The sequence below is a fragment of the Pongo abelii genome, chromosome 3 (assembly GCF_028885655.2).
Source record: "Pongo abelii isolate AG06213 chromosome 3, NHGRI_mPonAbe1-v2.0_pri, whole genome shotgun sequence".
Lineage (NCBI taxonomy): Eukaryota > Metazoa > Chordata > Mammalia > Primates > Hominidae > Pongo > Pongo abelii.
The window spans coordinates 37,623,664-37,767,842 of NC_071988.2; the positions used below are offsets into that span (position 1 = coordinate 37,623,664).

The 144,179-nt window shown below is 41.0% G+C and overlaps 2 long non-coding RNA genes across 3 annotated transcripts; one reads left to right on the forward strand and one right to left on the reverse strand.

Annotated features, from left to right (window-relative positions):
• The first annotated feature begins 1,370 nt into the window (after window positions 1-1,370).
• LOC112132988 (uncharacterized) lies at window positions 1,371-107,647 on the forward strand. Of its 2 annotated transcripts, XR_010139663.1 has the most exons (6): window positions 1,371-2,061; window positions 8,146-8,382; window positions 8,513-9,288; window positions 9,390-9,503; window positions 88,735-88,894; window positions 107,279-107,647. It is a non-coding gene; the product is annotated as an uncharacterized LOC112132988 (long non-coding RNA). The 2 variants fall into 2 exon arrangements; XR_010139662.1 differs by lacking the exons at window positions 8,146-8,382; window positions 88,735-88,894; window positions 107,279-107,647 and having other exon boundaries at window positions 9,390-9,791.
• LOC134761269 (uncharacterized) lies at window positions 39,454-47,234 on the reverse strand. The gene is made up of 4 exons (XR_010139661.1): window positions 46,730-47,234; window positions 44,430-44,528; window positions 41,926-42,114; window positions 39,454-39,962 (listed from the first exon to the last, which is right to left on the reverse strand). It is a non-coding gene; the product is annotated as an uncharacterized LOC134761269 (long non-coding RNA).
• Window positions 107,648-144,179: the final 36,532 nt, after the last annotated feature.

Below are 144,179 nucleotides of genomic sequence, written 5' to 3' on the forward strand. Positions count from 1 at the left end.
ATGGAGTCTAAACCAGTGGGTCTCGGGCTGTGATGTGCATACAAATCACCTGCAAAGCTGATTAGAATGTAGGTTCCGAGGCTGGACACGGTGGCTCACACCTGTAATCCCAGCACTTTGGGAGGCTGAGCCCCGCTGCTTGGCTGGGTGTGGTGGCTCACTCCTGTAATCCAAGCACTTTGGGAGGCCCAGGTGGGCAGATCATGAGGTCAGGAGATGGAGACCATCCTGGCTAACACGGTGAAACCCCATCTCTACTAAAAATACAAAAAATTAGCCGGGTGTAGTGGCTACTTGGGAGGCTGAGGCAGGAGAATGGCGTGAACCCGGGAGGCGGAGCTTGCAGTGAGCACGGATTGCGCCACTGCACTCCAGCCTGGGTGACAGAGCGAGACTCCATCTCAAAAAAAAAAAAAAAAAAAAAAAAAGAATGTAGGTTCCACTTCAGAAGGCCTGGCATTCTTCATTTCTAACAAGCTCCCACCGGGTGATGTTATTGGCTGTCAGGGGCACGCACATAGCAAGCCATGGATGCCTACTCATCAGAGACCACCACCTCCTCAGAGTTCCTCTGCATTTACGGGTCTAGGTGAGGGCTTTCAAAATCGGATGGGTCATCAGCCTCACCTGGGCGCCTGTCAACAAAGGGTAGACTCCACCCCGGGCCTGCAGAACCAAGAATCTGCATGTCTATTGGGCGCCTCCATTCTGAGGCCAATGGTTTATGCACAGGTGTTTGAACACAACTGCTTGAAATCACAAAAGCAAACATCTCCTCAACAGATCACCTGCACCTCCATTCTGAGTTTGTACAGAATCAGTGCCACTATCTGAAATATGAAATACTTATCCCCTGATCACTCCTCTTTCCTCCTCATCTTAGTAGGACCTCAAGCACTTCAAAGCCTGAGCGAACTCCCCAGAGAAGGTGGCTTGGCTGCAGAGGGAGCCCCACAGAGACCCCTGTGAGGCTGAGCAGGGGGACACTGAGCTCCCACTGCAGGGTCAGGGCCAGCCAAACTCTATGGCTTCCTTGATTTCTGGATCCCAAGCTCTCACCTCCAGCCAGACATTATTAGTGTGAATTCCACCTCCTTTTGCTGGGGAGGGTGAAGTGCAGCAGCCTGCAGGTACAATTTACTCCAGCATGGGCTCATAAAACACTGCAAATGAAACTTCAAAGGCCATGGGCAGCCACCGCCCATGGGTCCACCTTTCTCCAAACCCTCGTTAGCCACCCACCCTTGGAGTTCTCCTCCAGGGTGATCTCAGCTCCCTTCCCTACCCCACCCTCCATTAAGGCTTCCATTAAGTAAGCTGGTTTTATGACATCAGCGATGATTAAACTGACCTGATTTCTCCCAGGCTGGCAGAGTCAAGAGCCCGAGTCAATAGGAAACCAATTCCAAGGGCCTCAGCTAAGCCACTCAGAGAAAAAAGACCTGAGCCTTATTCGGAGAGGAAAAAAAAAAAAAATGGTGTGCAGCTGCAGCTTACCCCATGTGACACTGCACAGAATCCCAAAGAAATAGAGCGGGAGAGACCTAGCCGTGCCTGCAACCTGCCCCTCTCTCGGCTTGTGGCTAGGATTAGGGAAATGCTCTGACCTACACACATGGACGGACACCTGCTCAAAAGAGTTGGTATAACTAGCACTATTTCCCTTGGGGACAGTGGCAGCCTCCTGCCGGGTCATCTTGTTTGCTGGGCTTACTCTGGGATTTGCCAGCCCCATCCTTCCACCTAGGTCTCCTCGGACCCACCACGCTGCCTCTGGCTTCTTTTTTCATGCTTTGTCCCACACCTGGAGTAGCTTTTTTTTTTTTTTTTTTGCCTTATCTAGTAAACTCCTACTCATCCCTCGAAACTCTGCTCAGGCTTTGATTCTTCCAAAAATCTTTCCTCCCCTCACCCCCAGCCAGAATTACTTTCATGCATATAATTCCATTTGTTCTGGCCTCAAAGTGTGGTCCCTGGACTGGAAGATTCACAATCATCTGGAAATGTGCTAGAAATGCAGGTTCCCAGGCTTCCCCTACCACTCCTTTACAAGTACACAAGGTTAGTGCTTCCGTGGAACACCCATCTCTATAGCATCCTGTGCTTTTCCCCTTTGGCACTGCTCACAACTGTCATTCTTGGATTCTTTGTTTAATATCTTCCCCCCCGACCCCCTCCACCATAGACTAAGTTCCCCAAGACCCAGATTGTGTTTCTGCTCCTGCATCCTTGGTGCCAGCCAGTGCCTGCAATGTCGTAGGGGCACTTCCCTTCTGGGCTCATCATCCTCAGCTCAGGTGCTACTTCATCCTTGCCTGCAAACCTCCAGGTCCTACCCATGGTTTCCTTCCATAAGCATGGGGAGTCGCAGGCAGCAGGGCTCTGGCAGCCTGACCTGACTTGCCAGAGCTTAAGACCTGGCCTGTGTGGGTTAATGATGAAAGCGCTGCCGGGGAGTTTCCATGTGGCTATTTTATACATCTGTCTCCATTGCCCAAGTCTCATTGGATGCCCCCTGCTTTCTTTTGGTTCCTGGGCACATAGTGAGTGCTTTCATTCCTGACTGTAGGTTTCCTGACATGATCGGTCAGAATAGGGGAATTCTTCATGATAGGTGATTCACTGTACAAAGTAGTGCTTTAGCACTACTGTGTGCCACGCAGATCCCAGGTGCTAAGGACAGAACTTCGAACAAACAGTAAAAACTCCAGCCTCCTGGGGCTTACATTTCACCGTATGTGCCTGTATTTGTGTTAAAAGAACAGAGTAATGTGTTCCCAGTAAGTAACATTTTCCTATGTTAGGAACTGCATTCCGTATGAAAGTGAGCCGTGGGTTGCTCTGGAGATGTGGCCGGTGTCTCTGAAAAGTTGTCAAAGTTTTCCCTAAGGATTCTAGGAGTCTATCCTTGAGGTAATACCTCAAGGATTCAGTAAGTCTCTGGTTTCTAGGGTGTGGTATTCACAGTGGTGACAAACATTATTGTAAGAGAATGTTCTACCCTTGAGAATTCATCTGGGGATGGGAAGAAAGCCAAAAAGCAAACTGCTTCGTCCTCTAGTTTAATCTGCCTGTTACATGGTCTCCTAGCAGCCTGTATCTTCTCTTCAAAGCACTTCATTGTTTATATGACTATTAGTTTTATCTCTTCCCTCCCCTTTCCTCTCTCTCCTCTCCTGGTTGCCTTCTCTCCTCTCCTCCTCCTCCTCCTCCTTCTTCTTCTCCTCTTCTTCATTCTCCTCCTTCTCCTTCTTCTCCTCCTCCTCCTTCTCTTTCTTTCTCCTTCTACTTCCTTTCTCCTTCTCTCCTCCTGTGTCTCTTGTTCACTGATTATTTCTATCATGCAGCATGTGCCTACACATGCTGGCGTTCTGTAAAATTGGGGGATAAAGGTGGGGAGTGAATCTTGAGATTATCCTTAGACCTGCAATGCTTGTGCATTTGATATTTTTAGCTTAGGGCAGAGGAATTTTTTTTTTTTTTTGGAGAAGAAGTCTCGCTTTGTCACCCAGGCTGGAGTACAGTGGTGTGATGGCTCACTGCAACTTCTGCCTCTCAGGCTCAAGCGATTTTCCTGCCTCAGCCTCCCGAGTAGCTGGGATTACAGGCATGTGCCACCATGCCTGGCTAATTTTTGTATTTTTAGTAAAGATGGAGTTTCACCAGTTTGGCCAGGCTAGTCTCGAACTACTGACCTCACGTGATCCACCTGCCTCAGCCTCCCAAAATGCTGGGATTACAAGCTTGAGCCACCATCCCTGGCCAGGCAGAATAATTTTATTTTTGAGATTTATGACCTAATGCAGCCCTTACCAATATTCTTAACTCTCTCCTTTTAAGTTTTTGAGTAAGCCTGTTTCATTGCAAGTCATCATTGCCAGCTTCAGGTGTTTGACCCAAAGAAGGACATTTGTATTCCGCTTTGAGCTATGGCTCTACTTAATTAAGTAATCTTAAGTAGATGCTCCTGCCTCACAAGGCCTCCAAGCATCTTCCTTGTAAAAGGAGTTGATTGGTCTGTGTGATTCCTTAGGCCTCTCCAGCTCTACAGCCCATCAGCATTCAGCCAGAGGACATGGTGCTTCTTCGAGGTCTCTGCCAGGACATTAGTAGGCAGTGGAAATCTTCCACCAAAATTCAAGGGGGATTTTGAATATCAGAAGATGGAAAATGAGAATCAATCCATCAAATTTATTATTTGTTATTAATTAAGGTTGAAAGAAAAGAGTGAAAGTCCTGACAAATATGTATCTGTGATTTCAGTCGGCCATGTTGTCACAGCCTTCTGTTTCTGTGGAAAATTAAGATTTGCTTTTATGTCAGCTGCTGGGTATTTGGGCAGACAATGTTGTAGAAGGAGAAAAGTACAGCTGTTTTGGTCAGTTCCAGGTTTGAATAATGACACCTCTGTTCACTACCTAGTGTTCTTGACCCAGCTTCTCTAAGCCTCAGTTTCCTTATCTGTAAAATAGAAAGAATACCTATCTTATTGTGACTATTATTAAAGAAATGAAATTGTGTATGTAAAATGCTTGGCACACAGAAAGCACTCAAGAAAAGCTAACTTATGGCTGGGTGCGGTGGCTCATGCCTATAATCCCAGCACTTTGGGAGGCCAAGGCGAATGGATCACCTGAGGTCACGAATTTGAGACCAGCCTGGCCAACATGGTGAAACCCTGTCTCTACTAAAAATACAAAAAAATTAGCCAGGCATGGTGGCATGTGTCTGTAATCCTAGCTACTCAGGAGGCTGATATAGGAGAATTGGTTGAACCTAGGATGGGGAGGCTGCAGTGAGCTGAGATCATGCCACTGCACTCCAGCCTGGGCAATAGAACAAGACTGTGTCTCAAAAAAACAAAGAAAGAAAGAAAGAAAAAAACAAACAACAAAAAAAGAAAAGCCAACATTTCTACTGACTCTTCCTACTTGATTTGTGAAAACAAGGTGATGGGCCAATTTGGAGAAAAACATGGGTAGAAGTTGGTGACCTGGCTTCACTTAGCCAAGTCTTTTATTCACTGACCATATTGTCATCATCTTACCTGTGTTCCAGAATTGGTTAATTGTTACAGTATAGTCCCAGAGTTTTGAAGGAAAAAAATTGGAAACTTGCTGCAAAAGCAGCCAGACCTGGCCCCACCCTCCAGCTCCCTGCGGTATTTTAAGTCAGCATCTCAGATGAGGATGATGGTCACCATCCTATCACCATTTACCATGTTCCTACATATGCATTGTCTCATTTCATTCTCAGCCATAGCAACTCTGTGGGATGGTGGATTACATGTTGTCATCTGGTGAGGAAATTGAAACTCAAGGAAGTCAGATGACTAGCCCACATTCACACTGCTAATCTGTGGATGAAGAAAGAGTTGAACACAGCTCATGACTCTAGATCCAGAGAGTCTTTTTGCCACTTCATGCTGTCAGGCATAAAATAATGATTCTGTCTTATTTCTGAATATTTAACTTATAAGTAATTTCACTCCCACGTTTTCACTTCCTTACAGAATATCTACTTCTTTCAAGGAGTATTTTAAAGATCAATGCTGTCATATTCATTTATTTTACTACAGATCAAATTCTATGGTAACAAATAAGATTACCAGAAATCCCCAGGTATGTCTACATATGTATATACGTATGTGTGTATGCACATGCATATATATCTTTTTCTTTCAAAAGCTCTATCCAATAGCCCAGAAATACAATCAATTTAAAAGAAAAATAAATGCATTCAATTTGAAATCCCAAATGAACTTGCTCAATTTTGGGGGGAGGGGGGTTGTGTTGAAATTTAATTTCTGTGCTATTTGGGACTCATGCTACTTCTCAGAAGAGACACAGTTTTCCAGCAGAGATAAATGACCTCTTCCAAGAACAATGGAAATGAAAAGGGGATGGGGGTGGGGTGGCGGGCGCCGTGGGGAGAGGGGCAGGAAGCACAGATGAATTGAAAAGAGAAGAGTTATAAGCAGATTGGCTTCCTTTAAAAAGATGGGATAGGGTCTCCAAAAAATACATAAAATAAAAAGTTAGGCTATCTATTGGACTATCCTTCAAAGAGTGACTGTGACTTGGTGTAAAAGCAGATTTTTAAAAAATATAAATACAGCGAGTCACAAAATTCTCTCACCAAAACCAAGATATGAAAAAAAAAAAGAGTATCTTCTATTTTCTTCAAAACTGCTCTGAGCTTTGTGTAAGCCTCATTCCCTGGGGAATCCAGGAAAACTTAGAATTGCCAAGAAGCAATATTCCGATCTCTTCTGATTTAAAGTCTCCTTTCCATTTAACCATTCAGTCTATTCTACTGGGTATCATCTGGTGGGGTATAAGAAGTCTCTTTAGATAAATAATGTTTTCAGAGCATGCCTTTTTCTTTCCTTTCCAAGGATGGTGCATACCACGGGGGATGAGGGGGTCTCTTCCCTCATACTGTGTCTGGACAGACCAGCTCCTTGGACTAGTGACTGCTGAGTGAGCCTGGTTCTGTCTGGCTTCTTGAGAAGCCACATGTGCTGACCCTACTGCTGGAGCCCATAGTCCCGATCATTTCTCCTGGCTCACTGTAGCCTCTCTTGCCACTCCCAAGTTTTTGCTGGTCCACTTGTTTCCTCAGAAGCTCTGGGTCCTCTCTCAGGGCCATGAGGGCTCCTTCAGTTGTGAGGAACAGGAAATATGGCTTTGGACTCATCCATTCATTGCCTTCCATCACCTCCACATCATTATTCTTCAACGGTATTAAACATGTCCTCAAACAGAAGCCTACAACCTCCTTGCATGAGTCCTGGAGAAATTCTCATCCATTGTCTCATCCCAGTATCTTTTATCTCCCCCCGAGAGTGGATGTTTCAGAAGCATCCCACCCTCATCTTGAGTTTTCTTCCCTGAGCTGCTGGCTCTGACCTACTTTCTTTACCACCATCTCCCCTTTTCTCCCTGTCTTGGCTCATAAATGAATGAGGTATTTTCTCTGCACTGGGAAAGAAACTAGATCAGAGTCTTCTAAGCTTGAATCTGATATGTATTGAGAGTTAAGGGAATTCAGACTGACCTTCAAGATTACTGTCTTGATCACTAAATGTCTTTTGAACGTCAAAAACTGCATGTTCTTTTCTTTGAATTCATCCTGATAATCTTAAACCTGAGACAAATAGATGTCTATGGCAGAACTTTGAGGGAAATCAGTATATTAATGAATTTTTTTTAATTACAAGAAATTAAAATAAAAAGAGAAGAATATGTTCTTATTACAAATATTCAACAACACAAACATATATAGTAAAAAGAAAAATTGTCTCTTGCCTTACACCCCATCCTACCATCATACTTTCCCCTCCAGATATAACCACTATGAACAGTTTAGGGTATACCCTTCCAGACTATTTTCTATATGTTTATATACATATGTATGTGAAAACTAAACAAAGGTGTAGTTTTGCTTCTATTTTTAGTGAAGTGACAATGACACATAGTCTTCTTTTACTTAACAATATGTTTTGTAACTCATTCCCTATCAGTAGGTATCGGTCAACTTCACTTTTAAAAACTGATGCGCGGTAATCCATAGCATGGATGGACCATTATTTAGTCAACCATTTTCATGATGTTACATCTACATTCTTACAACTTTTGGCTTTTATAAACGGTGACACCCTTGTTTACATCTCCTTGTACAGTAGTTCAAGCATTGCAGACATGTATGCTTCATAAGAACCTAATGTGGAAAGTGATGGCATTCCATATCTGTCCTTTGACCACCTGTAAACATGAAAAACTATGCTGTCAGGAGCGCCATTGCCAGAAGCTCAACTTCTGCTTAATTTTGGTCTTTATTCTTCATTTTTACCACTTAATCAGCCCCCCTGAAATGGCAGAGTTTTCAACTTAAATTTTTCTTCTTTAAAAACTTTCTTTTTTTTTAGAGATGGCATCTTGCTATGTTGCCCAGGATGGTCTTGAACTCCTGAGCTCAAGTGATCCTCCTGCCTCGGCCTCCCAGAGTGCTAGGATTACAGGATGAGCCACCGCACCCAGCCATCAACTTATCTTTTTCTCAACCAAAAAGTACCACAGTATAGATAGGATAAGGCAAATTCCATGTGTTAATCAATATTTATTGGTATGGACCTGTTTTTAGTATCATTATTGCAGAGAATAAAGTTGAAACTCACAGTGCATCATCCTTAAAACTGCAGAGTGGTCTTTTAGTGGGTGGCAGAATCATGGCAGTGGGTTCCCTCAGTGGTGGTCACGCAGGACAGCAGCATGCCCAAGTTACCGCCATTGTGATGAAGACATGAAATGCTTGCTTCCCTGCACTGTGCAGGGCCTCAGTGGAGAACAAGCTTGTGGCTGCAGGCACAGCACAGCTCAGGTACCAGTTGTCTTGACACGGGTTTGTCACTACCCATTTTAGTGATTCACTACCGGGGAGACTTTATGCCTTCCTTTCTGCTTCCATTGCCTTTACCACCTCCAGCTAAACTATATTCTTTCTCTCCTAGGTCACTGGATAGATGGTCCCTTTGGATCATGTGCTCATCCATGGTCCAGTCAGCTGTGATCAGAGGAGCAAGACTGTGTGAGATAAGGCTTGAAACCTAAGGAATTTCAAAGAGGGGGCCATGATGGGCATTCAGTGGCATCTCAGGAGGGGGCAGAGTAACCAGCAGGTGCTTTGCATGCTGGTCTGGTGTGTCTGGAAAGGGCATCCTGCTAAAACGTTTGTCAGGAAACTTCTCATCAGCATTTCCAGCATGCGCAGGAGTAACCGAGAAAGCCACTTAGATACCATCTGATTAGAATGTGTTTCTCAGAGAAATAAATAGCCCAAATGGAAGCACACTTCTGGTTGTCAATTTTTTACAAACACCCTGGAACTCAATGACAGTTCTCGAGGATCGATATGGTCTGGTGACAGTGAATTGATTGTTCCAGCAGAGATCTTTAATGAGATTGTTCACACTATTCAGGCACCACCATCTCCAGCAGATTACAATGACAATGGCGGGGGCCTTGTGAATATAGAAAGCAAAGCAGCCTTCCTGCTCATTTCTTTTTGAAAGCACTAACCCCTAGCAGCAAGGTCTTCTTGTTAATTAGTTGTTAATTATTGGGACAACTCGTGAAATGTTTATTAAAGAGCTGGTCCAGTGGCAAAGAAAAGAACCCAGAGCAAGAGACTGAATTGAAGGGTAATAAAAGGAACGAATACGCTTTTACACAGTTCACTGGCACCAAGGAAATTCTAGCAACTCACTCTTCTGGTGCAAGAGGAGAGGTACTGTAGAAATGCATAGCAAACAAACTAGAATGGATGAAAATATAATCGACACACAGAGCTAGAAGGAACCTCTATAATCATCTTCCCTTATTTTATAGATTGGGAAACCCAGGTAACAGCGCATAGATGAATTGCCTAAGGTTCTGCTTCTAGTTGGTGTCCTGCGAATCAGTTCAGACCAGAGAACTCATCACTACCAGGCCCAGTTGAAGGTGAGTGGTGGGGCATTTGGCTTGGACTTCCTATTAAAAAGGGGCTCTATTCTAGTGTTTTTTTCTTTATCCTCAAATGACGTGTATGGTCTATGATGTATATGGTCAAAGCAACACACTTACAGGCTATGACATACGTGATCAAAGCAATAAACCAACAGATTTAGATTGTCTTTCATGTAACTTTTAACCTATGTCCCATGACTGTATAACCAGACTACACCACCTTTGAAACATTGTAAATGAATACTTCAAAAACAAATTCCGTTATTGTGTGAACAATTATATTGTGTCGTCTACTTATTCTATTTTTTTTTTTTTTTTGCTATGAAAAGTTAATTTGTTACATGTATATTTACAATATACCACAGTTTCTGTTATATTGTTTTGGCATTTAAAATTTTTTATCTTCTCTTCATTTAAAAAAAAATATTCTGAAATCTACAAAAATAGAAGCAGCCCAGGCTTCTCGAACCTCTCAGGGCTCTTGTTCACTGCTCTACATGCTCTCATTGTAGCATGTCACTTTCATAAGTGATTTAAGTTGACACAATCAGGTTGTAGCTTTCATGATGTTACATTAACTTTATCTTACAACTTTTGGCTTTTATAAAGGATGACTATTCTTTTTTTTAAAGTAGGAGATTCTGTGTTGCACATCTGTAAGGCTGTCATAGGAACCCAGAACTTTGCGACCCATCTCCTGGGAGGTGTAGACAATCTGGACACCAGTCCTGGTAAATTTCTTAGGGAAGAGCAGTTAATATTTTCATTCTCTATACTAGCCACGCCAATTTATTTGGGTGGTTCTGTAATAGGCCTTCAAGTTCATTTTTATGTACAATCATCTTTTAACTTAATATAGTTACTTAATATAGTTGACTTAGTATAGTTAACTTAATATAGTTAATTTAATATAGTTTACCTGCAATATAGCAGGTGAAAAAATCAGAGTAGGGGTAAAGTAAGAATATTATTAAAAGCATTTTTACTCTCCCTTGAAGAGTTGCTGTAAAATGTTATCTTTTCATTCCTGCTTTCTGCTTTCAGAAGTGCTTTGGAATGTATTGCTGGATGATGCCACTTTTATAATGAAACTATGTAGGTTCTATGCAATCTATGATAATTGAAGGAAAAGATAGATTCTATTCCTTAGGAAACCCTTCAGTCCCTTACACTGGCCCTGTTACGTGATGCCAGGCGTGCAGCCTTACCTGACACAGCTAGTACTTCTCGCTGTCTCATTCCTCTCCCAAGTCACACTGTGTAGTCTCAATGGTTCTCAAACTTTAGTCTGCATGAGATCACCTTGCATGAACAGTAATTCTCCCACTTGATCATAAACCAGAATCACCAGAATCATCAAAATGTGGAACCCAGCCTCTCTCGCAGAGATTCTGATTCATTAGATGTGCGACAGGGCCGAGGAATCTGCATGTTTAAGAAACACTGCATTTTAGTGTTAGACATTTTAGAAGCACCCTTGAGAAACTTTGATCTGCCCACATTTTCTTACCAGTCCCTTGACTGGTAAGTTCCTTGACATGGATGCATGTTTTTGCATCCATCCAAGGGACCTGGTAAGAAGCCTCTGAATTACAGTCTTTATCTGTTCATTTGGGTGACTCACTCCTGGGATTCCTGGGTAGATGCCCCTGCTCACTCAGCCTGACTCCCAGGACCTGCCTCCACTCCCCTTGCCTCTGGCAGGGAGAACAAAAGGAGCCTGGAGAAGGGCAGACCCCCAGCAGAACAATGCCTACCAGTGGGACCTTCCTTCTAGGCTCACTGCATTGCCTGTGAATATTTTTTTAGAATAGATTTAAAAAAAACCCAGGCCATTTGGGGCCAGTTCTGGTGATTCTGGTTTATGATCAAGTGGGAGAATTACTGTTCAGGATCAAGCTACATATAACTATAACACACATCACAGCTGGCATTCTGGCTTGGGTCATAAATGCATCCATGGCATTAGATGCAGCGTTTCAAAAATACTCTCTGCAGTGATGGTAGATATCACAGCCAGGCTGCCCTGAATGAACTCACAGGTTGCTTACAACTTGCTCTTGTTCTAACCAGTTGGGCAGCCATTTTTATTGGCTGAGTGTCTCATTGATTCATTGGTACTCTGCTATGCCGGTTGTTAAATACTTGTACTACTGGAATTAATATATAATTTTTCTCCTGAAGGACAAAACTCCTGTGAATATCTCAATTCAGAATGTTTCATAAAAATCTAATCTCGTGAACTAATAGTCAATCTTTGCAAATGACGTAAGTCATATGATTCACATTCTAAGTGAAAATGTACTTTAAGCCAGATTAATATTGGTCCCACATTTATTCCAGGTATTAGCTTATATAAGCATGAAATCTCCATGCTGTGTGTCTACTGTTGCAAGTATTCACTTCCAAAGTATGCATAAGGTTGGAAATTTAATACTCCCAATACTCCAGCAAAAAGATGCCTTTAACTTTCTCGGCCATTTCTTTAGCTTGGTTTCCTACAGATGGTACTCTGCTGATTCATTTCCTGATGGTGCACTCAAGTTGATTGTTTTATTCTTTCGAAGAATGTTATAAATTGCAGTTTTCTTAGAGTTGAATGATGATAGGGTGGGCTGGGGTTTACAGTTGAGAAGCACCACTTTAGCTTATAATAAGACGCATATAATTTCAATTCACGAAACAGGCTGGGGAAGTATTTATAAATAATTATATGTCTGGATATGTTTGTATATATAGTTACATTTATTTTTAAGCCTACATAGAATTTAAATTAAATATAAAAATATTCATACATATAGTAATGCAAAAAACCACTATACCGTTAAAAAATTTTTAACTTAAGTTCCAATTCTGTGGGTAAAAGGAGTGGTCAATTCTCAGTTATCACCACACCTGACTTATCGGTAGAACACTAGATACAACTGATACATCCTTCCTTCATTTTGCTGTCAGACATTACTTGCAGTTGGCTTTCCTTCTGCCTCTGGGACTGCACCATCTGTTAGTCACCTTTGCTTGTTCCTTCTCTTTTGACCAACCTCTGAGCATCAGAGTGAGGAGGGTTTAATCTTTGGACCTTAAATGTAGCTATACTCACTTCCTAAAATTTCAGACTTGTGTGTCCAGTTACCTAGTTAACTTTCCATTTGGATGTCTAACAAACATCTCCTGCTGAGTGTGTCCAAGGCAGAACACTCAATTTATTACCCCTCATCCCAACCTCACCACTCCTGTTGTTTTTCCCATCATAATAAAAGGCAATTTCTTTATTCTCCTTGCTTAGGCCAAATCCTCAAAGTTATATTTGACTGTTCTTCTTTTCTCATACTCCGTATTCAATCTGTCAGCAAATCCCATTTGCTCTTCCTTTGAAATATAATCTGCCAACCTCACCACCTCCTTCACTTTCCTGGTCCAAGGCTCTGTAATCCCTCTACTATATTATTGCCATGGCCTAATTACTGGACTTCCTATCTCTTGTCTCTTTAGACTTTTCTCAGCACAACGACCAGAGTGATTCTCTTTTTTTTTTTTTTTTGTTGACACAGTCTTGCTCCGTTGCTCAGGCTGGCGCGATCTCGGCTCACTACAAGCTCCGCCTCCCGGGTTCGCACCATTCTCCTGCCTCAGCCTCCCGAGTAGCTGGGACTACAGGCGCCGCCACCACGCCCGGCTAATTTTTTGTATTTTTAGTAGAGACGGGGTTCAATGTGTTAGCCAGGATGGTCTCGATCTCCTGACCTCGTGATCCGCCCACCTCGACCCTCTTAAATTTTAAGTCCAAACATGTCACGTTTTTGCTCAAAACCCTCCAATGTTTTCCCAAATCATTCGGCACAAAAACCAAAGTCCCTCTAATTACTTATAAAACCCTCCCCCAACCTACCACCCCTAACCTCATCACTAATACTCTTATACTTAATCATCTGCTACAGCCTACAATTTCCTCTGCTGTTCCTCAAACATCCCAAAGATTTTGTCACCTGAAGGTCTTTGCACGTTCTGCCTCCTTGTCCTGGAAAGCTTTTCTCCAAATACCATTTTGTCTCTGCCTTCAGATTTTTGATCAAATGTCACCTTGTTCCCAAAGTTTTCTCTGACCATGCTATTTAAAGTACAATGCTCTACTCTACCCCTTGCAATCTCAATGCCTCTGTCCTGCTTTAGTTTTCGTTTGTAGCTGTTATCATCAACGGACATAGAGTTTGCTTATGTATTTTGTCATTTTTTGTCTCCTCACATTAGGAACTAGGGTTCATGAGAGTGGGGGTTTTGTAGGCTTTGGAAATTAGTATTTCTTTAGCAACAAGAACAGTGTATATGGCAGATACTCAATAAATCCTTGCTTTAAAAAGTATCATGATAAAAATACATAGGCACATGAATGAAATATAAATACAACGGTATCCATCTCCAATATGTTCTCCAATGATTTTTACCTGCTGCTAAAGAATTAGTGTAGTCCTCCTCTCCATTGTATCAGGGTTAATCTGTGTAACCAATAGATTATGTAATGTTGTGTGACCTCTGAGACTAGATTGTAAAAAATAGTACAGTTACTATTTTGTTCTCTTGGATCACTGACTCTGAGGGAAGCCAGTGACAATGGGGACACTCAGCAGCCCTGTGGAGTGGGTCATGTGGCATGTAATAAGACTTCCATCCAGCCAATCACATTTTGCCAATCATGTGAGTGAGTCATGCTGGAAATGGATTTGCCAGCCCCAGTAAAGGCTTCAAATGGTTACAGATCTGGCCGACATCTTAACTACAACTTAATGAGAGACTCCAAGCCAGGACCACCAAGATAAGCTGTTCCCAAATTCCTAACACAGAGACTGTATGAGATTAAAAAGAAGTTTATTGTTCCTCTAAGCCAGTAATTTTGACTAATTTGTTATACAGAAATAGTAATTAATATGGATTTTTGTACCTAAATTTTGTACCTGGAATGCTGTAACAAAAATCAAAATGTGGGAGAATCTTTGGAATTCTTAGGATCCAGAAGAATTTTAAGGAGAACATTAAGAGAACATTAAGTGAAAAACTAAAGGACTTTGAAGAGACTGATAGCAGAAACCCAATGTTCTCTGAGGAGGCTGCCATTAAGAGCTTAATGAAAAGTAAGAAAAATGTTATTGGACATGAAAGAAAGGGAATCCTTGTTATGTAGTGGGAAAAAGTTTAGCAGTGCTGTCACCTGTGATAATATTAAAAGAAGGAAATTCACCTATTGAATTGGTGAATCTAACTAAGGAGATTTCCAGGCAGAGTATTGAAGGTGCCCCCTGGTTAAGTCTTGCTTTAAAATGTGAGTGGAGACAAATAAGCTAAAATAATAGCTCTTAATTTAAAGTAAAACCCAGGAATTTCTGGATTTGAAAATTTGTAGCCTTTCTGGATGTCAACTGCTGCTAATATATAGCAACGACTTCTGCGCAAAGATGAAACCCTTTCTTTTCTCAGGGAATCATGATATAAAGATGACACATACAATGTGACTGTAAAATACTTTGTTGAAGACTCAGAAAGATCCAAGGCAGTGTCTCCTCAGAGAATTGTTGAGTCAAACAACAGGGCTTCTAACAAGCTTAGGGGTGATATCCCTGAGCAGTCCCAGCAGAAGCCCAAGACATAGAAATGCTTATCTCAAAGAGATTTGTAAATGTGGCCTTTGACTAATGTAGTAAGCATCAATAATATTTAAAGGAGATCCAAAAAATTTTAAGAGAATAGTATTAGCAAAACTATCTCTAGCATGAACTAAAAGAGACAAGGACAATAAAAATGAAGAGGACATTTGACCCCAAAATTTATGGGAAGGAAGAAGTGTGAAAAAACTACTGAAGTATAAACATGGGCTATCTTTCATAGAAAATGAAGAATGCCTCAAAGTGCAAAACCATGATCCCAGAAGGTAGGGGCAGGAACCATGGAGAATTATTCTCAGGCCTTCACTCCCAATCAAGAAACTACCAGAACACGTGCTGACAAATTTCAGAATTGTTATGTGCCAACGACTCCTGTGTGACTCTCTTTCTCTCCTACATGGTTATTTTATTCCTAGGCTACCATTGTAGATTGAGTTTGTTGGAGAAGCCTATAACTTATTTCTTTAGTTCACAGGCTTTCAGATCAAGAGTAGTGGTGCTCAAATAATTGGACTTGAAGAGCCTCATCTGCACATGGACCTGATTTGGACAATGAGAGTCTGGACTTTGAGCTGATGCACTGATGAGATGAGCGTTTTGGAGAGCTTGAAAGGGGATGGGTATATTTTGCATGTTAGAGGGCATAAATCATTGACAGCCAGAATGCGGACTGTGATAGGTAATCTCTGATGGCCATCAGTGATTCTTTTTTCCTAGAAATTATGCTCTGTGTTGTCAGCCTTCTTCCAAAATGAATGGGGCTTAACTATGTAACTAATGGGATATTTTTGAAGTCACATTTTAAATGTGACTTCAGTGGCTAAGTTTTTAAAAATGTGTAGCTTCTACAGGGATGCTCTCTCTCACCACTCCTATTCAACATGGTGTTGGAAGTTCTGGCCAGGGCAATCAGGCAGGAGAAAGAAATAAAGGGTATTCAATCAGGAAAAGAGGAAGTCAAATTGTACCTGTTTGCAGATGACATGATTGTATATTTAGAAAACCCCATCATCTCAGCCCAAAATCTCAAGCTGATAAGCAACTTAAGCAAAGTCTCAGGATACAAAATCAATGTGCAAAAATCACAAGCATTCCTATACGCCAATAACAGACAAACAGAGAGTCAAATCATGAGTGACCTCCCATTCACAATTGCTTCAAAGGGAATAAAATACCTAGGAATCCAATTTACAAGGGATGTGAAGGAACTCTTCAAGGAGAACTACAAACCACTGCTCAACAAAATAAAAGAGGACACAAACAAATGGAAGAACATTCCATGCTCATGGATACGAAGAATCAATATCGTGAAAATGGCCATACTGCCCAAGGTAATTTATAGATTCAATGCCATCCCCATTAAGCTACCAATGACTTTCTTCACAGAACTGGAAAAAATTACTTTAAAGTTCATATGGAACCAAAAAAGAGCCTGCATTGCCAAGACAATCCTAAGCCAAAAGAACAAAGCTGGTGGCATCACACTACTTGACTTCAAACTATACTACAAGGCTACAGTAACCAAAACAGCATGGTACTGTTACCAAAACAGAGATATAGACCAATGGAACAGAACAGAGCCCTCAGAAATAATACCACACATCTACAACCATGTGATCTTTGACAAACCTGACAAAAACAAGAAATGGGGAAAAGATTCCCTATTTAATAAATGGTGCTGGGAAAACTGGCTAGCCATATGTAGAAAGCTGAAACTGGATCCCTTCCTTACACCTTGTACAAAAATTAAGATGGATTAATACAAAAATTCAAGGTGGATTAAAGACTTACATGTTAGACCTAAAATCATAAAAACCCTAGAAGAAAACCTAGGCAATACCATTCAGGACATAGGCATGGGCAAGGATTTCATGACTCAAATACCAAAAGCAATGGCAACAAAAGCCAAAATTGACAAATGGGATTTAATTAAACTAAAGAGCTTCTGCACAGCAAAAGAAACTACCATCAGAGTGAATAGGCAACCTATAGAAAGGGAGAAAATTTTTACAATCTACCCATCTGACAAAGGGCTAATATCCAGAATCTACAAAGAACTTAAACAAATTTACAAGAAAAAATCAAACAACCCCATCAAAAAGTGGGCAAAGGATATGAACAGACACTTCTCAAAAGAAGACGTTTATGCAGCCAACAGACACATGAAAAAATGCTCATCATCATGGCCATCAGAGAAATGCAGATCAAAACCACAATGAGATAACATCTCACACCAGTTAGAATGGCAATCATTAAAAAGTCAGGAAACAATAGGTGCTGGAGACGATGTGGAGAAATAGGAACACTTTTACACTGTTGATGGCACTGTAAACTAGTTCAACTAGCCATCTTTGAAAACAATCTACTACAAGTAGAATTTGCCCCATTTTCACCTTTTAATTAGTAGATTATCACGTCATCATAATCATCATTTTGTACAAAGACAAATGATGAAATTAAAACCAAATCACTTTAAAGAAATCCTTAGCATTTTGAGGAACACATTTATGATGAATCTATCACTTTTTTCTGGCTTTGGCTTAAAGCAAATTACATAGTTGGGATTCTATTGGATTCTTTCTTGCTCCCTGGTTCCAAAAGACACCATAGTAATACTCCATACTCTTATAGCTTTAGGCTATTTGCTGTAAGAGATAAAAAACTGTTTTCCCACTTTCAAATCACTCATCACTCTCAGTACTTTACTTCTGACACCAGATATATGGGGAGTTTTCTCCACACACTAAGAAATTCTCCAATGAGCACTAACTGGGTTTCCTACAATTTAACTCAATCCCGACACTATGTATCTGGAGTTAGGGTCAGAACCCACAGGTAAAGGGCTCAGTCCCGTAAGAGTGCCCCCCACCCCTCAAAGACATCAATCACATGTAATAGGTTGCCACATATACTTCTGACTCACCAGTTATAAATCAGGGTTCCCATATCTTGTTCTCATATTTGAAGAATTTGCTAGAATGACTCATGGAACTCAGAGAAATACTTACACTTACTGGTTAATTATAAAGGATATTACAAATGATACAAAGGAACAGCCAGATGAAGAGGTATATAGAGCGAGGTATATAGAACAAGGTATGAGGGAAGGGGTGAGGAGTTTCCACACTGTCTCTGAGGGCACCATCCTCCAGGCACCTCCATGTGTTTAACAATCCAGACATTCTCTACATTCTGTCCTTTTTTTTTGAGATGGAGTCTCTCTCTGTCGCCCAGACTGGAGTGCAGTGGTGCAATCTCGGTTCACTGCAAGCTCCACCTCCCAGGTTCACGCCATTCTCTTGCCTCAGCCTCCTGAGTAGCTAGGACTACAGGCATCCGCCACCATGACCGGCTAATTTTTTGTATATATATATATTTTTTTAATAGAGAAGGGGTTTCACCATGTTAGCCAGGATGGTCTTGATCTCCTGACCAGCCCATCTCAGCTTCCCAAAGTGCTGGGATTACAGGCATGAGTCACTATGTCTGGCCTGTCCTTCTGTTTTTTTATGAAGGCTTCATTATGCAGGCATGACTGATTACCATTGGCCATTGGTAATTAAGTCAATCTTCAGCCCTTCTTCCCTCCCTGAAAATCAGGGTGGGGTGGAGCTGAAAATTCCAACCCTCCAATCACATGGTTTGTTCCCCTGGCAATCAGCCCTGATCCTGAGGTGATCCTGAAGCCCACTGAGTTGCCTCATTAGAACAAAAGATGCTCCTATCAAAAGATGCTCCTAAAAGGGATTTAGGAACTCTGCACTAGATGCTTCTATCACTCAGAGAATTACAAAGTTCTTAGGAGCTCTATGTCAGAAGCCAAGGTCAAAGACAAAATATTAACAAAAGATTCTCCTAGCACTCCTGTCTAAAAAGACTTTAAGTGCTCTACATCAGGAAGTGGGTGCAAAGACCAGTATATATATTTCCTATTATTTTCACATTTGCCTTTAATTAGAATTCTGTATTGCAGAAATTCACACACATACATATGCTCACTATGCTGATATATGTAGAGTCCAATGAGAATAACAATAATTTCAGAAATGTCTGATTGCCAAAATCAGATACTATTTTTCTTAGACTTCAAAAATAGCATTGCCATGATAATCTCTCTTTTCAAAGCATAGCTCTCACGCATTTTGCAAAGTTATTGGTGATCCTTAAACAATCATTAAGTAAGTGACTGAATCTAATGCTAGGTAAATATTTGTTGTTTAGAGGAAGATTGTGGAAAAGAAATATCCAGCACTCATTCCCTCACATAAACATCAATTTGAGCAACCAATCATGCATGAAAATATCTTCACAAGAACTAAGAAACCCAGCTGAGAGACTACAGCACATGGCTGAAGCACAGAAATAAGAAAAATGCATTGAAGAGGGTAGGAAGGACATTTTCACATAAACTGCACCCCACCCCTTCTCTAAGCCCATGCAGCACAGTGCAGAGAGAGATGCCCTCCATGTGGAGGAATAAGCATGAATAAGCCCCCAATTTTTCCATGGACTCTAGCACCAGGCCTTTCTCAGTGGACTCTAATACCAGGTCAGCTCTTGCAACCCCTGGCTCTAGGCTCACCCTGAAGACCCAGGCTCTAGGACAACCCTAGCAACAGGCCAGCCCCCTGATGCAGATTTCAGCAGACCCAGAGCCCAGGCTTGCCCTAGTAGACTTTGCAACCATGCCATTTCTTACAGACTCAAAACCAGGTTTACCCCTAAGGACCCAGGCACTAGGCCTACCTCAGCACTAAGTTGTCTTCTGCAGATCCTCAGGGCCACCCTCATGGGTCTAGTCACTAGGCCCACTCCAGTGGGTCCCAGTGCCAGGTTGGCTCCTGTGGACCCAGGCACCAGGACAGCCCACCTGAGGACTTCAACAGCAAGCATTCCCATAGACCCCACCAGCTGGCCTACCAAGAATTTCTGGACAGGTTAACTGGTGAAGAGTTTTTTATGCCAAAGTCAGTCTGTAAGTAGTGGAGGAGATGCCTATTTCTTCAAATACATAGACACCAATACAAGGCCATAAGGATCATGGATTATCAGGGAAAAATGACACCACTAAAGGAACAAAGTAAAGCACCCAGTAACGGCCATAAAAATGTAGAACTACAAACTGCCTGACAAAGATTGCAAAATATTTATTTTTTAAAAGCTTAGTGAGCTATGAGGGAACACAAATAAACAGGTAAACAAAATCAGAAAAACAATATATGTACATAATGAAAAGTTCAACAAAAAGATAGAAATCATTTTTTAAAGTACCAAACAAAAATCCTTGAACTGAAGAATACGATGACTGAATTAACAAATTTCATAGACAGCTTCAACAGCAGACTCAGTTAAGCAGAAGAAATAATTAGTGACCTGTAAAGGAGTTCATTAGAAATTATGTAGTCAAAGGAACAAAAAGAAAAAGAATAAAGATGTGTGAAGAAAGTCTATAGGATTTATGGGACACTGCCAAGTAAATCAATATACACATTACAGTAGTCAAAACAAGCAGCAGAGAAAGAGAAAGGGGAAGAAAGCTTATTTAAAGAAGTAATGATAGAAAACTTCTCAAATCTGGAGAAGAAAATGAACCTACAAATCCATGAAGCCCAAAGAACCCCAAGTAAATTAAGCACAAAGAGATCTTCACCAAGACACATTATAATTAAATTCTCAAAAGTCAAAGACAAGGAGAGAATTTTGAAAGCAGCAAGAGAAAAGCAACTTGTTACATACACACAACTATCAGCAGAAACCTTGCAAGCCAGGAGAAAGGGGGATAATATATTCAAAGTCCTAAAAGAACAGAAAAGCTGTCAATCAAGAATACTATATCTAGCAAAGCTATCCTTCAGAAATAAAAAAGAGATAAAGACTTTCCTATACCAACAACAACAACAACAAAAACACCTGAAGGAGTTTATTATTACTACACCTACTTTACAGGAAATGCTACAGACAATTCTTCAAGTTAAAATAAAAGGAGACTATCATCAGGAAAAACATGAAAGAATAAAACACCGTAAAGGTAAAAAAAAAAAAAGTCAAATCCAGAATATTCTAATATCATATAGGTGGTATGTAAATCACTTTTAACTCTAGTATAAAAGTTAAAAAACAAAAGTATTAAAAATAACAAAAGCTGCAATAATGTATTGATGAATACATAACATATCAAAGATGTAAATTGTGACTTCAAAAACAAAGTGTAGGGAGAGACGCTAAAGTGTAGAGTTCTTATATGCAGTAAAAGTTAAGTTGTTATCAGCTTTAAAAAGACTGTTGTAACTATAAGATATTTTATGCAAGCATCATGATAACCATAAAGAAAAAATCTGTAATAGATGTGCAAAAAAATAAAGAAAAGGAATCAAAGCATATCACTACAAAATTTTCTCAAATCACAAGGGAGGACAGCAAGACAGGAAGAAAGCAGCAAAGAAACCACAAAACAATCATAACAGAATTAACAAAATGCCAATAGTATGTCCTTACATATTAATTTAATTGCTTTAAATGTAAATAAATTAATTTCTCCAATCAAAAGACATACAGTGGCTGGACAGATTAAGAAAAAAATACAGGTTCCAACTATACATTGCCTACAAGAAACTCATTTTGGCTTTAAGAACACATATAGGCTGAAAGTAATCGGATGGAAAAGAATATTTCATGCAAACAGCAACCAGAACGGAGCAGGGTGGCTATACTTACATCAGGCAAAATAGCCTTTAAGTCAAATACGTCACAAGAGACAAAATGACAAAGAGGTCAATTCATCAAGAAGATATAACAGTTGTAAATATATATGCATCCAATATTGGAGAAACTAAATATACAAAGTAAATATTAACAGAACTTAGGAAGAGGTAGACAATAATACATAGTTGTAGGGGATTTCTACTTCACTTTCAATAATGGATAGATCATCCAGACAGAAAATCAACAAACAAACAGTGGACTTGAACAACACTATAGATCAAAGGGACCTAGCAGATATACACAGAAGATTCCATCCAATAGCAATGGAATATTCACCAAGATAGTTTCTATGTTGGCCCACAAAACAAGTCTTAACAAATTTAATAAGATTAAAATCATATCGAGTATCTTTTTCAACCACAATGGTATGAACAAGAAATCAATAACATGAGGAAAATTGGAAAATTCACAAATATGTGAAAATTAAACAACACACTCTTGAACAACCAATGAATCAAAGAAGTAACCAAAAAGGAAATTAAAAAATATCTTGAGACCAACAAAAATAGAAACATAACATACCAAAAGTTATTAGATGCAGCAAAAAAGTTCCAAGTGGGAAGTTAATAGTAATAAATGTCTACATTAAGAAAAAAGAAAGAATAAAGATCAGATAAAAAATAAATGAACTAGAGACCAGAAAAACAATAAAATAGACCAATAGAACTAGGAGTTGTGTGTTCTTTTAAAGATAAACAAAATTTACAGACCTTTAGCTAGACTTACTAGGAAAAAAAGAGAAGAATCAAATAAAAAAATTATAGATGAAAAATAAGGCATTACGACTGATACCACAGAAACACACAGAATCATAAAAAAAAAACAACTACCACCAACAACTATATGCCAACAATTTGGATACTCTAAAAGAAATAAATTCTTAGAAACACAAAACTTACCAAGACTGAATTATATAGAAATAAAAAATATGAACAGAACAATGATGAGTAAGGAGATTGTATCAGTAATCAAAAGCTCCCCAGAAAGAAGAGCCTAGGACTTGTTGTCTTCACTGGTAAATTCTACCAAACATGTGAAAAAGAATTAATGCCATACAAACATATTCAGACTCTCTGGCAAAAAAAAAAAAAAAAAAAAAAAGAATTAATGCCAATCCTTCTCAAATCCTCCCAAAAAATTGAAGAGGAGGGAACACTTTCAAACCCATTTTATGAGGCCAGCATTACCCTGATATCAAAGACAGACAAGGACATTACAAGAAAAGAAAATTATATGCCAATATCCACAATGAACATAGATGTGTGAATCCCCACCAAAATACTAGCAAACACATTAAAAGGTTCATATACCTTTATCCCTAGGATGCAAGTATAGGGGAGGAATAATATCTCTTCCTTCTTCTCCTCTAATTTCATTGCTTATGTCCCCACAGCAAAAGAAAGATTAACAAGAGAAAAGCACACCCATTTATTTAATGTATGTTTTATCTGACATGGGAGCCTTCATAAGGAAATGGAGATCTGAAGAAACAGTTAAACCTTTGTATATTTTTCCTATGTTTGATGAAGAGTGGATAGTCATTGAGAAATATAGGGCAAAAGAGGTAAGATCTAATGGTAACAAACTAGAGGAAACTTAGTAAGGCCTGCTTGTTCAGATTCTTCTCTGTGACAAATGAAGATAAGGATATTTCTTTCCTCCAGATAAAGAGAGGGCATCTCTCACATGAGGGTCTTATTACCTACTTCAGGGGAAAGTCAGAAAATCTTTTCTAGGTTTTATAGCTTGCTTCAGGGGAGAAGGATGGGGGACAGTCAGAGAGACCTTCCTACACATGCTGTTTCTCAAATTCTTTCAGCTTAAAATATTCAAAATGTCAAGGTGCCATATTGTTGAGTAGCTTGTCCTGAACCCCATCACAAAGATAGTACATTATATACAAATCAACAAATGTGGTGCATTGCAGTAACAGAATGAAGAATAAAAATTATATGATCATCTTGATAGATGCAGATATAACATTTGATAAGATTCACCATCTTTTTATTATAAAAACTCACAACAAATTAGGCATAGTAGGAATTAACTCAACATAATAAAGGGTATATATGACAAGCCCAAAACTAACATCAGAATCAATGGTGAAAAGCTGAAAGCTTTTCCTGTAAGATCAGGAAGATGAAAACGATGCCCACACTTGCCACTTGTATTGAATATAGTACTGGCAGTCCTAGCCAGAACATTCAGGCACAAAAATGAAACAAAAGGCATCCAAATATTAATAGGAAAGGAAGAAATAAAATTGTCTCTGGAGATGGAATAATCTTATATGTAAAAAACTGTACCAAAAAATCTATTAGAACTAATAAACTTTATAAAGTTGCAGGATACAAAAATCAGCTGCTTTATTTATTTATTTAAACCTTTGTTTTACATTCAGGGGTAGCTCCTCTCTGCTACGCAAGTTGTCTCAACAAGTGTTCACTCCCAGCAGGGAGGGTAGCTCCTCTCTGCAGCTGGTTGCCCCATTGTCTGTTCCAGCTCTCAAAAGAGAGGGTAGCTCCTCTCTGCAGCTGGTTGTCCTGTCATCTGTAGCTCTCAGCAGAGAGGAGGCTCTGGAGTGGGTAGCTCCTCTCTGCAGCCAGTCATTCTCTATCTGCTGCTCTCAGCAGAGAAGAGGCCCTGGGGTTGATAGCTCCTTTCTGCAGCCAGCCATCCTGAAGTCTGCTCAGCTATGGCTGAGCCTGGGGCTTTTATGGGCCTTAGAGGGGAGGAAGTGCAGGCCAATTGGTCCATGGGTGGCCATGGGCAGTCCTGGAAAAGGCACCACAAGTTCCCACTCTGGTCCATGGGACTGGCAGCTTGGCCCCAGCCTTCAGGCCCTCCCTGCCCTCAGCTCCCCCTATAGTTTCCCTCCTATGCTCACAGGCCCCCCAAACCTGGAGGGGGCCAAAGTGGCAGGAGGCTGGTGTGTCAGCACTGCCCTGAGTGTTTGCACACCTGGCTGGGCTGTAACAGTGCCTGGGCTCAGTCTCAACTTTGTTCCAAGATCACAGTGGGCGCTGACAGCAAGGAGAAGCCAGGCAGTGGAAGCAGGCATTTATGAGCCTGTGAGGGTGGGGTGTGGGTTCTTCCTGGGCCCCCAAGAGTACAGGGATGCTTGGGTCCACAGCTGAAATTTGGGCAGCTGCAGCTGTGCCAGGAGCAGGGCTCCTGCCTGCTCCATGGAGCAGGAGGTCCAGGTCTGCAGCTGCAGTTTGAACAGCTGCAGCTGCACCTGAAAGAGTGAGACTCCCGCCTGCTCCTGGACCATGAGAGCACAGGGATTCCTGGGTTCACAGCCATGTCTTGGGTGGCTGCAGTGGCACCCAGAGAACTCCTGCCCCAACTTGAAAGGGATGGGGCTCCCACTTATCCCTGGCTCCTGCCCGCTCTGTGGAGCATGCAGCCCCTGCTGCACCTCCCTGCTGCAGCTGGTGTGATGGCAGTGGCTGCTCCAGATGGCCCACTGTTGCCATCAATCTCAATTACATGTGGATTCTAAAAAGTCAAATTCATAAAATAGAGATTAGAATGGTGATTTCCAAGGTCTGGAGGGTGGAGAGGGAGGGAAATGGGGGGATGCTGGGCAAAGGGTAAAAGGTTTCAGTTATGCAGGATGAATAAGTTCTAGAGATATTATATACAGCATGGTGATTATAGTTAATATTACTGTAGAATATACATGCAATTTGCTAAGAGAATAGCTCTTAAGTGTTCTCACCACATACAAAAAAATGGTAACTTATATGAGATGATGGATATGTTAATTAGCTTGTGGTAATCATTTCACAATATACATGTATATCAAGACATTACATTGTCCACCTTAAATATATACAATTTTTATTTTGTCAATTATATGTCAATAGAGAACCCATCCCCCAAAATTTGTGGTTTAGAGTTAGTATGAATAATGCCAGTGGGTTTTCAGTTCATAAAAGAGTGATCTGCTGACAAAAGAATGAGGGGAGCAAGTTTTAGGAGATGTGTTGACTGAGGAAGTTTTTTCAGAAGGAGCTGCTGTATATTCCACTCTGTTTTTTATTCTCTGTTTGATCTTGCTGTCCTGTGGAACTTTGATGTAACTAGGAAACACATTCCTCAGGTTAAATGTGAATGCGACGGGATGGTCTGTGAATGTGCGGGCGCATGGTGCAGGACTGGTGGGCAGCTCTGCCTGCAGCCCCAGTGTGGGATCCACTAGGTGAAGCCAGCCGGGCTCCTGAGTCTAGTGGGGACTTGGAGAACCTTTATGTCTAGCTAAGGGATTGTAAATACACCAATCAGCACCCTGTGTCTAGCTCAAGATTTGTAAACACACCAATCAGCACTCTGTGTCTAGCTCAAGGTTTGTAAATGCACCCATCAGTGCTCTGTGTCTAGCTAATCTAGTGGGGACTTGGAGAACTTTTGTGTCTAGCTCAGGGATTGTAAATGCACCAATCAGCACCCTGTCAAAACAGACCAATCAGCTCTCTGTAAAACAGACCAATCAGCTCTCTGTAAAATGGACCAATCAGCAGGATGTGGGTTGGGCCAGATAAGGGAATAAAAGTAGGCTGCCCCAGCCAGCAGTGGCAACCCACTCGGGTCCCCTTCCACACTGTGGAAGCTTTGTTCTTTGGGTCTTTGCAATAAGTCTTGCTGCTGCTCACTGTTTGGGTCCACACTGCCTTTATGAGCTGTAACACTCACTGTGAAGGTCTGCAGCTTCACTCCTGAGGCCAGCGAGACCACGAACGCACCAGGAGGAATGAACAACTCCGGACTGGAGGAATGAATATTCCAGACGCGCTGCCTTAAGAACTGTAACACTCACTGCGAAAGTCTGCAGCTGCATTCCTGAAGCCAGCAAGACCACGAACCCATCAGAAGGAAGAAACTCCGAACATGTCCGAACATCAGAAGGAACAAACTCTGGACACACCATCTTTAAGAACTGTAACACTCACCGCCAGGGTCCGCGGCTTCATTCTTGAAGTCACTGAGACCAAGAACCCACCAATTCCGGACACAAATTTGCTAGTATGAGGGACATCATTACTTTTAAGGAGCCTGGGAACACGGTTCCCAGGCTTTCTGTTTGGTTGTTCTGCACAATTTTTTTTTTTTTTTGAGACAGAGTCTCACTCTGTCACCCAGGCTGGAGTGCAGTGGTGTGATCTTGACTCACTGAAGCTCTGCCTCCCAGGTTCACGCCATTCTCCTGCCTCAGCCTCCCGAGTAGCTGGGACTACAGGCACCTGACACCGTGCTCAGCTAATTTGGTTTTTGTATTTTTAGTAGAGATGGGGTTTCACCGTGTTAGCCAGGATGGTCTTGATCTCCTGACCTCGTGATCCACCCGCCTCGGCCTCCCAAAGTGCTGGGATTACAGGCGTGAGCCACCACCCCCAGCCTCTTCTGCACAATTTTTTAAGTGGGGGGACTCTTTTGAAAGGACTTCAGGCTGAGACTTCTGAAAGCATGTGGTGAAGGGCTGAGGGACAAGACCAGAAGGTGGGTCCTAGCCAAGGCTTTGTACTCGCATTCTTACACTCTCATGCCATTGTCCCTGTGATGAAATGAGCTTCATACATATAGCTTGCTTGAAAATACACCTCATGGGCCAGGTGCAGTGGCTCACGCCTGTAATACCAACACTCAAGCCTTTGGAAGGCTGAGGCAGGTGGATCACTTTGAGGTCAGGAGTTCGAGACCAGCCTGAGCAACATGGTGAAACCCTGTCTCTACTAAAAACACAAAAATTAGCCAGGCATTGTGACACATTCCTATAATCCCAGCTACTTGGGAGTCTGAGGCAAGAGAATCGCTGGAACCCAGGAGGTAGAGGTTGCAGTGAGCGGAGATCACACCACTGCATTCCAGCCTGGACGACAGAGTGAGACTCCATCTCAAAAAATGTTAAAAAGAAAAGAAAAAACACCCCATGAAGTGTTCTATGATCAAATTTCTGAGACAGAGGAGAGATATGGCATGCTCCATTGTGATTTAAAAAAACATGGCTTGTAACCTTGGCTTCTCCATCTGTCAAGTGATGACAATCAATGCAGCAATAACTGCACACCTCTCTCACTTCCTCTCTCTTGATCAAGGAAGACTATGAGAATTAAGAGTTGATCAGAAAGCAAAGTAACAATGATATGTTACAGAGGAGTGAGCTTGCAATGAGATCTGTGAAATTTGGCAAAACACAGGAAGTGTCCAATTCAGCTAGATTGGATTGGTGCTAAGGCAGTTTGAGCTTGAGGTTGTCCAGAATCCTTTCTGCTAATGAATGCCAACTACAAGGGGAATCCCTGCCTCACTGTTTGCATATAGATTTAGGAGGAAATGCAGATTTGATCATTTGGTTTCTGTGCAATTTTAGAGTCAAAATGAAACTAGAATGTGAATATTAGAGTATGTGAACCTTCTTAGTATAAAGCTGGATTCCCCTCTGACTTCTGTAGCGTTTAGGAAATTGTGCCTTATAATAGTAGCAATCAATAATACATTGTCCTTTCATCAAGTAACAACAATGACTGCTGATGCTCAGATCCTAGTGTTCTGTAGAATCTAGCAACCCATTGTTTGGATACAAGGGTGCATGAATTAACAATATTCACTGCTCATTTTCTTTGTGTTTGCATTCTAGTCTTCTGGAAATAGATTTACTAAAAAAATACTTTCCAAAAAATGAAGTGTTGATTTTTTTTCTTTGTCAGGTAAGAGCCATAATACATGTTCATCATTTTAAAAAATTGGAATAGGGCCGGATGCAGTAGCTCACGCCTGTAATCTCAGCTCTTTGGGAGGCCTGGGCAACATGGAGAGACCGTCTCTACAAAAAATTTAAAAATCAAGTGGGTATTGTGGTAGGCACCTGTAGTCCCAGCTACTTGGGAGGCGGAGGCAGGAGGATCTCTTGAGCCCAGGAGTTTGAGGTTGCAATGAGCCATGATTGCATCACTGCACTCCAGCCTGGGTGACAGAGAAAGACCCCGCCAAAAAAAAAAAAAAAAAAAAAAATGATAAGGAAGACTATGCAACCCAAACACAATCATTGTTGACTTGTATACAATAGAGTCCCTTAACTCATCTCCACTTAAGGAAACCACTAGATTAATTGATACAACCTCTATTCTATCTGCAAAGTCCTCAGTAGGCTCAACATGTGACACTGGCATTCTCACAATGCATCTAAACACATCTCCCACCAGTTGCATGGTCTACTTACCAGGAGTCAGTTTTGTTTGTTCCCAGATGTGTTTATAAAGTTTGCAGTGAAAAAAATATGTAATTAGGAATTATGTAAATGGATGAAAATATAACAAAGAACATTCTCCCCACCATCACCAAATGCTGTCAGATTAGGTATGGACATGCAACTGTAAAAGATTGAGAACAAATCATTAAAATCTAGAAGATTTGTCCTCAGATTGCTTCAAGAGTATCTTTAAGTTCTTGCTCCATTCTAAAGAAACTAGAAAATTGTAGTTGATGCATTAAGGATGTGAGACTGAATTGTTAGGTATGAAATACAAAATGAGTGAAGACGCTCCCAAAAACAAAATAACAAAACAAAAATAAAAACCCAACAACAATAAAACAGTAAATCCATGCAATGTTTAATATGTGCCATGGACTGTTCCAGGCCCTGGAGAAATTTTATTCATTTTATTGTCATAAATAATATTGTTATAATAACTCTATGAAGTAGAAAGTAAGTGGTATTGTTATCCCATTTTACAAATGAGGAAACTGAGGTGCAGCAACATGAAGTTTCTTACCCTGGATTACCCAGCTGGTAAGTAATAGAGCAGACATTTAAACACAGGCAACCTGGTCCTTAGTCCATGACTTCAGCCATTGCCTTATACTAGCCTTTGATTCTACAGCAATCTTTTAAATTTTTGAGTAAAATCTCAATTGATATATGTTCGTGTCTTTAAAAACAAATTATTTTGGAAATCCTGAAGCCTGTATAAAAGTAGAGAGGAGAGCGTGATGAGACCCCACTTACTCACTACTCAACCTCAGCAATTATCAACTCATGGCCAATCTTTTATTGTATCTCTCCTCATTCACCTCCTCCTGGCTCTTGAAATATATTAAAACAAATATAAGAAATCATATATTCTCATCCATAAATATTCCAGAATGCATCTCTAAAAGACAAGGGCTTCTTTTTACTACACTTGATCTTAGTCAAAAGACCAAGAAGCGATGACAAGGACTTCTTTTAAAAAGCATAGCCATAGCTACAACATCACCATCACACCTTAAAAAAGAGCAAAAATTCCTTAATTTAGTCAAATATCCAGACAGCATTTGTTTCTCTGACTGTCTCAAAAATGTTTTGAGGGATTTTCTCCCCAAATAGAATACAAGTAAGATCACTGTAGTTGTTCTGTTTTCATCTACACGCCCCCTCCCCTCCCTTTTCCCCTTTCAAAGTCAAGAGAAAACAGGTCCTTTGTCCTACCAAGTGTTCCACACTCTGAATTTTGCTGATTTTTGTCTCCTTTGATGTCATTTAAACCATTTCTCTGTCTCTCTCCTGCATTTCTTATAAATTGGGAGGCACAAATAGAGGTACAATCTGACTCAGGTTTTGATTTTTTTGTCATTAATACTTCATAGGTAGTGGTGTGGTAATCCCACCAGGAAGTACATACTGTCTGGTTGTGTCTGTTTCTGTAATGTTAATATCTCTTGCCTGATCCTTTATTTTATGGGGATGCTATTCTATTATTCCTGCTTCATTCGTTATGTGGAATATTTCCATTAAAGGAAATTTGTCCTCATCAACTCTTTAGTTACCCTAAGTTTTGCACAGTAAAAGCAGGAAAAATGCTTGGTTATTTTCTATTTGCCAGTTTTCAGAGAAATGAGCTATTTCCTAGCTTCTCTAAAGGTGCCCGATGAGGGTTTTTTTCCTGAGTAATTTTAAACCTGTAACTTCACAAATATTGATGTGCTCCAGTCTACTGCAGTTATTGATGCTTGAACTGTATTATCTTTACCTGGGTAAACAGAACTTCCTCCATTTAGTTACTGGGTACTTTTAACACTACCCCATCATATTCTAGGCTCGACCTGTTCTATGTAATATTTTTAATGATATCTCTCCATATTATCTTTTGTTCTATTTTTCAAGTAGCTGATAAACAGCTAGGAGGCGTGGCTGTTAAGGCTTCCTGGACTCATCTTCCAGATTTTACATTTTCTGTTACATGAGTTGGGCAAGTTATTTAACTTAGCTCTGCAACAATTCCTTCATCTATAAAATGGGAATCATAATAATTGTACTTACCACAAGTTGTTGTTAGAAGGATAAACTGAATTAATGTATATAAAAACACTGAGCACAGTACCTCACACACAGCAAAAACTCAACGAATAGTAGTTATTTTCATTAGGTTTAATAAGACTGCTTTAGTGTATCCTCTTTCTAAATTTTTCTAAGCATTATTGACACAGTTGTGATTATAATTTACATTTATTTGCTTCCTGACATTTTTTCTTGTAACAACATACACATTATATATGTTCCAACAAACATTTCAGAAACACAAATTCCAAAAATGCTGTAAAACTCTATTATGTGGTAAATACCTTAATTTACCTAACCTACAAGCTCTCCAATAAAGACAGCTAATTTCCAATTTTCCCTAGTATTAATACAAATAATGCAGTAGTGACTATCTTTGTGGATAGAGGTTTTTGTTTTTCTTCTACATTTAGCATTATTTCTTTACTACAAATTTCCAAAAGCGAAATGACTAAGTTTTGACCAAATTTATTTCCCCATGGTTTGTAATCGATTCACATTTACCTTTTTAGTGTGGTCTGAAAAATGTTTATCTACTGCAAATTATTTTTCATGCTCTTTTATACAATCCGATGACAAAAATCAAGCCATTGAAATTGGTCAGCCCTATTGAAAAAATAGTGTAATGTGGTCACAGTCTCCTAGCAGTCTATGTACAGCAATGTCAGCCTAGCTTCGTGAGTCAAACCAGGGAGATGGGGGGAAATTTTGGCTGCCACAGCCTTGAGTGCGGTGAAAAAAAAAAAAAAAAAGAAAAAACCAGCACTCTGAGTAATCTAGTAATTGGGTTCTGCCCTCTCATGAGCTGACAGAAGACCACAATCACATGAAACAACCACCAAAGATGGTAACAGCTCAGCAAGAGTGACTTGGGCTTAACAGGTGCAGAGTCCTGGCTTGGAAAGGGAGCTTGGCTTACCAGGGCCCTGCTGCGCTCTTGAACCTGGCTGCAGGGGTATGAAAGGGGCTGAAATCTGGCCCAACCCCTGCCAAGCAGTGAAGCCTAGTGTGGATATTACCCTTCCAGAAGGATCCTCCCAGAAAGAGCAGATTTTTGCCACTCATCTACCCCAGAGAGGTGCTACTTTCAAATTCACACAAAGGCTGTGTGTGCCACATAGGTTCCTGACATTCCTTTGAGTGAGGAGCCTTGACCTGACAGGAAGACAGCTAGAGAGTGCTTAACTGTTGCTTCCCCAGAGTCAATTCCTTGTGGAAACTTTCTGTCCCTGCACCTGTGAAATGTGCTTAATGGATTTTGGAGACCTACGGTAAGATGGAAGATGATAGTCCTCAAAGGCCAGGAATCCCAAGGTGTATTACTTGAGCCACTCCTAAACCCAACAAAATTTCCCTTCTAAATTGCTATCCCCTCCCAAATAAGTATCTTAATTTAGCTAATTTTGTAGCCTAATGGTGAACCTACAGATGCTAAATGAGAAAAGCCTGGATTAGAATTCTGCCTTCACTAAAATAATATCTGTGTGATCTCATGTTCCTCCTTATCTGCAGATTCAAGAAATAGAAGCACCTGCTTTCCACTTTTCAGGGTTGTTTTGAGGACTAAATGAGATACTGTGCATAAAGTATTTGGTGTGTTTTAAATATTCCATAAAGGTGGGCTCTCATTGTTATTGTGCATTTGAGCCACCTTTGCCCCCTACCCCTTGTTTTGGGTAGGGAGTGGGTTTCTTCCTCTTGCGATGGGAATATTTCCATTTACCTGTGTTATACAGTCTTGGTTCTGGGGTTTGCATGCTGAGTGTAGCAGGAAGGGAGGAGGAAGCACTTACTTCTAAAGGGCACAGAATAGTTGCCACCTTCATTAGCTATTCCTTTTCTATTTCCTATTCACCGAAGAGGAATTCCATGCATCTCCTCAGGCGTCTAGCACTGCCAGCGAGCAAGAGCACAAACCTCATTCCCTCCGATTAAAATGAGTAAGCCAAAGGGATGAAACGTTCCTTTTGGCACTCACTCAGGTAAATTGGTTCTCAGTGTTTAAAAGGAGAGAGGGGGAACAAGAATGATGCTTTGTGCCGGAGTTCTGTCTTAAGTGCTTCCAATCCTCTGGCAAAAGCAGACTGTGCATAGCCCCACCCAGGCTTGAGAAGACTTCTCCCCACAGCATCTGTTTAAAATAAAAATATTGCCGTATGTCAAAGGAAGGTTTGAACCTTCCCACTGCTCCTCTCTTGCTCCTTCTCTCATAATGGAGGTAGTAGATTTAATGACAACTGAACTACCCTTCCGTTCCAAGGAGGAGAGACTAGATTCAAGTCCTGTGATGGGGAGGAAGGACAGGAGCCTAGAGGCAGAATATTGAATTCCAGGCCTCGTTCTGTCCTTTATTAGCTTTGTGAGCTTGGAATAGAGACTTCATCTTCTAGAAAGAAGTAGTCTTAAGCTTAGGGTCCTTGATTGTGTCTTGCTTATGAAGTATCTTTGCCAAATAATTCAATGTGAATGTAATCAGACCACTAGATCTAACTACCAGTTTACACAAAATACAGGGAAGGGAGGAACATGTTAAATGACACCACAGTGATATAATCAGCAAAATCTAAAAGGTAAGAAATTTACAGGGCAAATCACTCTCTTTCTTTAACAAGAGAATGTCAGGGAGACAAGGAGGCCTATATAGCTGATAGAGATTTAAGAGAGTTAATCAAATGCAATGTGTGAACTGTTTTTTCTTCCAATGCAAACAAAGCAACTGTAGAAATACATTTACAGGAAATCTGAGACATTTGAAGAGGGTTTGAATGTTTGATGACTTTAAAAATTACTGTCATTTTCTTTGGAAGTAACACTGGTAGTGCCATTGTGAAAGTTCTTCTTGGAGATACATACTAAAGTAAGTATGGATAATAACAGAATGATATGATACAGAAATAGTATGTGTGCCATTTACTTCAAAATAATTTAGTAATAGAAGACAGATAGGGAGAGCAATGATGTAATAAGATCTGTCTTGCGTCAATAATTTTTGCAACTGGTCAATGGACTTATGATATATCCTCTCTAATTATAATATTCTCTCATTATAATATTCTAATTTTGTGTATGTTTAAAATGTTCCATCATAAAAGGTTAAAGAGTATGAAAGAATGTGGGCTTTGGAGAGAGGAAGACTGCCTGGATCTACTCTTATTGGCCCAATTAACCTCTAATTCAGCTCCCTCATGAAGGAAAAAAAAATAGCATCTGCCTCATAGGATTGCTCTAGGCACAAGGAAAACACTTGTCACCATGCCTGGCATGTGATAAGTGACCAGTCAATGTTAGCTGTCATTATTAATAAAACAAGAGATTTGGTTTAGACTCATTATCTTCTGTAGTTCTTTTCAACTAAAAGGGTCTCTGATTTCCAACCTATTTCATCATGTCTTGGCCCTATTTATTTTCTCTTCTACTCCACATTCATGTTTCTGGAAACTAACTTCCTCTAATGTTCACTTCCCTTTGCCCAAGGCACCTGGACTCTTCACCTGGGCAGGCAGGTGTCAGTTCCATAAGGCGTGTTGGACTGATTCCTGGATTGGCAGGTGCAGGTTTCTGATTTCTTCACCTGTTCACTCCCTAGCTGGCTCTTTTTCTAGTAGCTTCCTGTTACCTGAAAGGAGAGCTCAAAGCTTCAGGAGGAAGGTAGAAATTGGAGTGGAGAAGGGCATGCAGGATGCAATTACATCCTGACTGTTAGCATGCCTCCCCAGCTTCTCCACCCTGCAGCTGGGCAGTGAACAAGAGTCAGACTCCTGGGTGCCTGGCCCAGCTGTTTCTCCCTGGCAGTGTAGAACTGGGCAAGGCACTTGATTTTGCTCATTTGTAAAATGGGGACAATAATACCCATGTTTTTGTTAATACAAACCTAAGAGTGTAAACTCCAGAGCCAGACTCCAGAGCCAGGTTAGAATTTTGGCTCCACCTTGTATTAATGGAGTGATTTTGGATTTCACTGTGACACAGGTTCCTCATTGGAAAATGGGAATAGTAACAGGATCTACCACATAGGATTACGGTGAGGCTTAAATTGAACAGTGCCTGGCACAGGGAAGGTACTCAGCAAATGCTGGTGGTTGTTACTGTCTTCATCCTGCCATCCTGTTGCACAAAGCATGTTGGGAGCTCACTCCAGTGCCTGGCACCTCACTCAAGCCCTTCTTTCAGGCCCGTTTTATTTCCAGACCAGCCCAGGCATCCACCCACCAGCAGTTGGGGCCAGCAGGGTGTACAGTGAATGTGTCACAGACCAAGGTCATGCAAGGAGAAACACTGTCACACCCATCCCAGTTTCAGACTTTTCCTTTGCCCCAAAGCACTTTGGACTGTAATCCTTCCAAAGATGAACCTGGGGTGGGGTAGGATGGGACACGGAGGAGGGAAGGAAGGACAGCCACGCCCTTGTCACGTCTTGTATGAAGTAAGAGACTTCCCCCAGGAAGACCAGAGAGGGAGGTGAGGCTGGAAAAATAGAACGAGTCACCCCACCATGGCTACACCCAACTGCTCCTATGGGCACCTTGAGGCCACAAACTGTGGGTCAGGAAGGGGCCCCACCACCTGGTGCCTGGAGCTGTAAGTTACCCCCTCTTTGGAGCAGCGGTTTAACTCCTTAAAGCTTCTGACTCTGACTCATTACTCAGCATTGGATGGAGCCCAAGACACGTGGAAAATAAGGATGGAACCCAAGAAAACAAGAAGGATGGGAAACAACAAGGGATTCAAATCACAAAGGCAACAGCCCTGTGAAAAATTTGTCTTGAGCTAAACCTGGTAGAGGGGCTTTATGTAGGCTAGGGCCACCCAGTGTCCTCCCTCAGAATTACAGGGGTGGGGATGTTTGGTCACTGGCTCTGTTAAGGCATCAAATCTACTTTATGACTTAAGACCCCACACTCATTAATATACGGTCTTCCTCACCCCCTGTCCCCATGACCTCCCCAGAATATAGAATTGTAGTCAGGGAAAGTTGTAAGGACAATTGGGCCTTGCGCTCCCTCCTCTGGGTGTTGAGAAAGATCTGGAATGGAATTAGCTTTGTGGGGATTTCCAGGTGCCGAATCCCTGGAGCATGTTCGAACTGAGCTGGGCTGTTTTCACCTGCCTGATGAGCGGCAGGCCAAGCCACACCTGGTTGTGCCAAGTCATGGGTCCAAAGTGTTTGTCGCAGCATCTCAGCAAAGACGTCAGGCTGGATTTTACAGAAACAAAGCTAAAATGATCAACAACACCAAAAGCCCAGCTATAGGGAGTGATCTATCTTTCAGCTTAGTATATATTTGAAAATGTAAGATAAAGAAAAATCTTACTTCAGAGTAAAAGGAGTATGTGATTTTGAAGATCTGGGCATTGGGGTCTCAGCTCCAATGGTCAGGGCTATGCGTGAGAAGAGAGGCTGGTGAGGAGAGCTTTGTCTATAGCACAATAGTTGGAGGGATTTTTTTTCCTGCCTTCGACTTAATAAAGACAAAGAAAGGATTTGTTGAAAATGACAGAGCCTACTCTCCATAATGAGAACCATATTATATTTAGTATAGAGAGAATATATGCAACACATTTTAAAGCAGGGGTTTTACACTGCCTCCCTCCTTCCACAATATACTCAAGGAATACAACACTTCCCCAGGCTCTCTATGGTTTTTTTATCAACAGTGGAATGGGGATGTGAGGCCAACGCTTCGGGAGAGGATGCCTGTGGGTCTGAAAAGGAATGATATGAGCTGGATTAGGTCTCCTTGCTTGTAATCCCAGCACTTTGGGAGGCCGAGGTGGGTGGACCATCTGAGGTCAGGAGTTCGAGTCCAGCCTGGCCAACACGGTGAAACACCGTCTCTACTAAAAATACAAAGTTAGCTGGGCATAATAGCACATACCTGTAATCCCAGCTACTTGGGAGGCTGAGGCAGGAGAATCTCTTGAACCCGGGAGGCAGAGATTGCAGTGAGCCGAGATTGCGCCACTGCGCTCTAGCCTGGGCAACAAGAGTGAAACTCTATCAAAAAAAAAAAAAAAAAAGAAAAGAAAAGAGAAAGAAAGATATGTTGGGATCCTAACCCCCAGCATCTCAGAATGTGACTTTATTTGCAGATAGGGTCTTTACAGAAGTATCGAGTTAAAATGAGATCCATAGGGTGGGCCCTAACCCACTGTGACTGATGACCTTGTAAAAATGGAGAATTTGGTCACAGACAGACATACACAGAGGAAAGACAACGTGAAGAGAAACAGGGAGAAGAGGGCCGTCTACAAGCCAAGGAGAGAGGCTGGAACAGATGTGCCCCTCACAGTTCTCAGAAGAAACCAACCATGCAGACACTTGGATTTCAGAGTTCCAGCCTCCATTACCATGAGACAATAAATGTCTGTTGTTTAAGCCACCCAGTTTGTGTTTAAAGGCAGCCCTGGCAAACGAATACCAGGGACAACAGTGATTCTGTAATGCACACTGTCCCCCAACCTGCCAGCCCTCTCCTTGGGAACTGCCATGTCAACAGCATGGAGACTGCAGGGCCCCAGGTCTGTCTCCAGTTCCTTCGCATGAGCCACTGTGGTAAACCCATAATCGGTGGGTGGGGAGACAGTCTGTGTTGGTCTGATCTGTGTCTTTTCGAGTCCAGAGCAGCTTCTAGATAGCTTTTCCCTGTGAATCGATTGGCTGCCTCAGTCAGTGGTTGGCAGAAAATCCCAAGCTTCCCTTGGCTACAGCCACGTCTGGTTCCGGTTTCATGAGGGACCTAGGTTTATGGAGCAAACTGATCCAACTGGAGCCTCCATGGCTAGAACTCTTGGGTTCTCTGTCACAGTTGGGCTGTCTGGAGATCAATTCTGCAATCCCTGAGGTTCCCAGGTAAGAGGGGGATGGTTTAGCAAAGCCCACCACCACTTCCAGAAAACCAATTCAAAATGCACTAGATATACTCTCTTTATTGTAAGACTACAAAGAAATAAGAATAAGGATACACATTTTGTACTTTGTATTTTCATAAAGAAACACAGGTAGGGTTAAAAAGAAAAGTAATAAAAATGATTTACCAACAAGGGAGAAAAGGAAGAGGAGAGATTGGATTAAGGGAAAGAAGTGGCAGCGAGTGTACTTCTCAGGTATACTGTATTTTAGAATTTTGACTTTTGAGTCATGTAAGTGAATGACCCACTCAAATAAAATTTTAACTTAAAAACTGTACTATTCATGAAAAGGGGCCCAGAGTCCCATTTTTGCATTGGAAACACATCCTAGGCAATATGTCCAAAGGTAGCTTGCTTTAAATGCTATGTTACCTATTTTAATAATGGTGATAGTCTATTTGTTTAGCATGAACGAGGGCCTGTAGAACCTGTTGGTAATAGTGCCATAATGGTCATTCAATGATGTAGCATCATTCACAGGACCTTGATCTCTTAGTCTGGGCTTCCTAGGGAACCAGCTGAGTGGCCTTGGACTCAACCCTGTACCTTTCTGCTCCTCAATTCCTCATCTGTGACACCAGCTTAATTCACCTGTTCTGTGTGCTCATAGGCTGTTATCTGGCTCAACTGTGAAAACGCTTTGAAATCACCATTATCATCATCCTCATGGTGAAGTTTTCAGTTGTGCATGTACAACTGGAAACCATTGTGTCAGAAGCGTTTGAACCAGAGCAACTCCATCTTGAATAGGGGCTCGGTAAAATGAGGCTGAGACCTACTGGGCTGTGTTCCCAGGCAGTTAAGGCATTCTAAGTCAAAGGATAAGATAGGATGTCAGCACAAGACACAGGTCATAAAGACCTTGCTGATAAAACAGGTTGCAGTAAATAAAGAAGCCAGCTAAAACCCACCAAAACCAAGATGGCAATGAGTGTAGGATCCTCACTGCTACACTCCCACCAGCGCCATGACAGTTTACAAATGCCATGGCAACATCAGGAAGTTACCCTATATGCTCTAGAAAGGGGAAGCATAAATAATCCATCCCTTGTTTAGCATATCATCAAGAAATAACCATAAAAATGGGCAACCAGCAGCCCTTAGGGCTGCTCTGTCTATGGAGTAGCTATTTTTTTATTCCTTTCTTGTCTTGTCTTTTTTTTTTTTTTTTTTTTTGAGACAGAGTCTGGCTCTGTCACCCAGGCTGGAGTGCAGTGGCATGATCTCAGCTCACTGCAACCCCCACCTCCTGGGTTCAAGCGATTCTCCTGCCTCAGCCACCTAGTAGCTGGGATTACAGGCGTGCACCACCACGCCCGACTATTTTGCATTTTTTTTTTTTAGTAGAGATGGGTTTCACCATGTTGGCCAGGCTGGTCTCGAACTCTTGACCTCAGATGGTCCACCCGCCTCGGCCTCCCAAAGTGTATTCCTTTACTTTCTTAATAAACTTGCTTTCATTTTAGTCTATGGTCTCACTCTGAATTCTTTCTTGTGTGAGATCCAAGAACCCTCTCTTGGGGTCTAGATGGGGACCCCTTTCCTGTAACAAGTGTACAGTTGGAGGCCATTGAAAAACAACCAAGCCTAAGATGGGACATGATACCATCTTAAGAATATTTGTATTTGTCTCTCTGACACTGTCTGCAGACTAGGGTCACTCACAGGATGGATGTGGATCTCTTGATTTTCCAACTCTCACTTTCACCAAGCATTTTGACAAGCGTTGGAGGGGTCCTTTAATAAGAGGTATAGGCGAAGGAGGCAGGAACTAGTCTCTTCATCTGGACCAGAGAAGGAACTCTGGTTCTGCAAACAAATGAAAAGCTTAGGAAGGCCTTGTCCTGACAAAATTCACAGGCTTCTAATCCTCTCCCTTCCCTACCTTAAAAACACACAAAATTAAGGAAAAGACAAGAAAGGCGGTAAGATTCTTGAAAGAGCTTTCAAAAATGAGAAAAGAAAAACAAGAGAATAAACAGCACAATGTGTCCTGATATGTTAATATGTTTCCCTTTCGTTTTGCGTTTTTTTCCCCCTTTCCTTAAAAAAAAAAAAAAAAATCTAGGATTTTGTCTCCTCTAAGGAGAAATTAGGAAGGAAAATTTGACATAATCTCCAGAGCTGTAAAACTTCTTTGTATGCCGTCACTTGAGTGCTTTTTCTTACATTCCCCCCTTAAGTAGCCAACCTACCATGTGGCGAGTTTGTGAAGCCAGGACGGGAGGCAGTAACCCGAGAGGCGCTGCAGGGCGGCTCCCCATGGCGAGGGAGGGTAGGCGGAGCCCCAGCTCCTCCCAGCCGGCTGAGGGCTCGGCCCCTCCTATGGCCGCAGGGGAAAAGGAGGAGAGACCTACATTTAAAAAGGCAGGAACCTACCAACTGCAGAGTGAGAATTCCCATTCGTGAGGTCAAATCGAGGTCAAGAATTTCCTAACCATCTCTGAAAACCCCCTATTTAGGGGTTCAAGCCGGGCTGGCAACACCCCAAATCATTAACTAAATCTAACTTGATCTTCAAAAACACAGCCTAGGACTGTTTTTCTTTCTTTCTTCTGCCTGAATGTTTCTCAGTGGCATTTCTGTTACTTCCTGTTTGTGACCGGGCTTTCCTTGCCCTACTTCCTTTTTTAGGGGTTTAGGTTGCCTCGACGGCCATTTCCACTTAGAAGGATGGAAAAGGGGTGTGTGTGCGTTGGATTGGAAGGGAAACAGCTCACATTTATTTTTATGTTGTAAAACGCTTTTCTCATGCATTCACATTTTTTCATTTACGTTCTACAGCAACACTATGAGACCAACAATATGATTATGCCCAAATTACAGATAAACTGAAGCTCGAAAAGATTAAATAAGATGTCCAAGTTCACTCATCACATAAAGGCGCAAAACCTGGATCTGCGTTCCAAGGGTCCGAAATCCAAAGGGGCTTGGGGATTTCACGAGGTCTGAATCTAAAACTGAAGTTCTTTTCATTTATTGAACCCTTAAGGGAGACCTAACTTTAACTTATTTGGCAAAACTTTCTTCAGGGAGGACTTTTATTCAATCTTTATTACAGAGTTTATTCTTCAAATGTAAAGAAAAGAATTAGCTTAGTGCCTTCCCCAGAGCAGTGGGAGAATACGAAAGATGTACTATTTTTTTTTTTTGGCAACCTCTCTGCTCTGCCGTCTTTCACCCTGGCCATCCCAGGACCAGGCTGGGGGGTTCATTGTTGCCCCGGAGCCAGGGCTGCACTTCCAGCGTCAGGCAGTAGGGGGAGCATGTGTGCAAGAGGAGGAAAGCGGCTCCAACTCGGGCAGGAAACCTCTGAGACCATGTGTCCTTACCCGGCTCTGGTTGAAAATTTAATTTTTTTGCTGCCTGAATGCTTAGAACCCAAGGCTCCAGGCTTCTCTGCAAAAATTTATGCTTACTGATTTGTAGGGTGGGAAAAACCAGCCTCAGGGAGTTGTAGAAAAAGATTACATGTGTCCACGTGATCACAGGAAGTAAAAACCTCCACACTGTTGCTGGGGAAGGATCCAGGCCTCCTGGCCTCCGCCCCTATGTGAGGCGGAGAGGACGCAGAGGCCCGCACTATGGGCCGTCCTGGGTCCAAGCATCCCAGGGCCTCCACCTGAAACCTGCCAGAGAAGACAGGATTTTGTACAGTCCCTAGCGAAAGAATTAGAATGTACACAGCAAATGGGGAGAAACGTTTGTGTTTTTTCATTGTATCCCTGGCTTCTGGAACAGCGCAGGTGGCGGCCTGGCTTCTGGTACTCACATTGACAGAGCCTGTTAACTTAGGCTGCGCTTTGACAAGCGCCTTGAAGTCAGGTGGAAAAGAAACAAATGTCCGAAGCTTGAGCTCGTACTAGGTCTGGAATAACTTTGAGTGCTGGCAGGTCACCTCTACTCTGGGATGTAGCTTTCTCCCATTTCTCCTTTCTCCATTCAACTTTAGTTTCTTAACCTGGGAAAGAAAAGTTTCAAAACTGCAGCAGTGGAGAACCCCGAGGGGCTGGCTGGCAACACTGTCATTCAAAGGAAAACAGAGAACCAAAAGCTGATGTTTGCCTGCACTTTGGATTTGGATATAGAAGACAACTGATACTCTTTTTTTGATGGTGGTTATTTATAGAAAACGTTGGTCTTGGTTCCAAATACACATGAGATTTGTATTCTAATGCACCTGTTCCTGTGATTTTTTTTATTTTTTTTTTTGGTTTAAAATGGTGACTTCCTAGGGTATTTTTCTAGACAAGTAGAAAAGACATTAACCAAAGCTTCCTGTAAAACTACCATTTAGGCATCTCTGCTTTCATTCTGCTCTGGGGTAAAAACTCCCCTCACTCAGAATAAGTTAGAGAAGTATTCAGAGTAGCTGAGATGGAAATGGACAAGATGTGGACCCACTAAGAGTAGATGGCAATAATCTTTGGATCTCCACCCCTCACGGGATTTCCCCTAATATAAGATGATACCTGTGTATCATTGGTATATAGCATCATAGAGGTATCTATGTATCGCAATATAAAGTGATATCTATATAAGGAACTTACAATCTTCTGGTACAGTTCTCACTTCTTATGGCCCAAGAACCCATCAGAAAATTTACCTTTTATTTGCAAACACTCTAGCACAAGTAATTAACAATTAACATTGATTTAGTACCCTCTAGGTGCTAGGCATAGGAAATAAAGATAAAGACCCGCCCTTGAGGCTGGGCATCGTGGCTTACGCCTGTAATCCCAACACTTTGGGAGGCCGTGGCGGGCAGGTGGGGGAGCATCACTTGAGACCAGCCTGGTCAACAAGCCAAAACTTTGTCTCTACAAAAATACAAAAATTAGCTGGGTATGGTGGTGCACACCTGTAATCCCAGTTACTCCAGAGGCTGAGGCATGAGAATCAGTTGAACCCATGAGATGGAGGTGGCAGTGAGCTGAGATCATGCCACTGCACTCCAGGCTGGGCGACAGAGCCAGATTCTCAAAAAAAAGAAAGATCCACCCTTGAATAACTCACTCTGGTAAGGGAGACATCACATTCTAGGGTATGTGTGTTTCCATATGTAAATGACAGGGAGGAGTGTTTTGAGGAAGGAAGGCTCTGCTTGGATGAGGCAGTAGGTTCAGGGGCTAGGAGCCTCAATACTGGAGTCAGCCTGCCAGGATTGAATCCTGGCTCCACCATTTACTAGCTATGTGACTCTGAGCAAGTTTCTAGACCTAGCTGAGCCCCAGTTTTATTATCTATATACTATGGGGAGAATCATGTTCCCTATTGCCATGGTTTTTTTTTTTTTTGAGGATTCAGTGGGATGGACCCAGTAAGCACTCAATATGTGTTGGTGATGATAATGGTGATGATGATGGTGGAGGTGGAAGTGGATGAAATAGAGAAGGCTTGACTGAGGAATTCAGCAGGAGAAAGAGGGAACTGTGGAAGAGGGAAGAGCATTCTAGATGAGGCCTGGTATTCTGGGTTTTAACAAGCCCTCTAGGTGATTCTGATGCACACTAGGGTTTAAGAACCACAGAGTCATGGCAAGCTGTGGATTTTAAGAGAATGGTATTGCTTAGATTTGAATTTTGGAGAGAACACATTGGTGGCTGGATGAAGGATGCAGTGGACGGAGGAAGATAAGCAGCAGAACAATGAAAGTGAAGCGCCTACTGGGTCCAAGTGAAAGATGATGGGGCCTTGAGCTCAAGTCATTGTGGTGGGAATATGGAGATGGGGGAAGGTGCATGATAGGTCATGGGGGAAAGGGAAGAGAGACAAAGGGAACAGCTACTAGACGTTAAAGAGGTAGAATTGACCAGACTGAGCAATTGGGTTTAGAGGTGAGGAAAAGGAGGCAAGGGTGAGTCCAGGGATAGCGGACACAAGACTTTTAGTACCAATGACTAAATAGTGCCTCTGTGGTCTTGATGAGGTTGTTCCTTTGCCCCCTCCCTCTCTCTCCTTCATCAGCTGCCAAGGAGACTGAGGGCACAGATTGGCAGCCTTGCAGGGGGTCTGGTTCCCCTCTGGAATGCACCACTCCTCACAGTGCTCTGCACTCTCTAACCACACCCACCACCTCCCCATCGCCCCCCATGGTCAAGGGAGTGATTCTACCACCCTCCATTGCTGCCACATAGGCGGATGAGTCACTCTCCCAGAACAGCTGGTGGCCAATGTACTTCTCTCTTCCACAGTCTGGGAACCCTTCCAGGGCCTGTCCCATTCCCCGAAAAAAAAAAAAAAAACAAAAAAAAAAAGACAAAAATTTTGACCTACCCTTTAATGCAAGCTCTCTTAGCAGAACCGGCCACTCCCTTCTCCAGGATCAGAGGATCTCTACTCCAAAATGACACTGAAGTTATTGCTCTGTCTACCCTGGAACACAGATCATGAATTCGTTATGACTTTACTGTTGCCACATCTAAAGTAAAAGATTGTAAGAGGGAAAGGGATGATGGCTTCTCTGAGAATGGCATGGCACATCTCCTTCCTTCAAAGCAGTGTTTCTCAAAGTGTAGTCGGTGCACCACCTCCTGCATCAAAATCGCTGGTGGCTCTGGTAAAAATGCAGATTCCTAAGCCCCACCACAAACTCACCAAATCACGGAGGGTGGGGTGAGGTTAGAAATCAGGGGATGTACATTTTTTATAAGCATTCCCAAGTGAGTCTTAAATTACCTACTGAAAAGCAATAGTGAAGGTGCTAGAATTTCCTTTTGTAGTATTTCTCAATCCACCACATAGCTAGGGTGACTTCACAGTTCTAGGCCTTCCTAGCCTGCTTGGAGGAAGACAGTACTTCCTTTCCTAAGTGCTCAATATGTGTTGGTGATGATAATGGTGATGATGATGGTGGAGGTGGAAGGTGGAGGTGGAAACTCTACAGGAAGAACCCTGTAGAGTTTACCAGATCAGTGCTTACTGCTATTCTGTTCATTTCTTTGAGGTATTGCATGGGGTGGGGGGCAGCATGCAAATTAAGCACATGCACATAAAATAAGTCCAACATAGCTGTTTAAAAAGACAAATTAAATGCATTCTCATCCTCAAAATGATAGTGTTTGGTCACCATTACAATGTTCCTCTGTGTCCAGAGTTGGTTACTTCTGGTGGGTTCTTGGTCTCTCTGACTTCAGGAATGAAGCCGCGGACCTCATGGTGAGTGTTACAGCTCTTAAAGGTGGTGCATCTGGAGTTGTTTGTTCCTGCCTGGTGGGTTCATGGTCTCACTGACTTCAGGAATGAAGTTGCAAAGCCTCGCAGTGAGTTTTACAGCTCATACAGGTAGTGCGGACCCGAAGAGTGAGCAGCAGCAAGATTTAATTATGAACAGTGAAAGAACAAACCTTCCACACCGTGGAACTGTATCTGGAATTGGTGGTCTCTTGGTCTCACTGACTTCAAGAATGAAGCTGCGGACCTCGTGGTGAGTGTTACAGTCCTTAAAGGTGGTGTGTCCGAAGTTTGTTCCTTCTGATGTTCGGACATGTTGGGAGTTTCTTCCTTCTGGTGGGTTCGTGGTCTTGCCGGCTTCAGGAGTGAAGCTGCAGACCTTCACAGTGAGTGTTACAGCTCGTAAAGGCAGTGCGGACGCAAAGAGTGAACAGCAGCAAGATTTATTGCAAAGAGCGAAAGAACAAAGCTTCCACAGTGTGGAAGGGGACCCAAGCAGGTTGCCACTGCTGGCTGGGGCAGCCTGCTTTTATTCCCCTATCTGGCCCCACCCACATCCTGCTGATTGGTCCATTTTGCAGAGAACTGATTGGTCTGTTTTACAGAGAGCTGATTGGTGCATTTACAAACCTTGAGTTAGACACAGAGTGCTGATTAGTGTATTTACAATCCCTTAGCTAGACATAAAGATTCTCCAAGTCCCCACCAGATTAGCCAGATACAGAGTGCTGATTGGTGCATTCACAAACCTTGAGCTAGACACAGAGTGCTGACTGATTCATTTACAAACCTTGAGCTAGACACAGAGTGCTGACTGGTGTATTTACAATCCCTCAGCTATACATAAAGGTTCTCCAAGTCCCCACCAGATTAGCTAGATACAGTGTGCTGATTGGTGCATTTACAAACCTTGAGCTAGACACAAAGTGCTGATTGGTGTATCTACACGCCCTTTGCTAGACATAAAGGTTCTCCAAGTCCCCACTAGACTCAGGAGCCCAGCTGGCTTCACCTAGTGGATCCTGCACTGGGGCCGCAGGCGGAGCTGCCTGCCAGTCCTGCACCATGCGCCTGCACTCAGCCCTTGGGCGGTCCATGGGACCAGGCGCCAGGGAGCAGGGGGTGGCGCTCGTCGTGCAGGCTCGGGCTGCGCAGGAGCCCACGGCGGCAGGGGGAGGCTCGGGCATGGCAGGCTGCAGGTCTTGAGCCCTGCCCCACAGGGAGGCAGCTGAGGCCTGGCAAGAATTCGAGTGCAGCGCTGGTGGGCTGGCACTGCTGGGGAACCCAGCACGCCCTCCGCAGCTACTGGCCCAGGTGCTAAGCCCCTCACCACCTGGGGCTGGTGGCGCCGGCCAGCCACTCCGAGTGTGGGGCCACTGAGCCCATGCCCACCCGGAACTCACCCGTGAGCAGCGCGCGCAGCCCTGGTTCCCGGCCGTGCCTCTCCCTCCATACCTCCCTGCAAGCAGAGGGAGCCGGCTCCAAACTCGGCCAGCCCAGAGACGGGCTCCAATAGTGCAGTGGCGGGCTGAAGGGCTCCTCAAGCATGGCCAGAGTGGGCACCAAGGCCAAGCAGGAGACAAGAGCGAGCGAGGGCTGCCAGCACGCTGTCACCACTCAGAAGGGGACCCAAGCAGGTTGCCACGGCTGGCTGGGGGGGCCAGCTTTTATTCCATTATTTGTCCCCGCCCACCTCCTGCTGATTAGTCCACTTTACAGGGTGCTGATTGGTCCATTTTACAGAGTGCTGATTGGTGAAATTCTTTAGCTAGACACAGAGTGCTGATTGGTGCATTTTTACAGAGTGCTGATTGGTGCATTTACAATCCTTTAGGTAGACGGAAAAGTTCTCCAAGTCCTCGCTTGACCCAGAAAGTCCAGCTGGCTTCACCTCTCACCTCTTTCAAAAGACAAATAAAATGTGCTCCCAAATTTCAAATAGCGATATTAACTTACCACTCAAAATATTTTGTTAATTGTTTTCTTGGTTGGAGGAATGGATTTCTTCTAAGTTGGGTCCTCCCTCACCTTTTCCCCATGTGCCCAATGACTGACCAAGGCCAGCAAAGCAATCCGTGCTGGCCTAACTAGGTTTGTTGCTGTGCAAAGTTAACTGAGCACCTCATGATATTACAGGAAGGCAACATCATCAAGGTGCTTTGAACTCTGAGGAACATAAAAAGGCAATAGACACATAGGTTCAAAAAGGATTCTGAAAAATAAATTAGCTAGGGGGTTTCGAATAATTGGATTTGGTTTACTTGTTCAGCAAGTATTCATTGAGTTCTGAACATAGCATTGAGTTAAGGGTTGAGGAGATGTAAAGGTGGAAAAGCCATGATCCACACCCTTGCAGAGTATGCTGTATGGCTGGCAAGTCAACACATGCACCTCAACATTAAATACCAATACAAGGCAGTAAATGTTAATGAGTGGTTGGACATCAAATGCTGGTGCTGTTCAGAGGAGAGGGAGAGAGATCACCCAGGGCTTGCAGTCAAAAAGGGCCTAAAGCTGCCCTCAAAGTTTGCAGGAGATAAGGAGAGACCGAAAGGATTCATGGAGCTCTTTAGATAGAAACCTAGTGAGCAAAAGGCACAGCTCTGGGAAAGGAAACCATCCATGCTGGGGGTAATTAGCACAGGGATTGGAGTCAAGCCTCGGTGAGGGTTGGAAGTGATAAAAGATGAAGTTCAGGTTTCATTTCTAAACATTTCTCAAGTACTTATAAGGTGTCAGGCACTCTGTTCAGCCCTTGACTGACATTTTCTTGTTTAAGTATAGCAACAACATTAAGGGGTCAGTATTAGCTCGTGTTTCATTGTAACATGAGGAGGCTGCGGCTCAGAGGGGTTTAGTAAGTAGCCCAAAGTCACACAGCAAATAGGTGGAAAAGCCAAAAGGGAAACTCAGTTCTACCTACATCCAAGTTTGTGTGTTTCTTGGGAGCTCTTTTTGTCCTTTTTTCACTTCTCCAGATCATACTCCTCCTTGCAGCAGAGGCTTAGCAGAGGGAATAAAGTGAGGCCAGGAGGCAAAGTGTCCCATCCTGCCCATGCTGCCCGTAGCCACTGCCTGGCAAGGACCATATTTCTTGTCCCACTCACATGGCGCTGGGCCTGGTACCAAAGCCAGGAAGGGGTGGCCAATATCTCTTCTTTGGCCTTCTTGGTCCTTCTACTTTATGTCTGTATTTTTTATATCTTTGATATGTATTTTCTAAAAAGCAGGAAAATAATAATGGAATTTGACTTGCACTGTGCTATATACTCTACATGTCATATGGCTCAAGTGAGATTTAAGTTCAACAGTGAATAACAGGAAATTCTCTCAAAATGGATTTTTGTAAAGGTTAGTTCATTCCTCTCTTAAAAGAAATCCACAGGTCAGCAGTGTAAGGGCTGTATGATGGCGCCATGAAGTTTCAGAGAGGCCTTGCCTCCTTTCTTCTTAGTCTTCTACCATCTTTATTGTGCTGCCTCTTGGACAAAGATGGCTGCTTGAGCTCCGGCTATCACTTCTGTTCCCCAACCAGCAGGAAAAGGAAGCAGGTAAAACACCATTGCTTTCTCAATTTAAGGGCCTTCCCTAGAAGCTGATCACAGCATTTCCATTTATAAGTCACTGGCCAGAATGTAGTTAAATAGAACAACTAGCTGCAAGAATACTTAGACATATAGTCTTTATTTCAGGCTGCCATGTGCCCAGGTCAAAATCCATTACTAGAAAAGAAAGAGAATACATATTTAGGTAGACATGGAGCAGCTTCTGCCACAAATCTATTAACTTATTTGATCTTTATTATCATACAATCTTATGAATTGGATACAAGTATTCTCACTTTATAGATAAGGAAATTGAGTCTCAGAGAGGTTAACTTGTCGAAGGTCACACAAGCTGTTAATGGAGGAGCTGGGACTGAAATGTTTTTATCTGACTCTAAAGATGTTCGGTCCTCACCCCTACACCTTAGACACAGAGTGCAAGTATTGAATTGATATTCTTGGGTTTTTTATTGGGTGCAGGGGGAGTGTTTTTATTTTTCCTAAGATGTAGGCATACCCTTCATACCTTAACTCAACTGAGAAAGTGTTAACATTTTCCAAAATGAGTGTGACTAGGAAACCAAGGAGAAACGGAAACCACGATGTAATGAAATGGCTGGGCTTAGAGAGCACAGATTTAGTGTCCTGAAATCAGCCCAGCCGAGGCTGTAGAGGATGCGCAGGCTCACCTTAAAGGGCACACAGGCCTCGGTGCCTCTCCTGGACTTCATCCAGTTGTTCTTAAACTTGCCCAGGGAGAGGCGTATTCATCAACGGATGGTTCCACTAGCTCAGCTTTTGTGATGTTTGGCTTTGATCTAGGCTAGTACCTGGGCCTCCTCTCCCTGCCATCTCATGCCAGCCAGTGGGTCCACCCTGGGGCTGGCTCACTGCATGCTGCAGCCTCTATCTGATGTCCTAAGTGAACCAGCACCAATCCAGCATCCAGGCCTGTAGAAAACCTCCATCATGAAGCTAATTAGCATAGCATAGGTGAAAGACACACCCCAGCCTGAGGAATGTCAAAGCCTTTTCTCTTCTCGGGTTACAGAAGACTTCTTATTTCCCCAGGTGCTTTCCACAGATAATTCTGGCACTTCATCTCCAGCCAGGAGAATAATGAACCAAAGAAATCAGTCTTAGTCCATATAGTACAGTGGTCTCTGCAGAAGTCCGGCTCTCTTATAACCAGACACATTTTTGTTTCTGAGTGATTTTCTCTCTCCCACCCTCTCTCCCTCTTTTTCTCCATCCTGGCCTTCCTCTTTTCCTTCCTTCCTTCCTTCCTTTTCCTCCCTCCTTCTTTTTCCTCCCTCTTCTTCCTTCCTCCCTCCTCCCATTCCTTTCACCCTCTTGGTTTCTCTTTTCTTCTCTCTCTTGCTTTCTTGCAGGGTGCATGTGTCTGTGTGTGTGTGTGTGTGTGTGTGTGTGTGTGTGTGTGTGTGTGTGTTTCTATACTTGATCTTAGCCAAAAGGCTGAGAACCCATGTGCGTGAGTATTTCTGTAAGAGAGCAGACACAGTGCCTGCACCCAGCCAGTAATGGGATTCAGTGTTTTAAATGATACCCAGCAAAAAAGTCTTCACCTGAACTAGACAAAGAGACTGCATTCGGAAAAGCCTTCTCAGAAGATGTGGCATGGGGATGCCAAAACAAATAAGCATGGAGAGAAGAACTTTTGAAAACAGAATGATTTGTTCTCAGGCTCTTCTATCAAACCGCCAGTCTTTTCGCCTGTGTCTAGGAGCCACCACCCTTCTGCAAGGAAATGAACAGCTACTTTGAAGCTAACAAAGCCACCTGAAGATGATAGTGAGCTCTGGTTCTCTTGAACCTGCCTCCCTGGTTAGTTGCATGATTCAGGGTTTGTTTGCCAGAGAAATGAATGATTTAGGATCTTGTGCAGCTGTTTTTCTCTTTAGAGAAGTTTTAGGTTTTTGTGCAAAGGAAATGCTCTAGAATGAACTGAGTTCCTCCACATCCCCATTCAGACCTTTCAGACTGGAAAAGCCTTGGCTTGGACCGTACACCTTCCAGCCTCAGACACAAATGCCTTTATCAGGCCCAGCCCCACATAACCCTAAATGTGCAACAAGAAGGCACTGCTGACTTCCTCCTCCTCTTCCTCCTTCTCCTGTGTACACAGCCATTAACCAACTTGAGTGTCTGTCTGTCTGTTGTACTTGAAAGAATAGATGCTTTGTTCTCACACTTCGAGTTAGAACAACTTTTATCCACACTGACTTGTGAAGGCCCAGGATGCTCCTGTGGGACCTTGTTCATTTTCAGGATTTACATTACAATCCTGAATTCAGCACTCAGAAGAGATGTCACTGATTGTCTGAGAGTAGGCAAAATCCTTTCTCTTTATGAAATGCTCCATAAAAAAAACAAAACCAAACCAGTGTCTGCTTTATAGCTGGAAAGAGTCACGAGTATATCATGCACCTGCCAGATTTCACTTCTTTTTGGAAAAGATAGTGCATTCCCACATATTATCATGCAGTCTCCCAGAAGGTTTGCCAGGCGGGAAGCAGAATGAATGACACAGATTTTATTTTCTTATCACCCAGGTAAATTCGTTGCTCCTCATTTTAAAATAATGGCTTAAAAAAGATTTTTAAACCATATCTTATAGAAAAAACCGACCACTACAGAGGGTTTCATATTAGATCAGTAAAAGTTAATTACTCTGGTGTGCCACAATGTTCTTAAGCACTTTTTCTATTCAACAGATTCTTATTAAGCATATATTGTATAAATAAATTTATGATATGCCCTGCTGGGAAAGATAGATACACGAGAACTAGGCCTGGGCCTTAGAAGATAGCAATCTGGTAATTATAAATGGTTACTATTCACTGAGCAGGTCATGTGTGCCAAGCACTTCAGCTACCGTCACAACAGCTGGAAAACCCATCTTTATTCCCAGCAAATTAAGACTCAAATAAATTAGGTAGCTTTCAGAGTCAAAGAGCTAGCAGATTATAAGAGTCAGAATTCAAATCTGGGTGTGGATGACTCCAAAGCTCATTCTGTTTTCCACTACTCTATGCCACCTCTCCATTTAGCCAGGCATGTTTATCAGTCAGGGTCTTATCAGGAGACAGAAACCAGACCCCTTATTTTAAGCTGCTCACTAGGTAACTGAAAGAGTATAAAGAGAGCTCTTAAGGTGTCAAGAAGATAACAACTGCAGGAAGCAGCTACTACCTCTAAGGCTGAGGAAGCAAAAGGGAGAAGTTGCAGTGATGAAAACTTAGAATGTAGAGGGTGGGCCCTATGGAGCTGGAGCTTGGGCCTCTGAAGAGTGGATGCCGCTTGCTAGTGCTGATGTCTCTGAGCTCAAAGGAGTCTGAGGCTCAAAGGAGAAGCCTGGTGTCCACATTTTGGAGGGCAGTGCAACCAAGCTGGTTCTGTAAGTGTTTGGGAAAACTGCCACCTGGATTCTTCCACTGCAATGAGAAGGAACTGCCACTGCCAGAGTGAAGAAGCGGTGTTGGGTGACACTCACAGGACTAGGACGCAGACAGGCAAGAGTAAGTCTCTGCTTCCTTCTTCAGCCTCACAGCTTACCTGTAGCCATTCTGTTGGCAGAGCCCGACATAGTGTCAGCTAGCAAAGTAGAAGATGGTTTGCATCATAAAACAGAGTTGAGAAGGTAGACTTCGAACTGAATGACAGCTACTTGCTAAATAGCCCAGGAGGCAAGATCAAAGAAAACATCATTTTAGGTATCGCGTGATCATGTCTCTGATGACTATACAGATTGTAAATACTCTGGAATTGAGAAACCAGTTAATGGTTGTATGTAAGGCTCTTGCTACTGAGCTTGGATATTCTTGGGGGCAGGGATTATGCTCTCTTCATGCCTCTATCTCCAAAACCTTCCTGGTAATAGAAAGATGCTCAGCAGGGGCCAGTTAAAGAAAGGAATAACTCTAATGCTATAAGCTGTTATAAGGCTATATGTGTTTTGCTGCTGGAGTTTTGAGATCCAGTTCTGAACCCTAGGGGCTCTTCTATTCCTGACTCAGAAGTGTGGTGGATTAAAGGGACTGGTTACTCTTAGTGAGAGCAGACTAAAGTGGTCCTTCCTAAGGGATGGCAGCGTTAGAGTCTGTCCCAAGGGAGGCTCTTCCAGCCCTGGCTGGAAGTGTTCAGGATTGCTTCTCTATGGTGCTGTTTGTCTATTGCATGATGATGCTTGGTCCTGCCTTCAATACCAGAACCACCTTTTTTCTCTCTGGCTTCTGTCCCTCCCTTGTGTCTCACTATGATTAGGCCTTGGAACATGTGTGTTTGCCTGGAGTGTGGACGCAAACACTTCCATAATCACAGCACATGCTTAGAGATCTGGAATAGAGAAAGAGGCAAGAGTCTGGGCCCTTAAGCTCCTGGTAATTACCATGGGTGATGCATGGATTCCTAGGAGCCCAGCATATCAGCTCTGTTAGAGCACTGGAAAGGGACTTAGAAGTCTACTGATTCAACACCCTCATTTTACAGGTACAGAAACAGTAACTCAAAGGTAAAGAGTTACAGTTTGGGAATCATCTTTCTCAAACTCTACAGCTAGTAAGCCAGTCCAGAGTATCTTGCACAGTGTCCCATGGGTCCCTGCCCCTCTTTGCTGCACTTTTTTTTTTCTTAAATGGAGTCTCACTCTGTAGCCCAGGCTGGAGTGCAATGGCACGATCTCGGCTCACTGCAACATCTGCCTCCTGGGTACAAGTGATTCTCCTGCCTCAGCCTCTCAAGAAGCCGGGATTACAGGCATGTGCCACCATACCCGGCTAATTTTTGTACTTTTATTAGAGACCAGGTTTTGCCATGTTCGCCAGGCTGGTCTTGAACTCCTGACCTCAGGTGATCTGCCCGCTTTGGCCTCCCAAAGTGCTAGGATTACAGGTGTGAGCTACTGTGCCTGGCCTGCTGCACATTTTTGAATTGAATACAAACATTTCAGTAGAACATACTTGATGTGAGGCACAGAACTTTTGCATATTGTTAGAATCCTGAGTTGAATTAAATTAAATATTTTATTTGGAAAACACTGGGGCATTCTGGACTAGTTTCACCTTAAAGGTTTTATGTAGTATAGTATAATAACATTTTATTCTAAATACGATTGCATTGATATACATATATAAACATGGATTCATAAAAAAAGCAATAAATATATATAAACATATATAATCTAAAGCCCTTGGAACTAGAGTTTCCTAGTTCATATTTCCAACTATAGGGAAATATTAAAGATAAAGTGGCTTACTAAGGGCTTTTCTATTCAACATAGATCAGCAACAAATTGATACTTGGTGGTATTTCCACCGGTAGCCAGTTTGTTCCACTGTTTCATTCCATCCATTTAAATCAGTAATCCTTACAGCCACACTGCTCCTGGCACTGAGACAAGGAGAAGCGACTGGCAGAGAGGAGGGGAAGGTCATCGGAAGTCTCTCAAGGCCCTGAGAACAGCTGGTCAGCATCATAACCTCCCCGCTCCTTACCCCCTGTTACTCAGGTCCCTCCCCAGAACTCTCCTGACCTGGCCAAATTTAACTTTGAGTTAACCTTGCCATTGCAAGCACAGCGCCTTCTGTCCAGATAAACCACACACAGTTTATGGAAAAGTCATGGAAAGGCAAGACTGAATGAGGAAATTTCTGTTCTAGAAGGTTTTCTTGAGCCCTTTGCAAGAATTCATTTCCAGTCTCCCTGGATGGGTATGATTGCGGGATAATGGATGCAGGATACTTATCAAACATCGTATTTGAAAACCTATGCTTTATTCTATTGTTTGGATGCCTCATGAATTTCTCTTCATTATTTTCATCATCACTCTTCCTTTAAAATAAAAACTATTATAAAGACTCTGACATGAACATCTGTGAATATACCCTTTTCTTTATTAGGAAAGGTTCCCAGAAGTGAGACTTTTTAATCAAAACATGTAAAGATTTCTAAGTCCCTCTCTCAATATTGCAAAATTTCTTTCCCAGAAGCAGGTTCTGTTATCACAGTTCCTCTTGTAGTGTATAAAAGTATCAGTTTCACACATGCTTGTAGACCTGGACTATTTTCTCTTTTTATTTTAAAGAACTGATTTGATGTAAAAAAAAAAAAAAAAAAAAGCATATGATTGTTATTTTTCTTTATGTATGTGTTCGATCATTAATAAGGTTGAGCATTTTAATTAAATACATGTTAGCCACAAGAGCAGAGACTATTTTGCTTATTGCTTGATCCCTAATGGTGCCTGATGCATAGGAGACACCCGATAAATATTTTCTAAAATGAAATTTTAAATTATGGCCTTTGCTCATTTTTCCATTGGGAAATAATGTTTTTAATGACAAGATATTTGAAAATAATAGGATTCTATGCTGGGAAGACTAAAAGTTTATTAATCAGATTATGATAAGTAGCATACAAATGAAGCTTTCACATGAGTGAATTGGTTTACCTTCCTAATTTGGGGAGATTGATATAGTCTCAAGCACAAAATTGTGAAAAGAAGTCACTAAAATGAGTTTTTATTCCGGCTTGACCAAGAATTAATGATGTGATTTTGCATAAGTTCCATATGTTTTCAGTGCCTCATCCACAAGGCAGAGTAATATAAAACAAAAGTCAACGGATTTGTCCTCTTTCATTTTACAAAACCACTGGGACGATATGAAGGAATAATTCTAGATAATAACTAAAGATAAAACATTTGAAATGCAAAACGTCATATGCAAATACAAGTGCAAAGTATTAGTATTTCGCTTGCAGAGTTCCTGTTACAGGGCTGATTTTCTTTAACTTGGTATCTGGTATGTAATAAGTGTACAATACGTTACTTCCAAAGTTCTTGCTTTTACTCTACAATTCTGAAATGCCCCATAGATTGAAAAATAAAGTGGTTATGAAAAGTAACTGCTGCTTCTATATTTGAATTAATATTTGCTTACAAAGAATTAGTTCAGAATAAAGCTTTCCTTCCGACTTTCCTCCCAAAGAAAGCTTTGGTATGATACACAGAACTGTTCATAATATCTAGTAAGAAAATAACCACCAAAATGAAAGAGGATAATCCAGGTAGTGAAATCCTGATTTGCTCAATGTTTATTAGTGTACGTAGCTAATTTGAAACAATCCAAACTCTCAACTATAGAAATGGAAAAGCACATTACATTCATCTTAACATGATAGAATGCTACTTAGGCAATGATGGAAAATATATAGTCTATGTCATTATATGGAAATGTGCATAGAAAGTACTGGCACGCAAGAAATAGAACACAAAACAATGCACACGCCCAGATTATAGCCATATGAAAACATATGAATACATATTTTTAAAGATGGGAAAAGAATGAGGTAAACAAGATGTGTGTGCTTATGAAGTCCTCACGTTCCCCATATAAAATTGCCCAGCTGTGTCACTTTTTTAAAGTCAAAAACGTCCCATAAGTTTCATGCATAGCTTGACAGTCTTATACTATAACATGACAGCTTCAAAATGTGAGTTGTTTCACAAATAAGCCAAAAGACTGTCTCCACAAAAGACACATCATCTGTTCGGGCTTGTCCATTGCTTGACTTTTCCTTGACTAAATAATGATTAATAGGTTATATAAACAATGTGCCAGGTACCTGTATTTGCTTTTGGATGGAGAAATTATTTATAGTTGTGTAAAGACAGTATGGCTGTCTGCTGTTTCTATGGGATTGTCTTCATCTCAAAAAGAAATAAATAATTTTTGTAAGAAGAAGAGAAAGTGTTTTTTAAAAAATCTGTGCGATTATCTCTGGAGTTGGCTTCTGTAAGGTAAAAGAAGAGATAATATCTTAGCAGGTAGCCTGACAAAAGAGGAAAATAAGACACTGAAAATGTAAGATGAATTTCTGAACTTCGTGGGAGGAACCTTCACATAAACCACAAAGAGTTGGCTTTTGACTAAGTTCCCAAAAGAAAAAGTCAGTTTCCTGTTTGCTTGGGGTTATATTTTAATATCTTTTTTGGTCTTGGTTGGATAGTTGTTGAGAACATATGGAAAAAGTCTTGGCAATACCCGCATCATCCCCAAAGAATTGCAAAGAACTATGCAAAAATGAAAATGGTGCAGAAATCATTTCAATTAACAAAGACTACATTCCATGTATATCAAAACTCTCTCTGGAGGTAATTTACAACCACAGTACTGGTAAAATAATGGATGCCAAGTAGCATTTTACAAAGTTTAGGACAGGAAGTAAAGACTCCTGAGATAATGCAACTGGAGAAAGTGTGCACGTGTGTGCACACATGTGCACAAACACACAGGCATGCAAACACATACACCATGCAAACACACACACACTCCTATGGTTTGAATATTTGTCCCTTTCAAAACTCATTTTGAAATTTAATCTGCAGGCCAGGTACGGTGGCTCATGCCTGTAATCCCAGCACTTTGGGAGGCCAAGGCAGATGGATCATGAGGTCAGGAGATCGAGACCACCTGGCGAACACAGTGAAACCCCGTCTCTACTAAAAATACAAAAACAAAATTACCTGGGCATGGTGGCGGGAGCCTGTAGTCCCAGCTACTTGGGAGGCTGAGGCAGGAGAATAGCGTGAACCCAGGAGGCAGAGCTTGCAGTGAGCTGAGATTGTGCCACTGCACTCCAGCCTGGGTTACAGAGCAAGACTTCATCTCAAAAAAAAAAAAGAGAAAGAAAGAAATTTAATCTGCAATGTGGCACTATTGAGAGGTGAGGTCTTTAAGAAGTGGTTGAGTCATGAGGGCAGAGCCTTCATGAATGGATTAGTTCATTCATGGATTCATGGGTTCATAGATTATCATGGGAGTGGGATTGGTGGCTTTATAAACAGAGGAAGAGAGACCTAAGAAGGCACACTCAGCCCCCTCACCATGTGCTGCCCTGCATTGGCTTGGGACTCTGCAGAGGGTCCCCACCAGCAAGAAGGCCCTTCACCAGATGCTGCCTCTTGACCTTGGATGTCTCAGCTTCCATAACAATAAGAAATAAGTTATTTTTCCTTACAAATTACCTGGTTTCAGGTATTCTATGGTAAGCCACAGAAAACAGACTAAGATACACACAAATATGCCAAACTCTGTTATCTAAGATTAAATTTGACCAGGTAGTAATAGTGGTAGTGATGATAGAAATAACAGCCAAAATTTTTTTGAACACACTGAGTCAATAATTGCATAATACTTTAAATGTATTATCTTATTTAATCCTAACAACATTAGATGCTTGGAAAAATAAGGTAAATTGTTTAAAATCCCCAGCTGGTAGGCACTATATCCAGAATTTTTTTTTTTTTTGAGACAGGGTATCACCCAGGCTGGAGTGCAGTGATGTGATCTTGGCTCACTGCAACCTCCGCTTCCTGGGCTCAAGCTATCCTCCTGCCTCAGCCCCCCAAGTAGCTGGCATTATAGGTGTGAACCACCACGCCTGGCTAATTTTTGTATTTTTTGTAGAGATGGGGTTTCACCATGTTGCCCAGTCTGGTCTCAAACTCCTGAGCTCAAGCCATCCACTCACTTCAGCTATATCTTGGATTTAAACACAATTTTATCCGATTTCCAGAGGCTGAGCACTTAATTACTAGGATCTACTACCTAACCTTGATGCTATAATGATAGACTTTGGTCAACCTGAATTTTTTTTTTAATCACATAACTCATGTGTTCATGCATCATTATCTATGGATCAGTAAATGAATACATGCTGTGAAATAATGAAATCGTTGTATGATTTTACATACAACAAATGTCTCATGATATGACCATCTAGTAGAGAGTTTTGGGAAGCAATCCATGTCAGTCCATGTCAGGATTTAGCCCTCAAGTAAGCTAAAGCTCTCTGAATTATGCACTATCTTTATCTTCACAGTTTCCTATGATTGATAAAACTATAGATAAATTGATCAAGAATAAAAGAGCAAGGGCACATATTGTGAATATCAGAAGCTAAAAAGGGAATACCAGTACAGAGCCTATGGACATGAAAAGAATAAAAGGAATATTTCAGAGAAAATTTTGCAATACATTTGACAATGTAGAACAAAAACATTTTGTTGGAAATACAGCTTTCCCAAACTGACACATGATATAATAGAAAAATCTGAATAGCTTTATGTCAATTAAAGAAATTAAATTTTTATCTAAAATATTTACAACAAGAAAACTCCAGGTCCAGATGGTTTTGCTGGTGAATTCTATCAAATATTTAAGGAAGAAATAACACCAATTTTAAATAAACTCTTTTCAAAAACTTGTTTTATGAGACAAGCATACCCTAATATCAAAACCTGATTTAAAAAACATGAGAAACAGGCTGGGTGTGGTGGCTCATGCCTGTATCCCTACACGTTGGGAGGCCAAGGTAGGAAGATCACTTGAGCCCAGGAGTTTGAGACCAGCCCGAGTAACATGATAAAATCCCATCTCTACAAAAAAAATACAAAAATTAGCTGAGTGTGGTGGCATGCATCTGTAGTCCCAGCCACTTGGGGTGGCTGAGGTGGGAGGATTGCTTGAGCCCCAGGAGGTCTAGGCTACGGTAAGCTATGATTACACCACTTCACTTCACTCCAGACTGGGCAACAAAGCAAGACCCTGTCTCCAAAAAAAAACCAAAAAACCCAAACAACAACAACAAAAACAAAACAAACAAAACCTCCAAAAACCCCATGAGAAACAAAATTAAATTACTGACAAATATCCTTCGTAAACATTCTTAACACTGTATTGACAAAGTTAATTCCATGTGTATAAAAAAGAATAATACATTAAGACCAAGTTGGGTTTGTCCTAGGAATGCAAGTTTGGTTTACCTTTTTAAAATCAATTTAATTCACCATATTAACAAAGTAAAGGAGAAAAGTCATCAATAGATGCAGAAAAATCATTTAACAAAAGTCACACCTATTTATGTTAAAAAACAAAACAAAACAAAAAACCTCTCAGAAAATAAGTAATAGATAAACAGATAAAGGCATCTACCAAACAACCTATAGGTAGTCTCATGCCTACTAAAAACTTCCCCACTAAGATCAGCAAAAATGCAAGATATTTTTTTTGAGCCTCGCTCTGTCGCCCAGGCTGGGGTGCATGGGTGCATGGCATGTTGCAGCCTCAGCTCACTGCAGCCTCTGTCTCCCGGCTTCAAGCAATTCTCATGCCTCAGCCTCCCAATTAGCTGGGATTATAGACATGTGATATTGGGGGAACCAGCCCCCAATATTTCAACGTAGGCTCTTTTCTCTTTTCCCTAAGTGTCAGCCAGTCTGAGAAATAAAGAGAAAGAGTACAAAGAGAGGAATTTTACAGCTGGGCCTCTGGGGGTGACATCACATATTGGTAGGACTGTGATGACGACCCCGAGCTGCAAAACCAGCAAGTTTTTATTAGGGATTTTAAAAGGGGAGGGGGTGTATGAACAGGGAGTAGGTCACAAGGATCACATGCTTCAAAGGGCAATAAAGATCACAAGGCAAAGGCAAAATTAGAATTACTGATGAGGGTCTATGTCCTGCTGTGCACGTATTGTCTTGATAAACATCTTAACAGGAAACAGGGTTTGAGAGCAGAGAACTGGTCTGACTAGAATTTACCAGGCTGGAATTTCCCAATCCTAGTAAGCCTGAGGGTACTGCTGGAGACCAGGGTGTATTTCAGTCCTCATCTCAACCGCATAAGACAGACACTCCCAGAGTGGCCGTTTATAGACCTCCCCCAAGGAATGCATTCCTTGCCCAGGGTATCAATTATTAATATTCCTTGCTGGGAAAAGAATTCAGTGATATCTCTCCTACTCACACGTCTGTTTATAGGCTCTCTGCAAGAAGAAAAATATGGCTCTATCCTTCCCGACCCCGCAGGCAGTCAGACCTTATGGTTATCTTCCCTTGTTCCCTCAAAATCGCTGTTATTCTGTTCTTTTCAAGGTGCACTAATTTCATATTGTTCAAACACACGTTTTACAATCAATTTATACAATAGTGGTCCTGAGGTGACGTACATTCTCAGCTTACGAAGATAACATGATTAAGAGGTTAAAGTAAAGACAGACGCAAGAAATTATAAGAGTATTATTAGGGAAGTGATAAATGTCCATGAAATCTTCACAATTTATATTCAGAGACTGCAGTAAAGACAGGTGTAAGAAATTATAAAAGTATTAATTTTGGGAACTGATAAATGTCCATGAAATCTTCACAATTTATGTTCTTCTGCCTCAGCTCCAGCCAGTCCCTCTGTTTGGGGTCCCTGACTTCCTGCAACAGTGTGAGCCACTGCACTCAGCTAAGTTGTTTTTTTCTTTTCTTTTCTTTTTAAAGTAGAAATGGGGTTTTGCCATGTTGGCCAGGCTGGTCTCAAACTCCTGCCCTCAAGAGATCCTCCCACCTCTGCCTCCCAAAGTGCTGGGAGTACAGGCACAAACCACTGTGTCCAGTTGATTGGTCTTAAAACTGAATCAACATAGTACTGGAGGAAGGAAGAATTAAAAATTATTGTATTTGCAGATTACTTGAATGTTCACAATTAAATCCTCAGGAATCTACAAAATGACTACTAGAACTAACAGACAGATTTAGTTACAGGGATGGATTTAGTTTGTACCAGGATGCAAAAATCAATGTGGTTTCATATATCAAAAGCAGATAAATGAAAATAAAAGTTTTAAAATTCTGTTTTCAATAGTGTCAAAAACATGTTCAAAAAAAGAGTTCAAAAACACTCAAGAATAAATTTAGCAAAAGATACACATGATCTGCACTGAAAAACTAAAACACTGCTGAGAATAATTAAAGATCTAAATAAATGGAGCGCTATATCACGTCAATGGATTAGAAGATTCAATAATGTTAAGATAGCAACTTTTCCTAAATTGCTCTAGTGATATAATTCAATTCAAATCATAATCCCACTTGGAGTTTTGCAAACATTGGCAAGTTCTTTCTAAAATTTACATAGAAATTCCAAAGACCTACAATATTAAAAGAAATTTTGAAAAAGAACAAATTTAGAGAACTTTAATTATCTGATGTTAAGATGTTTTTTAAACCTATGGTAATCAAGACAGGGTGGTACTGGGACAGATAAATTAGTGAAAAAGAATAGAGATCTCAGAAATGGACCAACACTTATGTGGTCATTCAATTTTTTAAAAAGATGCTAAAACAAGACAATGAGGAAAGAAAAATATTTTCAATAAATTATGTTTACAAAACTGAGCATGAGAAAGTTTTTAAACTTCTGCTCATTAAAGATATTTTTTAACTGAATAAAAATGACACATTCCAAGAAAAAATTCACAGTACATGCATATGACAAAACAATTCACCACATGCATATGTATCCAAAATACATAAACAGCTTTTTTGACTCAAGGTAAGACATACATTACTTCCTGAGCTCCGCCTCCTGTCAGATCAGCGATGGCATTAGATTCTTATAGGAGCGCGAACCCTATAGTGAACTGCACATGTGAGGGATCTAGGTTGCATGCTCCTTATGAGAATCTAATGCCTGATGACCTGTCACTGTCTCCCATCACTCCCAGATGGGACCATCTAGTTGCAGGAAAACAAGATCAAGTCTCCCACTGATTCTACATTATGGTGAGTAATGTAATATGCAATGAATAATTATTTCATTGCATATTACAATGATTCAAGGGCATTACATTTTTTGTGCCTTTTATTTCTATATAATGTAGAAACCAGTTCCTAGTGCCAAAAAGGTTGGGGACCACTGCTCTAGAGGGCCAAGAGAAATGAAAGAATATGTCCACACACACAACAACAAGCCCAACTTGCACCAGCAGCTTTGTTCACAATAGTCCCAAACTGGAGATAATCTAACTGTCTATTAACAGGAAAATGGATAAACAAAGTTGGTATATTCATGCAAAGAAATACTACAATGTAATAAAAATGAAACAAACTACAAATAGTCAATTATATGGATGAATCTCAAAAGCATTATGCTGAGTAAAAAAGCCTTACACAGAAACATATGTGCACTATGATTCTATTTATATGAAGTTCTAGAGTAGGTAAAACAAAACTATGGTAAAAAGAAATCCAAACAATGACTGCCTGGGATTGGGGAGTACAGGCAGGAATTGACTGGAAAGGGACAAGATGTAATTTTCTGGAGTGATGGTAGTGTTCTTTATCTTGATAATTTATTCAGATACACAGGTACAGGCACTTGTCAAAACTAATCAAAGGAACACTTAAGATGTATGTTTATTTCAACACACATACGTCTTACAGAAAACCGCCATAAAGAACTGTAAATAAATATAGAACCTTAGCTAATTATATGTATGCTGAAGTATTTAAAATGATGTGCACTAGCATTTGCAACTTACTTTGCATGTTACCAAAATACTAAACTGGATTGATAAATGGTGAGAGGAATGAGTAGATGGATAGTTATGTGAAAAAGCAAATATAGAAAGTCTTAATTGTAGAATATAGAGATGGATGTGTAGGTATTTACTGTAAAACTCTTTCTCTCTATGTCTAAAAATTTTAATAATGAAACATTGAAAGGAAAAAGGGAAATTCTTCTTCCTTCTGCATAGAACACACTAGCTATGAGAATCTAGGAAAGCTTATAAAGCCCTTCCCATATGCCACTGTTCCAGCATTCAGGTGGCCACATCTTCCCAACTCCAACATAGTACATACTTTTTTTTTTTTTTTTGAGATGGAGTCCTTGCTCTGTTGCCCAGGCTGGAGTGCAGTGGTACGATCCTGGCTCACTGCAACCTCCACCTCCAAGTTTCAAGCAATTCTTGTGCCTCAGCCTCCCAAGTAGCTGGGATTACAGGTTTGTGCCACCACGCCCAGCTAATTTTTGTATTTTTAGTAAATATGGGGTTTCACCATATTGGCCAGGCTAGCCTCAAACTCCTGACCTCAAGTCATCTGCCTGCCTTGCCCTCCCAAAGTGCTGGGATTACAGATGTGAGCTACCGCGCCCAGCCTCTACTTTTTACAAACAAACTTCAAACAAAGATTTCTGCAAGCCAGTTGTAAGTTAGAAAAAATATCACTAACCTTCTCAAAAAATGATATTTTGTCCCTGGTAGGACAGATATTAAATGTTTCATGCCATTAATGTGAAACTATTCATATTAGCAATATCTTTAGAAATTTTCCTTAGTTGGAACTCAGTAATTGTATGGCTGGTTCTAATTAGGGCAGCTTGGTACTTAAAACAATAAATCACAAAAATCAAGTCATGACTAAAGATATGACTTACCAAAATACTACTAGCGTTTGAGAACCTTAGGCACTGTAACAGTTTTAATATACACTTGGCCCTTGAACAACATCAGTTTGAACTATGCAGGTCAACATACATGTGGATTTTTTTCAATACATGTATTAAAAAATTGTATGGATATTTGTGACAATTTGAAAAAACTTGCAGAGTAACCACCACCCACGAAACAGCAAGACCAACCCCTCCTCTTTCTCCTCCTCCTCAGCCTGCAGAGGATGAACACTTTATGATGATCCACTTCCAGTTAATAAATAGTAAATATATGTTCTCTTCCTTATGATCTTAATAATATTTTCTTTTTTGGCTCACTTTATTAGAAGAATATGGTATACAATGTATACAGTCTACATGTATGTTGCATGTATGCAGTATACAATACACATACAAAATACAGCTGTTTATGTTATCAGCAAGGCTTCTGGTCAACAGTAGACTATTAGTAGTAGTCAAGTTTTTGGGGAGTCAAAAGTTATATGTGGATTTTTGACTGTGTGATGGGTTGGCTCCCCTAATCCCCTTATTGTTCAAGGATTGACTGTATAATGTGTGTATGTATTTAATTCTTTTATCAATTAGAAATAAATAAAACATTAACTTCCATGGTGAGATTAGATTTTTATAACTATGTAGCAAATTAACTGTTCATTGTGCCGCTGTAATTTTCAGAAGTGAGCTCTTAAATACTAAATAGCTCCAGGTTGTTTAAAAGCCATATATATTTATTGCGGCATTATTCACAATAGCAAAGACTTGGAACCAACCCAAATGTCCAACAATGATAGACTGGATGAAGAAAATGTGGCACATATACACCATGGAATACTATGCAGCCATAAAAAATGATGAGTTCACGTCCTTTGTAGGGACATGGATGAAATTGGAAATCATCATTCTCAGTAAACTATCGCAAGAACAAAAAACCAAACACCGCATATTCTCACTCATAGGTGGGAATTGAACAATGAGAACACATGGACACAGGAAGGGGAACATCACACTCTGGGGACTGTTGTGGGGTGGGGGGAGGGGGGAGGGATAGCACTGGGAGATATACCTAATGCTAGATGACAAGTTAGTGGGTGCAGCGCACCAGCATGGCACATGTATACATATGTAACTTACCTGCACATTGCGCACATGTACCATAAAACCTAAAGTATAATAATAATAATAATAATAATAAAAGAAAAAAAAAAAAAGCCATATATAATTCTCATACTCACAAATGAAATCATATTACATTCAGAAAATGAATATGCCTTAAGGTAAAAGGTGATGACAATTGCAAAGCACTTTACCAAATGGGAGACTTAAATGGTTATTAATTAGAGTAAGTCATTGTTTGACACTTTCTTTATTCTGCTCCTTTTAGATCTTTAAATTTATTGCTTTCCAATTATACAATTTATAGGGGAGAGTGCAGCTCGGCTCTTCTGCTAAAACATTCAACGTGATTTGAAAGGCAGAGGAGAGACACGATGGACTAATAGGCCACTTTGTCTTTTAGCAAATGCAAGAACAGATGAATACTGTGTGAAACTAATTGTATTTGAAACGACTACCTATTGCAGAATGCTAAGTAGTTTTTTTATAACCTTTGCTCCCTCCTTTGTGATAGGCAAGACTATCAAAGAGACATCATAGCATCTTAATGCCTCCTGACATGTCTGATTCTTGTAAGAAAAATGCTAGCCATATCAACCCTGGTGATGAAGAGAATCTTTCCTTGAATTTCACCCATCTATGTAATTTTTCACTGATTCTAACTAGGAAAAATGCTGTGCTGTTCATGGAAGATGTGTGGACTAAAAAAAAAGGATCTGGGGAAATAGGAGAAAGAGTTTACAAATCAGTTTTCCAAGGGATAGGGTAGGAGGTGAGGGAGATGGTCAGAGATGCAGCTTTGCTTGCCACCTCTCCAGTGTTGAAAATGCTTCTATGTGTCAGTGGCTTCAAATGGGCTCCTGGCTCTGCTCCCGTGGCCTGGAGGAACCCTCTCCCAAGCCAGTCTCCATAGGTACAGGTACTAGTGACAATTTAAGAGGATATTGATTACTCAGAACATCAATATTATATTTATATATTATCAAATGATGTGCCAACATGTTCTAAGCATATTCTGTGTATAAGTCATTATGGAGGACTGACAGATGGGGAGGCTCTATCTTTCTTCTGCATAAGGTAGAACCTCTTCCCCAAGGAGTTTATAAACTGAGAGTATGGACAGAGAGCATATATATGTATAGTCTACATTCTATTCTGACAATTTGGGGACCTGAGTACCTTACTGCCTGAAAATCTGAGATACAGAACAGACAAATGACTCATCACAGTAAGCAGTGTCAGGACAGCGTAAAATTGAACTGCTGTGACCCTCTAGTTTATTATATATTATTTTAATAGAACAATTAGCTCTATTGTTACTCTATTGTCTTTAATGTAAAGCAAAGTATAAACTATCAGTTGATCCAAGGGAGAGTCACTGAGTAATCAAATGCTAGAACAGGAGGAAAAGTAACTAAAATATCACCTAGTATAGCAAGTTTTTTAGAAGTCGTTGTAGCTTCCAAGGGTTTCTCTGAGGTGAAGGAGAGAGGAAGAAAGAACAGAGCTGTGGGACCTTCCCCTTTCACCCTGTTCTGCCCTTCAACTTCCACTATGACAGTTTGCTTATGATCTGTTTGTAGATTGTGATTTTATCTATGGTTAGCTAATGTAAAAAGCATGTCCTGTTGAATAGAAAGAAGGAATGAATGGAAGAGGAAGGAAAAAGGAAGGAAGGATGGAAGGAAGAAAGGGAGAAAAGGAAAAAGGAAGGAAGGATGGAAGGAAGGTAGAAAACGAAAAAGGAAGAAAGGAAATAAGGAAGGAAGACAGGAAGTGAGAAAGGGGGGAAGGAGAAAGAGAAGAAGGGAAGAAAGAAGTAAAGAAGGAAGAAAGAAAGGAAAACCACTGATCTAAGTCAGCTCTCCTATTGGGCCTGAGGGCAGACAGGTTAAATAACTAACCCAAGGCTATCACTAACTCAAGATTAGCAAGTCTCCATTTCCTGACCAGGGCACTTGCAGTTGTGTCGTGCAGATGCATTACCATCTGTGGCACATGCTCTGGGCTCCCATCCAATAGCCACCCCTGCCCTGCCCTCCATGCCCCTTTCCTTTTATTCCTTTCCATCAGTACCCTGTATTAATCAGGTATGGGGTATCCATGTGTTTCAGGGAAGGTTGAGTCCCTCCCAAGCTCCAGGGATTAAGATTAGGGTGTAGTGGACTGTAGATATCTGTCATGGGTATGGCTGCTCATCACCATTTGGATAACTTTTTTATATTTGGGGGAAATTGGGACATGATACATACATGGTGGTATTATAAATTCTGGTTTGTTCATGGATAATCCAGAATAGAAATTCACAGACTCCCTTGCAGCTAAGACACAATACAGACTCCATCTCTCAGATGCACCTGTATACGTCTTCAGTTGAGAAGGGAGCAGTGTGGGAAACAGGCTCTATTTGGCATTTCCATCTTTTACAGGCTTAAAGGAGTAATCAAGGTGTCTGGCTTTCAAGGGCTGCTGCATCAGAAGCATCAGTTTCTCTGTGGTCTCAAAGATGAATTCCTAGTGCAGAAGAGGTACACGTTGGGGGCAGCAGTTTCCTCTGGTGCTCAGTGGGTGGAATCACTGGGGCTGCCTCCTCAGTAGGCCAGTTCTCAGGCATCGTTTAGAGACTGTTGATGGAAGTCTACCTTCCAGCAAAGTGTTCAGGCCTGATATGGTTAGGCTTTGTGTCCCCACCCAAATCTCATCTTGAATTGTAATCCTCATAATCCCCACATATCAAGGGTGGGACCAGGTGGAGGTAATTGTATCATGGAGATGGTTTCCCCCAAGCTGTTCTCATGATAGTGAGTTCTCATGAGATCTGATAGTTTTGTAAGCATCTGGAATTTCCCCTGCTTGCACTTCTCCTTGCTGCCACCTTGTGAAGCAGGTACCTTGCTTCCCTTTCTCCTTCTGCCACAATTGTAAGTTTCCTGAGGCCTTCCCAATCATGCTGAACTATGAGTCAATTAAACCTCCTTCCTTTATAAATTACCCAGTCCCAGACAGCTTTTTATAGCAGTATGAAAACAGACTAATACAAGGCCCTCCACCAAATAATGAGAGCTTTCTAGTACTTGTTTAATATTTGTACTGTATTATAGAAACTTTAAAAGCTACATAAAAGTAGAAAGTGTCATAAAATAAGCCCCCATATACTCATTTCCATCTCCAAAAATTATCAACAATTTTGTCATTCATGCTTTATCTAGTCCCTTTCACTACTTCTTTGCTTATTTTAAAGCAAATACCAGGCATCATGCCATTTCACCAACAAATATCTTACCATGCCATTTTAAAAACAAAAATTAACAGTATCCAGTGTTCTTGATATTATCTAATATCCATTCCATATTTTATTTTCCCTGATTGTCTTTTTTTCTGAGAGAGAGAGTCTTGCTCTCTCCCCAGGCTGGAGTAGAGTAGCGTGATCTCAGCTCACTGCAACCTCTGCCTCCCGGGTTCAAGCTATTCTCCTGCTTCAGTTTCCCAAGTAGCTGGGACTACAGGTGTATGCCACCACACCCAGCTAATTTTTGTATTTTTTGGTAGAGACAGGGTTTCACTATATGTTGACCAGGCTGGTCTCGAACTCCTGACCTCAGGGGATCTGCCCACCTCGGCCTCCCAAAGTGCTGGGATTACAGGCATGAGCCACCATGCCTGGTCTGATTGTCTTAAATATGTCTTTTTATAGTTGTCTGGCTTGATCCAAAAAGGTTCACATTATTGTGTTTGATTGTGATGTCTCTTAATTCTCTCTTATTCTAATAGTTGCCCTCCCTTTTTTTCTGAAATCATTGATTTGTTGGAAAAACCAGATGATTTGCTCTATAGAATGTACTGTATCCCAGATTTAGAGAATTTTCCACTTGCACTGATGCTTAGCTAGTTCCTCTACCCACAGTATTTCCTTTGAACTGGTAATTGGATCTGAAGACTTGACAAGGTTCAGGTTCAATTTTATGTTTCGTCAAGAATACTTTCTAGGAAGTGCTAGGTACTTGTATTGCCTCATATCACAAGATGAACATTGGTGGGTCTTCCTTTTAGTGCTGCTAACACTGATTAGTGGGCTTTGGCCACTATCTTTTAAAGAAAACTGTCTTTATCAGCTAGAATCAGCTTCTGAGGTCTACAGTGAAGAGATCTGACCAATTTATGTGGTGATTCCGTTCCTGAAAAGGTACATGAGTATATTCTGGCCATTGAGATGTGATGGGAAGTTTGCTGGGAAACTTTTACAAAGGGCTCCCTCACCCTTAGAGTGTGCCCAAGGAGAGGAATTCTCTCTTCTGAACGTTGGATATTGTTGCATGAAGATAGGATATTTGCAGCTGCTATGGCCATCATGCAACCATGAGGGGACACACTGAGGACAAAGGCTAAAGCATAGGGGATGGCAGAGCCAAAGACGGAAGAACTGAGGGTGCATGAAATGTCGTTAGGCATCCAACTTAATCCAGGAACTGCACTTCTCCAAAACTTTTTATGTGAGGTAAATATTTATTCAAGGGTTCTCACTTGGTTTTAATGACATGGCACTTGTATTAGTCTGTTCTCATGCTGCTAATAAAGACATACCTAAGACTGGGTAATTTATAAAGAAAAAGAGGTTTAATGGACTCACAGTTCCACTTGGTGGGGCAGGCCTCACAATCATGGTGGAAGGCAAAGGAGGAGCAAAGTCACATCTTACATGGTGGCAGGCAAGAGAGAGAGCATGTGCAGAGGAACTCCCCTTTATAAAACCATCAGATCTTGTGAGACTTATTCACTCTCATGAGAACAGCATGAGAAAGACTTGCCCTCATGATTCAGTTACCTCCCATTTGGTCCTCCCACAACAGGTGGGAATTATGGGAGCTACAATTCCAGATTTGGGTGGGGACACAGCCAAACCATATCACTGTTCATAGATAATGTTTGCATGATGATAATGTTTGCATGTCACACTGGCATAGGTGCACTGTGGAAGTTTATACTATACAATTAAGTTAGGAAAAGTAAAATGCAAATTACTAGGGAATACTTAGAATGCAGAATTTATATAAAATTTCCAAATAAAATTTCAAAAATTTCAAGTTTCCTTAATGAGGAACTTGAGCTGCTTGTGTCTGTGAATACAAAATAACTAAATCAGAGATTTATGCTTGAAATGGCTACCTGAAATTACTGATGAAAACTTTTGACGATGATAGCTTCAAATACTTGAATGTGACTGTCAACAAGAAACTGCAAAAGTAAGAAGTTAAACATTTAAAAACTATTAAAATATATAATTGTGGAAATATATTTGACAAGTTCAATAACTAATTTTTCTCTCATTAATTTAATGCTAAAATTTCTTATATTAATGCAAATGAATTTCTCATCTAATGTAATTTTATACATCAAATATGTCAAAACAATTTAAAATTCTAATTTATAGATTCACTATTAAAATAGGGACACTGCAGCTAGCTCAGATGCCACTAAATGGTAATATCAGCTATAAAAGGACGTAAGTGTCTAATGTACGTAAAGGCAAATGTTAGCACCACCATCTGGAGTTGTGCCTGCCAGGAGTGTCTGCATCACCCTCTACTCCACTCCCCAAAGCTTGGACTCCATGCCACATTCTTTAGGAACCTAGAACATGAAAATTCCCAGCAGCATCCCTGGAGAAGTCCATGTCTTGGTAGAACACCTCCTTGGCTACACTTAACATGTTGTGGTGGAGGTCTAGAAAACATTCCCACTTAGGCCACCCTGTGATAAGCCCCCAAAAGGCTGCTCGTAGTAGGAGACAACCTGCCCAAGGATTCTATCATCTGGCTACCCAACGATGAGAGATCATGTTCTCACAGCACAGGGTACCATAGCAGACTGTAGCCTTCTCTTTATACCATCTTGAGGTGAGTCTTTTTGTATTTGCAGCCTAAAACATACTAGCTGGTATAACAGTACATAAATTATGTTCAGGTTACAATGCCTTAATTATATTTTACTTGTAAAAGAAACATATAGTATGCTATTCCTAATTCATAGGGCAGTTACATTTTAGAGATGAGTACAATGAAGAACATATCTTCTATAAAAAGAAGGAATCTAATAGAGCAGATGTTGCTGGTGCCTGTGCCACCTTTCCTCAGCCCACCTCTGACTGAAACTGCAGCTGTGGTGGACATTGAAATATGAGTTTTGGGCCAGGCATGGTGGCTCACACCTGTAATCCCAGAATTTTGGGAGGATCACTTGAGTACAGGAGTTTGAGACCAGCCTGGGCAACATAGTGAGACACTGTCTCTAAAAAAAAAAAAAACTAGCTGGGCGTGTTGGCATATGCCTGTAGTGCCAGCTACTTGGGAGGCTGAGGTGGGAGGATTGCTTGAACCCAAGAGGTTGAGGCTACAGTGAGGTGTGATTGTGCCACTGCATACCAACCTGGGCAACAGAGTGAGACCCTGTTACAAAAATAAAATAAAATAAAAAGTTAAAAAGACATGAGCTCAATCTTATCACCTGTTGCCAGCACCCCATCTTAAGAACATTCTGCTGTAGCATCTTCTTCCAGGGAGGCACAGGTTAGCAAGTGTGAGAGAATTAACGTCCCCAAAGGCAGTCCTCATTTCATGGAGAGAGGAAGCTAAGGGGATTTTCCAGCCTCCAGTCTTTCAGGAGGATGATTTGGGGAGGGTTTTCTCTATATTTTTCCAGAGTCTTGGAGAATCATGCCTCCATTGCCCACAGTAGTGACTTTGATCTTGACTTTGCGTCCTCATTGTGGGTTTCCTTCAGTGTGTCTCTCTCATTCTTCCTGCTCACTCATGCCTACTTCCTGGGATCACTTCCCAAGTAAACCATCTAGACACAAGATCTTATTCCAGACTATTTAGAAGAACCCACACCAAGAAATCTAACATTTAAATCATTTCCATGTAAGTTAGAATATTGTTGAATAAATTGACTTAATTTTATGGGTCTTTCAAAAACAAAATTTGATATTTGATGATGATACTCAGTTCTTAAACATCAAACAGACATTAATTATATGGATTATCCTAAAGCAGGAACCCCACTGTGACTCCAATCACAATCTAAAACCCTGCATGATATCTCATTAACAATGCATGCATCCCTCAACATCAAGCTGACAGCATTCCTAAAAATAGTTTTTAAATTGACTGTTTGCGACTTCATGTATTTTCTAAGAGAAAATATTGCATTTTCCAATAGATACTGTTCCAAATGGCAAAGCATAGCTCCAATGCAAAGAATTATCCACTCATGTTCTGCTTTGCCAAGGAAGGGGTGAAACAGGAGGGATTGGGCTTTGGGAGTTCTCCATGGCAGAGGTGGCTATGCTTCAAGGTGCATCAAGAGCAAGAGGGACAGAGAGAGCCAGTGTCAGAGGACAATAAATGATAGTGATGTCCAGAAGCTACAAAAGGGAAAATAAGTCTATAAATAACTGTACTGGGTTAGATAGCCCCCCACCATCCCAGAATTCATGTCTGTCCAGAACCTTAGAATGTGACCTTATCTGGAGACAATGCTTTTGCATATGTAATTCCTTAAATTATGATGAAGTTTGGGGGCAGAACAAGATGGCCAAATAGACACAGCCAGGAAGAGCTTCTCCCACCAAGAGAGACCAGAATATCAAGTCAGCCAGAATATTCCAAGCAGATCTTTTGAGAGAATGCATTGAGAGTGGATGGAGAGACTATGCAGACACCAGGGCTGAAGTGGGAGGAAGCTAGGAACATTGCATGGGGTTGCCAAGCACTGAGACTCATTTCTGGCCCTAAATGGCTCCTGAGGAAGGGGTGAGGTAACTGCAGAGCAGCCCACTCTCACCATGGACCTCTGGGATCTAGTTGCGGGAGATCCCATGGCCTCATGGACATTTGAGTTGGCAGAGAGAATTACCTGATGAGTTGGTAGAGACAGAGCACAATTCTCTATGGAGCCCAGGGAGTTTGGCACAGGGACAGGTACAAAGGAACATGGTCATAGGCACCCATCCCCAAAGGTTCTTCATACTCCTCCAGGTGGTTCTGACCTTTGTTAACTGCCAGATCTAGAGAGAGCAGGGCTATTTTTTCCATGGGACTGGGGCAAGTCTGATCTGCACACCACCCCATCCACCAGCCTGCTTGCTTTCAAACAACCACACTAGCTCCCCAGCAATGGGTCTTAACCAGATGACATGACTTAAATGACAGACATAGAATTCAGAATCTGCATGGCAAGGAAGCTCAATGAGATACAGGAGAAGGTTGAAACCCAATCCAAAGGAAACAGTAAAACAATCCCAAAGTTGAAAGATGACACAGCCATTTTAAGAAAGAACCAAACTGAACTTTTGGAATTGAAAAATTTATTACAGGAATTTCATAATATAATTGGAAGTATTAACAACAGAGTAGCCCAAGTTGAGGAAAGAATCTCAGAGCTCAAAGACTGTTCCTTTGAATCAATGCAAACAAAAATAAAGAAAAAAAAATTTTTTTAACGAACAAAACCTCTGAGAAATATGGGATTATGTAAAGAGACCAAACCTATGACTCATTGGCATCCCAGAAAGAGAGAGAGAGCAAGCAACTTGGAAAACGTATTTGAGGATATTGTCCACGAAAAATTCCCCAGCATTGCTAGAGAAGTGGACATGCAAATCCAAGAACTTTAGACAACCCTAGCAAGATACTATATGAGACGACCATCCCCAAGACACATAGTCATCAGACTCTCCTAGGTCAATGTGAAATAAAAAAAATATTAAAAGCAGCTAGAGAGAAGTGTTAGGTCATGTACGAAGGGAATCCCATCAGGCTAACAGCAGACTTTCAACAGAAACCATATAAGCCACAAGAGATTAGGGACCTATATTCAGCATCCTTAAAGAAAAGAAATTCCAACCAAGAATTTCATATCCAGACAAACTAAGCTTCATAAGAGAAGAAGAAATAAAATCTTTTTCAGATAAACAAATGCTCAGGGAGTTTGTTACTACAAGACTTGCCTTACAAGAGGTCGTTAAGGGAGTGCTAAACATTGAAATAAAAGAAAGATACATTCCACCACAAAAACACACTTTAGCATATAGCCCACTGACATTATAAAGCAACTACACAGTCAAATCTACATAAAAACCAGCTAACAACACAACAGATCCCACAGAAATACAAAAAATACTCAGAGACTATTGCAAACACCTTTATGCACACAAACTAGAAAACCTAGAAGAAATGGATAAATTCTGCCCCCCCAAATAAAAACAACCTCCCAAGATTGAAACAGGAAGAAATTGAAACCCTAAACAGACCAATATTGAGTTCCAAAATTGAATTGGTAATTTTAAAAAGTACCAATAAAAAAAGCCCTGTACCAGATGGATTCACAGCCAAATTCTATTAGAGGTACAAAAAGAGCTAGTACCAATCCTACAGAAATTATTCTAAAAAAACAAGAAGGAGGGACTGCTCCTTAACTCATTCTATAAAGCCAGCATCATTCTGATATGAAAACCTGAAAAAGACACAACAAAGAAAAGAAAATTTCAGGCCAATATCCCTGATGAACATAGAGGCAAAAATTCTTAAACAAAATACTTGCAAACCAAATCCAACAGCACATCAAAAAGTTAATTGACCATGATCAAGTAGGCTTCATTCCTGGGATGCAAGGTTGGTTTAACATACATAAATCAATAAAGTTGATTTACTACATACAAGAATTAAAAACAAAAACCATATGATCAGTGTAATAAATGAAGAAAAGTCTTTTGATAAAATTTGACATTGCTTCATGTTAAAAAACCCTCAACCAATTAGGCATTGAGGGAACATACCTCAAAATAATAAGAGCCATCTATGACAAATCCATAGCCAACATCATACTGAATGGTGGAAAATCATACTGAACACTGGAAGCATTCCCCTTGAGAACTGGAAGGAGACAAGAATGTCAACTTTTATTACCACTCCTATTTAGCACAGTACTGGAAGTCCTAACCAGAGCAGTCAGGCAAGAGAAAGAAAGATAAAACATCCAAATAGGAAAAGAGGAAGTCAAATTATGTTTCTTTACAGATAATATGATTCCTATACCTAGAAAACCCTAAAGACTCCACTAAAAGGCCTCTAGAACTGATAAATGACTTCAGTAAATTTCCAGGATATAAAATCAATGTACAAAAATCAGTGCATTTCTATATACCAATAGCATTCAACCTGAGAGCCAAATCAAGAATGCAATTCCATTTACAATAGCCATAAAAAAATACCTGGGAATATATCTAACCAAGGAGGCGAAAGATCTCTACAAGAATTACAAAACCCTTCTAAGAGAAATCAGACAACAACATAAACAATGAAAAAACATCCCATGCTCATGAGTAGGAAGAATCAATATTGTTAAAATGGCCATAGTGCCCAAAGGAATTTATGGAGTCAATAATATTCTTATCAAGCTACCAATATAATTTTCACAGAATTAGAAAAAACTATTCTAAAATTCATATGGAATCAAAAAAGAGCACAAGTAGCCAACGTAATTCTAAGCAGAAAGAGTAAAGCCAGAGGCATCATACTATCTGACTTCAAACTATACTACAAGGCTAGAGTAACCAAAACAGCATAGTGATGGCATAAAAACAGACACATAGACCAAAAGAACATAGATAACCCAGAAATAAGGCTGCACACCTACAACCATCTAATCTCTGACAAAGTCAACGATAACAAGCAATGGTGAAAGGACTCCCACCCTATTCAATAAATGGTGCTGGGGTAGGTGGATAGACATATGCAGCAGATTAAAACTACACCCCTGCCTTTTACCATATATGAAAATTAACTCAAGATGGATTAGAGATTTAAATGTAAGACCTAAAACTATAGTAATTCTAGAAAGAAACTTAGGAAACACCATCTGGATATCAGCCTTGGCAAAGAATTTATGAGTAAGTCTGCAAAATCATTTGCAACATAAATAAAAACTAACAAGTAGGCCTAATTAAACTAAAGAGCTTCTTCACAGCAAAGGAAACTATCAATGGAGTAAACAGAAAACCTACAAAATGTTAGAAAATATTCTCAAACTATGCATCCAACAAAGGTGTAAACCAGAATCTATAAGGAACTTAAACAATTGAACAAGCAAAAAACAAATAACCCTGTTAAAAAATTGGCATAAAACATGAACAGACACTTCTCAAAAGAAGACATACAATCAGGCAACAAACTTGAAAAAATGTTCAACATCATTAATCATTAGAGAAATGCAAATCAAAACCAAAATGAGATACTATCTTACACCAGTCAGAATGGCTATTATTTAAAAGTCAAATTACAGATTTTGCCAGGACTGCAGAGAAAAGTGAACACTTATGCACTGTTGGTGGGAATGTAAATTAGTTCATCCACTGTGGAAAGCATTTGGGAGATTTCTCGAAGAACTAAAAACAGAACTCCCATTCCACCCAGCAATCCCATTACTAGGTATACACCCAAAGGAAAACAAATCATTCTACTAAAAACTCATATGCACTTGCATGTTCATCACAGCACCATTCACACTAGCAAAGACATGGAATCAACCTAGATGCCCATCAGTGATGGACTGGATAAAGAAAATAGTATATATATACCATGGAATACTATGCAACCATGAAAAAGAACAAAATCATGTCCTTTGTAGCAACACGGATGCCCCAGCTAGACACTAACATCATAAGTGAATTAACACGGAAGCAGAAAACCAAATACCACATGTTCTTACATACATATGGGAGCTAAACACTGAATACACATGGACACAAAGATGAAAACAATACACATTGGGGACTACCAGAGGGAGGGGGCGAGTGTTGAAAAACTATCAGATACTATGCTCACTACGTGGGTGACAGGATCAAAGAAGATGAAGTCTTCCTGCATCAGGGTGGGCTCTAAATCCAATGAGTGGTGTTCCTATAAGACACGAAGAAAGGAATAAGGGAATGTGAAGATGGAGGCAGGGATTGGAGTGATGCAGCTAAAAGCCAAGTAACACTAAGGATGTCTGGAAGCCACTAGAAGCTGAAATGAGGAGCTTTGGAGGGAGTAGGGCCTGGCCAACACCTCGACTTCAGATTCTAGCCTCCTGAACTACAGGAGAATAAATTTCTATTGTTTTAAGGCACACAGTTTGTGGTAATTTGTCATGGCAACTCTAGGAAACTAATCCAATAGCTAAAAAAAAAAAAACAAAAAAAACAAAAAATAAAACAACCCTGGGAGCTGGGTCTTGGATCAAAAAAGATTAATCATTTGTTTTCAAATATTAATTCCTGTCCCCTCCGTTCTCAGGGAATTTTATAACCAGTTTCTTATTTCTGTAGCTGCCAAGAGACTAGAACAGAAGAGAATCTCTCATTTTACATTAAAATGTCGTGAGATGCAATGTAAAGCAATGTAAAGTATGATGTAATGTCATATCCTAAAGTCAGGGTTAAATTCCGCCTAAATGCTTCTAGTAATGGGAACGATGAAGCTTTATTGAGTGCTTCCTGTGTGAACAGAACTGTATAACTCATTAACCTTCACAACAACCTTATGATAGGGTAGGTGCTATTATTATAATAATAATAATAATAATTATTATTATTACTATTATTGGAGATGGAGTTTCGTTCTGTCGCCCAGGCTGGAGTACAGTGGTGCGATCTCTGCTCACTGCAACCTCTGCCTCCTGGGTTCAAGCAATTCTCCTGCCTTGGCATCCCAAGTAGTTGGGACTACAGGCGCACATTCCATGCCTGGCTTATTTTTTGTATTTTAGTACAGATGGGGTTTCACCATGTTGCCCAGGCTGTTCTCGATCTCCTGAGCTCAGGCAATCTGCCTGCCTTGGCCTCCCGAAGTACTAGGATTACAGGCACGAGCCACCGTGCCCAGCTCAGGTCCTATTATTATTACCATTTGACAGACGAAGACACTGAACCTTGTCTCCAAAGGCACATGGCTGGTAAATGGCCAAAGACAGGGTTTGACCAAGAAACTGACTCCAGAGCTCGTGCTCCTAATCACTACGTTATCTATATGCCTCGTAAACATGCGAATGCCACGCAAAATGATTCTTTAAAAAACAACAAAAAACTATTCTTTCTGTTTGCTGAAATATAATATGGGCAAGTTAAGATCTGGGAAAAAACTATCAATTCATAAAGCGGCAGAGCAGGTGCATATGCATAGAAAACTATCCACAAGAAAATTAATCAGAAGTATGTCTTAATTTTTAAAAAAGCAATATTTTTCATTTTTCAACGTTGTGGTGCTGCTACCATTACACACACACAGCCCTCCAAAAAGAATCTTGACCTAAACTTTATAATTTATACAAAAATGAATTCACAATGAGTCATAGATTTATGCATTCAAATGTAAAATGTAAAACAATACTACTTTTAGAAGGAAACAGGATATAGGAAAGGAATTTTTTTTTATTACCATTCTTTTTCTTTTTTTTTTTTTTTGGACATACAAAAAGCTGTACAAAATGATTCTTTTATGCAGATAAAAATATCCCAGCCACTCTCTTCACTCCTCACATCGTTACCCAGTGGCCTAGAGCATATCTCAAATGAGCCTGGCAGATCATTTGATCCTAACTCAAGTCTTGGTGTCCAGTTAACCTTTTTTGAGACTCTTGTATGTACTCTGCCATGACATTGTCTTCCTTAAGGTGCATGGATTAGGTGACACATCAAATCATTTTTACCTTTAAGGAACTGAGACGACTATTTGTGAAGTAAACTTGCCAGGGCTACCCTTCTGGTGTTCCTAACTTTCCTAACTTTTAAAAATTCTTCACTCTTTCCCTTTCAACTACAGGACAAAAATCAAAGTCCTTGGTATGTTTTACACCAGAGGTTGGTAAACTTTTTCTGTAATGGATCAGGGAGTATATATTTTAGGCTGGCCATAGGGTTTCTGTCCACTGCTCACCTTTGTAGTAAAGAATGAGGAAGCAGGCCAGGCATGGTGGCTCATGCCTGTAATCCCAGCACTTTGGGAGGCCAAGGCGGGTGGATCACCTGAGGTCAGGAGTTCAAGACCAGCCTGGCTAACATGGTGAAAGCCTGTCTCCACTAAAAATACAAAAAATTAGCTGGGTGTGGTGGCACGCACCTGTAGTCCCAGCTACTTGGGAAGCTGAGGCAGGAGAATTGCTTGAACCCGGGAGGCTGAGGTTGCAGTGAGCAGAGATTGCACCACTGTACTCTAGCCTGGGCGACAGAGTGAGACTCTGTATCAAAAAAAAAAAAAAAAAAAACCACCAACACCACCAAAAAGAATGAGGAAGCCACCATAAACAATATGTAAAAGAATGGACACAGCTGTGTTTCAATAAAGCTTTATTTATGAAAACAAGTAGGGAGCCAGATTTGACTTGAGGGCCATAGTTTGTCTACCCCTGCAGTTCTTCAAAAGCTGCTGTACCCTAAATTATATACTCCATCTAGTCACACTGAAGTTCTTATACTTTTCAAACTTACATGCTCTTTTAATTATTTGAGCCTCTGCATAGTCTATATGTTTTGTTTGCATGCCTTTCGCCATCTTTTCTCACTCCATTATCAGACTCCCATGGAGAGCAGACCATTCCATATGAACTACTGGCAACACTTATCCCATTGCATTGTACTATTCATTAATTAACCTGTAATTAACCATTGATGTGATCACAGCTTACTGATCATAGTACCTCAAGGAACATACTTGCTTGCTGCATACTTCCAGCCAGTGTTATGTCATTTTATATTACGTCAATCACACCCTGTTGTAGTGTACATGTTTCTGCTTGCATATTTTCTTTGGCTACTAGGAATCTCAGAGCCAAAATAGAGGCTTCATGTTAGCCACCATAGAAGACTTTACAACATGCACATGTGTGTTTCTCTCCTCTACCCTAGGCTACCTCCTTATTCGGACATATTTCCTATAGATCTGATGTTTTGTTTGCATTTTGCTATTTTATGTGGGCATTGCTTAAAAGCTACCTCAAACATTTGTATAAAAAGGCAGGATTCATTCATTCATTTCTTCATCTGCAAATAAGTCATATTTCCCCTTGATCACGTTTTGTACTTTTTCAAAGTAGAAACACTCTGTATTTTTACCTAGAACCCAGTGATGTAGTTAGTATATTGATGACATTATTTCAGGAATAATTGTGAAATAAAATGAATAATAATAGCCAGAAGAGAAATGGATAAACAATAAAATTTGCTGATTTGAGGCTTATCTATGTATTATTAAATCCAAAGGTAACAGCTATAATTGTGTAGAACGTACACTAATACAAGTTTTTTGAGGAAAGGCATTTTATCTCTGACATGGTTGAAGACTGTTCATCATGTGGTGACAGTAAAAAGTAACCATCTCTTAACTGGCTTTATTATCATTTTCAAATTCTCCACAGAAAATGTACACCTACTCTCCCCCACCACACACACAGGCATGGGTGTGCACACACACACACACACACACATACACACCAGATATACAGAAACATCATTGCTAGAACCTAAACTGGTGGATTAAAACTTCATATTTGGAAGTTTCAAGTTAAAAATACGGCAAAGTGGTATCCGCATTGCTTTCTGGGATTCATTTTTCCTTTATGTTTTAGTAAATAAATGTCTCCTCACATAACAGCTAACCATCTTCAAGTGTCGCATCTTCAACCCTTTGGTATACTAATACACTTAGGTTGACTTTGTGGTGTCAGAAATGTTTTAATATTACAGTTCGGCTCTAGACTTGGATGCTTGATCCTTGTTCAGGCAAGATGGCTTTCTGAATTCAGAAGAACAATGAGATATATAGACCAAAACAAATCGGCACGCAAAAACCACTCTTTAAATGAGTCATGGGAAATGAAGCTTGTTGACTAGAACTTGCTTTATTAAGACTGAAATTAAGATTTATATCCAGAAGTAGGTTTGATGAGAGCCACTAGAACTGGCACACTTTGAGAATGACAGCAGAACAACCTTTGTGTTTATCTTGCAAAGCAACTGAACTTCAGTTAAATGGAGGCCAAAGAGGGATGCTGAATGTGTTCATCTGAATATCTGAGGTTTGGAAAAAATCTCCTTCTTGTTTGAACCATATCAGTTCATTTTCTAGCCCTGGTACATATAAAGGACCTATGCCACGATTAACATTCAAGAACTGCTTAGCCCTCCAGCATGTTCATGTCAACACCTGTAGAATACTGTAAATGTGGAAAGGATGCAGATTCAATTCAAAGGAATTCAGTATGTTTCCCAAGGATCTATTATGACTAGACTCAGTGTGTTGATGTGACCTACTCTAGGACAGATTTTAGTTATTGCTTACCTATTGGCTTTCATTCCATTAAAAAAAAAATCTGGATCACGGCTTCCCTGGTTGTCATTTGCTTCTTTCTTTCTCTTCTAGACAACAGTCCAGATAACTATGTGCTCAGGTAAGTTGGTTTCATGTAACTGAACCAGATAGTGGAGGCAATTGTAGTCATTTTATATAACTTTTGCATCTAAAGAAGCCATTTAGAAATATTCAGGTACAAATCCTACAGGCCATCCCCACTCTGTGCAAATTGAACCTTCGTGAGATTCTCATGCTCCCAAGCTTTAATGGATACAGTTGAGGATCACACGCTCTTAGTATGCCCAGAAGGATCATTGAAATTGGGCTGTAGTAAACACCTCTTGTTAGTGTTAGAGATACTCTCATCCTGACCCAGTGAGCCTTCCCCACTGGCCTCTCTCCTCCAGCAGATAACAAGATGTGGCATGCACAATGGAAGCTTCCTTTTCTCTTGGCAGATCCTGAATGGAGCCAAGTGGAACAGTTGCAAAACAGAAAATTGACTATGATGGAAGACTCTTTGGTGCTACATCTGATATGATTAACAATTTATTTTGGCAACAGCCAGGATGGGTTTCATATGGTTTTCCTGAATTCAACAGGATTCCTGCCAGCAGAATCAGGAACACTAAGAAATAATCCAGGCTGAGGGAGAAAAAAAAACAACATGCCATCTTGCAAAGTGTTTCATAGCATTGACTCTGTGATCTGGAAAACAGCCATTGCTCTCAATCCCTCTATTTCCAACTGTTCGTCAACTATTGTCTTCCCAGTCTTGGTTGATAGATGGGCTTATAATTAGCAGGGTAGATGGCCTAGAGGAGAAACCATTGTAAGAAGGGAGATGAAAGATGTGGCAGCCAAATATTTTTCAATACACAAATATTCTTAAAATATGGATGTTCTATCCAAGTTGTCATCTTTAAGAAACACAATTGCTACATATTATGGACTTTCAGAGTTAACTGCTCTTACAGGAATCTACTTTCAGGCTGAAAGAAAGACTATTCTGCTATATAGAAATGCTTCTCTCCCAGAATTGAAGCTTCCATCTCTGCAGAAGGACTTTTACTAAAATAATATTCGTGGATTTTCTCTGCTTTCCATCCTTTATTCTTCCTCAGGGTGGGTTTGGAAGGAGGACCTGGGCATGCATTCCTGAGCTTCTTCCTCTTCTATTTCTCCTGGGGGTGAGCCCATCTGCAGAGAGAATAAGTCTCCATTGCTCCCAGACATGGGAGAATCCTGCAGGGGAGACCTGGCCATGACTAGATGTGTGTCTACAGTAGGAAGCCCACCTGCTTGTACCTATAAGGCATGTTCTAAAATATTAGCATTAGGAAGCCACTTATTTGTACCTATTAGCCATGTTCATAATATTAACATCATCAATAATAAGGGTGATGTTTGGGTTCTATTTATTTCTCAATTGGTTCAAAATATAGGCAACGGCTGGGCACAGTGGCCCACGCCTGTAATCCCAGCACTTTGGGAGGCCAAGGCAGGTGGATCACCTGAGGTCAGGAGTTCGAGACCAGCCTGGCCAACATGGTGAAATTCTGTCTCCACTAAAAATACAAAAATTAGCCGGGTGTGGTGGTGTGCACCTGTAGTCCCTGCTATTTGGGAGGCTGAGGCATGAGAATTGCTTGAACCCAGGAGGCAGAGGTTGCAGTGAGCCGAGATTGTGCCATTGCACTCCAGCCTGGGTGACAGAGACAAACTTTGTCTCTAAAAACAAAACAAAACAAAACAAAAACATAGGCAAGGAAAAGAGGTGTTAATTAGTGGTTCCTGCTATGATTAGAATATTTGTCTCCTCCAAAACTCATGTTGAGTTTCAGTCTCCAGTGTGGCAGTGTTGAGAAATGCGGCCTTTAAGAGGTGATCGAATCATAAGGGCTCTGTCCTAGTGAATGAATGAATTCATTAACAGATTAATGGACTAACGGGTTAATGGATTCATGGGTTAACATGGGAGGGGAACTGGTGACTTTATAAGAAGAAGAAGAGAGGCCTGAGCGAGGATGTTAGCATGCCCAGCCCCCTTGCCACATGATGCCCTGAGCCACATCAGGACTCCAGAGATCTCCCCCTAGCAAGAGGGCATTCACCAGATATGACCCCTCAACCTCAGACTTCTCAACCTCCATAACAGTAAGAAACAAATTTGTTTTCCTTATAAATTACTCAGCTTCAAATATTCTGTTATAAGCAACAGAAAACAGACTAATATAGGCCCCCCATGAGCCTCAACAGATGCTCAGCCAGTAGTGGGTTTCATCTGATAGGAAATATGTTTTCACATTGTTTTCTACTTACCTTTCACATTAGCATTTCCTTCACCTTGCACTGGATTAAAAGAAACATCTTGGTATTCAGCTTTGGACTTATGTAAACAAATAGGCGGCAGAATCATATGACTGTGACATGGGACATCATTTGGCCTTGACATTTTGCCTTAGGCCTTGCACACTCCTCTTCATTCACTCAGAGGTCCAAGACTGTCCACATTTCCTTTTATTCTTCCTGTGGTGTACATTCTCAGGATTGTATTAGAGAATATTAAAGTGTCTAAGCCTGGCACAGTGGCAAACACCTGTAATCCCAGCTATTCCAGAGGCTGAGGTGGGATGATCCCTTGAGCTGAGGAGTTGGAGGCTGTAGTGTGCTGTGATTGAGCCTGTGAATAGCCACTGTACTCCAGTAGGACAACAGAGTGAGACCCCACTTCTAAAAAAAAAGGTGGAAAAAAAATAAATAAAAGCTTCTTTATCTGGATAGCAGTTAGATGGACTTGAAATTGGCAATGAGACTCTGTGCTTTGATCTTTAATTGCAAGGTCAGTCAAGAAGGGCATGGCCACGATTAAATTGAATATTAAAACTAGAGAGGAGAGAGATGCCAAGAAGGGAAAGTCAGCTTCTAACCCCCTTGATCTGCAGCAAAGAAGTTTGTAAATCAGTATTTGCAGAAGAATATTGTTGAGAGTTTACAGTGTCAATGAGATACCAACAAATCAGGACATGTGTCCACGACCATAACACATAATCGATAAAGTAAGGCCCTAACATTAATTGTTCCCAAACCTTTTCATCCACATTATCAAATTTGATCCTTGCTCTGTGAGGTAGATAATATCATCCGCATTTTAAGAGTTTGGCAAACCGAGGCCCAGTGGGATAGAGTAACTTGCTCAAATTTCTCCAGCGTGTTAAAATCAGATTCAAACTGAAGGAGGTCAGGAAACACCACCACAAAATACATTTTGGTGTGCTGATTACTTTGAACTGGAGGGCACTTGGAGAACAGTGGTGCAGGCAGAGGTCTTCTCTGAGCTCCCCTTATCCGCCTAAAGACAGATCCTCCAAAAGGAACACAACCGTTATTTCCTCTCTCTGGGAATCTTATCCACCAGGGAAGATTAATTTCAATCACAAGAAAAGAGACTACAGATTAACTCCATGCCCTGATGACAGCTGTTCTTCTGAGGGGTGCAGAGTCTTGTAATCTGCATGACGAGACTAGCTTTATTCACCTTGTATTTCCTCCCCTCACCTTCCCATTCCTTGTGTCTCCACCACCCACTAGAAGCCCCAAGCCTCTATTCCTTTCTGTAGCTCTGGATACTATATAAGCTTCAATCATCTGATCCTTCTTTGAACTCATATTTTGTAGAACTCCCATGTGTATGTATGTAATTAACTATGGTTTTCCTTCTGTCAATCTGTCATATGTCAATTTAATTTGTAGCCCAGCCAAGGAACCTCATTCCTTGTGTCTCCTCCACCCCCTAGAAGCCCCAAGCCTCTATTCTTTTCTGTAGTTCTGGATGCTATGTAAGTATCAATCATCTGACCCTTCTTCGAGACATATTTTATAGAACTCCCATGGGTATGCACATAATTAAATATGGTTTTCCTTCTGTTAATCTGTCATATGTCCATTTAATTTGTAGCCCAGCCAAGGAAACTAAAAGAGAGAAATTTTTCACTCCCCTACAAAACCTGTGTTTTCTGACTCAAAGTATGGTGGTCCTTTTACTCTATTACTACTGCCTCTCAGCCTATATATTTGAGAATAAACTGAAGCGTTAATATATTTTAAAAGAAGTAGATAAAACAGCTGGGCTTGACATAATTGAATTTTCTCATTGAATGTATGGTGGACAACATAATGGATTTCATGACATGATTTGAAAGGTGACTAACACTCCTTTGGTTCTGTGATGCACAACGATAAAAAAAAGTAATGCAGGCCGGGTGTGGTGGCTCATGCCTGTAATCCCAATATTTTGGGAGGTTGAGGCAGGCAGATCACCTGAGGCTAGGAGTTCGAGACCAGCCTGGCCAACATGCTGAAACCCCATCTCTATTAAAAATACAAAAAATTAGTCAGGAGTGGTGGTGGGCACCTGTAGTCTCAGCTACTTGGGATGCCGAGGCAGGAGAATCGCTTGAACCCAGGAGGCAGAGGTTGCAGTAAGTCAAGATTGTGCCACTACACTACACTCCAGCCTGGGTGACAGAGCGAGACTCTGTCTCAAAAAAAAAAAAAAGAGAAAGGAAAAGAAAATAATGGTGATGTAGTATCATTTGAAAGACATTAGGGCTTACTTCATAAATCTTTGTCATTCACATTTGAAAATTATACTGTTGAGGATATGTCTGTGTTGTGCATGGGTAGCTGAAACCTGATATTGGCCACGTTCCATTTTACCTACATTTAAGTGGGGATTAGGACATTTGACCCCAATAAATGGAATCCTAGTGCTCTAGGGTACATAGAGGATATTCCAGAGCATTCTGTCACTTAAGTGAAGAATTGTTTGTCTGAACTCTAATGAAAGAGAGAATGAGGTTTTGAGTGACACTGACTAGCTGGAGGCCTGGAAAATAACTTGGTGGTTGTTGGTAATGAAGAGGAGGCCCAGCCTTAGGTACCAGAAAGTCAGCAGGTACCCATAGCTAACACCTAATTAACTCCACATCTGTCCTCTGTTGTTCCTGGCCCTCTGCCCTTACTCCCACAATGCCTGAGGCTCTCCTCTCTGCATACCCCCAGCATCTTAAACAATCCAGGCTCTCTCTGCTCTCCCCTGTCCATGCATCCTGAAAGTCCAAGTCTAAAACCCATGCACCAGCACCATCTCCTCATGGGACTGAGGACAGGACCTTCCAAGAGGGTAGTAATAGCCCCTGAAATGTACATAACTCTCGATGCCTTGTAAAGCCCTTTCATATATAATAGCTTATTTGATGTTCACAATTTATCCATGAAGCAGGCGAGGAATATTCTGATTCTGTTTTACGGACGTGAAAGTTGAGGTTCTCAGAAGTAAGGTAAGTGGCAGAACCACCACCATCTACCACATCTTTAGGATCCTTCTTCCTCTACAGTGATTCATAAACCTCTGTACCAAAGGCTCTTAAATGTCCATGGGAATAACTCCACACTGATGATAAAATAAATTCCCCTCATTGTAAAGCAATTTTTAAAAAACCCATAAAATTATATTAAGTCTATTGAAGCTAACACTGTATTCAAATGCAATAAAATAACTATATAAATGCTTTGCTTAGAAGGACAGCACCCTAATTAAGAAGATTGTTAAAAGGATGGAGCATATGAATACATCTATTACACAGGATTTACTAGAACTCATCGTACCCACAGCAATAAAGTGGGACCAGCTGTTGCCTGGAACATGGAAACAGCCTTATGAAGTAGAAACTGGATATTATAGTGATTCTTCTTAAAAATGAAGGTGCTTGCACATTCTCTGTATTCCTTCTTACATTTTATTTCATTCAAGATGTATTTTGTATATTTTACGCATCTTCTGTGTCCCAGCTTCTGCATTTGTGGGCAAGCTATCCTTGAATATCCATTTCATGCTTGAATTTGCAGGGCTAAAGACTCTTTGCAGCATTGGCTCTTTCTGCCTCTGTAAAATGACATCTTTGTTTGAAAAGCCTTTTTGTTTTTGATGGCTACAAATCCAAGAGACTCCATTTCCAAAAGTCCACTGCCTGTCTGCATTTTTGGATGTGGGATTCATGACGCCTGTAAAGTGTTTTTCCTTTGTTTACACCCTTTTCGCTGTCTCCGACTTTAGCTGACACTTGGCTCCATGCCATGGTGATGGGCTCTTGTGCCTCTGCTCTATTAGTGAGGCATCTTGTCAACATGGTGGGCCAGCAAGCGTCCTGGTGAGATTTCATGCATTCCCTCTCTATGACATTAGGATGGTGGATGAAAAAGGTAGAAGATAGGTCTGTGCTGGGACTAAGTGCATGGGGGTAAAGGTTGAGTATTACTATCCACACAGCAAGACAAGGCTCTCATCCCACCTACTTTAAAAAGCAATCCCCAATGGGCCAACAGTCACTAGTTTCCCCGGAGGAGTCATCTCAGCACTTTGAGATCCAGTTTGTTTTACGGTACTCTCTCGTTGCTCTCTGGGTAAAAGAGCATTTTTCTTCCAGTTATATCATGTCTGGGTGTGGAAAGGGGAGTCACTGACCGGCTTCACGCTTGGGGTGCTATCTCAGGTTCAGCATAGAAAAAAGAAAACCATTACAAATATAATATTTCAAGCAAAAAGAGATTGGCTTCATCTAGGAAATTCAGTGCTCACAACATTTTAGAAGAGAAGGAATAGTAAAAATCAGCTTCTGGTGTTTTGGTTTCAAGATCAACCACTGTTGCTGTAAGCTAGAGGTCAGAAAACCTGAGCTCCTGCCACCTCTGTTCCAGACACTGGTGACCAGGGAGTGGAGTGCAGAGCCCAGTTGCTGCTACTTGCTTTTGTTGGCACATTCTTGTCTGCTGTCACAGCTGTGGGAAAACAGTCTCCACCTCTCCTCTGCCTTCCAAATAGCATGAAAGTTCATTTCGCTGGCAGAATTTAAATCTCACCCAGAACCCTGGCTGCCTTCCAGACCCTTGGAGGAAACACAAATGAGGGTAAGAGTAGATGTCTACTGTCAGCAGATAATATCTAGTATGGCACTTTGGTTGCTGTTTAGTGACCTTTTATTTTTTCTTTTCCCCATAGGAGGATAAGGTGAGATTCCTTCACAAATGGTGGCTCCAACTGGAATTCATTGTCCCAAATTCTGAGAACTCCTGAGGAAAAATCCAAAAGTAATACGGCTCAAGATTTTTGAACTGCCCAGGCCCTACTCAGGCTCTTGGACAGCTTGCCCATCTCAAAGGTTTATTTGTTCTCTGCAACAATGTTCAATATGGTGCAGGCAAAGAAACAGCATTTGGAATCATAAGATGAGGGTTTGCATTTCACCTCTACCTCTTTCTAGGTCAAAGGCATTTCACTAGCAGAACTGAAATCTCACTCAGAACCCTGGCTGCCTTCCAAATGCTAGGAGGGTAGGAGGAGATGTTTACTGTCAGCAATATCTAGTGTGGGACTTTGGTTGCTTTTGGGTGTCCAAACTTTTGGCTTTCCTGAGCCACATTGGAAGAAGAAGAATTGCCTTGGGCCACACATAAAATACACTAACATTAATGATAGCTGATGAGCAAAAAATACCTCATAATGTTTTAGGAACATTTACAAATTTGTGTTGGGCAGCATTCAAAGCCATCCTCGCTGCATGTGGCCTGTGGGCCATGGGTTGGACAAGCTTGTTCTAGATGTTCATTTATTATTTCTGAGCCTCAGTTTCTCATTTGAACTATGAAGAAAATGATTGGATTATTGCTAGAATCCAGGGGAGGAATGGATTTGTAAACTGTAACGCTTGTTGTAGAGACTGGGAGTGCAAGTGGATGATAGGTCTCAGCTGTACCCCTGACCTGATGTGGCTCTTAGCCTAAGAAAGTCATCTCATCCAAGGGCTTCCCTCTTTCTGGGGCAGCCTGTATTCAATGACCAGGGAGAAGAGAAAGGATACAAATATCCCAGTCCCCTAAAGGGCCCTCCAGCTCTTGAGCTCCCCATAGTATCAGATGAGGATTCTACTGGAACGTCATCACAGTTCAAGTTATCTCTCTGCCCTCTCCTGTGTCCCTTGCCCTGTGATCCAGGGGACAGATGTTGATCCAGAGGACACTCCTCCCAAAACCTCCTTGCACACAAATTTCTGTCTGGGAGTCTGTTTCCTGGGAAACCCAAACATCAACACTGGCTTAGCAGAAAAGGAATTTATTAAAGGATAATAAGTAGCTCATAGGATCTCTAGGAAGGCCAGCAAGCCAGGCGTGGAGAATGCGTTCTAAGAAACAAAGCCTCAGATCACTCCCTAAGATAGCTCCCTGGGAAATCAACAGAGAAAGATGGGACTCATAAAGTGGGGGAAATCTTCAAATGTAGGAAGGAGATTCAGATACTGGGATCAACAACAAAAGAAAAGGCAAATGCCTGGGAAGCCTCATTGTGATGTTAGTTATGGAAATATTTGGTAATGGATCCTTGCAAAAGTACAATTATAGTTTATTAGAGATCTTCGTAGGGGTCATAATCTTAACCCACAGTCAATTTACCAGACCAGTAGAAGAGCTGTTTTTGGTCGGAGAATGGTGCACTACCTTTGGAAGCAGAAAGTCTGGACCAAGAATAGGTGCACAGTAAATAATCAAAAAATGAATCCTAAATACTCGGTTTCCCTAGGGTTCAGACCTACCCTTTTCTTTTCTGTACAACACTGTTATTAGTTGATCTTTCTCAGTCCCCTGGCTTCAATACCATCTTGATGATGGTGAATGCAACATTCATAGCACCAGCCTTAACCTCTCTGCTGAACTTCAGATTTATAGATTCAAACCTCTCCCCTTTAATACCTAAAAGACATTAATTAAACCAAAACAGAAATCTTCACTCTGCCCCCAAATCTGCCTCCCCTACCACTCTTTCATTTCAGAAATTCACACTGCCCTGAGTCAGGCTGGGGCTTCATGCTCCCTTCCTATGGCTAATAAGCCCTACTTGAAAAGATTCTCTAAATTCATTCACTTTTCTCCTTCTGCATTATGCCCTCCTGAGTCACCAGCCACTATCACACTTGCACTATTACACCAGGCTCTGCATGAACTCCCTGCTTCCACTTCCTTATTTAATCCGTCCTTTACCAAGAGCGTCATGTAATCCACCTTCAACTCTAAGTGGATTTAGAATAAAATCTAAATTCCCAGCTGTCTATGATGAGTACTCACAAACCCAGTGCTCCAGCACTGACCTGGCCTCCCCCTGCCACCCCATCCCACCTCTCTGACCTCAATCTTCTACAGTGCTCCCTCTGTCCATTATCCTGTTCCAATCACACCCACCCCTTTTAGCTACAGGGCCTTTAGCTACAGGGCCTTCTGTGCTCAGAAGGTGCTGCCTTCAGATTGTATGAGGCTGGCTCCATCTTTCAATCAAGACTCAACTCAAATGGCCTCCTGGAGAGAACTTGCTCATCACCCAATTTAAAATAGCCACTTTCTCTCCAGTCACTTTCTATTAGATCACTCTATTATATTTTCTTCACAGCATTTACTATCATTTAAAACTATCTGAATGTTGATTTATTGTCCTCCTTCACTTAAATACAAACTTTTTGAAAACTCCCACTTTGTCTCTCTTATTCATGCTGCAGCCCAAGTGTCTAGATCAGTACCTGGCATGTAGGAGGCATTCCATACATGTTTCTAGAAGGAATTAACCTTATTCATCAACCTATCTTATCTACAAAAATCTAGAGTGGGACTTTTTAACCTGGGTCCATGTACCCCCAACCTGTGAAGAGAATTTAGGGACGTTGTGAACTTAGATGGGAAAAAAAAATCACGTTTATTTCACTAATTCCTAACTGAACCTAAACCACAGTAGTATTAGCAGTACACATGATTTTATTGTCAATGTAAATCATAGGCATTTTCACATGACACTATGATATGTATCAGATATGTCAAGAAACCATTTATATTCATTGCTACTTCAAAATTGTGATAGTTATTAGGTTCACTGGTAGATTGATATTTAATGCATTAATAAAGAACAACATAGAGTATTATACTATAAGGACTTTCTAATTAATTTTAAAAATCTAATAAAAAACCAAAGAACAATACAAATATTAAATTAATTGATTTCCATTGTAATCCTATATATTTTATTTTATGCGTTTAAAAACATTGATCTGGCTGAGTGCAGTGGCTCATGCTTGTAATCCCAGTACTTTGGGAGGCCAAGGTAGATTGCTTAAGCTCAGGAGTTCAAGACCAGCCTGGGCAGCATGGCAAAACCTCATCTCTGCAAAAAATACAAAAAGTTAGCCAGGTGTGGTTGCGTTTGCCTGTGGTCCTAGCTACTCAGGAGGCTGAGGTGGGAGGATCGCATGAGCCTGGGAGGCAGTGGTTGCAGTGAGCCGTGATTGCGCCACTGCATTCCAACCTGGGTGACAGAGTGAGACCTCCTCCCCACAAAATAATAATAATAATAATAATAATAATTTTAAAAACTCACAATCTGAGGAGGTATCTATGGGCCTTGCCAGATCACCAAAACAGGGCACGTAAAAGGTTAATGTATAGAACCGAACTGTCAAATATGGTAGCCACTATCCACATGTACTCTTAAAAGTTGTTATTATTATTATTTTAGAGACAAGGTCTCACTACATGACTTTATTATCAATATAAATCATATAATCAATATAAATCAATCACCCAAGTTGGAGTGTGGGTGGCATGATCATAGCTCACTGCAGCCTTGAACTCCTGGGCTCAGGCAATCCTCTTGCCTCAGCCTCCCGGGTAGCTAGCACTATAGCCTTGTACCACTATGCCCTGCTCATTTATTTTATATTTTAGTTTTTTGTAGAGACAGGGGTCTCACTATGGTGCCCAGGCTGCTCTTGAACTTCTGGTCTCATGGGATCCTCCCAACTTGGCTTCCTAAAGCACTGGAATTATAGGCATGAGCCACCATATCCAGCTCGCATGCAGTTATTTAAATTTAACTTTAAATTAATTAAAATTAAATAAAATTCAAAATTTCAATCTTGAGTAACACCAGTCACATTTCTAGTGCTCGATAACCACATGTGGCTAGTGGCTACCATGGAGGGCAGTGCAGTTTCAGAATATGCCCGTAATATTCTGGAGTTCAATGCTTAATTTCTGATTTGTCTTTTTACTGCCATAATTTGTCTCTTCTCCATGCCCAATATTATGGACTACATATTCAAACAGTAATATTAGGGACGGGGTGGGGGCAAAGTGACTTTATCTTAAGATTCTTGCTGCTTTCCTCTTTCATCTAAACCTTTACTCCGTCTCCAGTCCCTGACCTTTCCCTGATTCTGAGAGTGGAGCCAGCCAGGGCAGTCCAGCAACGCTATACCTCCTTTGCATCCTTCTCAGGCTCCTATCTTGGTCCAGACCAGAGGATATAACTAAGAATACCAAAGACAGGGTGAAGAAGCTCAGACTGGAACAAATGGGGCCGTAGGCTCTGCTTTCAAGAGCCCTGCTATACCTGTCCCCTGGCCCTAGAGGGAAGAATGGCCATGCTAGGGTATATTGTGGACCTGTCCACCAAGCTGGGGCCTGAAAAGGAATCCCAGCTAGATCCCAGAGAGTCCAGAGTGCCAGAGAGGGCTGAGGTGGAACTGAGTCAGCCGGGAGGATCTTGAACCCTGTCCAAGCCAGGAGAAAACAGACCACAAGTGCCCCAGCTGCATACGTCAGCAGGACTCTTCCTCTGAGCAGCCTGTGTGAATAGCAGTCAAATCACCCCCACAAATGCCAGCTAGCTCACAGCTATGCACTAGCACAATTCGAGGGGCCTCCCTCTCCCCTACTGGCCCAAAGTGCCTTCCTTCCACATTCCCAGATACCATCTTAGAGAGAACCAGGAAGAATGTTGTAAATTGGAAAAACTGACTCACTCAAAAGAGACTGCTTACTGGAATAGCCTGAGTATACCAGATTGGTCTAAAATTCAGTTTACCAGAATCTCTCATTAGTCAGTGGTGTGGGGGTTAGGAAACATTTAAAGACCATAAAATTATAGAGCTACATTTTCTTTGCACATCTGAGCCTAGAGTGAGTAAGTCTGAGACTGAGCTCTACCTGTCCTGAATCATGCAGACTGCTTTGCTGGGCAAAATATGTCCCTAAACATCTTCTGGCACTTGGTAAATTAGTTTCTTGCAAGTCTTCCTTAACTAAGGGGAGTGGGGAGTTTTCAACTACTGGAGTTGTATTCCAATATCATTGTACTCTTTTCACCTTCCTGGGCTCCTACAGCAAGATAGCCCAGTAGCCCCTGGTCTTCCAGTCCCCCAACACTGCTTCTGGCCAGCCTTACCTCTGTGATGCTGGACGCTGATGGGGCCAGTGTCCTGCTTCTTCAAAACAGGGCAAGCAAAATGCCTTGTCTATGGGTGCTGGAGATAAAGATGGAGGTAATCATCAAAGTCTTGCTTCTCCTTGCTAGCGGTGGAGCATAAGTGTGTGTAGGAAGGAGGCGATTGGAGAATAGAATCAGCAGAAAATAGAGCACATTGCTTAAGGAGAGGTCCACTGGCTTGGAAAAACCTAGAGCAGTTGAGAATTTCAGCTCAGTTCCTTTCCCAAGAGGAGTACTACTGGCTTTCTTTCCAAGTCTAACTCATTAGGCATCAAAACTCAAGTTAATTGGCTAGTAGTTTTAATTGTGTGTGTGTGTATGTTCTGCTTTGTACTGCATTGAAGAGTATCCTTCCAAAATTTGTGTTCACCTGTAATCTCAGAATGTGATGTTATTTGGAAACAGGGTCTTTGCAGATGCAATTAATTAAGATGAGGTCATACTGGGTTAGTACTCCCTAAATTCCATATGACTAGTGTCTTTATTATAAGAAGAGAAGACGCACATGTGCGCACCTACATAGACACACATAAAAATACACATGCGCACAGAATGCACGTGATGATAAAGGCAAAGAATGCAGTGATGTGTCTACAAGCCAAGGAATGCCAGCCACCGCCAGAAGTTAGGAAGAGGCAAAGAAGGATTTCCCTAGTTTCACAGGGTGGATGATTTCAGATTTCTAGCCCCCAGAAATTTGAGACGATAAATTCCTGTTGTTTTAAGGCACCTAGTTTGTGGAACTTTGTTACAGCAGCCCTAAGAAACTCACACATGCTTATAAGGGGTCAGAATGATAGCACACTTAAATAAGCCCAGGCTAAATGGGAACACCAGTCTTCAACAATAACACCCTCTAACATTTAAAGGGGCCCAAGTGTAAAGTCTACAGCAATTGTTACTAGAAGGTCCAGCCTGCTCCTGCCCTATTCTGCAACTCTCCTACCCCATTCCCAGTCCAAGACCCTTTAATCCAAGCACATTGTTTCCCCTCCTTAGTTCCTCTTTCACCTCTCCTGTCCAAGAAGAGCACAACTCCCAAAACAGTGTTCCTGGCCATGTCCACTCTGCACTGCCAGTCCCCTGGGGAATGTAATTCCTCTACTTCCTTTTCAGGGTTTCTCAGGCTAATCTGACTGCCAGGCAGCTTGCTTGCCTTAGAGAATGGGTGGGTGGGGGTGGGGGCGGGGGGGCGGGGTGGGGCGGTGGAAGTTAAGCAGGAAGGGGAAGAAGACAAGCTCTGACCACCACCCAGGAAACATTTTTATCCAACCATCACCATCTTCACTGTGACTAAAAAATTACCTTTTTTGTTTCCTTTGAAGGAATAATTTAATTGATGAAGCAGATACATAGAGCTCAAGCCTTCAGAAACCTCTGCAGTATTCGTTGAATGAGAAGCTCACACTCCTTCTCAGTCATCTATTACTCATTCATGGACCATCACAGTTTGCTTTCCTCTAACTGAAGGTCTAGGAAGGAAATCAGTTGGAATAGGAGAAGGGGACTAAAGATTAAATACTGAAAGAGAAATGTTCTCCCCTTCTCTTCTCTCACCTCCAAGTGTTTGATGCTATGTCAAATTACAAACAGTAATATGAAGGTGCATCAAATGCACAATGTTTTCCTAAGAAAATGTATTATAGCTACTTTACAACTCAGGCTATAATTAAGTGGACTAAATAGGAATGTATGAAATACAGAGTATGAACTTTCCTTAGAGGTTTAAAAAGAGAAAAATGCGGATATCAGTAGGGACCTCCTTTACGGTTCCTTTTGAATAACATGATTCATATTACTTTTTAAAAAGAATATTTTTAACTGCCTGGCTCCCTTTGTATTTTTTAAAAGGCCGTGGAGACGTATGGCTAGGTCTTGGGGAGACATAGTAATTAGAGACATAAGAATAGCTAGCACAATTTCTCATATGGAAAATGTCTCAACTGTGGTCATCACGACATGGGTTTGGGAATACGCCACCTCATTCCACAAGACAAAGCTGGGAGAAAATATCTTAGTCATAGGGATGTGGAAGTGAATTCCCCAAAAAACAAAACACATGCTCCTCTGTACACCTTTGAAACTACCACATTTATCATAGGCCACATTTTATTTATAGAATGCTGTGTTATCTACCACCACTTGAAATGAGAGACCTAGAATAAATATTTTTTGGTCAATGAGTTTTGGATTTTACATTTTCCCCAGTTTTCAACTTCCTTGATTACTCACGTGGAAAGCATTCTAAGGAGAGAGATTTCAGAGTTGTTTACTATGATGAACAGAGTTTAAGTAGCCTCATGATCCTTGTCTCCTGGAATTCACATCCTTGTTTTGTTTTGTTTTGTTTTGTTTTTTGTTTTGTTTGAGACGGAGTCTCACTCTGTCGCCCAGGCTGGAGTGCAGTGGCGCGATCTCGGCTCACTGCAAGCTCCACCCCCGGGTTCATGCCATTCTCCTGCCTCACCCTCCTGAGTAGCTGGGACTACAGGCGCCTGCCACCACGCCCAGCTAATTTTTTTGTATTTTTACTAGAGACGGGGTTTCACCATATTAGCCAGGATGGTCTCGATCTCCTGACCTCATGATACACCCATCTGGGCCTCCCAAAGTGCTGGGATTACAGGTGTGAGCCACCACACCTGGCCACGTCCCTATATAATTGTATAATTCCCTCCCTTTGAGCATAGGTAGGCCCTGTGACTTGCTCCTAACCAATAGAATATGGCAAAACCGGTGGGATATCACTCCTCTAATCACATTACATTATGTAAGACTGTCTTGTTAGCAGACATGCTATAGTGTCTTGCTTTCCTTGATGAGTTTGAGGAATCAAGTTCCCATGAGTTGTACAACTGCAAGAAAATGGATAACAACTAAATAAATAAACTAGATAAGCTTGGAAGCACACCTTTCCCCAACTGAACCTCCAGATGAGAACCTAGCCATGGATGACACCTTTATTGCAGCCTTTTAGAAGACGAAGATTAGCTGTGCTGGAAACTGTGACATAATAAATGTGTGTTGTTTGAAATCACTAAGTTTGTGATAATTTGTTATGTAGCCATTATTTTTAAAAAACGGATACACTTGCTTTTGCTAACTTACTTTTCTGACCCAGTATTCTTGTACTGAGTTTATCTCTCCACAAGTTTGAAAACTCTTGGTCCTTTGTGGTTTTCATGATCAATATATATTACATCCACGTACATAAGGATACTCTTTTGTTTATTGTAGAAGTGACTTAGGTCACAGCATTAAAGAAGAGCCTTGTATGAACAACACTATTTCTCAATTTGCCCATATTTCAAGCCATCTTGTGATTTTCAGAGGCAAGTAATTCTCACACTCCTCCTTCGAATGGAGATTGAACTTTGTTCAAAAACCCAATCTGACTGCTGGTGGGACTGTAAATTGATTGAAACTTTCTGGAGGGCATGGTTGTAATACATATCTAAGCTCTAAGCATATGCATGCTGTTTGGCTTAAAATTCCCTTTCTTGAAATTTATCTCAAGAATATAGTCAGACAAGCATTCAAAGAAGTATGATAAGGATGTGCACTACAGCATTGGGTTATTATTATTATTATTATTGCATAAATTTAAGGGATACAAGTGCAATTTTGTTACCTAACTATATTGTGTAGCGGTGAAGTCTGGGTTTTTAGTGTATCCATAACCCAAATAATGTACATTGTATCCATTAAGTAATTTTTCCATCATCCATTTCCCCCTCAACCCCTCACCCTTCAGAGTTTCCACTGTCTATCATTTTATACTTTATGTTCATGTGTACACATTTTTAGCTTCCACTTGTAAGTGAGAACATGTGATATTTATCTTTCTGTGTCTGAGTTGTTTCACTTAAGATAACGGCCTTCGGTTCCATCCATGCTGCTGCAAAAGATATGATTTCATTCCTTTTTATGGATGAATTGTATCTCATTGTGTATATATGCCACATTTTCTTTATCCGGCCATCCACTGATTGCCACTTAGATTGACTCCATATCTTTGTTATTGTGAATAGTGCTGTGATGAACATATGAGTGCATGTATCTTTTTGTTATAATGATTTCTTTTCCTTTGGGTAGATACCCAGTAGTGGGATTGCTGGAATGAATGGTAGTACTATTTGTAGTTCTTTGAGAAATCTCCATACTATTTTCCATAGAGATTGTGCTAATTTATATTCCCAACAGTGTATAAACGTTCCCTTTTCTCCACATCCTTGCCAACATCTGTTTTTTTTTTTTCTTTTTAGTAATAGCCATTCTAACTGGTATAAGATGATATCTCATTGTAGTTTAAATTTGCTTTTCTTATGGCATTGTTTATGACAGTAAAAAATTAAAACTTGAAGACAACCAAAATGGATAAAATAGGCAGTAGGTATTATAACTTAGAAACTATCAACACAATGGAATACCATGTAGCCATTTAAAACTATGCTGCAGTAGCTGGGGCATGGTGGCATGTACCTGTAGTACTCCCTACTCGGGAGGCTAAGGTAGGAATATCACTTGAGTCAGGAGCTTGAGGTTACAGTGAGCTGTGATCATGCCACTTCATTCCAGCTGGGGCAATAGAGCAAGATCCTGCCTTAAAAAAATTTTTGAAAAAAGAGGGGAAAATAATAACACCTATCTAGTGAGGTGGTTGGGACAGTGACATGAAAGAAAACTTTGCTGCTGATATATAATTTTGGTCACAGGACAATGTAAGCAAAACAAAAAAGAATCTATGAGAGAATGTGTAATATGTCCCCCATTTATGTGGTGTACATATGTGTGTAAAATATACATACACATCGAAAATAAAACTATTGTCCAAATGTTAACAGTGATTACACCTGAGTAGCAAAATCATGCATAATTTTATTTATTAATTTCCTTGTTATATCTTCTAATGTCTTTACAATGTTCACACATAATTTATGCAATTAAAAAATTCCTACTGTGGATTTTGCTTTTTTTAAAAAATGATGCTCCCTGTTTCTAATTCCTGGTCCCTAGGTAGGCTGGGTCTTGCTGTTGGCCCAGAGACCCCATGAACCAGCTGTCTGATATTGAGAAAGTGGTCTGGACATACCGGGTCTGTATCCTCCCTCTTCCTTTCCCCCAAGAGCTTACCAAATGCATGGACATCCAGGTGTCTCCCAGTCTTTTCCCCCAAGCTCCCTCAACTGACTCATACTTCAACAACCACACAAGCTGAAAAGATCATTTTACCACAGCATTGTGTTTATATCAGTCCCAAAATGCTGTACAACAGGTCCAAACTTAATCATCCAAAACTACACTTGTGCTGGATGTTGGTGAGAGAAATTGCTTTGTAGAAATGTTTAAATGCTCAAGGAGTAGAAGGCTGTGAAACCACAATTGTTTGTCCTGTAAACATTTATTAGATTACCACTGTCATCTGTAGAAAACCATTTACAAAAAAATGCACGCATTCTGTATTTTTATTGTTCATCTTGAAAATAAAGTTATGTTGTGTTTAATGTGTTTCAGTTTTTGCTTTTATTTTTATCTTCTAGATTCTTCCTTAAAGTGCTTTAAGAGTGAAAAGAGATGCAGACAGTGTAGGAGAGAAAGGTTAGGATGGTCCAGAAAAGGAGAAGGGTAGAGCACAAGAGTTTGGGAATTTAGAGTGACTGGGTATTTGCCATGAGCCAGGGTCTGGGCCAGGTGCTGGGATACACTCCCCATTCATGAAAAAGGCCTCAGGAAGGCTTAGAAAAGATCAAAGACAACAGAGAGAAGGATTAGGGCAAAAAAAGAAGATAGTAAAAGGGCAGCAAATGGAGACCTTCTAAGTCCATACCCATTTGGAAGTCACTAAATAGGTATACTTTGGAAAGCCAGAAAGGGAGAGAAAAAGCCAAAAAGGAGGGACTCCCTTGTAAGGTTCCTTTTCCCAGTCCAGGATCACAAATGGGTCCATTTGTTGGGAGGTCAAATGTACAGTCTGTGTTCTTGTTGAAATAGGGCATGGGGCTGAAATTATGCAGGAACTGGGGTAAGGTGAGGGTAAGGAGGAGATTAAGAAGAGAGGAAAAAGTTATTATTTATAGGTGGTAGCCCAACTGAGTGAGGAAGAGAAAGAAGGGATGGGGAAGACTATAGTAATTCCTTTATATGATTGTGAAATCTCCCTCAGTACTTACACCAATAGTAGCAGCCATACTATCAACATTTGTTAGCTTCTTGATACCCAATTCTCACAGGGTGAAGAGAAAAGGGCCAGGTGATACCATTCACACAGGGAGTTTTGTTACAGAAGAGGAACCTGAACTTAGGGAACCTGAATCTTTTGTAACAGCAGTAAAAATTCTGCCCTTTGCCTGGAGAGAGAGGGACTATCTCCATCTTCCAAGGCTATTCACTATACAAACATTCTGGAAAAGATATTTCAGAGCAAAGATACTCAGTGTCTCTGCTTACAAGGTGTGTAGAGACTAGAGAAGCTCACGGAAAACTGTCTCCCAACAAGTTTCTTTCCCAATAAGCACAAATGACAGCATGCTTGTTCTGGAATCGGCTGATTATAGAGTCCAGAACTCAGAATAAAGAAAATAAAGAAGGTCATCTTTTAAAAACTATAAAGTAGTCAGAGTTAATCTTTACTTTCCCTCTGACCTCTCCAGAATTTCTTCAAATGATTCCTAACTCATTTGGCAGTTGAGTGAAGCCCAAGCTTCTACCTTCCTCCCTTTACCCCTCTCAAAGCTCATCTTCTCTGAGTCTTATTCTCTTTTGATTCCATCATGATCTCTCAACAAACTTATTTTTATTTATTTACCAAACACAAATCCATGCTCTGTTTTAAGCATTTTACTAATATTAACACAATTAATCTTTTAACATCCTATAAGGTGGGTACTATTATAATACCCATTCTTCAGATGGGAAAATTGTGCCAAGTAATGGTTATTCTAATATGATACACATACTTTTGTGAAAATAAGCAGTCATTGCTAAAGTTTTAAATGATTCTAGAATGATTCTAGACATTTTTTGTTGTTGTTGTTGTTTTATTTTTGTTTTTGTTTTTGTTTTGAGATGGAGTCTCACTCTGTTGCCCAGGTTGGAGTATAGTGGTACAATCTTGGCTCACTGCAACCTCCTCCTTCCAGGTTCAAGCAATTCGCCTGCCTCAGTCTCCAGAGTAGCTGGAACTACAGGCACCCCCCACCACACCCGACTAATCTTTTGTTTTTTTTTTAGTAGAGGCAAGGGTTTCACCATGTTGGACAGGCTGGTCTTGAACTCCTGACCTCAGGTGATCTACCTGCCTCGGCCTCCCAAAGTGCTGAGATTACAGGCATGAGCCACCGTGCCCGGCCTAGAAATGTTTAAAGGACTTGTGAGGAAAACAAGAAGTGACCCGAGCTACTATTATTTAGTAGTATAGTCATGTGTCTCTTAATGATGGGGATACATTCTGAGAAACACATTGTTAGGCCTTCTCATCTTTATGCAAACATCACTGAGTGTACTTACATAAACCTAGATGGCATAGCCTACTATACACCTTGGTTATATGATACAGCCTATTGCTCTTAGGCTACAAACCTAGACAGCATGTTAGCGTACTGAATGTTGTAGGAAATTGTAACACAATGCTAAGTATTTGTGTATCTAAGCACAGAAAAAGTACAATAAAATATAGTATAAAAGATTTTTTAAATGGTGCACCTGTATAGGCATTTACCATGAATGGAGCTTGCAGGACTGGAAGTTGCTCTGGGTGGGTCAGTGAGTGAGTGGTGAGTGAATGTGAAGGTTTAAGACACTACTGTACACTCCTGTAGACTTTATAACACTGTACGCTTAGGCTACACTAAATGTATTTTTAAAAATTAAATGATTGCGCTACCACACTATGTCATCTACAAAGTCACTAGGCAATAGGAATTTTCAGCTTCATTATCATCTTATGGGATGACCGGGACCACCATGGTATATGCAGTCCATTGTTGATCAAAATGGCATTATGCAGTGCATGACCGTACTTTATTAGGAGAAATTTCAGGACTATGGAGGATACTTTGGGGAAAGGAACCTATTCACCTCCCCTTCAATCACTCTCCCAGAATTATCATATGTGGTAAGGTGCAGGGAGTTTTCAGAACCACTTGGTTCAGATTCACTTTCAGCAATTGGTTGGTTATTTTTCCACAGCCAGAACCATGTTTAGTTCACTGCTGTATCCCTGGTGTCTAGCCAAGGGCCCAGTTCCTCATGGGGGCTCAGAAGTGTGTTGAATAATTGACTGAGTGAGTGAATGAATGAATAGGAACCAGAAACTTCACGGGTCACTTCGGTAGGGAAGTGCTCCTGGATTAGAATCACCAGATTTAATCGCATCTTAAATCTAAGGATGAATCTATGTCTCAGTGCAAAAAGGGCAGAAGTTAAACCAGACATACAAGATGATAGAAGAAACTAGAACCAAATGGATATTTTAAAAATAATTTGATTGGAAATAACAACAACAGAGGATTAGAGAGAGGAATGAAGATGAGGTTGAAGGCAAACAAGAATTCCTTGGGCCAACCCGAATAAATTGAACATAAAGTAAAAAGGCAATAGGCAAAACTAGCAGGCAGCCAGAAATGTTAGGTGCTCCAGTTCTAAGAAGTAACTGGAGAAGGAAGTTGATAGAAAGTAGGGAAAGAATATTAATAATGATAATGGTTACCATTTATAGATAATATTCTGTTCCAAGCAGGATTCTCACTGCTTTGTGTTTATTAGTTCACTTCAGCACAACTCTTTGACTTAGATTCTATTATTATTATCATCACTATTTTGCAAAGGATAAAACTGAGTAACAGAGAGGTTAAGTAACTTGTTCAAGGTCACACATCTTGGAAGCAGCAAAGCTGATGTTTGAACCTAGGCAATTTGCTCAGAATCTGCACCATTCACAAATTACCATTTATCACCTCTCCTATAGTACAGACTGCCTCTGTGTTAGGGCAGCAGCCATGTCAAAAAAAAAATTCAACAATCTAAGTTTTTTAAAACATATGTTTCTTATGCAAAAGGCCTCCACCGGGACTCCTTAACCAGATTGCATCTCTCCTCAAGCCCTTCCCATGTAGAGATTCTGGAGCCACCATCTTGCTAAGGGCTGGTTGAGAGTTAAAGACCACTTGAGACCCTTCAGAACAGAAAGCAATTCAACTGTTCAAAAACTAGTGATTCCTTAAAAATTAAACATGGTAGGGAAAAAATTAAGGTGTTGGGGAGATGTTCCAGATTACAAGTGACTAAAGAGACATTACTACCAATACAATGCAGACACTTCTTTTTTTTTTAAAAACAGCTATAACAGATAATTGGAGAACAGTTAAGAAGTGACTATGATTATGAATTGGATAACTGATAATAGCAAGGGAATTATTGTTAATTTTCTCAGCTCTGATAATGCTAATGTAGTCATGCAGGAAATGTCGTACAATCTTCAGAGATGCACAGGGAAGCTTTTAGGGCTGAAGTGTCATGATTTCCGAAACCAACTTTCAAATGGTTCAGAAAGAATAATAGAAAGATTGGTTTGTAAGTTAAACACAGCAAATGTTAACAATTGTTGAATCTGGTGGAGGCTAGACAGCTGTGCACTGAAATATTCTTTCAGGTTTTCTGCGTGTAATTTTCATAATAATAAGTTTTGGGTGAAAGAGCCTGGGGTGAGGAGAGAGTGATTGCTTACAGATTGGCCAAAGAAGGCCGGGAACTTGGCCAATGCGAAGGCCTTTGGGGATGAGTTAAAAAGCTCGGTCTTGACCACATGGGGTTGAATGCAAATTCTTTCTCAATAAAACAGAAATACAGAACTGGACCAAGGACTCAAGGACCGGATGGGAGATTTGGCAGTCCTTCCAATAAAGTTAGCAGTGGCAGCTGTAGTGGTGATAAAATCGCCTGGACTCTGCTGTAAAGTCAAGAAGACCAAGCTGAAGTTCCATGTGGAATATGCGTGGTCCAGTGATTTTCTGTGAATAGCTGGGACCTGTCTGCTAGGGTTGAAACCCTCACTCAATGGCTCACTAGTCCAGTGACCTTGGACAAGTCACTTAACATTTCTGACACTCAGTTTCCTCTGCTAGTACTCATCTCCTGGAATTGTTATGTGTGGAGATTAAATAGGACAACATATATAAAATGCTTAACACAAGATATGGCCCACAGTGAGCACTCAACAAACATTGCTCTCATTTTCACTGCACAGAGAGAAGGATAGGGTAAAAGAGAAGGCTTGTTTGCCACTGACTGTAGCAGCAAAAACAGCCCAACTCACATCTTCTGCCACTTTATTTACAATTACATGTATGTTCGGGTTATTTAATTTCTTTCTTTTAAGTGAAATTGTGTGGCCCGGGGTTAGCAGGGATGCTAATGAAGTTAAACAACGGAGGTGATTACGCCCTAGCATGGAAAATAAACATTGAGGTCCCTGCTTCAGCGTTTATCTTCAATGATACCTCATCTTTGCCTGGGTAATTATCTCTCGACAGCAGACAGTTCTCCAGCAGCAACGGATAATTCCATTAACATTACCACTTAAACACAGCCTCTCCAGGCTGCTCAGGTCCCCCGGCTGCTTGCTAAGCCTTAGGGGCCTCATATCATTTTGGAATTAAAATGAGAGAGTAAATTATTCAAGCACATTTGGTTTTTTTCTAAGCAAACCTCTGCACATCCTTGACTCATCATTTCCCCCCTAAAGTATTGCTGCTGAGAATATTAATCGTAGCAACTCAGTGCTAGCTTTAATATGAAATTTGAGGGTTGGTGATAGTGGAACACTGCTAGTCCTTGGTGAGCTCGTTTCTAATTGTCTGAGGATGAGAAATAGGTGATAAAGTGTGGGGTGGCCTCCTCTGAAAGGGAAAAGTAAATTTCATATTTTCTGGAGACTTCTAAATGCCACAAAAGAATTCTGGCAAAAAAAAAAAAAAAAAAAGAAAGAAAGAAAAAATCCAGATCATGTGTATACTTAGGCATGGTGGTGACCCAGAGACCAAGCAAAACAAAAGAAGCAAATTTCATGAGAAAATCCAGCTAAAATTTCATTATTTAAAATGAGTGTGTACTCTCTGTCTAGGTGTCTGTTCCCAAGCCCTGTCTTTGACTGGTCTCATTGCTGGGTGGCATCTTTAACAGAGAGTGTGCAAGAGCCATTGGCAGCAATCTCCTGTGTGGTTGGAGCCTAGCAGTTTACAAGGAGCTTCCCCACACATTGTATCACAATGGCCTTGCCAGGTTAGTGGTGCACACCCTGTTCCATGTCACAGGTGAGGGCCCTGAGGCCTAGAGAGGTAAAATCACCTACCCGACATTGCATGTCAAATATGGTGGAGGGAGGACTTGAATAGAAATCTTTGGAGTCGGAAGATCCTACATGGCTTCTCGAGAGAAGGGAAAATGTTTATCATTCCATTTTCCTGCGCAGAAAGGGCTTCAGCCTTTCTGTCAATGCTAAAGATCTATCTTCTTTCAAAGATAGGAAGTCAGGGTGTCTGCAGAGCACATATTTTCCCACTGGGCTGACCCCAAGTTGACCTTTATACTCCTCTCCACTATCTGTTAATTCCTTGTGTTTGGGTTCCAATGGAAGTGTGGACAGAATGAATGAATGAAGTGAGATAATGGTTGCCTCTCTCACAAAGCTAACACATAGTAGGCTCTTGAAAAAGGCTTCTTCTAATTAAAAAGCAATATTTATTTACTAGCTCTGGCAGCAGATTTGGTCAGCAAAGAGGTCAAAGGGTTGACTTGAATTAGGTTTGAAGGTTGGCTGGAATTCAATTACCCATGACCCTCTAGTCTCTCCTGCCAGCCATGATTAATGGAGGCTGGCTAAAGTAGGATGGAGTTAGTAACACTAAAATCAACCTTTTTTGGAGAATAAAGACGCTGAAATTATCTAAGGAGAATTCTCAAGCCAGATGAAATTTCTTAGGTGGGAAATAACCTTGTGATTTAGCCCATTAACATCAGGGATCAGATCCAGAGACGAAGGACATGCACAATAAAGCTGGGGAATCCTTGTTCCTAATTTTTTCTCACAATCACAGGGGCCTCATCGCCCTGCTTGACATGGATAAATTATCATCAAGGGCTGTGGATGGTTTGGATCTGGATTTTTAAACATCTTGCTTGTGGATATTTGGGGCATACATTAGGGAAAAAGGTCAATTAAAAATCAGATAACTGCATCATTTAAAATAAGAAGAGACTCTAACCTGATCATCACCACTTTCCTTTTTCCCAATACAGATTTTTCCCTCTTGGCCTCACCCTAATGTTGATCTAATTGTCTTCTCACAATACATGAAGGCCTTGAAAACTCAGGATTCAGCTACAGGTTTCTTTTTATATTAAAACATTTTTTTGGAGCTGATCTCTTAGAAGATATTTTGAAAATATGATGATAATAACAGTTTCTTGTTTGCTTGTTTTCTGTTATTATTTACTAATTTTCTGAATAAATTTTCAACTTTTTCCAGTCCTTTTGCTTTTGTCTAGCAATGTCTTATGCAGTAGGTAAGGGAAGCTCAAGGAGACACAACATGTATTTTTCCTTTTTGTTATCGTTCTAAGTCTGCACCTCAATTTCTGTCTTGCTTTGTTTTCAGAGCTCAAGTTCTGTAGGCTATCCTAATTTGCAAGGCTGGCTTATGAGACAAGTTAAGGAATCATTAAGGCACCTACCCTTTGCCTCTTCATTGGCCAGGTAGCTTAATTAACTTAGTTGAAATGCAGTCTAGTATTATGAGAGCAATTGCATTTGTGTATCTTAATAACTTACCTGTCCTCATGCAATAGTCCACATCCCTCTAATAAAAATATATACATACACATGCGCTTTGACGTATCGATATTCAAGCTCACAAAATAAGCTCAAACTTGAAAAAGATCCAGACTACGGCAACGCTTATTATTTTTAGAGCATTACCTAGTCATTCTGATTAATTTGTTTGGATTGCTTTTTCCTGCAGCTCCCCAGGGAGAGGTGGGAGGAAAAGGCGGTAAAAACATAAATTTTCTTTGGTGATGAGTTCACATGTTTAGAACTGTAACATGGCAAATCATTGTGAAATCTTCTAATGGATGCCTGTCTCATGCCAAATAAGCCCAGTACTCAAAGCACATAAAGAAATAATTGAAAGACACTGGACTGAATCCAAAAGGTTGTGGCTAATGTTTCACCTAATCTCTCTCCCAGGTCTCTCCTGCCTACTGCCGGCCCTACCCACAAGATGTGAACTTCAGAGCCTTCTTGCAACAGCTTCTTGGCTATTTGCACCCTCTAACCCTCTGGGAGAAGAATGAGGCCTATTATAAAGCCAAAAGCATAAAAGGGGAAAAGATTAGCCTCCAGAGTAGGAAGACTGGCTTGTTGGAAGCCAGCACACGTCTTGCCCTGAAAGAGTTAATTAGCCTCCAATGGGAGTAGGGACTGACCTGGGAGGGGCCTCAGCCTACATACGACAGGCCCAAAGGCCCCAGTGGGGCTGAAGGTGACACTGGGTCAGATCCCTGGGATTCTGCAACTTGAGGTGGGAGTGTCTATAAGCTGGAAACAAAAGTTTCAGGAAAAAAAAAAAGCTCATTTTCTTTTCAATTCGTTTTATCTTGGCTCTATCTCAGGCACCACTGACTTCAGACCTTTCAAAGCTAAGGGTGGGGTAGGGTGGGGCCTAGTGATTTTTTTTCTTAAAGAGAAAGAACAGGGAATGTGCCTTGAACATTCACAATTTGCTTGAACATGATCATAGTCATTAATAAAAACATTGAGCAATATTTGCTTCTATGTCTTTGGAACTGGCATTTGCAAAGGTAGCATTGACAGATCAGAGAACAGAAAGGAATTCTGCGGTTACTCATGGAGGAATTTGGACCTGTGAGATATTCATGATGTTAATTATTTATAATTTCAGTTGTTTTAAGCCACGCTTTGAGCTTCAAGATAATGTGCTCAGAATTGGCAATAAAAATGGTCATTTTTTGCTAGTAATTACTGGCTTTGAGCTTCAGCTATTTTAGAAGGACACAGAGAGATCTTTAGATCATGTATTCCTGACTTAAGCAAGGAAGGAAAGAAGGAAGGAAGGAAGGAAGGAAAGAAAGAAGGGAGGGCAGGAGGGAGAGAAAGGAAGGGAGGGAAGGGAGGAGGAGGAATAGGAAGAAGAAAAGAAAGGAAAGAAGGAAGGAAGGAAAAAGGAAGGCAGAGAGGCAGGCAGGAACAAAGAAAGAAAGGAAGAAAAGAGGTAAAAAAAATTTTTTTTTAAAGGACAACCCACAAAACCTCAGAATTTAACTAAGTTCCAGGCCTGAAATTTAGTTTTTTGAACAACAGAGATGCACTATACTGTAAGAAAACACAACATGTAAAAATTCAAACTTGCCAAACTAAACAGAGAGAAATTAAACATTTTACAGGAAAATTTGCTACCAGGGCCTGTTAGATAAAAGCACCCTCAGTATCTTTAAACTAGAGATTGATGTATACTTTAACATTTTAGAACCACGTAAAGTGAAGTCTCCCACGTAAACATCATTCTTAATGTGGAATATCCACACTTGAAAGTCACACATTGCTGGGGTTCAACCTCAGCTTCACCACTCATAGCGTGTGACTGTGGCCAAGTTACTTCACCTCCCTGAGCCTCAGTTTCCCCATCTGTAAAATGAGGGCAGTGATAGCACCTGCCTGATTAGACTTAACTGAGCTGCTACACAGAAAGCCATTAGGAAGTCCTGCCACTCAGCAGGTGTTTCATGGCTCTTAGCTTCCTAAGCCTTCTCTTTCCTTCCTACTTCTGGGACCACGTGGTTCAGCCAGCATGGAACAAAAGACAATTTGACCCTTTTGTAGCTTTAGATGCCTCAGCTTTATGCGAAGTAAGTTGTAACCTCAAACAAATGGGGCCCAGAGAGCTTATGGCTGTTTCTGCCTTTCTCATATTTATTTATTTTTTAAACAAATACTTGTATAATGCTTACTATGTGATAGGCATATTCTAAGCACTTGGCAAATACCGACTCATCCAATCTTTTATAACAACCCTATGAAATATATACTATTATTTATTATTCCCATCTTACATTTGAGGAAGCAGAAACACAGAGAGCTTAAGTAACCGGTCCAAGGACCATAACAGTTACCTGCACAGCCAGGAACTGAACCCAGACAATCTAGTCCATTCCCTCAGTAGGTCTCATGGGTATGTTATTTATTTGGAAGGCCTGCTGAGACCAAAGCAGCCAAATGAAATACCAGGGCCAGTTCTGCACAGACTAAAAAATAACAGCAGGGCCAGAAGTACTGAAGTTGCAAAAGCTTCTGCTGATAAGCTTTCACTGCCAGAATCTCAGACCAGAGAGATCTAGATGAGGTTGACTGAACAAGCAAGCTGATTTCCAGTCCTTTGGCACACTGCCTTCTCTCCACTCCTACCACCTGAGAGGGTGCAGCCTTCTCTCAGGTTTCTTCATTCTTCTGCACACCCTTGGCTCAGTGAATGTGAAATTGCTGGCTGTTGCAGCCTAAGTGGGTGGAAGGGAGGCTGGAGGAAGGAAAGCATTAAAGTAGTCAAAGAAAAAAAAGAAATAACTTGTTTTAACATTTTAATAACTCTAATTTTTAAAATTATCAAAGCAAAGCCTTTTTTTTGACAAAGTCGCACTCTGTCACCCAAGCTGGAGTGCAGTGGCGTGATCTTGGCTCACCTCCCGGGTTCACCTCCCGGGTTGCCTCGGTTCACCTCCTGGCAATCTCGGCTCACCTCCTGGGTTCAAGTGATTCTCCTGCCTCAGCCTCCCAGCAATACCTCTTTATAGAAGACATTGCAAAGTGGCTGACTCAGCCCCAATTCCTAACACACACGCACCCCCATCCCTCTTTCCACTTTCCAGCTGGAGATGGCCATGTGACACAAATCTGGCCAGTTAACGTTAAATCTGTGATGGTGTTCTTGTTCGTGTTTTCCTGAGACTGTCCTTCCTGTTTCTTTCCTCTCTCTTTGAATGAATATGTGATAACTGGTGGGTACAATGACCACATGAAGGCCGTGAAGGAAAAGCCATAAACATTTCAGACATTGGTCTTGGCATTGTTGAGCTGCTGAACCACTATTGTTTGAATTTTTGTTACTTACAGCCAAGGACAATCTTATCTTTACAAAGTTCATTATTTTAAAAAGTTAGAAAATACAGGAAAAATAATAAGAATGGGGGAAAATAGCATCTGTAATCCTACCATCCAGAAATAACCAAAAGCAATATTTCAACATATATTCCTTCAAGTTTTCCTCTTTTTTATTGTTTTACAAAAATTTGGAGTAACGCTCCAGAAATAGTTTTGTAACTGATTATTTTACTTACCAATGTGCTATGGCCATTTTTCTATATCAATTATTCATCTACTCATCATTGCATGGATGTTCCAAGGTTTATCTAGCCATTCCCTATTGTCAAATATTTGTTATTTTCCATTTTTAACCATGGTAAACAATAATAGTGTGAACATGTTTGTAGATGCATCTTTATCTGATTATTTCCTTAGGATAAATTCCTAAAATTGCTGTGAATTGCTGGATTAAAGGGAATGCACATTTTATAGGCTTTACGGACCTATAGATAAAATACCCTTCATAAAGGTTTTACCAGATTTTCTGCATTCACTTATATTGTGTGCCTTTTTGTTACATAATTATCAACACTGGGATTTAAAAATGTCTGTCAGCTCAATGCACAATGTATAGATTAATTTAAACTAATTTAATAATTTATTGTTTGACATTGTATTAGTCCATTTTCACACTGCTGATAAATACATACCCAAGACTGGGCAATTTACAAAAGAAAGAGGTTTAACTGGACTCACAGTTCCACATGGCAGGGGAAGCCTCACAATCATGGTGGAAGGCAAGGAGGAGCTAGTCACATCTTACATGGATGGCAGCAAGCAAAAAAAGCTTGTGCAGGAAAACTCCCTCTTATAATAACTATCAGTTCTTGTGAGACTTACTATCAGGAGAACGCCAGGGGAAATACCTGCCCCCATGATTCGATTACCTCCCACTGGGCTCCTCCAACAACATGTGGGAATTCAAGATGAGATTTGGGTGGGGATACAGCCAAACAATATCAGACATATTTCCATGACATCATTTCCCATTTTCAATTCTATGAATTACCTATTATGTGCCAAACACTGGTCTAGGTAGTTTAAATATTCTTTTTTTAAAAATCTTCACAAACCATTATCTTTTATTTTGAGTGAGTAAACTATGGCTCACTCATAGTAAGGGGCTAAGTTACTTGTCTGAGATCACACAAACTGGTAAGTGATCAAACTAGGGTCCATAACTAGGTCTGCCTGACTCCAAAGCAGAAACTATAATAAATAAAGGTTTTTGTTTGTTTGTTTGTTTAAAGATGCTACATAAGTTCTTCAGATTCTGGTTGAATCAATCAGGAACCAGTGAGAGGGAGACAGCTCTCTCCAAGGAGTAATTGAAGAGAGTTCATGGAAAGCACTATTTGTGGAAGTGTGGGGAGGAAGAAGGGACCAGTCAAGGGGTAGAGAAACACCAAGGCAGTATCAGCAGCAGAAAGCTGCTGTAATCCCAGGCCTGGAGGGGTAGAAAGAGGGCCCTCCTTGGCAATCTGGTGAGATCAGCAGCAGTGGGAGAGTGGCAGCTATGTGACCATAGAGTCACAGCTACTGTCAAACCACAGAGGAGCCTACAGACATTATACCTAACTCTGATCTCCTATTGGTGCCTCCTATTAGCCAAATCCAACCAGAAGCCAGAGGACAATGAAGCCTGGAAATATTGTCCATGAAAATCAACCTCCTGGACACACAAGAAGGGAAAGTAGGGTGGAGAATGGACCTGCAGTGCTCCAGCCCATTTGCTCCCTATTCCCTTTAGAAGAGCAGAGCCATATCCTCCCGCAATGAACTGTTGATGTACTTCAAAACCCATGCGCAAGGCTGCTATAGGATTAAATGCAGTCATGTAGGGGAAGGGCCTAGTACAGTTTGGTGCATAGTAAACACACAATAAAAATGAGTTATGATTATTTCACATTTAGAATTTATATTCAACACAAATCATACCAGGAGATTCTACTTATCCTTTTCTCTACTGGCAACTTTCAGCCCTCAAACTATTGGCCATAAAACAACAACCATAAAATCCAAAAACAAAACAAAAGAAAGAAAAGGAACAGGGATAAAATGAAACATTTTTCCTTGTTGGGCACATGGCTGGGCACATTTGCCAGCCTTCGTCATTCTAAGGTGTGATCCTAGGACCGAATGCCAGCTGATGAAATGTGAACAGAAGTGAGAATCACAACCTCTAGGCCTGGTCTATATAAACCTCTCCTGTGCATTTCCCCAGGCTGTCTCCCCTTTGCCAGTTCAATGTCAATGAACAGACCATCTGATATGATTTGGCTTTGTGTCCTCACCCAAATCTCATGTTGAATTGTTATTCTCAATGTTGGAGGTGGGGCTTGGTGGGAGGTGATTTGATCATTGGGTGGTTTCTAATTATTTAGCACCATCCCCCTAGTGCTGTCTCATGATAGCATTCTTATAAGATCTGGTTGTTTGAAAGTGTGTAGCACCTGCCCCTTGGCACTCTCTCTCTCCTGCTGGTCATGTGAAGATGGTGCCTGCTTCCCCTTCACCTTCCACCTCAATGTAAGTTTCCTGAGGCCTCCCCAGGAGCAGAAGCCTGTACATCCCACAGAACCGTGAGCCAATTAAACCACTTTTTAAAATAAATTACCCAGTTTTAGGTATTTCTTTATAGCAGTGTGAGAACAGACTAATACAGCACCCTCAGGATCCCTGTTCTGAGAAAGATGGAACTCCTGTCTGTCTGTATTTGAGCAGAGTCCCTGCTCCATCCAACCCTGTCTGACCTGAAATTGCCTTAGCTGTTTATGGAAATGTGAAATAAAAGCTGATGCTCTTAAGCAATCTATGTATTAGAGTTTTGCAATAGCAGCTAGTGGCGCCCTCATTAACACAAGGAACAAACATATGAGTGCAAAGCTCAGACAAGGACCCAGAGCAGGATTGACAGAAACAAAAAAGGTGCATAATGAGACTGCTCTAGAAGGAGCCCTTCTATTTTAAGGTGATATGGTTTGGATCTGTGTCCACACCCAAATATCATGTTCAGTTGTAATCCCCACTGTTGGATGTGGGGCCTGGTGGGAGGTGAGTGGCTCATGGAGGTGGGGTTCTCATGAATGCTTTAGTGCTATTCCTCCTTGATACTGTATAATGAGTGAATTTTCATGAGACCTGGTTGTTTAAAAGTATTTAGTACCTCCTCTCTCCCTCTTTATGCTGCTTTTGCCATGTAAGATGCGTGCTCTTGCTTTGCCTTCTGCCACGAGTAAAAGCTCCCTGAGGCCTCCCCAGAAGCAGACACTGCCATGCTTCCTGTACAGCCTGTGGAACCATGAGCCAATTAAACCTCTTTTCTTTGTAAATTACCTAGTCTCACGTATTTTTCTATAGCAATGCAAGAACAAACTAATACAGAAAATTGGTACCGAGGAGTGGGGCATTTTCAGGTATCTTTTTAGTTGGTTGGCCAGGATGGTCTTGATCTTTTGACCTCGTGATCCGCCTGCCTTGGCCTCCCAAAGTGCTAGGATTACAGGCATGAGCCACCGTGCCCAGCCGGTAGTAACTAACTTGTTTTTTATTTTACAGACTCATAGATAGAAGGAACTAGCCTTGTCTCAAATGAGAATTTGGACTTTGGACTTTTAAGTTAATGGTGGAATGAGTTAAGAATTTGGGGGATTGCTGGGAAGGCATGATTATAGTTTGCAATTTGAGGCAGACATGAGATTAGGGAGGGGCCAGAGGTGGAATGATGTGATTTGGATCTGTGTCAAAACCCAAATCTCATGTTCAATTGTAATCCCCAGTGTTGCAGGTGGGGCCTGGTGGGAGGTGATTAGATTATGGCGGTGAGGCTCTCATGAATGATTTAGCACCATTCCCCTTGGTACAGCACAATAAGTGAGTTTTGGTAAGGCACAATAAGTGAGATTTCATGACATCTGGTTGTTTAAAAGTGGATGGTGCCTCCCCCGCACTGTCCTGCTCCTGCTGTGTAAGACTCCTGCTCCTCCTTTGCCTTCTGCCATGAGTAAAAGCTCCCTGAGACCTCCCCAGAAGCAGATGCTAACACGCCTCCTGTACGGCCTGTGGAATCATCAGCCAATTAAACTTCTTTTCTTTATAAATTATGCAGTCTCAGGTATTTCTTTATAGCAATGTGAGAATGGACTAATACATAAGGCCACTGATCTTTCTCTGATAAAAATTTAATTTCAGTTTACATGAATTATTATATTCTACCAAAAAGCTCTACTAAAAATTCCTTTAAATGAATAGAAACTACCAGAAGTCAGAAGCCTGGCACTGCATGTCATCAGTTTGATAAGGTTTGGTGCCTGCATTAGCCTGTGCTCAGAGCACAACTGTAGGGTCAGACTGCCTGGGTCCCCTCCAGGCTCACCCCTCATAGTAGTGAACCTTAGGCTAGTGACTGCCCTTTTCTGAGTTAATGTGTGCAAAGAGTTGAAAACCATGTCACACACATAGCCAGCTCTCAATGCAGGCTGAAGAAATGAATAAAGTGTGAAGAGGAGATAGATTTTTGGTCCTTCTCCTCTCCTCTCTTCAGAGAAGACTATCTCTGACTCTTTGTTGTTCCTTCTTTCTCAGAAGGAGGTTGGTGAACAGTGATTTGGAGGAACAGGGGACAAAGAAGGAAAGGGGCATGGACATGATCAGCCACATGCCTTATGTCCTTCTCCTCTGAGGTTGTCCCTCTGTGACAGTCCCCCATATCTCTTGTGGCTCCCAAGGATTAGCGCTGTACATAGAAACCATACTCTGGATCCAGACTGCCTGGTTTGAATACTTACTGACTCACCTGCCACAAAGCATCTAGGACAATGCCTGGCCTGTGATTCCTTCAGCACTAGTTAGCACAGAGAGACATGGTGGACAAAGTCATTGCCTCCACTCCTCAGATGCCAAAATAGGTCTCACCCTGAAGAGGACCCTGCTCCATCCATTACTGTTTGAGTACCACTAATTCAGAAAAAAACATATTTAATGGTTTATGACTCTCACATATAGACTGGAAGAGACAGCAAATATTTACAATTGGTAGCACACAGCCCCCTGCCCTTATCCTGTGAAGGTCATGGATGCATGGATAGATGGATGGATGGAGGGATGGATGGATGGATGGATGGATGGATGGATGGATGGATGGATGAAACCTTACACCAGGTTTCAACTGCATAACAGGGCCATGCCACCATTGCTAACTTTCCCATCAGTTAAATGAAGAATTCCATTTATCCCACAATCACAGGAGAGGGAAGTAATGACTACAGGACATTAACGTATATAAACCCAAGAGCTTCTATAAAATGCATGTAATAGGTAGGACATATTTTCAGTTACACATTCCATCAATTTATGTCCCCTAAAACTTAACGTCCCCATACAATGAAATTCTAATATAGGCTGGGCTTGGTGGCTCACGCCTGTAATCCCAGCACTTTGGGAGGCCGAGGTGGGCGGATCATGAGGTCAGGAAATCGAGACCATCCTCGCTAACATTGTGAAACCCCATCTCTACTAAAAATACAAAAAAATTAGCCAGGCGTGGTGACGGGTGCCTATAGTCCCAGCTACTCTGGAGGCTGAGGCAGGAGAATGGCATGAACCTGGGAGGCGAAGCTTGCAGTGAGCAGAGCTTGTGCCACTGCACTCCAGCCTGGGCAACAGAACAAGACTCTGTCTCAAAAAAAAAAAAAAGAAATTCTAATATAACATGGTTTGTGTATAAAGAAGGTGTTATAACTGCATAGCTGCTGGGGTTAACATGAAACTTCCTGACCTTAGTGTCTTGGTGTCATGTCATAGCATGGGTCAAGAGGAGCATTTAAGAAAAATGCATAGGCTGAGAGATGGAGACAGAAAGAGTCTTAAGGTCCACTGACTATGTGCCAAGTGCTTAATGGGTGGCACCTCATTTAATCCTCACTAAATCTATGTTTTACAAATAGCCTTTGAGAAACCATCTGTTCCTGTGATAAAAGCATGCCTTAGGAATTATAATAATCTGGACTTAAAACTGGACCTTGCCGATTTCCAGCTGTGTGATTTTGGAGAAGTTATACAGCCTCTCTGAGTCAATGAGGAGTAAATGAACTAACACATGTAAAGCACCTGGTATGTAATAGGTGCCTTAGAAATATGATTTCTTTTCCTCTCTTACTTCTTTCTATTAGTGGTTCTCAACTTTGGCTGCACATTGGAGTCACTTGAGGATCTTTAAAACAAAAACAAAAACAACAACCAAAAAAAACCCTCTTGCCTGAGTCCTTCCTCCAGGGATTTGGATTTAATTGGTCCAGGGTGTGGTCTGGCCATGGGCATGGGGATCTTTAAAAGCTCTTCTGGGTGAATCTAAAGTGCTGCCAAGGTCGAAAATCACTTGTCTTCATTGAATCACCTGGTATCACATGGGGAGTTAGTGGGTGATCAATAATAGAATTATTAATCACATTGGGCAGAGTTATCAGAAATGGGAATTCTGGAAACTGCCGTTGCTCCCTTCTGCTATTAAGAGAAAGGGTAACCTTTCCCTTAATAATGAGATATATAATAATGGGTAACCTTTCCTTTAATAAAAAGAGCTACCTCAGCCAATTGTCCTCCAGGGGAGTGCCAGTGGTTTTATCTCGGTAGAGGATACCATTTTGGGGAAACCTATTCTTTGGAATAAAGTAAATGGCTTAAAGAGCCCATGGGTGTAATTCTTCAAAGTAAACGCATGTTCCAGGAATCAAGATAATGTTCAGAGTTCTGCTGTCACAAGGGAGAGCTGAGGTTCTGGGCTGAGCACATTCTTGCCTTGCTGTGTGATGCTTAAGGCAAGTTTCTTAAACTCACTGAGCTTCAATTTCCCAGTCTGTTAGGGACATAACCACTTTTTAAAAGAATGGTCCAAAAGCTTAAGCTTTTCAGGAAAAAAAAAAAAAGCCATATGCATCTGCACTCATAATGTTTATACATAGAATTTTAGGAAGTTCATGGGCCATGGTACATTTTTCTTAAATAGATAAGCCCTGAATCCCTTCCAGCTTCATAAAAGTATTTTACTCCTATTTAAATATTGTTTACAGGTTCCGTTATATGGGTAGGCTCTCCTGGAAGGTTGCTGAAGAAAGAGGGACTTCTGAGAGGCAATGCAGTTGAGCAGGAAACAACGGTGCTACATCTCTGGACAGGGTGAACATTTCAAGGACCTCGAGTCTAGGCAGTCCAGTTAAAGTATCTACAAAATCTCCTCATAAAAAACAATCAAGCCAAATAGTTAAACTCTGACCTCAATTCTCTTTTCTGGAATTAGTGTCATTAAAATGATTTTCAAAGTCTAATACAGAAAATCTACATTTTGTTATCATATTCAAAGTCACAGACCTCTGTGGACCAGCCGAGCAGGCTGGAAGGCAAAATTGTACACTGAAATCCACTTCTTCCAGAAGCTCACTTTGCCATCTGAACCCAGGCAAGTTGTTTCACCTCTCAGTGCCCTTGCCTGTAAAATGCAGATAACAGAGTCAACCTCACAGGGCTGGTATGAGGAATAGCTAATGAAACGTGATAATGACACGCCCAATTTAAATGCAAAAGGCTGTAAAACAACAAAAAGCATATTCAAACATTTCCACTGCTAGGAGATGGTGGTAGAGGAGACAATAGGGCCTTGAGAAGAGAGCATTTATTTTTCTCTCTAGTGTACCCTTCAGTTAATCAATGAATATTTATTATTCTATGTGCCAGGCGCTGTGCTAGGCTATGGGAAACAAAGAAGTCTTCATTCTCATGAAATTTACAGTCAGCCATTCCAGGCATGACATGTAAAATCCAGTGGAAAATATTCTAAATCACAGCTCCCTCTCATTTCTGTCTATCTGTCTGTATATCAGACAGTGTGGGTAACTTTGGGAAATGCAAACGTTTATGAGACACATCACTACCCTTGAAGAGTTTGAATCTCATCATAAAGAGAAGACATAGGTGAAGCATAAACGATCCAAGGCAGCGTAAGATCCAATGCCAAGTGAACATTCAACTTTCTCCTTCATTTGTGTTTCTTTTCCATTTGGGCTGCTTTCTTTTCTTTTTCTTTCTTTTTTTTTTTTTTTTTTTTTGGGATGGAGTCTCGCCCTAGCACCCAGGCTGGAGTGCAGTGGCACAATCTTGGCTCACTACAACCTCTGCCTCCCAGGTTCAAGTTATTCCCCTGTCACAGCCTCCCAGGTAGCTGGGACTACAGGCACGAGCCATCACACCCTGCTAATTTTTGTATATTTAGTAGAGACGGGGTTTTACCATGTTGGCCAGGGTGGTCTTGAACTCCTGACCTCAAGTAATCTGCCTGCCTTGGCCTCCCAAAGTGCTGGGATCACAGGCCTGAGCCACCACGCCCAGCTGGGCTGCTCTCTTTCTACACTCTCCTTAACCTCTAAGAATCTCTTCCAGGTTCATCCATGTTATCCCTAATGGCAGAATTTTCTTCTTTTCCTTCTTTTTAAAGATGGAGTAATACTCCATTATGTATACTACATTTTCTTTATCCATTCACCCATCAGCAGACAATTAGGTTGATCAAATCTTTTGATTATTGTAAATAATGCTGCAATGAACATTGGGGTGCAGACATCTCTATTCATTCATTCATTCATTCATTCATTCATTCATTTTCATGCATTCATTTTCTTTGGATCTATACCCAGAAGTAAGATTGCAAAATCATATGGTAGTTCTATTTTTAATTTTTTGAGAAATCTGCATACTGTTTTGCATAATGGCTGTACCAATTTCCCACCAACAGTGTGCAAGAGTTCCCTTTTCTCCATATTCTTACCAGCGCTTATCTTTTGTCTTTTGGTAATAGCCATGAGATAATGTCTTATTGTAGTATGTACTGTATATACTCTTTTGTGTCTGGCTTTTTTGTTGCAACATAATATTTTTGAGATTCATTCATTTTGCTGCATATGTTAATAGTATGTTTTGGGGGTTTTGGTTTGTTTGCTTCTTCTTATTTTTATTTTTTTGCTGAGTAGTATTCCCTTGTATGAATATATTGCAATTTGTTTATCTATTCGATTATTGATGGGTATGTGTCTTATTTCCAGGTTCTGTTTATTATGCTAAAGTTGTTATAAATGTTTTTATGCAAATCTTTTTGTGGATATATGTCTTTTATCTCTCTTAGGTAAAAACCTAGGAGTAGAACTGGTGAATTATAGTGAGGTATATGTTTAGGTTTATAAGAAGCTACCAGAACTTTTGCCAAAGTGAGTTGTAACATTTTATACTCTTACCAATAATGTGTGAAGTTTCCAGTTGTTCTACATCCTCACTTGGTGTTAGGTATTTTACTTTTAACCATTTTTTTCAGTAATTTTAACTTTTCTTTAAGATCCAGGGGGTACATATGCAGTTTTGTTACTGGATATATTGTGTGATGCCGGAGTTTGGGTATAATTGACCCCATCACATGAGTACTCAGCATAGTACCCAATAGTTAACTTGTCAACCTTGTCCGCCTCCTTCTCTCCCAACTCTAGTAATCCCTAGTTTCTCTTGTTGCCATCTTTATGTCCATGAGGACCCAGTGTTTAACTCTTGTAAGTGAGAACATGCAATATTTGGTTTTCCGTTTCTGTGTTACTTTACTTAGGGTAATAGCCTCCAGCTGCATCAATGTTGCTGCAAAGGACATTATTTCATGTTTTTTATCATGGCTGCATAGTATTCCATAGTGTGAATTTTTGTTTTTGTTGAAATTGCTCTTGGGCAGAGATCCCCAAGCCCTGGGCTGTGGACTGGTACTAGTCTGTGGCCCGTTAGGAACCTGGCCGCACAGCAGGAGGGGAGGTGCAAGAGAGGATTACCACCTGAGCTCCATCTCCTGTCAGATCAGCAGTGGCATTAGGTTCTCACAGGAATGTGAGCCCTATTGTGAACTGCACATGAGAGGGATCTAGGTTGCATACTCCTTGTGAGAATCTAATGCCTGATGATCTGAGCGGAACAGTTTCATCCTGAACCACCCCCGGCCTGCCCCACCATCATGGAAAATTGTCTTCCACAAAACCGGTCCCTGATGTCAAAAAGCTTGGGGACCCCTGCTCTTGAGGACTTAGACAAAAATACTTTCCCAAGGTCAATGTTCAGAATGGTATTTCCAAGGTTTTCTTCTAGGATTCTTATTGTTTGAGGTCTTACATTTAAATCCATTTCAAGTTAATTTTTATATATGATCAATGGCAGGGGTCCAGTTTCAGTCTTCTGCATATGGCTAGACAGCTATCTCAGCACCATTTATTGAATAGGAAGTCTTTTCCCCATTGATTTTTTTTTTTGTCAACTTTGCCAAAGATCAGATGGCTATAGATCTGCAGCTTTATTTCTGGGCTCACTATTCCATTCCATTGGTCTATATGTCTGTTTTTATACCAGTACCATACTGTTTTGGTTACTGTAGCCTTATAGAGTAGTTTGAAATTGGGTAATGTGATGCCTCCAGCTTTGTTCTTTTTGCTTAGAATTGCTTTGGCTATTCGGGCCTTTGTTGTTGTTGTTGTTCCATATGAATTTTAGAATAGTTTTTTCTAATTCTGTGAAAAATGACATCGGTAGTTTGAAAGGAATAGTGTTGATTCCATAGATGGCTTTGGGCAGTATGACCATTTTAACAATATTGATTCTTCCAACTCATGGGCATGGAATGTCTTCCATTTGTTTGCGTCATCTATGATTTCTTTTGGTAGTGGTTTGTAGTTCTCCTGGAAGGGATCTCTCATCTCCTTGGGTAGATGTATTCCTAGGTATTTTATTTCATTGTGGCCATTGTAAATGGGATTGAATTCTTGATTGGGCTGTCAGCTTGAATATTATTGGCATGTTATTATTGGTCCAGGAGCTTTTTGGTGAAGACTTCAGGGTTTTCTAGGTATAGAATCATATCGTCCATGATGAGAAATCATTTGACTTCTTCTTTTCCTATTTGAATGCTTTTTATCTCTCTCTCTTCACTGACTACTCTGGCTAAGACTTACAGTGCTATGTTGAATAGGAGTGGTGAGAGTGGGCATTCTTTTCGTGTGCCGGTTCTCCAGGGGAATGCTTTCAGTTTTCCCATTCAGTGTGATGTTGACTGTGAGTTTGTCATCGATGGCTCTTATTCTGAGGTATGTTCCTCTTGTGCCTGGTTTCTTGATGTTTTCTTTTATCATGAAGGGATGTTGAATTTTATCAGAAACTTTATCTACATCTACTGACATGATCATGTGGTTTTTGTTTTTAAAATTCGGTTTATGTGGTGAATCACAGTTATTTGTGTACGCTGAATCAACCTTGCATCTCAGAAATGAAGCCTACTTCATCATGGTGAATTAACTTTTTTTTTTTTTGAGACAGAGTCTTGCTCTGTCACCCAGGATGGAGTGCAGTGGCGCGATCTTGGCTCATTGCAAGCTCTGCCTCCTGGGTTCACGCCATTCTCCTGCCTCAGCCTCCCAAGTAGCAGGGTCTACAGGCGCCCGCCACCAAACCCAGCTAATTTTTTGTATTTTTAGTAGAGATGGGGTTTCATCATGTTAGCCAGGATGGTCTCTATCTCCTGACCTCGTGATCCACCCACCTTGGCCTTCCAAAGTGCTGGGATTACAGGCCTGAGCCACCGTGCCTGGCCAGTGAATTAACTTTTTAATGTGCTGTTGGGTTTGGTTTGCTAGTATTTTGTTGAGGATTTTCACAGCTAGGTTCATCAGGGATACTGGCCTGTAGTTTTCTATTTCATTGTGTCTCTTCTAGGTTTTGGTAGCAGAATGACGCTGGCTTCATAGAATGAGTTAGGGAGGAGTCCCTCCTTGATTTATTGGAATAATTTCAGTAGAATTGCTACCAGCAGTTCTTTGTATGTCTGGAAGAATTCTACTGTGAATCTCTCTCATCTGAGGCTTTTTTTGGTGGGTAAATTTTTATTATTATTATTATTATTACTGATTCAATTTTGGAACTTGATATAGGTCTGTTTAGGGTTTCAATTTCTTCCTGGTTCAATTTTGGGAGAGTGTGTTTCCAAGAATGTATCAATTTCCTCTAGATTTTCTAGTTTGCGTGCATAGAGATGTTCATAGTAGTCTCTGAAGATCTTTTGTATTTCTGTGTGGTCAATTGCATGTCACCTTTGTCATTTCTGATTGTGCTTATTTGGATCTTCTCTCTTTTTTTTTTCTTTGTTAATCTAGCTAGCAGTCTGTCAATCTTGTTTATCCTTTCAAAGAAATAACTTTTGGTTTCATTGATTATTTTTATGACATTTTGGGTCTCAATGTTCTCTGGTTTTACTTTTTTATTTCTTTCTGCTGGCTTTGGGGTAGTTTGTTCCTTCTTTCTAGTTCCAGGTGTGATGTTAGGTTGTTAATTTGAGATCTTTCTAACTTCTTGGTGTAGGCATTGAGCCCTGTAAACTTTCCTCCTAACACTGCTTTTGCTGCATCCCTGAGATTCTGATACGTTGTGTCTCTTTTTTCATTTATTTCAATAATTTTTTATTTCTGCCTTAATTTTGTTGTTTATCCAGAAGTAACTCAGGAGCAAGTTGTTTAATTTCCATGAATTGTGTGGTTTTTGAGAAATCTGGGTATTGATTTATATTTTTATTCTACTGTGGTCGGAGAGTATGCTTGGTATAATTTTGATTTTTTTTATTTATTGAGACTTGCTTTATGGTCAAGCATATGGTGGATCTTAGAGTATGTTCCATGTGCAAATGAGAAGAACGAATATTCTGTGATTGATGGGTGGTGTATTCTGTAGATGTCTATCATGCCCAATTAGTCAAGTGTTGAATTTAAGTGTTGAATTTAAGTCCAGAATTTCTTTGTTAGTTTTCTGTGTTGATGATCTGTCTAATGCTTTCCACGGAGTGTTGAGGTCCTCCACTGTTATTGTGTGGTTATCTAAGTCTTTTCGTAGGTCTAGAAGTACTTGTTTTATCAATCTGGGTGCTTGAACATTGTGTGCGTACTTTTAACCATTTTAATCAGTGTGAAATAACTTCTCGTTGTTCTGATTGGCATATTCATGATGAATAATTACATTGAGCACTTTTTCATATGCTTCTGACAGTTTCTGTGTCTTATGAAGTATCTGTCCAAATCTTTTTTCTATTTTTTAATGCAATGTTTTATCTTTTTGACTATTAAGTTGTTGGAATTCCTTATATATTTTAGATACAAATCTCCTGTTAAGTAAATGTTTCTCTCATTCTGTGGTTTGCTTTTTCATTTTTTAATGGTACTTTTGACAAGTAGAAGTTTTTAGTTTTGATGAGATCCAATATGGCAATTTTATTTTCTTTTATGATCAGTATCTGTATTAAGGTTCTCAAAACCAATAGCATATTTATGTATTTGTGTGTGTGTGCATGCACGCGTGTGTGTGTGTGTGTGTGTGTGTGTGTGTATACACATATACAGAGAGCCAGAGAGACAGAGTGCATGTGAGAGAGATTTAATATAAGGGATTGGCTCATGTTATTAGTGGAGGCTGAGAAGTTCCAAGATTTGAAGCTAGAGACCAGGACAGCTGATGGCATTACGTTCTAGTCCAAGGGCAAAAGATGACCAATCCCAACTCAAGCAGTCAAGTCAAAAAACTTCCCTCTTACTCAGTCTTTTTGTTTTATTCGGGTCTTCAATTGATTAAATGAAAGGCATCACAAGGAGTGGACAGTGTGCTCTACTCAGTCTACCCATTCAAATGTTAATCTAATCCAAAACACCCTCACAGACACACCAGAATAATGTTTGGCCAAATATCTGGGTACCCCATGGTCCAGTCAAGTTGACCCCAAATTAACCATCACAGTGCCTTTATTATCCTAAGAAACCTTTGCTTACTTCAAAATATTCTCTCTGTTTTATCGTGAAGACCATTTGTCTTCTAGAGTCATTTTTTGGAAAGACAATTCTTTCCTCATTGAGTTATATTGATGCCTTTGTCAAAAATCAATTGAGTATATGTGTGTGATATCTATTTCTGGACTCTTTTGTATTCCATTGATCTACTTGCCAAGACTTACATCAATACAACACCGTCTTGACTACTGTAGGTTAAAAGTAAATCTTTATATTCATTGTCTATAGCAAATACATATATATGCTACATAACAAATTATCCTCAAAAGTGCAATAGAGCAAACACTTATCATTTCACACCATTCCTCAGGGTCGGGAATTTGAGAGCAGCCAAGCTGGGTAGTTCTCTCATAGGGTCTCATGATGTTGCAGTGAAGCTATTGCCCAGAGTTGCAGTCATCTGAAAGTTGGACTGAAACTGGAGGGTGTACTTTCAAGCCCTCTAATGTAGCTGTTGAGGAAGGACTCAATTCTTTGCCGGCTATTGTTCAGGGGCTTCAGTTCCTCATCATATGGGCCTCTCCGTGGGGCTATTTATGATGGAGCATGTGGCTTTCCTCAGAACAAGTGGCCAGAAAGGGAGAATGAGAGAGAGAAAGAGACACTAAGATGGGTGTCACCATGTCTTTTATAAGTTAATCTCAGAAGCAACATACCATCACTTGTGCAATATTCTATTGTTCACACAGACCAACCCTGATGCAGTGTGGAAAGGCACTAAACAAGGATGTGAATATCAGGAAGTGGGGATCAGTCATTGGGGACATCTTGTAGGCTGGCTACCACAGTCTGGAAATCATGTAGTGTAAGACATCTGACTTGGCTTTTCTTTTTCAAGATAGTTTCGGCTGCCCTAGATCCCTGCCTCCCTTCCTTCCTTCCTCCCTTCCTTCCTTCCTTTCTTTTCTTTTCTTTCTTTCTCTCTTTTTCTTTCTTTCTTTCTTTCTCTCTTTTTCTTTCTCTCCCTTTCTTTCTTCTTTCCTTCTCTCTCTCTTTCTTTCTTTCTTTTTTCTTTCTTATTTTTCTTTCTTTCTTCTTTTTTTGAAGATGGTTTGGCTCCGACACCTAGGCTGGAGTGCAGTGGTGCTATCACAGCACACTGCAGCATCAAACTCCTGGGCTCAAGCAATCTTCCTGCTTCAGCCTCCCAAGTAGCTGGGACTAGAGGTGCACACCATTATGCCTGACTGCTTTGCATTTTCATATAAATCTCAGAATTAGCTTGTTAGTGTTTTTTTTAAAAATCTTGCTGGAATTTTCACTGGGATGGCACGAAGTCTGTAATAAATTTGGGAAAAATTGATATCTTATCTATTTTGACAAATAGGTGAACATAATGTGTCTCTTTATGTAGCTCTCCCTTAATTCTTCCAGCAATGTTCTTTAGTTTTCAGTGTAGAGGTACTGTACATTGTTCATTAATTTATTTCTAAGTATTTTATGTTTTCTAATGCTATTTTAATGATATTTTTAAAATATTACTTTCCAAATGTTTGTTGCTAATACATACAAAAATGAAATAGATATTTTAAATACTGGTTTTATACCCTCCAACTTTTCTGCATTTATTTACGAGTTCTAATAGTTATTTTATAGATTCCTAGGACTTAAGTAAGAAAACAAATTAAAGCCAGTCTTCTTCCTTTCCAACATTTATGCCTTTCATTTCTGACATATGTTTTCTGTAAAGGTCCCTATAGTAAATATTTTAGGCTTTGAGGGCCTTACAGTGTCTGTTGCAACTACTCAATTCTTCTGTTGTACCACAAAAGCAGCCACGTGTAAATGAGTGGACATGACTGTGTTCCAATAAAATTTTATTTCCAAAGATGAGTGACCAGGCTGGATTTGTCCTATTTAAAAGTTTAAATGTATTAAGGCCGTGAAAGTTAAGGAAAGACCTTGGAATCATTCCAAATGGAAGAAGACTAAAGAGACTTGACAATTAAATATAACATGTGATCCTGGGCTGAATTCTTTTGCTATAAAGGCCATTATTGAGACAATTGGCAAGCCTTGAGTGGGCCTGAGATTAGATGGTAGTGACACATCAATGTTAATCTTCTGACTTTTAGGCTGTGTTGTGATTATGTAGGATTATGTACTTGCCTCTTAGAAAATCACACCCAAACACTGAAGATGAAGATGATGAGGCATTGCGTTGACTGCTCACTCAAAACTCATTTAGGAAGAAAATTCATTGCTCTATTCTTGCAAAACAAAAACGTATTATTGGGCCATGTACTATAAAGAATGATTATAGATCCATGGCATACAAGTAGAATGAAGCTAGAAACCTGTGAGGATGCCTAAGCACTCTAATGTGAGATTTGGGTTCTGGTGGAGGACTAGGGCTTGCCTGTGCTTCTCACCATGTAATTTATATGTATTTTACCTTTACAGCCACTCAGTAAAGTAAGATTGCTGTCCTTGCTATGTATTACTAGATATCCTGAACTTTTGAGGTGAATTATGAATAGTCCCAAATAAGGTCTAATAAATAGCTTCCTGAGTTGGTAAAAAATTGCTTTCATATATATCACTGCATCCCACAATCCCTGAGAAGTTAAGAATTATTAGCGTACTTTCACAGATGAGAAACACAGGGTTATTAAAGGAAGAGAAACTGCTGCATGGACCCAAACCAGGGCTCTGATGTAAGTCCTGGGCTCTTTCCATGAACCACAATACACCAAGTTTGGGCCTAGTGTGTGTAGCCTTGGATAAGTTCCCTAAAATGATAGAATCTCCAAGAATCAAAAGTGATCTTGAAAGTCATGCGGTCGAACTTTCAATCAGAGAACCCACGCCCAGCCGAACGGCACAGGCTTTATTTTAGAGACGGGTCTTGCTGTGTTGCTCAGACTGGTCTGAAACTCCTGGCCTCAAGCAGTCCTCTCGCCTCAGCCTCCCAAAGTGCTTGGATTACAGTTGTGAGCCACTGTGCCCAGCCCTACATTGAATTTTTTGAGGAATTACCATTCTATTTTCCACAGTGGCTGCAACATTTTACATTCCCACCAGCAATGTACAAGGGTTCCCAATTTCTTCACATCCTTGCCATTGTTTGTTATTCTCTTTTTAAAAAAATAATAGCCATCCTAAAGTGGGTCTCATTTTGACTTTTTAATGCCCACTATTATGAGTTGAATTATGTTGCCTGCAAAAAGATAGTTGAAGATACATGGAAGTCCTAACCTGCAGTACCTTAGATTGTGGCCTTGATTGAAAATAGTGTTGCTGCAGATGTATTTAATTAAGATGAAGTCATACTCGAGTAGAGCAGGCCCCTAATCCAACATGACTACTGTCCTTACATGAAGATGGCATCTGAAGACCTCTGTCTACAGGGAGAACACCATGTTATGATTAGGGCAGAGATTAGAGTTATGCAGATGTAAGCCCACGAATGCCAAAGATTGCCAGCAAACTACCAGAAGCTAGCAAGAGGCAAGGAAGGATTCCCCTATAGGTTTCAGAAGGAGTGTAGCCCTGCTTGATTTTTTTATTTGTAGCCTCCAGAACTATAAGGCAACACATTTCTGTTTTTTGAAGCCATCCAATTTGTAGCAGAGTATTTTATTATGGCAGCCCTGATAAACCAATACATCCACCCTACTTCTGAAGTCCAACTCTCATATCCTCTTCAGTTCCTGAGAAGACCTTTCCTGTTGATTCTCAGAAAGTCTGGTTCTCAGACCTCTCTGTCCTTTCTCTCCCGCCTTCTTCCCCAACTTGTGCTCAACGAATTCATTCACTGAGTATATATTGAGGTCCTACTGTATGCCAGGCACTGTTCCAAGAGTTAGTGACATGGTAACATCTTTAAAGACTTTTTTTTTCTTTGTGATCATGAAAAGTTTTGGTTTCTTTTCTTACTATATCATCTAAATTTTTGATACATTTTAGAGAGTATCTCATATTTCTGCCATATTTCTACCCTCTTTTCAAAACTCTAAAAGATATCTTCCTCCGGTTTTAGCCTAGGTTTAAAACGTTCTCACATAAAATGGCACTTTTAATTTTATAGTCACATTTCATCAGATGGAAATTACAGCATGTTAGAATTATGGAAATGGGATCTATTATAACTCACATCTTTTTCTCAAACATGATGTGCTATGAATTTGTGCATGCTTTGATTAGTATTCATGTGAACTGGGGTGTGAATGTTTTATAAAATAGACATTATTTCCCTTTTCATCTCTCTTGCTAGCTGCTAACTCAGGGGCAGGTAGTCCCTTGCTTCCAGGTTAAGCCTAAAGGACTGAAAGCTCACCGGCTGATTATCTGTCTCTTGGGTGAAACACAGCGAAGAACTCAAGCTTGGGAGATAGATGGGGGGTTGGGGACAAGGTATAGTAGGAATAGCTTGAGATGAACAGATCTGGGTGATCTGTTCTTCCTGCTGTTTCTCTTGCATGGTTTGAGTTCCTTCTGAAATCACAGAGAAATATTTGAGCAGAAAGATAAGATATCCTATCTGAGAATTGAACTTTCTGAGGAAACATTGAAAAGTTAAATTATTGAGAAGAAACTCTTTGGAATGATTTTGGGACACATTAAGAACTCCACCTTAGACTGCAGTCCAAGTGACTTTATTAAGAAATAAGTGCGGCCATGCACAGTGGCTCACGCCTGTAATTCCAGCACTTTGGGAGGCCGAGGCAGATGGATCATGAGGTCAGGAGTTCAAGACCAGCCTGGCCAAGATGGTGAAACCCCATCTCTAATAAATATACAAAAATTAGCTGGGCATGATAGCAGGCGCCTGTAATCCCAGCTACTCGGGAGGCTGAGGCAGGAGAATCGCTTGAACCTGGGAGGTGGAGTTGCAGTGAGACGAGACCTCGCCACTGCAATCCAGCCTGGGTGACAGAGCGAGACTCCGTCTAAAAAAAAAAAAAAAAAAGAAAGAGAGAAAGAAATAAGTGCATCTAGAATTAACTTCAGCCAGACCCCTTGTCAAAAGTTCTAACAGTACATGGTCAAATCAATAATTTAATAATAACTGTTTTCAATAGGTCAAGACAGTTCAAAGTTAAATATTCTGCAAACAATATCTAACTTTTAATAATATCTTTTTAAAAAAAGAGAGAAAGAAGAAGGATAAAAGGAAGGGAAGAAGGGAGGAAAGAAAGGAGGGAGGAAGAAAAGGAGGGAGGGAGGAAAGAGAAAGAGAGGAAAGGTATGATGTAAATGTAAAATGTCCATACTTTAAGGGACATAATATGTGCAAAGCAAATAGGATTTGTCCCCTGTAACTAACAGTACTTGTCTCACCTCCATGGTTTCTGAGAAAAAAAAGCATTACCAAAGTTGTATATTCTGGGACATGTTTGGATAATAGCAACTTTCCTTGAGATACAACAAAGAATTTACTCTAGAATTAAGAGATGGAGTCAGAATTGTAATATATTTTGGTTACTTTGCTAAGCAGAGTTCAATACCCAGCCATACTGCTGCAAGGTGCTCCTGTCAAAGGAAGCATGAAAGGGACTAGAAGGTTTAGGCCCAGACTGTCCCTAAAGTGTCTGAGACCTGAGCTGGGCACAGGGATTCACATTAGGGTAAATCCAAATGTGAAAGGGGAATGTAGGAAGGCCTGGATCTGCTCCTTAGAAACAGTCATTTGATTCCTGTGGGGCTTTTTTTCCTCCCCTAAAAAAAAGACAGACTGTAATTTCTGACTATGAGTGTCACATGTGCCTAGTACAAAGTAGGAAATTAACCTATATTCCTTTTCTTACCTCTTCCCTCCTTCACCTCCATGAAGGGGAGAACTGCTCATCCCTCCCACCTAGGAATGAGTGTACCTCGTCCTCCTCCTCAGGGCAGATTTGAGAGTGGATGACAGAAAATGTATCAGTGGGTTTTGAGGGCAGACAGAGAGCCTTGATCTTGCATGACCACTTACCATTTGTGTGACCTTGAGCAAAAGATGCAACTTATCTGAGTTCAGTTTTAGCTGTCACGTGACAATTATAGCTCTTTACATTTTTGCAAAGCTTACATGAAATAATACATAAAGTAATTTTAAATGTCGGGCACGTGGTACATGCTCCATTAAGACTGGGTACCTTCATGTACTTGGCTCAAAAAATGAGGGCCATTATAATTATTAATTCATTAAAAAATGAATCATTGAGATAAAACCATCTTCATCTATATGGGGTTATGGTCTCATTTTTTAAGACCCTATGTCAACCAGTAAACACTTTATTTTTATATCAGTTGGCAGGTGTCCCCAGGAATACCAATCAGAGCTGTCACTCTGACCTGGCATAGTAGTTCCCTGACAGCTGTGGGAATACTCCAGCAGGAGACTAGGGGAAAGGGTGAGTGGCGTAATCAAAACTTCTGCTTAGAGCAGGGATCTGCAATCACAGCCCATGGAAATTACTAGGCTTACTTTAGCATTCATTCATTTGTTTAATAAATATGTATTGAGCACCTACAAGCATTGTTTGGGATTTTGAATGGAGCACAGAACAGACTCTTGCCCCCTTGAAGTTTATAATTTAGTTGGAGAAACAGACAATAAGCAAGAAAGGAGCCCAAAAAACTTATAATTACCAATTGTTATGTGTTATGATGGAAAAAAATAGGGTTTTCTGGGAGAATAATAAAAGTGGGAAAATTCAGTTCAGGGACAAGGAAGAGCTCTCTGAGAAAGCGTTCTTTGAGTCTGAAGGTAGAGGAGGATTTAGCCAAGGGGCAAGTGTCCTCCCCATCCCCACTCTGCCTTCTCCCTGCCCTTCTGCCTCCATGTTGTTCCAATGTGACCTTTCCTCACCCTTCACTGGGCACTGTGCTTGATGCTGGGAACACAGCTGGAGAAACTGGAATTGCTTCCCTGGGGTGGGGGAGATGGGAAGGACGATGAGAGGGCAGGAAAGAAGTCAGCAATGTTGACAATAGAGTGTGGTGTGTGACAGCGGAGGAGCAGCAGCAGAGGGGCCAAGTTGCAAATGGCCGATGAAGGTAGATGGAGAAAACGTTCTGCTGGTAGGGGATAAGGAACAGGATACAAGAGGCAATAGGGTGAGGAGAATGGACCTACACTGATTAGCAATGCCTGTCGGCCAAAACTGAACCACGGTCGTGTCATATTTGACAGATCTGATATTTTAAAAATTATGAAGTTCCCATAAAAATAGGGATTTTTAATTTCTCTAGAAAAATCAGAAGACCTGGCACCTCTGAGCCGGCAATCATACATGGCAACGGTGGGCTAAAGTCAAAGAGCAAAAGTTCTCTCCCAAGCTGTCCCGTGGGAGAACAAGTAGCATAGCTGGTTCTTTAAATTAAAAATAAATTTAAAATCCAGTTCCTCCATTACAGTAGCCACACTTCAAGCATTCAATAGTTACATGTAATTAGTGTCTACCACACTGGATGGCACAGGTCTAGACTACGCCCATCATCACAGAGAGTTCAATAGGACAGCATTGCTGTCAGACGCTGTGGCCCCACTATTCATTGCTTTCTCCTCCTGTTTTCTCTACTCCTTTTTGTGACCTGTCTCATCCTTGAGGCATTTCTTGCAACTACTATAAATACTATAATAGGTTGCCTGAAAAGCTCTATGACTAAATCTTGGGAATGAAACCTGTTTCAACCACAGACTCACTGAAGTATCTTGAACTTAATACGCGTGTGTGTGTGTGTGTGTGTGTGTGTGTGTTGCAAAGTAAGGAGTGACATATAAAGTTATTAGAATAGAAGAAAAGTGGATTTCAGTTAGAGCCCTTCACTACGGAGAATAAAAATAAATCTTATTATTTATAGTCTACAACTATGGGTACCCCATAGGGTGAGCAGAACAGAACCAAGTGGAGCAAATCTAAACTAAAGCAACAAATAACTTTCCAGATAATATCCTGTTAGGATATATGCGGATAAGATAACTTCTAGCTCTGTCCATATATCACATTATACAAGGGAGAACTGATAGTGATTGTGTTTATTTGACCAAAGTCAGTTGAGGCATATCAGATCTTGGATAATCGTTTGCCATGAATTGCTGGACAATTCTAACTTAATTAGATAAGCACAATATCTGTATCATTTGTGTAGGTACAATCATTAAATAGTCATCTCTGAGCCCAGTAAAAGATAATACACACACACACACACACAACCTCTTTAATTTATAAGGTCATAATGTAGATTCCAGGAGACCTGAGAGGGAAGCTCAGTACTCTTAGGTATTGCATATTACCAGATTTGGGATCCACGTTGTATTTTAGCACATCTGAAGTGTTGTTTCTTCTAGCTTAGTTAACTTGCCTTGCCTTAAGTTCTTTTGCTGTGTGAATGCATGGAAAATATGAGAGAATCTTGAAAGAATTATTTTGGCAGTGAGAAAATTTTGTTTTTTAACCTGCATTTGTTCATTGCCATCATTATCTACATTTCTCCAGGTTCACATATGAAAATAATTATTCCTCACTTCAGGAAGTCAGCGTTTAAAAAGTCAGTTTGGCTTCAAAGGATTCAGCACCCGTAATAGGGTCAGACTAGCATGGGAGACAGCTGGCAGGAGACCAGGCCTGGGGGTAGTCAGTGCTTTCCTGGCTGGCTACCTCTTGGAACTTGTGCTAGATTCCCCTAGAAAGTGTGGCTGTGTCCCATCTGACAAGGGAAGTAAAAATGTCCCTAAGAGCTGGGAATAGGCTCACAAACGGAGAACCAAAGTCCCTGTGTACAACTCTATCAGTCCTTCCTGCAGTCATGGCTAAACGCCCCATGCCTCGGTGTGTTATGGGAGACGATCCGTGGGAGAAAGGGCCCAGGACAGGGGTGGGGACAGCTGCCTTCTTGCCTCAGATGTGTGACCCTAGGCAACTCTTTTAGCCTCTATGAGTTTCTGTTTACTCAGGTGGATGGAGGGCTTCCACTGGATCAGGCTCCCTTCTGAGAAGTATAAAAATCTTATGTCCTTTTTACTGGAGCTACATCATGATAACTGTAAAAATCAATCTTTACCTTAAAGCATCAATTATAATCTATGTGGCCAAGCACAGTGGTGCACATCTGTAATCCCAGCACTTTGGGAGGCCGAGACAGGAGGATCACTTGAACCTACTAAGACTCCATTTCTTTATTTAAAAAAAGAAGAAGAAGAAGAAGAATTAGGATCAATGTTATGTTTTAGTGAATAAAACAGAAGACATTCACATTTGCACACATGGTAGGAGTTAATCTGCTAAAAAAAAAAAAAAAAAAAAAAAAAAAAAAAAAAAAAAAAAAGCCCTGTATCAGTGGTTCCCAAATTGTAGTAGGCAAAAGGATACTATGGGAGGCTCATTAAAAATGCAGATTCCTGGGCCTCTCCTCCCAGTCCATGAAGTTGGAATCACCACCACTTCATATCTCCTAGACTCTGACTTTTGCCTTTAGGATTCTTTGACTTTATCTCAAAAATTCACCTTCATTAACAAAAAGCGTAGAGTCATTTGTTCTTATTGCAATAGCCCCCACCTGGTACTCCCGAGACAACCTCCTCACTCCTACCCTCCAAATCACCTGGAAAAAATTTCCCTAACATTTTAAAAACCTTAAGAATTGTCATTTTTGCCTTGTAGTTTAAGTTCTCAGAAGGCATAAAGAATGCCTAGAGTTGGTTCTGTTTAGTAGTGTTTTTCAAACTGTTTTTGAACATGATACACAGTAAGAGGTACATTTTACATTGCAACTTAGCATGGACATTCTGTAAACACATATCTTTAGAAAAATTTCACAAAACACTGTCTATCCTTACTCTGTGTCATACACTCTGATTTTTTTTTCACCTCTATTTTTTAAATTTTCCTATTTCTTTCAACAATGGTCTCAGAGTCCACTAATGAGTCCCAGTCCATAGTTTGAAAATATTGCTATAGAGAGTCCAGCCCATGTTCAACAACCAAGCAATATTGATTGACTACTCCAAGTGCTTTTGGTCATTCCCTCTAACAGCCCCCAACTTCCTCCTTCCTCCCCAGTATACACACCCCATTAGTTGGAGTAGATCGGACACCAACACAGTGAAATTCTTCTCTAATACTCTGATGGTCTTTGCACTCTCCACTTAAAGAACCTCATTAGACTCAGACTATACTTCATGGGAAGTGATTTACATTAAAAAAAAAAAAAGATCAAAAGACCATTTTCCTTGCACAGTATATTACTTCCTGCAATTCATCAAAATTCTTTTCATGGGTAAAGGTCACTTTCTATTTCTGTATGGCATCTGTGTGTGTTTTGCTGAAAAAGGTGTGGCTTTCAAAACATAAATCAGCCCTTACACGTTGATGAAAAAACTCTTGAAATGCTACCAGACGGAGGTGATGGGAATAACTTGGTGAAAAGAGGTGCAAATGCCATCAGACTTCCCAGAACCATGAACTCAGCCCATCTGACTGCCTAAAACAGGGAAAGATCCAAATAAAATACCTGAGCAGGTTAATAGGACTCGTTTCCTATGAGCTGAAGTACTGTGTTAATATAATACTTTAAAAAAAAACCAAAAAGCAATCTGAATCTGATGTGAACAGAAAGAAAATCAGTGTCAGTCCTGGGAACATGGAACTGACCCATTAAGGAAGTCTTAAAGTGGGAAATCGGTGCCCTGTTATTTTTTCTAATGTATTGATTGAATCCTGACCCTGATTGTCTAGATTTGAGTCCTTGCCCCCACCCGCCAACCCCACCTACCAGATGTGTGGCTTTGTGCTAGTTACTTACCTCTCCACACCACCGTTTCCTCATCTACAAAATATGAAGAGTTCTAACACCATCCTCAGAAGGTTGCTCTTGTGATTAAATCAGTCAATATTTGGAAATCACTGAGCACTAGTACCTGATACATGATAAGCACAATGTAAGTACTTGTTAAATAAATTGTCTAAGTAAAGATTAAAGCATATCAACACTTCTGTCCTCCAACTTCAGGGCAGGGAAAATAAAAATTAATTTTTAAAATAAGGCTGAAGAAGTCACGTCACTCACCATCTTGTCTGCTCATGTATGCACAGATTTGATACCCGGGGTGACAGTGTTTAAATGCCCTCTCCCATGAAAAATAGCAAGCCACTAAAAAAGAAAGAGCAAGGGAGAATATCTCCATCCCTAAACTAGGATGGAAAAGGGAACTATGTGAAAAACATAAAACAGGGCTGTTGGTGATCCCTAAAAACCAGACATGGCTGAGAGACCACCCACTGTCAGCCCAGGAAGAGAGAACCGTGTAAGCCAAAAACCCAACTCCCTGAGCATATCAATGTACTAAACACAATTTGGGGTTAGAACAATCAAAAGCTGCATGGGGAAAAATTGTTTTGAAAAAATTCTTTGGATAAAGCCTGCAGAAACAAGTGATTATATACGTAAAAGTTAACTGAAATTAAAAACCAAGAGAAGGGTTCATCCAAGAGCAGTCCTTGTTAATCATTTAGAGAGCTCAGAAATGCATCTTTTGTGAGATGTGCTCTTTAAAAAAATAAAAATGGAAATGAAAGAGGGAATCTGGGCTTATTAAAAGGCACCCTGCAATGCTCTGTTATTATTTCCTAGAAATTTGAATACAGAAGCCTTATGTGGGTATATATGTATGCACGTGTGTATGTAAGTATGCCTACATAATATCTTTATATTCAATATATTCATATTCAGTGTATACATATATATGTTTATGTGCATATACATTTTTAAAAATAATTTCTCCTTTTTTTCTTTTTCAAGTGCTTTAGTATGTGACATTAAGAGGGGAAAACGTCAACTGGAGCCAACTGGCTATACACATTAAACCAGAAAATAATGCACGCCCTAATAAACATAAAAATTATCTATAAATTTGGGCATAAGACCTAGTCCCTAAAGATAACTGGTTGAAACAACTGCAAAAAAGGCCTGAGACTGAGATGGGAGGGAGGGCTCCGAGTTTAGGCTGTGAGCATCACGGGTCATAGGGAGCCACTTTGATGTGAGTAGCAGCTTTGTGAAAAGAAAGCAGAGAAAATGCAGACCTTGCTGAGACAGGAACTCCTCGTTTCTCAGGCTGCATTCTACCATTGTCCCACGTGTGTCACTCCCACTGGTCATGGCAGCAGTGCAGGGCTTGGATTGATGGCCTCAGATGGCCTCTGGACTGTAGAGTTCAGCTCTGCACCCAACGTCAGTTACAAAGAGAAAGGAAGTTTACTTGTAGGCCCACCGTGGGTTTTGCTTTTTGTTTCTCTACTTTGCCTGCCTTTCTTCCTGGGTCCCTTCAAAATTGCAAATTGCTTACTTCCTTCCAACTTCTCTTCTGTCAATGTCTCTTTTCATTTTTGTAATTCCTCTGTTTTTAAAAATTCCCCACTTTGGTCTGTCGTGGTGGTTCACGCCTCTAATCCCAGCACTTTGGGAGGCCGAGGTGGGTGGATCACGAGGTCGGGAGTTCAAGACCTCCTGACTAACATGGAGAAACCCTGTCTCTACTAAAAATACAAAATTAGCTGGGCATGGTGGCGCATGCCTGTAATCCCAGCTACTCAGGAGGATGAGGCAGTAGAATCACTTGAACCTGGGGGGCGGACATTGAGCCATTGCACTCCAGCCTGGGCAACAAGAGTGAAACTCCATCTCTAAACAAATAAATAAATAAATAAATAAATAAATAAATAAATAAAAATTCCCCCCTTTCTTGGTATCTTCAGGCTCATTTTTGTTGCTCCTTTTCAGTTTTTCTCTACTCTAAGTTCCCATTTCTCTTCTCGTTTAGAGCACCTTCTCCAGATGCTGCTCATCCTCTTCCAAATATAGCTTCTGCAGAGCAGAATCCCAAAGCCTAGGGAAAGCAAATGGTTTCAACCAAAAATTTCTTGTTGCAAGGTATTTGGGGCAGGGAGGAGAATGGGGTCCTAGACAGCGATGGGGTGTGATGGTTAATATTGAATGTCAATGTGATTGGATTAAAGGCTGCAAAGTGCTGTTCCTGGGTGTGTCTGTGAGGGTGTTGCCAAAGGAGATTAACATTTGAGTCAGTGGACTGGGAGAGGCAGATCCACCCTCAATCTGGGTGGCACCATCTAATCAGCTGGCAGTGTGGCTGGAATAAAGCAGGCAGAAGACGGAAAAGCAGACTTGCTGAGTCTTCGGGGCTTCATCTTTCTCATGCCCTGGATGCTTCCTGCCCTTGAACATCAGACTCCAAGTTCTTCATCTTTTGGACTCTTGGATGTACACCAGTGGTTTGCCAGGGGCTCTCGGGCCTTTGGCCACAGGCTGAAAGCTGCACTATCAGCTTCCCTACTTTTGAGGTTTTGGGACTTGAACTGATCTACCACTGGCTTCCTTGCTCCTCAGCTTGCAGAAGACCTATCTTGGGACTTTACTTTGTGATCCTGTGAGTCAATTCTCCTTAATAAATTCCCCTTCATATATACATCTATCCTATTAGTTCTGTCCTTCTAGAGATCCCTGACAATACATGGGGCTACTCAATTTTGAATTTAAGTCTCTTTCATGGCCACTTTTAATCCTGCATTTCCTTGGAAATGTGAAGAGAATTCCCTTGATTACTGTCCTTTCCTTATCCATTGATGATGTCAGGCACTGTGCTGCCTGCAGTCCTTGGCTCATAGCTCCTTCCATCTTCAAAGTGAGCAATTGTCAATGGAGTCTTACTCAGGCTGCATCACTCTGACTCTGGCTTCTGCCATCATATCTCCTTCTCTGACTCTCCTTGAGGACCCTTGTGATTCTACTGGGCCCACGGGAATAATACAAGACAACCCTTTCAGGTCAAGATTCTTAATAGAATCACATCTGCCAAGTCCCTTTGACCATAGAAGTTGCCATGTTCATGGGGATTAAGATGTGATTATCTTTGGTGGAGGGGGCATTATTCTGCCTACCACAGAGCCCATGAAAATGTTTCAATTTCTTCCAAAACCAAAAGAAAAAATTGAACTTTGGGGTAGAATAAAAGGGTTTAATGTAAAAGATCAGAATGTTTGCCTTTATATCAAAGGAAGATAGAATTTTTGATATTATGGAGGAAGGGCCCCCCAAAGTAAAAAATGCCTAGATCCTAATGAAGCCCACCAGCATGCTCCCGCAAATGTGGCAAAAACAGCATTAATGATAAATTTATAATAAGAGTGTGGCAGTGGGGAGTACCCACATCAGAATCACAGGACCCAGGCCCTAGTCCTAGCACAGTCACTAGTAATTCATCTTGGACATGTTTTTATCAAGGAAACAATGGATTGATGGAAAAACTAACTGATTCGCACCCTCTGGGAATGCCATAGTGGTTACCATAAGGGACTTTAAACCCAACAGAATGGGATTCACATTCTGGCTCATTCAGTCACTACCCAAGTGACCTTGTAAGTTACTTAACCTTTACAAACATCAGTTTCCTCATATAGGATAATATCTCTCTTATCTCATAGGATTATTGTGAAGAATAAGTGGAATAAGGTATATAAAGGGCTTATCACAGTGCTGGGTACATAGTAAGCACTTATTAAGTGTCTGCTATTCTTGCTACTATTTTCATTACTTTCATTATTTCTAGTGTTAGTCTCTTCTTGCACTTCTGTAAAGAAATACCTGAGACAGGGTAATTTATAAAGAAAAGAGGTGTAATTGGCTCACAGTTTTGCAGGCTGTACAGCAAGCCTGGCACCATGTCCTCTGCTTCTGGGGAGGCCTCAGGTAACAATCATGACAGAAGGCAAAGCAGGAGCCAGCACTTCACATGACTGGGAGCAGGAGGAAGAGAGCGAGGGGGAAGGTGCTATGTACTTTCAAACAACCAGGTCTTATGAGAACTCACTCACTATACAGTACCAAGGGGGGATGGTGCTAAACCATTAATGAGAACTCTGCCCCCATGATCCAGTCACCTCCCACAGATTCCACCTCCAGCACCTGGGATTACATTTCAACATGAGACTGGGTGAGGACACAGATCCATATTATTGTTATTAGAGTTACTATTATAATTATCAAATAATAATTATTATAGTTTTTAATCCATATAGTTCCAATAATTTGCATCGAGCAATTTTCAATATGAAAAACCAGAAATCAATGGGGATAAGAACTTAAAATTCTACATTTGGAAGTTGGGTCAACTGTCTCTACTAATACTCTGGACCACGAAAAGTAAGCCCTGCCCAGCCAATGGAATGTTAGCTCTTCTCACTCTTCGGTGAGCGATGCCTGAATAAAATAATTCTATCAGACCAATTGACTGTCTAGTCTGGAAAACAAGAAATACAGCCATCTGTTTTTCAAAATACTAATTCTAGAATTTAGAGTTGTGCTATCCAACATGGTAGGCACTGCTCATGTACAGCTACTTAAATTTTAACTAATTAAAATTTAAATTTACAGTACAGGTCCTCAGTCACACTAGGTACATTTCAAGTACTAAAGAGCTGCATGTGGCTTGAGGCTACCATATTGAATGTGCAGATATAGAATGTTTCCATCATCACAGAAAGTTCTGTGAGACAGTGCTGGTCTATTTTAGACTATTAGTTGCCCTAAATAACCTATGTAAATACATCTGATTATTATTTAGTATGATCTAACTTACTAATGGATAACTATACAACTTGGTAATTGGATGAATCATAGATCTGAGAAACACCAAAAAGTTTCTATGGGCATTCATGGAGATCCACATCATGCATGTGTGAATTCCATGGATATGTGTATACAACAAATACCTACCCTCTCAGGTAATTTAAAGAAAAACAAAACAAAAACAGTAAGCAAAGATGCCAAACTAAATGATTAACAAGAGGTTGGATTATTTAAATTTTTATTGGTCTTGGCTTTCAAAATTATTTTATTGCAACTCATAGAAAGAAACTTAGTTTATATGGTAACCCAGTACAAGCACACATAAACACAATTGAAACAAAGGTTTCACAAAATAACACTAGTCCTTACTACATGTAAATATTCTGATATTTTCTATTTCCTCCTCTTCCTCATCTTTCTTCACTTCTTCTTTCTCCTTCTTTTCCTCCTTGTAGTATTGTGTATTAGTCTGTTTTCATGTTGCTGATAAAGACATATCCGAGACTGGGCAATTTTCAAAGGATAGAGATTTAATGGAGAACTCACAGTTCCACATGGCTGGGGAAGCCTCACAATCATGGTGGAAGGCCAGGAGGAGCAAGTCACATCTTATGTGGATGGCAGCAGGCAAAAAGAGTGTCTACGCAGAGAAACTCCTGTTTTTTAAACCATCATATCTCATGAGACCCATTCACTATCACTAGAACCGCACAAGAAAAACCCACTCTCATGATTCAACCATCTCCCACCAGGTCTCTCCCACAATACTTGGGAATTATGGGAGCTACAGGATGAAATTTGGGTGAGGACACAGAGCTAAATCATATCATTCTGCCCCTGGCCCCTCCCAGATCTCAACTCTTCACATTTTAAAACCAATCATGCCTTCCCAACAGTCCCCCAAAATCTCAACTCACTTAATCATTAGCTCAAAAGTCCACAGTCCAAAGTCTCATCCAAAACAAGGCAAGTCCCTTCCATCTATGAGCCTGTAAAATCAAAAGCAAGTTAGTTTCTTCCTAGATATAATGGGGGTACATGCATTGGGTAAATACAGCCATTCCAAATGGGAGAAATTGGCCAAAACAAAGGGGCTACAGGCCCCATGCAAGTCTGAAATCCAGTGGAGCGCTCAAATCTTAAAGCTCCAAAATGATCTCCTTTGACTCCATGTCTCACATCCAGGTCATGACGATTCAACAGGTGGGTTCCCATGGTCTTGGGCAGCTCCACCCCTGTGGCTTTGCAGGGTACAGCCTCCCTCCTAGCTGCCTTCACAGGCTGGCGTTGAGTGTCTGTGGCTTTTCTAGGTGCAGAGTACAACCTGTGAGTGGATCTACCATTCTGGGATCTGGAGGATGGTGACCCTCTTTTCACAGCCCCACTAGGTGGTGCCCCAGTAGGGACTCTGTGTGGGGTCTCTGACCCCACATTTCCCTTCTGCACTGCCCTAGCAGAGGTTCTCCTTGAGAGCCCCACCCCATAGCAAACTTCTCCTGGACATCCAGGCATTTCCATACATCCTCTGAAATCTAGGTGGAGGTTCCCAAACCCCAGTTCTTGACTTCTGTGAACTCCCAGGCTCAACACCACATGGAAGCTGCCAAGGCTTGGGGTGTGCACCCTCTGAAGCCATGTCCTGAGCTCTACGTTGGCCCCTTTCAGCCACAGCTGGAGAGGCTGGGATGCAGGGAACTAAGTCCCTAGACCACACACAGCACAAGGACCCTGGGCCCACCCCAGGAAACCACTTTTTTCTCCTAGACCTCCAGGCCTGTGATGGTAGAGGCTGCTGTGAAGACCTCTGACATGCCCTGGAGACATTTTCCCCATTGTCTTATGGATTAACATTTGGCTCCTCATTACTTATGCAAATTTCTGCAGCCCGCTTGAATTTCTCCTCAGAAAATGAGATTTTGTTTTCTGTTACATTGTCAGGCTGCAAATTTTTTAGACTTTCACCCTCTGTTTCCCTTATAAAACTGAATGCCTTTAATGGCACCCAAGTCACCTCTTGAATGCTTTGCTGCTTAGAAATTTCTTCTTCCATGTACCCTAAATCATCTCTCTCAAGTTCAAAGTTCCACAAATCTCTTGGGCAGGGACAAAATGCAGCCAGTCTCTTTGCTAAAACATAGGAAGAGTCACCTTTGCTCCAGTTCCCAACAAGTTCTCCATCTCCACCTGAGACCACCTCAGCCTGGATTTCATTGTCTATATTATTATCAGCATTTCGGTCAAAGTCATTCAACAAGTCTCTAGGGGGTTCCAAACTTTCCTGCATTTTCCCATCTTCTTCTGAGCCCTCCAAACTATTCCAACTTCTGCCTGTTACCTTTGAAAGCTGCTTCCACATTTTTGGGTATCTTTTCAGCAGTGCCCGACTCTAGTGGTACCAATTTACTGTATTAGTTTGTTTTCATGCTGCTGATGAAGACATACCCGAGACTGGGCAATTTACAAAGGACAGAGGTTTAATGGAGAGCTCACAGTTCCATGTGGCTGGGAAGGCCTCACAATCATGGCAGATGGCAAGGAGGAGCAAGTCACATCTTACATGGATGGCAGCAGGCAAAAAGAGGGCTTGTGCAGAGAAACTCCCATTTTTAAAATCATCAGATCTCATGACACCCATTCACTATCACTAGAACAGCATGGGAAAGACCCACCCCCATGATTCAGCCATTTTCCACTGGGTCCCTCTCACAACACGTGGGAATTATGGGAACTATAGGATGAGATTTGGGTAGGGACAGAGAGCCAAACCATATCATACTGGTTATCCAAGACACTGATTTAATGACTCCCACAATGGGATGACCTATAGTTTGAAAAACACTGATCTAGACTGGGGGTTGTAAACTCAAATGCTGAAAGTGGCTGGATGAGTGAGTGGAGAGGGCTGTGTGGAGACTATGAGTAAACACAGAGCATATGACCCTTTGAAAGGGCACAACAGCTGTTCAGCTCCAATCAGTCTTTTCTATGTTGGAATATACTTAGAACTATTGCTGGAACTTCTGGTTGTTTAAGAGAAGTCATATATCCAGATATTTCTGTAAAACTTCCCAATTTAGAAGTGTGGCAAATAATTCTTTAAAATTTCAAATACTTGCCAGCCAAACAAAACAAGTCTCTTAAATGGTATTGGTCTGATCAAAGATTAATTTTCTAGTTCCAGGGGTAAAACTGGAAGCAGGTTCTTTTTCCTCTAAATGAGAATGTGGAATCTCCCAAAATTGATATAGCACAATCCTTCTGTCCTCACATAACCCAGTGGGGAAGGAAGGAAGGATCCTCTGCTGAAGAAAGGAATTGAAAGTGACCAGTTCTCCTTGAATGAGGCTATGTTGGGTGTCCACTGACTCCCAAGAACAGAAGGAATCAGTCATTCCATCAGCACAGAGTCCCCAGCTTATCTTTGCCTAGTCAAAGAAGTGAAAGAAGCTCCATTAGCTGGTCTCAGCTCAAACTGTCCCTCAGTAATGGCTATAGGGTCCATTATCTTTGAAAGCTCAGTTAGTTCTTACTTGTACATATACTGGCTAGGCATCCAGGAGCTGGGCTGCCAAGGCACAAAAGCCTATCAATTATCTAAAAACATCTATAATGAAAACATACTTAAATTTCAAACATAAATCCTACTACTGTATCATTAAAAGGTTGCATCAGACAGCTTTATATTTAAATATCTGGATTTTACCTATTAGGTTGAGCCATGTAAAATTGCCAATATTCCAACACTTTTAAAATAAGCTTTTAATTTGGAATAATTTTAGATTTTTGGAATTCATAGAAAAGTTGCCAAGATTATAGAGAGAATTCCTATACATCTTTTAGTTCGTTTCCCCTAATGTTAGCATGTTACACAATGGTCTTAGTTCATTTCGTATTGCTATAAAAGAACACATGAAGCTGGGTAATTTATAAACAATAGAAGTCTATTTTGTTCAGGGTTGTGAAGGCTGGGAAGTCTAAGAGCATGGGGCCAGCATCTGGTGAGGGCTTTCATGCAGTGTCATCACATGGCTGAAGGTAGAAGGGCAAGACAGCATGAGAGTGAAAGTGCAAGAGCAGGAGGGGGCTGAACTCACTGTTGTTGTTGTTGTTGTTGTTTGTTTGTTTTGGGGCAGAGTTTTTCTCTATCACCCAGGCTAGAGTGCAGTGGCGTGATCTCGGCTCACTGCAAGCTCTGCCTCCCGGGTTCATGCCATTCTCCTGCCTCAGCCTCCTGAGTAGCTGGGACTACAGGCGCCCACCACCACTAGTTTTTTGTATTTTTACCCGGCTAATTTTTTGTATTTTTAGTAGAGACGGGGTTTCACCGTGTTAGCCAGGATGGTCTCAATCTCCTGACCTCGTGATCCACCTGCCTTGGCCTCCCAAAGTGCTGGGATTACAGGCATGAGCCACGGCGCCAGGCCATACCTGGCTAATTTTTTTTTGTTCTTTGTAGAGACAGGGTCTCACTATCTTAT